The sequence below is a fragment of the Anolis carolinensis genome, chromosome 2 (assembly GCF_035594765.1).
Source record: "Anolis carolinensis isolate JA03-04 chromosome 2, rAnoCar3.1.pri, whole genome shotgun sequence".
NCBI classification, from domain to species: Eukaryota; Metazoa; Chordata; class Lepidosauria; order Squamata; family Dactyloidae; genus Anolis; species Anolis carolinensis.
The window spans coordinates 13,090,973-13,196,972 of record NC_085842.1 but is presented as its reverse complement, the minus strand read 5'-3'; the positions used below and the strand labels follow the sequence as shown (position 1 = coordinate 13,196,972).

General features: G+C 43.5%; 4 protein-coding genes across 4 annotated transcripts; all 4 read right to left on the bottom strand.

The window, feature by feature from the left end:
• Positions 1-6,318: 6,318 nt before the first annotated feature.
• Positions 6,319-50,020, bottom strand: LOC103277533 (zinc finger protein 420-like). Its single transcript, XM_062973226.1, has 7 exons — positions 49,876-50,020; positions 43,973-44,489; positions 41,316-41,433; positions 39,897-39,967; positions 35,737-35,863; positions 32,771-34,120; positions 6,319-10,635 (listed from the first exon to the last, which is right to left on the bottom strand). Exons 2-7 carry the CDS (start codon positions 44,360-44,362, stop codon positions 9,263-9,265), a joined length of 3,429 nt encoding a protein of 1,142 aa, XP_062829296.1. The 5' UTR covers positions 44,363-44,489; positions 49,876-50,020; the 3' UTR covers positions 6,319-9,262.
• Positions 50,021-51,711: 1,691 nt separating this feature from the next.
• LOC134296983 (zinc finger protein 664-like) lies at positions 51,712-59,900 on the bottom strand. Its single transcript, XM_062973217.1, has 3 exons — positions 59,817-59,900; positions 55,253-55,379; positions 51,712-53,610 (listed from the first exon to the last, which is right to left on the bottom strand). The coding sequence occupies exons 2-3, from the start codon at positions 55,350-55,352 to the stop codon at positions 52,514-52,516; spliced, it is 1,197 nt and encodes a 398-aa protein (XP_062829287.1). The 5' UTR covers positions 55,353-55,379; positions 59,817-59,900; the 3' UTR covers positions 51,712-52,513.
• Positions 59,901-63,732: 3,832 nt separating this feature from the next.
• Positions 63,733-84,304, bottom strand: LOC134292276 (zinc finger protein 239-like). Its single transcript, XM_016998328.2, has 2 exons — positions 81,564-84,304; positions 63,733-73,569 (listed from the first exon to the last, which is right to left on the bottom strand). The coding sequence occupies exon 2, from the start codon at positions 73,404-73,406 to the stop codon at positions 72,450-72,452; it is 957 nt and encodes a 318-aa protein (XP_016853817.1). The 5' UTR covers positions 73,407-73,569; positions 81,564-84,304; the 3' UTR covers positions 63,733-72,449.
• A 9,130-nt stretch (positions 84,305-93,434) lies between these two features.
• On the bottom strand, positions 93,435-101,624 carry LOC107983703 (zinc finger protein ZFP2). The gene is made up of 2 exons (XM_016998329.2): positions 100,859-101,624; positions 93,435-97,820 (listed from the first exon to the last, which is right to left on the bottom strand). The coding sequence occupies exon 2, from the start codon at positions 97,794-97,796 to the stop codon at positions 95,517-95,519; it is 2,280 nt and encodes a 759-aa protein (XP_016853818.2). The 5' UTR covers positions 97,797-97,820; positions 100,859-101,624; the 3' UTR covers positions 93,435-95,516.
• Positions 101,625-106,000: the final 4,376 nt, after the last annotated feature.

Below are 106,000 nucleotides of genomic sequence, written 5' to 3'. Positions count from 1 at the left end.
TCCACCCCCCCCCCTTTGCGACTTCAACTCCCAGAATCCTCACCCATGTTGAGTGACGGGAAGGAATTCTGGGAAATGAAGTCCAGAATTCAAAGACATGACAAAAGCAGAGGAGCGCCTCTGAGGCGCAGGAAAGGCACAATCAAAGCACTCCCGGCAGGTGACCATCCGGTTTCTAGTTTGTTTATTTATTTATTTATTTACAGTATTTATATTCCGCCCTTCTTTCTCACCCCAAAGGGGACTCAGGGCGGATCACATTATATACATACAGGGCAAACATTCAATGCCCATAAACACATCGAACCGAGACAGAGACAGACAGACGCAGAGGCAATTTAACCTTCTCCTGCGGGGATGTTCGATTCTGGCCACAGGGGGGAGCAGCTGCTTCATCATCCACTCTGACCGCACTTCCTCATTCCATCGTCGTAAATTAGTTAAACTTGCCTCTCCACTTTTATAAGTGGTACCTTATTTCCTACTTGATAGATGCAACTATATTTCGGGTTGCTAGGTCAGCAACGAGCAGGGGCTATTTTTTATTTTTAATTGACAGGTGCTCACCCCGCCACGGGCTGGCCTCGAACCCATGACCTCATGGTCAGAGTGATTTATTGCAGCTGCTCAACAGCCTGCGCCACAGCCCGGCCCCAAGCGCCCCGGTATACAGCAAGCCTAGACTATAATATCTATAATGATAAGAATACAGTACAGTTTCACTTATCCAAGACTCGCTTATCCAACGTTCTGGATAATCCAACGCATTTTTGTAGTCAATGTTTTCAATACATCGTGATATTTTGGTGCTAAATTCATAAATACAGTAATTACTACATAGCATTACTGCGTATTGAACTACTGTAGTCTCACTTATCCAAGGTTCTAGATTATCCAAGCCATTTTTGTTGTCAATGTTTTCAATACATCGTGATATTTTGGTGCTAAATTCGTAAATATAATAATTACAACATAACATTACTGTGTATTGAACTACTTTTTCTGTCAAATGTGTGGTATAACATGATGTTTTGGTGCTTCATTTGTAAAATCATCACCTAATTTGATATTTAATAGGCTTTTCTTTAATCCCTCCTTATTATCCAACACATTCGCTTATCCAACGTTCTGCCGGCCTGTTTATGTTGGATAAGTGAGACTCTACTGTATCAGTATGTCAATAATAATGATGATCATCATAATTGTATGTCCATGATAATAATATCTGTATGTCTGTAATAATATCTATATAACAATACAGTATAGTCTCACCTATACAACACTCACTTATCCAATGTTCTGGATTATTCAACGCATTTTTGTAGTCAATGTTTTCAATACACTGTGATATTTTGGTGCTAAATTCATAAATACAATAAACATAACATTACTGTGTATTGAACTACTTTTTCTGTCAAATTTGTTGTACAACATGATGTTTTGGTGCTTCATTTGTAAAATCATCACCTAATTTGATATTTAATAGGCTTTTCCTTAATCCCTCCTTATTATCCAAGATATTCGCTTATCTAACGTTCTGCCGGACTGTTTATGTTGGATAAGTGAGACTCTACTGTGTCAGTATGTCAATAATAATAATGATAATAATAATTGTATGTCTATGATAATATCTGTATGTCTGTAATAATATCTATATAACAATATTGCTATGTCTATGATAATAATGTCTGTATGTCTATTATAATAGTATCCATATGGGTTGCTGTGAGTTTTCCAGGCTGTCTGGCCATGTTCCAGAAGCATTCTCTCCTGACGTTTTGCCCATATCTATGGCAGGCTTCCTCAGAGGTTGTGAAATCTGTTGGAAACAAGGCAAGTGGGGTTTATATATATGTGGAATAATGTCCAGGGTGGGAGAGTAAGAAAGAACTCTTGTCTGTTGGACATAAGTGTGAATGTTCCAATTAATCACCTTGATTAGCATCGAAAAGCCTTGCAGCTTCAAGGCCTGGCTGCTTCCTGCCTGGTGAGGCATTTCCGAGCAGGAAAAGGTTGGGCAAATCTCTCTGGCTGTTTCCCAGTCAAAGCAATCATCATAATCCATTGTGTGTGCTTATGAACTATTATAATTATTATTATTATATTATTATTATGACACAGCAAACAAGACAGACATGCTGGATTTCGTATCACAAAATCAGAAGTCGAACACTTCCCAAGTGTCTAGGACTGTGTGATGTATTTTCGGATGATGCGTGCAGATCCCAGCAGGGTGGCCTTTTGCAGTTGGCAGATCGTGATTTTGTCCATGTCTATTGTTTCCAAATGCCGGCTGAGATCTTTTGGCACGGCACCCAGTGTGCCGATCACCACCGGGACCACCTGCACTGGTTTCTGCCAGAGTCTTTGAAGTTCAATCTTGAGGTCCTGAGAGCGGCTGAGTTTTTTCCTGTTGTTTTTCGTCAATGCGACTGTCCCCTGAGATGGCAACATCAATGATCCAAACCTTGTTCTTTTCCACAACTGTGATGTCTGGTGTGTTGTGTTCCAGAACTTTGTCAGTCTGGATTCGGAAGTCCCACAGTATCTTTGCGTGCTCATTTTCCAATACTTTTGCAGGTTTGTGATCCCACCAGTTCTTTGCTGCTGGGAGGTGGTACTTGAGGCATAAGTTCCAATGAATCATTTGGGCCACAGAGTTGTGCCTCTGTTTGTAGTCTGTCTGTGCGATTTTCTTACAGCAGCTGAGGATATGATCCATGGTTTCGTCGGTTTCCTTGCAGAGTCTGCATTTTGGGTCATCAGTTGATTTTTCGATCTTGGCCTGAATTGCCTTTGTTCTGATGTCTTGCTCCTGGGCTGCAAGGATCAGGCCTTCTGTCTCCTTCTTCAGGGTCCCATTCGTGAGCCAGAGCCAGGTCTTCTCCTTATCAGCTTTTTCTTCAATTTTGTCAAGGAACTTTCCATGCAATGTTTTGTTGTGCCAGCTGTCAGCTCTAGTTTGTAGTGTGGCTTTATTATTATTATTATTATTATTATTATTATTATTATTATTATTATTATTATTACAGTATTATGAATAATAATAATAATAATACACTTTGTTTATATTCCATCCTTCTCCCCAAAGAGACTCAGAGCGGATTACAGTATAGAGCAGACAAAGGCAAACATTCAATGCCTTATTTACAAACATGCAATGAGACACACATGACAGACACAGACTTCTTTCATTTCTGGCTTTGGAGACGGTGGTCATTTCTGTCTCTGGAAGGTGCTCTTCTCCATTTTCAAGACGAGGAGCTTGAAAATGGCTTGGAGCGACTTTTTTGCCTTTTCCTGCTGAAGTAGTACCTATTGATCTACTCGCATTTGCATGTTTTCGAACTGCTAGGTTGGCAGAAGCTTGGCTTACTGCGGGACCTCACCCCGACCTGTGGATTCGAACTGCTGACCTCCCAACCTTCAGGTCAGCAAGCCAGCTGTTCAGCGGCACAAGGGTTTTACCCATTGTGCCACCATAGCCCTCGGATAGATTCCTAGGTCAGACTAGATAAGCCAGCAAGTATTTTTCTAGTTAAATAGTCCACTTGGGATGAGAGATTCCTGACCACAGAAACAGAGGCTCCGATTACGTACACTTGTTTAACCATTTTATTGAAATGAGGCTACGAATGGATTGACCTCATTAGCCTGGTGCATGTAACCATATCCTTGGGGTTGGCTTTGTTGTTATGCCCCAGGAAGCACAGGGGACACAATTATTCCAGGTCTCCTGTCCATTTGAACTCCTTTATAAGTAGCACCACTAACCACCTGGGTATTTCTTCTTACCCGTTCATTTACAGCATCATTCACTATTGGGGTGACTCCTCTGCCTTTTGTCTTCTAAAAATCTTCATGAGACTTGATATTAGTGATTTGCTCCTGAGCCCTTTTCAGTTTTTGCAGTACTGGTGTGTCAGTTGAAATGCTGAAACCTCTTCCTTTGCATTCTTCAAAGTCTCGTTTTTATTCGACCTGACTTTGCAATTCACTTGACCGTTTCTGCTGAAGGTTTTCAGTTGTGTCTACTATTGTAGTAAAGGACTGTTTTGGGTAGTATCTGCAATCCTCACTGTGACTAAGCAGGGAAAATTGATTTTGTAAGTGTTAAGTGAGCTGCCCTTCTTGCAATCCAAGACAGAAACAGGGGAACTCCAGACTGCAAACAACCAAGTGCTAGTGAACACCTCCCAAACAGAGGGTGCCTCCAGCCACAACAGCCAGGCTACCTCTATGCAGATACCCTCACTGATTGACTTTGCAGTTGCAAGGCTACTCAATGCTAACCAAGCTTGCTAATTGCAACATTCACACTTGCTTCATAGAATAATAGAATCATAGATAGTAGAGTTGGAAGAGACCTCATGGGCCATCCAGTCCAACCCCCTGCCAAGAAGCAGGAAATCGCATTCAAAGCTCCCGACAGATGGCCTGACAGATGGCTTCAAATAGACAAGGCTTCTTTCTCCCACCCTTGACATTCCAAATATACATACATACATACATACATACATACATACATACATTGTAGTCTGGCAAGCATCAGGGGATTTTTCTGAATGTTCAGAGGATGAGGGGGATGATGGGTCTCAAAGAGAGGTGTCTGTGAGTGATCAGAGGAAATTGCAGGCTGATGTTTTGGATTCTTCAGCTCATTCCCAGGCAACAGGGGAAAGTGAAAGTTCCAGTTCCCTTGAGAAAAGGCCTCGGAAAGGCGAGGAGTTTTCAAGGGAGATTATATTAGATCCGAGATCACAGGGGGTGAAAAGCCAGCAAACTAGATATTCTCAGAAGCTTTCAGATAAAGACCCTGAGGTCCAGATGTGTGGGGCATGATGTCATGGATGTCTTGATGGGCTTAAATTAAGTGGGTTGCTTTCAGGTCTTTCAGAGGAGATAACGCTGCTAAAGGAGATAGGTTCATATTTTGTCAGGATTGTTCCATGTTCCTGTTTATGTTTGTGTAACCTTTGGAGAAGTTCTTGTTTTCATGTTCATGGATATACCTCTGGATTAATTCAATGATTTTGGATTCCTTGGTTTTGGGTTCTAACCTGGCATTGTTGGATTACTGCTACTGAACTCTGGCTACTTTTGGGAATTGCATTTTATACCTTTACTGGCTTTTTTGTGGATTATGTAATTACTTGTGATTGTTTGGTTTTAAATAAATCTAAGTGTTTTTATTATATTTTATTATTCTATTTTAAATGTCCATTTTAATTTTGCAATTTTTAAGGCATCGAATAGCTGCCTGTATATAAAGCCGCTTTGAGTCCCCTTCGGGGTTGAGAAAGGCGGGATAGAAATAAAAATAAATGAATAAATATTTTTTGTATTTTGTCTTTTCCCTTTTTATAAACATTCTTTAATAAACATTTATTGGAGTACTGGACTCTGGTGTGGTGTTGGGTGCAAGGGTGGTTCAGTGAAAGAGAGCAGCAACTTGCTTAATTGCCAACAGTACTTCTGAAGCTGTCAACCACAGATGCAGGCAAAACATCAGGAGACAATGCTGCAGGCACATGGCCAGACAACCCGAAAAACTCACAGCAACCCAGTGGTTCCTGTCAGTGTGGTTTGTTTATTATGGAGGGAAATGTTAGATCAATTGTTTGCTGTTTGAATTGTGCATCTGTGTTCTGGCAAGCTTTCCAGCAGCAAAGGAGTTAACTGCATGTCAGCCCTGATTGATAGCCTGCAGGGCCAATGGGTCAAGACTTCCATTTCTACTACACGGATGGAACATTCCTCATAGACTGCGGATTGTTGGGAGGACTTATTCAGATAACAGACTCTTGGCTGTGCTGAACAGACGTGTCATGTTTTTCCCTTGCTGGGAACATGTGTCCGGAGAGCTATGGTGATTGGAGTTGTAAATAGCCTTGTATATAAATAAAGCCGAGTACCGCTGTGATCAGCAGATAATGTACGACTGAGGTGTCGTTTGTCTGTGCTACTGTGCAGAGCACATGTGGTCTGACTGATGAGTGGAAGGTGAGACTCATCAACAAGTCAGGGCGAAGGTCGGATCTCATCTCTCCCCCTGCTCCTGCCCTGACAGTTCCGGCCATGAAAGCCTTAGGCAACATTTAGACTATGTCTCCCCTTTGGGGGTATTTTAATGTCGGACACACGGACTGAAGCTCTTTCCACATCCAGTGCATAAATATGGTTTCCCTAGGTGCGGATTCTTTGATTTCTCTTACCAGATTTCAGGCATATTTAATGGTTCCTCTTTGATATCTTATGCCGATTCTCCCTCTCCGTGGAGATCTTTCCCCATACCATGCATTTACTCACACAAATATCTGAGGTACACAAGATTTATTCTCATTCTATGAGTGTGTTGTGGTTCAGTCTGATGATGAAGGGGGATTTGGGTTTGCGCAGTCTGAAACTGACAATGTTAGACAGTCTGAGCAGCCGGAGATTCTGAGAAGGCAGCCAAGCCGGCCAAGATGAGATAATACAGGCGTCAAATCAGAGTGACCTTTTCCAGGAGGATGAGGGCAGGGGAAGTCAACATCCAGGTGGTTCTGAAAGTGATAATGAAGAAGTCCAATTAGACAGAGAAACCAGGCTGAGTCTGAGAATGAAACTCCCTAGACATTCACTAGGGATTGCTGCCAAAAGGCTGGGAACCCAAGGTCAAAGGAATGCCTTCATGTCTTGTAAGAATGGGTAAACAAGGCGAAATGTGGGGACGCATTTCAGATCAAGCAACTTTGCTTTCAGAGCAAGATCTCCTGCTTTGTTCCTGTCTTGATTCAAGTGTTGCCTGTGGTTCCTGTTTTCAAGCCTCAAGTCTTGGTTCAAGTGTTGCCTATGGTTTCTTGGGAAAGTATTCTTGCTTTCATGTACTTTGGATTTTGCTTTGAAGATCATGCTCTTGTTTTAAGCCTTAACTTTTAAGGAATTACTTGCTGTTTTTGGGGTATTGAACTCTATTTGGATTACTGCATTTACACTTGGATCATTGCATTTCCTTATTGCTTTTTGCCTTACTTTTTGCTACCTTTTTCTCAATAAACTGTTTATGTCGAGTCTGTCTCAGTGGTGTGTGTTGAGAGCAAGGTGGACCCTCGCTGGAGTGCAACAGTGTGTTTCTTCTTCTGCCTTTTTGATTTTTATACTCCCTCATCCTATATTTGCTTGTTACTGTCCTGCTTGTAACCTGCTGGAGGAAGAAGACAAATCTATTCAGATTTGAACATGAAAAACTTAAGAGGAATCTAGCTCGGCTATAACTGCCCAGACTCAATGCTATGGGATCCCGGGAGTTGCATAAATGACACTAAAGACACTATTTGTTTGTAAGATATTAATTAATAACTACAGATGGCTAGCTCTTGAATGCAGGACTGGAGAAAGCAGTCAATCGTACACAGTCAACTTGCTCAATAGTGAAGATGATGCGACTACTAGATCAGCAGCACTTGAGAAACGATCTCTTCCCGATATAAATCGACCTCATGTATAAGCCAAGGGCAGGTTTTGGAGGCAAAATTATGTATTTCAATAGGATTCAAAGCTCAGCCACTAATTACCTGCCCAGACATTTGAGAAACACCATTGTAGTGTATGTGTACTTACAGAATTTTTATAATGTTTACATATTTTAACTATGCCATGAGGAGTAGCAGGTAAGAAATAACATTATTATTATTATTATTATTATTATTATTATTATTATTATTATTATTATTATTATCCTATGACATACTCATGTATAAGTCTAGAAACTTTAGTCCAAAAAAACAAAACAACCCCAAGAACCTGGTTCGACTTATCCCTGGGTCAGTGTGAGTATATTGTATTTTAAGGGAACTACCCACTTCTCTGAATTAATTTTCAATGACCCTTAACTTATCCACAGGTCATAATAAGAACCCAGAATCTATATAATAAAAATCAGAGTATGTATACGGGTACCACAAAGTCTGTTGCTAGGTGAAGTGGCCTATTGTGATATCATTGTATTGACTGTTGCTAGGTGAAGAACTACGTATTACAAAATGTTACTATTCTGAAATAGGCCCTTATACAGCTGAAGAAGGGAGAAAGTAGGCAGGCAGCGGTCCCAACGACACCCAAACAATGCCGGATATATATGCTAGCTTTTGTTGAAAATAGCAACCTCTCAAGCCTCTCACTATTTATTTGTTAATGTATATATTTGCTAACCTGTATTCTATGTGTATGCTGACTTGACAGTTGGACTGTACCTCTTTGGTGTGGAAGAGACTATAGACATGTGATTGTACTGAGCATGTTCAGACACAAGACTCAATTGTGTATTCAGTCTGCTTTACACCTCAGTGGAGGTGGATGCATGTATGTTGCTGTTTGGACTTCAATATAGATGTATGCTTATGGACTTCAGTGAGTAGAAATATACTTAAAAGACTACGGACTATTAATTAAGAATGATACCTTGTTTACTCAGCACAGAGAAGCTATATCCTATCTATAACTGAACTTCAGTAAGAAATGTGCCTGTATGGTGAATTAATACAAGATGTTGATGAGTAAACAAGATATGTTATTTTTCAAATAAGACTTTGTTTTTTTATCTCCGAGTGCATATTTTAAACTAAAAGGTTTTTAAAGGGAATGTACAGTATATACTCAAGTATAAGCCGACCCGAATATAAGCCGAGGCACCTAATTTTACCACAAAAACTGGGAAAACGTATTGATTTGAGTATAAGACGAGGGTGGGAAATGCAGCAGCTGGGTTAAATGGAAAAGCATCGGTGGGTTAAATGTTTTTGAATATTTATATAAAACTGTAATTTAAGATAAGACTTTAATAAGATAAGACTGTCCAACTCTGAATACCTTTATACTCAAGTATAAGCCGACCTGAATAGAAGCCGGCCAGGACCCTCACTCGAGTATAAGCCAAATATATTTTTGTAGTGGCATGTCTTGGCAGTTCAAAGACATGGTTCTTCAGTATAACAGCTGAGTTACCTGTGTGCCATTACATGAATGCTTGTTCAAAAATGTGACTTCTTCTAACAAGGTCATACTTTGGGGTCTCCACATATTCATGGAGATTCACATTTGCCAAAAGGATGTGTGCCCACAGACTGGGTGCAGTTATTTTCCAATAGTTTTGACCCCAAAACCTGTTTTTGGCTTATATATGATGTTGACGTATACATGAGTACACACAGTCCAAGTTCAGGAACAATTGAGGAACCATTGCTTCTGAGTTACCCGAAAGGATGTGTCTTTGTGGACACTCTCAGGGCCCCTTTGCAGACTTCTCCCGCGCGTGAGCCTCGCGATGGTGGTTGAGGTTGATCTTCTGGCTGTAGCACTTCCCGCACTCGAGGCACTTGAAGGGCTTCTCTCCCGTGTGGGTGGCCTGGTGCCGGATGAGGTCCGTGGTACAGAGGAAGCCCTTGCCGCACTGGAGGCACTTGAAGGGCTTCTCCCCGGTGTGGGTGGCCTGGTGGTGCGCCAGGTTGATCTTCTGGCTGAAGCACTTCCCGCACTCGCCGCACTGGAAGGGCTTCTCTCCAGTGTGCGTCGAGTGGTGCCGGATGAGGTCGGTCTTCCAGCTGAAGCTCTTCCCGCACTCCAGGCACGTGAAGGGCTTCTCCCCAGTGTGCGTGGCCTGGTGGCGCGTGAGGTTCAGCTTCCAGCCGAAGCTCTTCCCGCACTCCAGGCAGCGGAAGGGCTTCTCCCCGGTGTGCGTGGCCCGGTGGGAGGCCAGGTGCGACTTCTGCGCGAAGCCCCTGCCGCACTCCAGGCACCGGAAAGGCTTCTCGCCCGTGTGGGTGACCCGGTGGGCCGCCAGGTGTGACTTCTGCCCAAAGCTCTTCCCGCACTCGCTGCAGGGGAAGGGCCGCTCCCCGGTGTGCGTGGCCTCGTGGGAGCGCAGGCTGCTCTTCCAGCCAAAGCCCTTGCCGCACTCCAGGCACCGGAAGGGCTTGTCACCAGTATGTGTGGCCTGGTGGCGGAGGAGGTCCGTGGTGCAGCCGAAGCTCTTCCCGCACTCCTGGCACAGGAATGGCTTCTCCCCCGTGTGGGTCGCCGCGTGGCGGTTGAGGTTCAGTTTCCAGCTGAAGCTCTTCCCGCACTCGAGGCACTGGAAGGGCTTGACCCCCGTGTGCGTGGCTTCGTGGGAGACGAGGTTCTTCTTCTGGCTGAAGCCCCTCCCGCACTCCAGGCACACGAAGGGCTTCTCGCTCGCATGCGTGGCCTGGTGCGCGAGGAGGTCCGTCGTCCAGCTGAAGCCCTTCCCACACTCCTGGCACTTGAAGGGCTTCTCCCCCGTGTGGGTGGCCACGTGCGCCGTGAGGTGGGTCTTCTGGCTGAAGCCTTTCCCGCACTCCCAGCAGGCGAAGGGCTTGACGCCCGTGTGGGTGGCCCGGTGGCGGGTGAGGTGTGTCTTCTGCGCAAAGGCCTTCCCGCACTCCAGGCACTGGAAGGGCTTCTCCCCGGTGTGCGTGGCTCGGTGGGAAGCCAGGTGGGACTTCTGTGCAAAGGCCTTCCCACACTCCGAGCACCAGAAGGGCTTCTCCCCCGTGTGGGTCGCGTGGTGGCGGGTGAGGTGGGTCTTCTGAGCGAAGGCCTTCCCGCACTCGAGGCATTCGAAGGGCTTCTCCCCGGCACGAGGGGCTTCAGAGACAGAAGTGGCTTCCTCTTCCCCCTCCTCCTCGGTTTTCATTATCGGCCCTTCGTCCTGTCTTTGGAGCAAGGTGGTGTACAGCGCCCCACCGTCTTCATTATCGCGTTCATCTCCACCTTGGAAGGAGAAGCAACAAAGGGAGACACAGAGATTCAAGTCACAATGTAAGGATAAAATACGACTTTCCTCGATCTAAACACCCTACTCCCCCTGATGCAGCCCACAATCGCATTCACTTTTTTCGCTGGCCATCACAGTGTTGGGGCCAGGAAGACATCATTCCACCATGTCTGCTATGGCATCAGATCGGAGCCCCCCCCCCCCCCCCCCCGGCCAAGGACTAACTGTCATTCTGGGCCAGAGTGAAGAAGGGGGGCCAGGAACACATGATTCCACCATGTCTCCTGTGTCAATGTAAAAAGAGTGATGGCATCAGGGTAGCGGACAAAACAATAAAACTACAGGCCCACCAACCTCGAAATTTGACAACACAACCCATCATCCACGGCTCTAGGGTGATACAACAAAAAGAAAAGAAAAATAAAGTCCTAATTAGAGGAAGAGGAATAATTGTTTTTATCCAATTGCTGTCAGTTACAAGGCTAAGTTCCACCCACTTGGTTTCCTAGAAACCTACTCAGCCCAGGGGACAGGCACAAGAGTTTGGAGAGACCCCTAAGGGCCATCCAGCCCAACCCTTTCTACTATGCAGCAGGACACAATCCAAGCATTCACAACACACGGACAATGTATAAATACTATACAATACTACACAGGGACATAGATCCCCTCTACCCTCACCACTTTCACAGTACACAAACAACCAAATGCATACTAAACATAAAGACAACCATACAACAGACATTCAATACCACCACTATCTCAATAATTTCTCACCAACACCACCAGACAACGCCACAGCAACGTGTGGCCGGGCACAGCTAGTAATATATAATACTCATATTACACTATATTAATAATATAACATATTGCATCTATCCATATATAAAAAATGTAATGTTCGTTTTACTATGGAGTAAACAACAAAACCACTGAATCAAATCACACCAAATTTGGCCACAAAAGATAAATTATGTCATCCAAATTATGTCTTTCAATAAAAAAAACCTAGAAAAATAGTCCAAATTACAGAGGATGAGGAAGAACTTTTCTCCCCCTAACTGCCAGTTAGAAAGGTAGGCTCTGCTGTCTTTAGCCCCGCCCCCAGCTGCCTTTAGGCCCCGCCCCTTCGCATCCTAGCAACTCCCTCAGCCAAAATGGCACCCAGGGCACAGGCAGAGTGCACTTAGGCCTGATCCATACTGCCTATAAAATACAGATTATCTGATTTGAATTGGATTATCTTGAGTCTACACTGCCATATAATCCACTTCAGTGTGGATTTTATACAGTTGTGTAGAAGGGGCCTCATATAATCCACATCTAAGCAGATAATATAAGATTATAAATATAATATGAAATAATTACGGTGGTATAATAATACAGAACAATATAATCTCTAAAACCAAGACAGTAAATAAAGAGCAACACTCGGAAAGCAGGGAAATTGGGAATTCCAGAAAGGAAACAATCAGGGCCAGCTAACACATCCCAGGGTATTTTAATCACGGGATATTTTAATCTAGTGATTTTATCTTATATTACTGCTATAGCCCCCCCCCCCCCCACCTTTGAAGTTGACTGAATGGCATTGGTGGTTGTTTGATATTATTACTGCTGTATAAACCTTTGTTTTAACTTCTGTTTTATTATCTTCGTGTGTTTTAAACTGTGTATATAGCTGGTGTATTTGTGCTGTTACTTTTGTAACATTGTGAGCCGCCCCGAGTCCCCACGGGGAGATGGTGGCGGGGTATAAATAAAGTTTTATTATTATTATTATTATTATTATTATTATTATTATTAACAAAGGATTCCCCCAGGCAGGAAGCAAACAGGCATTGAAGCTGCAAGGCCATTAAATGTTAATCAAGGTGCCTAATTGCAGCATTCATACCTGCCACGCCAAGACTATTAATTGCTATTCAAGCTGGCCGACCAAAAATTCCGCAAGGTAGAAGGCGCCCAGGCTTGTAAGCAGCAAGGCTATTCAGTGCTATTCAACCTGCCAAACAAGATTTCCCCTAGATAGAAAACCCCCAGGCTTTGAAGCCACCATTCAACCTGCCCAAGGAAGGATGCCCCTATATAGAAAGCAGCCAGGCTTTGAAGCAGCCAGGCTATTCAGTGCAATTCTAGCAGCCGAAAAAACTATTCCTCCAGAACGCAAGTACCCAGCCTTCCAAGCAGCAAGCCTATTCCATTGTATTCTTGCTCACCAAACAAGGATTTCCCCGGCTCTGGAATGCCCTCCCTAAGAAGATTAGGTTGGCCCCTAGTCTGCATTCCTTCCGTAAAGAGCTCAAAACCTGGTGGTTTCAGCAGGTGTTTGAATGAATCCATTCTGGTTAGACTTTGGCCCGATATATACTGCACAGTTTCATCTTTCTGGATTATGGACCATGTTTAACCTATGGGATTATGGACCCTCGCCCCCCAATTGGAACCTGTTGTGATTATCATTGATTGCTATTTTTAGTGTGACATTTTATTTTGTGTAATAACCTGTTTTTATATTGTTACTAGCTTTGCCCGGCCACGTGTTGCTGTGGCTTATGGGAATCCCTTGTTGGACAGGTGGAATAGCCGTGAATAGCCTTGCAGCCTCAAAGCCTGGTCGTTTTGTGGAGTAGCTGGAGCAGCACCCTCAATCAAAGAAGCCTGACTACTTCCTTTGTCGGGGAATCCTTGTTTGGCCATATTTAACTGCACTGAATAGTCTTACCAACCTAGCAGTTCGAAAACATGCAAATGTGAGTAGATCAGTAGGTACCGCTCCGGCGGGAAGGTAACGGCGCTCCACGCAGTCATGCCTATGGCCACATGACCTTGGAGGTGTCTACGGACAACGCCGGCTCTTCGGCTTAGAAATGGAGATGAGCACCAACCCCCAGAGTCAGACATGACTGGACTTAACGTCAGGGGAAAACCTTTACCTTACTTTTTTTTTTTTTTGAATAGTCTTGCAGCTTAAAGGCCTGGCCTCTTTCTGCATAGGGCATCTTTTCTAGGCCTGGTTGAATGGGACAGAGTAGCCTTCTGGCTTCAGAGCCTGGGGATTTTCTATCTAGGGGAAATCTTGGTTGGCCAGGTTGAATAGCACTGAATAGCTTTGCTGCTTGCAAGCCTGGCCGCTTTCTCCCTTGCGGAATCCTTGGTTGGCCAGATAGAATAGCAATTAATAGTCTCAGTCTAAATGTTGTTCTGTAAAAGCTCTGACATACCTCTTACACTGAAATTGCAATAAAAAGAACCTATGCTTTAAAGTTATTGAAAAGTTATTCATAACAAGGACAAAAGTTATTGATTTGAATAGGGTTCACTATTACAGTAGAGTCTCACTTATCCAACATAAACGGGCCGGCAGAACGTTGGATAAGCGAATATGTTGGATAATAAGAAGGGATTAAGGAAAAGCCTATTAAACATCAAATGAGGTTATGATTTTACAAATTAAGCACCAAAACATCATTTTATACAACAAATTTGACAGAAAAAGTAGTTCAATACGCAGTAATGCTATGTAGTAATTACTGTATTTATGAATTTAACACCAAAATTTCACGATGCATTGAAAACATTGACTACAAAAATGCGTTGGATAATCCAGAACGTTGGATAAGCGAGTCTTGGATAAGTGAGACTCTACTGTATCTAGTTTCCTCTTGCCAAAGTAAATTCAGGAACACGTCCCAGTGGGTACGTCAGTTGCTTCTGATTTATAATGTCCCCATTAGGTCTGTTCCTTGGCAAGGTTTTTACATCTATCAGGAGAAAAGTGGGATAAAAAGAATATAAAAAATACTGAAAAGGTGCAGCTGCGCAGCCATTCTGAACAGAAGGAATGTCCAAGTCAAAATCAATCCCAAAACTAAGGGGGTGGTTTAGGGGTTCAAACCACGCCAAAAAAATTTAGGTAAAGAAACAAAAACCTGGTTGAATTTTAACTGGTTAACCAAATCTGCTTAGCTGCTGAATTTGTTGACCAAAAGGTCGGCGCTCTGAATCTGGGGAGCGGAGTGAGCTTCCACTGTCAGCCCCAGCTTCTGCCAATCTAGCAGTTTGAAAACATGCAAATGTGAATAGATCAATAGGTACCGCTCTGGCAGGAAGGTAAAGGCGCTCCATGAGGTCATGGCAGTGGCCAAATGAACCTGGGGGTGTCTACGGACAACGCCAGCTCTTCAGCATCAACCCCCAGTCAAATACGACTGGACTTAACATCAGAAGAAAACTTTACCTTTACCAAATCCGCATGCCAAGTATATTAGAGTCCCTCCAGAACTACAAGCACTGTCTCAACCAAATTTATCTACCTTTCTACCAATTTACATTGCAACAGCAGCAATTGCTGACATAGTGGAAGGAGTCATAGTGGAAGCTGCCAAAATGTGGTAGCATGCAGGAAAAGCTTAAGGTGCAGGATGGGATGGGATGGGGCATTTGACCTGGATTGCAGGTGAAAACTGTGGAAATTTATTTATTTATCTATTTACAGCATTTATATTCCGCCCTTCTTTCTCACCCCGAAGGGGACTCAGGGCGGATCACATTACACACACAAGGCAAACATTCAATGCCTTTTAACATAGAACAAAGACAAACAAACATAGGCTCCGAGCGGCTTCGAACTCATGACCTCCTGGTCAGAGTGATTCATTGCAGTTAATTGCAGCTGGCTTGCTCTCCTGCCTGCGCCACAGCCCGGGCCCAAATGGAAATGGAGGTCTTCCATTGGTTTATCTAATCCATCTAATTCTCAACTTGTGGGTCCCCAGGTGTTTTGGCCTACAACTCCCGGAAATCCCAGCCAGTTTACCAGCTGTTAGGATTTCTGGGAGTTGAAGGCCAAAACATCTGAGGACCCACAGGTTGAGAACCACTCTATTTTGGCAGATGAAACTTTGGATGTGAGTACCTCCGAACAGTTATCACTCTTGGTAAGGTACATTGATGTCAAACTGGCAGGAATAAGAGAAGACTTTATAGGCTTTGTGAAGATAAGTGATATGATAGGTGGAGGACTTGCAGACATCATTTTGAAAACACTGGCTCAAACCTCAAAAGTCATCTCAGGGGGAATGACCTCAAAAGTCATCTCAGGGGGAATGACCTCAAAAGTCATCTCAGGGGAAAAAAGTTTCAATCCCTCCTGAATATTTTTTCTGGCTACAGGCCAGCCTGGTCATCATGGTCTACTTCTATGCTGCCATCCCTGAAACCCTGGAGTGACCACCACCCAAGGCACCCAAGGCAAAGGGGCTTCTTACCCAAAGAGGCCACATTTCCGTCATCCGGATTCCCGTCACCTTCCGCTTTGATGCCCTTGTAGAGATCCCTGTGTTCCGGAAGATCCCATTCCTCACCTAGGAAATACATCTCAGGGGAGACCGGAGGCTGAAAGGGAGGAGAGCAAACAAGGCATCTTTATATTTATGTGAAGGTGGGAAAAATTAACTCTGTTCTTGTTTCAATGATGTTGTATCCTGCCTCCAGCTGCAGGGAGAGGCAAGTAGGAGGGTTGACTGAAAAGTAATGCCTCCACCTTCGTAACTCCTCAACAGATGCTGTCAAGGATTCAATGACTGCACGTTGCTTAAGTCGCATTGACCGACCGTCTGCGCAGGGTTCCATACTTCGCACTTTACCAACACAACCGTTCAGTGCTAAGGCTTCCCACCAAAATGGAACTGTCTGTGCAGGGTTCCATACTTTGCACTTTACCAACACAACTGTTCAATGCTAAGGCTTCCCACCAAAATGGAACTGTCTGTGCAGGGTTCCATACTTTGCACTTTACCAACACAACTGTTCAATGCTAAGGCTTCCCACCAAAATGGAACTGTCTGTGCAGGGTTCCATACTTTGCACTTTACCAACACAACTGTTCAATGCTAAGGCTTCCCACCAAAATGGAACTGTCTGTGCAGGGTTCCATACTTTGCACTTTACCAACACAACTGTTCAATGCTAAGGCTTCCCACCAAAATGGAACTGTCTGTGCAGGGTTCCATACTTCGCACTTTAACAACACAACCGTTCAATGCTAAGGCTTCCCGCCAAAATGGAACTGTCTGTGCAGGGTTCTATACTTCGCACTTTAACAACACAACTGTTCAATGGTAAGGCTTCCCGCCAAATGGAACTAACTGTAGAGGAGAGTCTACTGAACAAGCCAGGACCTGCCACATACCAGGACTGCCATCTCGTGAGGAGTTACCAAGGTGGAGGCATTACTTTTCATTCAACCCTCGTAATAAAGTCATTATGACTATGATTAAGTTCTACAACTTCCACTGGGTGTTGACCATAGAATTCCACTGTAGGTCCTATAAATACTTAAGAGAAGATTTCTCTCTAGCAATATCTAGGTCTGGGTTGCTGTGAGTTTTTTAGGCTGCCTGGCCATGTTCCAGTAGCATTCTGTCCTGACATTTCACCTGCGTCTGGGGTTTGTGAGGCCACCCAAAGCAGCACTAGAATTCACTGTGCTCGAGGATCTAGAGATTCCTAGAAAGAGCACATCAATCGAAGCTGCCAAAGAATAATATCTACATACATAAAAGTCAAATAGGTATGTATGTATCTATATAATATGGCGGAGTAGGTAATGGTAAAGGTTTCTTCAGATATTAAGTCTACTCGTGTCCAACTCTGGGGGTTGGTGCTCATCTCCATTTCTAAGCCCAAGAGCCGGCATTGTCCATAGACACCTCCAAGGTCATGTGGCCACTGGCATGACTGCATGGAGCGCTGTTACCTTCCCGCCGGAGCGGTACCTATTGATCTACTCACATTTGCATGTTTTCGAACTGCAAGGTTATTAGAAACTGGGGCTAACAGCGGGAGCTTACCCCACTCCTCAGATTCGAACCTGTGACCTTTCAGTCAGCAAATTCAGCAGCTCAGTGGTTTAAACCACTGCGCCACCAGGGGCTCCTACATAGTAGTACAATATAATCTAAAATAATATGATGTAAAATAATAACATAATAATGTGTCATATAACCATATATAATATAATTATAATTATAATATAGCAGTAATAATAATCATAATATATAAAAGAATAATATAATATGTAACACACAACAATAATATACAGTAGTCTCACTGTCCAAGCTAAATGGGCCGGCAGAACCTTGGATAAGCGAATATCTTGGATAATAAGGAGGAATTAAGGAAAAGCCTATTAAACATCAAATTAGGTTATGATTTTACAAATTAAGCACCAAAACATCATGTTATACAACAAATTTGACAGAAAAAGTAGTTCAATACGCAGTAATGTTATGCTGTAATTACTGTATTTACGAATTTAGCACCAAAATATCGCAATATATTGAAAACATTGACTACAAAAATGCCTTGGATAATCCAGAACCATGGATAAGCGAGTCTTGGATAAGTGAGACTCTACTGTAATATAGTACTATAATATTATCTATAACAGGGGTCCTCAAACTTTTTAATCCGAGGGCGGGTCCACAATCCTTCAGACTGTTGAGGGGCCGGATTATCATTTGAAAAAAAAAATACAAAGAAATTCCGATGCACACTGCACATGTCTTATTTTTAGTGCAAAAACAAGAACAATGAAAGAACATTACAATATTTAAAAATAAAAACAATTTTAACCCAACGTACATTTATCAGGATTTCAATGGGAATTGTGCTCCTGCTTCTGGCCAAAAGTTAATTAGGATTGTTGTTGTTGTTGTTGTTGTTGTTGTTGTTGTTGTTGTTGTGTGCCTTCAAGTCATTTCAGACTTTGGGCGAGCCTAAGTCTAAAATGTATTTATTTATTATTTATTTATTTACTGCATTTATTTACTACATTTGTATCACACCCTTCTCACTCCAAAGAGTGGCTTACAAATTATATGTACAATATAATATATTATATTATTAGCATAGCACAATATTAGCATTATATATTACTATATTGAACTATACCACTGTACTGTAATATTATTAGTAATATTATATGTAATATAGAATATATAATCAATATTATTATATGGTATTATTATTAGTGTTATATTGTATCTATATATATAAAAGAGTGATGGCATCACGGCAATTCACAAAACAACAAAAGTACAGGTCCCCCAACCTCAAAATTTGACAACACAACCCATCATCCACGCCTCAAGGTTGATACAACAAAAAGAAAAGAAAAATAAAGTCCTAATTAGAGGGAGAGCAATAATTTTTTTTATCCAATTGCTGTCAGTTTAGAGGGCTAATCTCTGCCCACTTGGTTGCCTAGCAACCAAGGGACAGCCAGGTTTCAGTTAGGGGACAGGCAGATATAGGCCTCACTTAGACTTCTTCCACAGATTATCTAATTTGCACTGGATTATATGGCAGTGTAGACTCAAGGCCCTTCAACACAGCTATATAACCCATTTATAATCTTATATTATCTGCTTTGCACTGGATTATCTTGACTCCGTACTACCATATAATCCACTTCAGTGTGCATTTTATTCAGCTGTGAAGAAGGAGCCTCATATAATCCAGTTCTAAGCAGATAATATAAGATGAGAAATATACAGTAGAGTCTCACTTATCCAACGTAAACAGGCCGGCAGGATAAGGGAATATGTTGGATAATAAGAAGGGATTCAGGAAAAGCCAATTAAACATCAAATTAGGTAATCGTTATACAAATTAAGCACCAAAACATCATATTATACAACAAATTTGACAGAAAAAGTAGTTCCATGCGCAGTAATGCTATGTAGTATTTACAGTAGAGTCTCACTTATCCAACACTCGCTTATCCAACATTCTGGATTATCCAACGCATTTTTGTAGTCAATGTTTTCAATATATCGTGATATTTTGGTGCTAAATTCATAAATACAGTAATTACTATATAACATTACTGTGTACTGAACTACTTTTTCTGACAAATTTGTTGTCTAACATGATGTTTTGGTGCTTAATTTGTAAAATCATAACTTAATTTGATGTTTAATAGGGTTATCCTTAATTCCTCATTATCCAACATATTCGCTTATCCAACGTTCTGCCGGCCCGTTTATGTTGGATAAGTGAGACTCTACTGTACTGTATTTACAAATTTACCACTAAAATATCACAATGAATTTAAAACACTGACTACAAAAACATTGATTATGAAAAGGCAGACTGCGTTGGATAATCCAGAACATTGTATAAGCGAATGTTGGATAAGTGAGATTCTTCTTTAATATGAAATAATTACTGGGATAGAATAATGCAAAACAATATAATCTCTAAAACCAGGACAGTAAATAAACAGGGGAATTCCACACAGGAAACAATCAGGGCCAGCTAACACCTCCCAACAAAGTATTCCCATCATCAAAGTCTGGCAAATCCTCTGTTTTCTCAGGGCCACAGACAGTAGAAGCACATAAAATATCGCAAACAACACCACTCTGAAAACAAGGTAATTCCAGACAGGAAACAATCAGGGCCAGCTAACACCTCCCAACAAAAAATTCACTCAGGGAGGAAACAGCTAGGCTTTAAAGCTGCAAGGCCATTACATCCTAATCATTTTTCCTAATTGCAGCATTCATACTTGCCTCCAACAGACAAAAAAAACCAATCAGAAACATTGTATATTCACAACCTTTAGGAAATAATATCCCGATGGCGCAGCGTGTTAAAGCGCTGAGCTGCTGAACTTCTGGACCGATAGGCCACAGGTTTGAATTGGGGGAGCGGAGAGAGCCCCCACTGTTAGCTCCCGCTTCTGCCAACCCAGAAGTTCGAAAACATGCAAATGTGAGTGCATCAATAGGTACTGCTCCGGCGGGAAGGTAACGCCGCTCCATGCAGTCATCCCACATGACCTTGGAGGAGTCTACGGACAACGCCGGCTCTTCGGCTTAGAAATGGAGATGAGCACCAACCCCCAGAGTCAGACATGACTGGACTTAATGTCTGGGGAAAACCTTTACCCTTGACCTTAACTACCACCAATTCCTCAATACTTTATTTCCCATACCACCAGACTTCGCCACAGCAACGCGTGGCCGGGCACAGCTAGTTACATTATAATATCATTATCAATATTATATGTATATACAATATATTATATTATAAAACTGAGGGCGGGGGCCAGGTAAATGACCTCAGAGGGCCGCATCCGGCCCCCGGGCCTTAGTTTGGGGACCCCTGATCTATAATAATATAATAATCTAAAATAATAATGAGTTTAATTTTTCTTAATTTGTTTTTCGTAACCATTATTATTCCTAGTGATTATTTCTTTTCTTAGAAGCCATCTATTATTTTTCTCCATACTTTATTGAGCTTAGTAACTAATTGTTCTTAATTCTCCTTAACAACAATATATAATAATGTAATATAATACTATAATAACAATGAAATAATAATAATAATAATAATAATAATAATAATAATAATAATAATAATAATAATATAATGCATTTTATTTGTTATCTGGCCTTTTTCCCTATACAGCCAAAAAAAGAAGGCATATATTAAAATAAATTTTTGGGCAGAGATGCCTCTCACCTCCTCTCCTCCTCTCCCAGCAGAAGTGGGAGGTTTCCTCTTCCTGTATTTAGCATTCTGATGCCTTTCTAGGAAACACGTCTCGCTGGTCCTTGGAGGACTGTGAAGCCAAAACTCCCTTTACTTCCGCCCTTCCTTTTGCCCTTCCTCCTCCTGCATTACTGCTTTGTAAATATAAATATAAAAAAATAGAAAATAGGTAAATATATTTTATTTAATATTGTGCATATACTGTAAAAGTATTGTAAAAATAATGTAAATATGATGCAAACATATACAAAAATTTTAAAAATAATGGAAGACTTTATGAAGGATTGGAAGTCATTTTTGGATTTTTTATGATAATAAATTATTCTAATTTATTATTATGTTTTCCTACATGAGGTATAAATATTTAAAATATAATAGAAACTAATGTAAATACGTTTTCTTTAATATTGTAAATATACTGTCAATGAATTGTAAAAATAATGTAAACATAATGTAAACATATACAAAATTTTTAAAAATAATGGAAGACTTTATGAAGGATTGGAAGTCATTTTTGGATTTTTTATGATAATAAATTATTCTAATTTATTATTATGTTTTCTCACATGAGGTATAAATATTTAAAATATAATAGAAAATAATGTAAATACGTTTTCTTTAATATTGTAAATATACTGTAAATGAATTGTTAAAATAATGTAAATATAATGTAAAAATATACATTTTTAAAATGTAAATAAATTTTCTTTAATGTTGTAAATATGCTGTAAATGAATTGTAAAAATAATGTAAATATAATGTAAACATATACAAAAATTTAAAAAAAAATGGAAGACTTTATGAGGGAGTGGAAGTCATTTTTGGGGTTTTTTATGATAATAAATTATTCTAATTTATTATCATAAAAAAAACCCAAAAATGACTTCCAGTCCCTTTCCAATTATTCTAATTTATTATTATATTGCTTTCCTTTATGTGGTATAAATATTTAAAAATATAATAGAAAATAATGTAAATATGTTTGGCACCCATAACCCCCTTTATGTCTGGTGCAGTTTGGAAGAGTTTGGACCATGGATGATGGGATTTGCAGTACCTTCACTCACTATCTGAGACCACTGCGACTCCCACGAATGACGAATCACTACCAAACTTGGCACATAGAGCCCCCATGACCCACTCTACATCCTGGTGCAGTTTGGAAGAGTTTGGACCATGGACGATGGGACTTGCAATATCTTCTCTCTCTTCCTGAGACCACTGCAACTCCCACCAATGACTGATCAAGACCAAACTTGGCACACAGAGCTCCCATGACTTGCTCTAAATCCTGCCGCTGTTTGGAGGGAGATGGACCATGGACGATGGGACTTGCATATCAGAGTTATAGTTCACCGGCACCCACTGCAACCAGCTGACATTGGATCTAGACTAAACTTGGAACACAAGCAAGCAGTGCCCTTCTCAAACAGCTCAGGCACTGCCGGGTCCCCAAGCTAGTCATAATATAAAAAAGAACATGTTAATAGAAAATTAAATATGGTTAGCATCAATGTGATTTTTGAGCTTGCATCTTCTTTACAAGTTGAGTAAGACTGAGGCTAATATTATTGCTCAAAGCTACACATATATCATCACTTACTTTCAATCGATTCCTGGACTTGTTTTTAATTAACCAGCAAAGCAGAAAACCCTTGTTCGCATAAATAAGTTGTGGAGAAGAGCATAAGACAGTGCAAGGCGATTCCTTGAATTTTAGTATAAAAATTGCTTTTTAACACCAAAACTCCTCAGATTTTTAAAAAAGTTGGGAACCACTGCTTTCAAACCCACTGGACACCAGATGGGGGGCAGGGAGGGTTGGAGGGGGCCGTGTTTGTCGGTTGTCCCTCCTAATCCTCAGGCGGCAGGAGGAGGCTGGTGAAGGTGAGGCAAAAGTAAGCAAAGGGTGAAAAGAGGAAGGAAGGAAGGAAGGAAGGAAGGAAGGAAGGAAGGAAGGAAGGAAGGAAGGAAGGAAGGACAGGCAAGAGAAAATAAGGCAGAGGAAAGGATGGGAAGAGAAGAGAAAAAGGAAGGAAAGGCAAGAGAAGGGAAAGCAAGGAAATAAGGAAGGGCAAGGGAAAAGAGGGCAAAGGGAAGGAAGGCAAGAGAAGGAAAGAAGGGCAAGAAATAATAATAATAATAATAATAATAATAATAATAATAATAATAATATGCAGACTGTGCAAGGAAGCTGACAAAACCATGGATCCTATCCTCAGCTGCTATAAGAAAATCGCACAGACAGACTACAAACAGAGGCACAACTATGTGGCCCAAAGGATTCATTGGAACTTATGCCTCAAGTACCACCTCCCAGCAGCAAAGAACTGGTGGGATCACAAACCTGCAAAAGTATTGGAGAATGAGCACGCAAAGGTACTGTGGGGCTTCCAAATCCAGACTGACAAAGTTCTGGAACACAACACACCAGACATCACAGTTGTGGAAAAGAAAAATATTTGGATCATTGATGTTGCCATCCCAGGTGACAGTCGCATTGACGAAAAACAACAGGAAAAACTCAGCCGCTATCAGGACCTCAAGATTGAACTTCAAAGACTCTGGCAGAAACCAGTGCAGGTGGTCCCGGTGGTGATGGGCACACTGGGTGCCGTGCCAAAAGATCTCAGCCGGCATTTGGAAACAATAGACATTGACAAAATTACGATCTGCCAACTGCAAAAGGCCACCCTACTGGGATCTGCACGCATCATCCGAAAATACATCACACAGTCCTAGACACTTGGGAAGTGTTCGACTTGTGATTTTGTGATATGAAATCCAGCATATCTATCTTGTTTGCTGTGTCATACAACAACAACAACAACAACAACAACAACAAACATCACACAGTCCTAGACACTTGGGAAGTGTTTGTGATTTTGTGATATGAAATCCAGCATATCTATCTTGTTTGCTGTGTCATACAACAACAACAACAACAACAACAATAAACATCACACAGTCCTAGACACTTGGGAAGTGTTTGTGATTTTGTGATATGAAATCCAGCATATCTATCTTGTTTGCTGTGTCATACAATAATAATAATAATAAATCTTTATTTATATTCCACTTTTCTCCCTCATGGGACCCAAAGCGGCTTACAACGTATTAAACTCACATAAACAGCAATCAGAGTACATCAATAATAAAAATATAATAAGCAGATTAAGAAAAACAATTACAGTATACATTCAAGTTCATGAGGCATCAAATTGAGATATATATTGCATTCTAATCCAGTCCATAACATACGATAGGGAAGGGAAGGGAAGGAAAGAGAAGAGAAGAGAAGAGAAAGGAAAAGCAAGGAAAGAAGGGCAAGAGAAAAAAGAAGGCAAAGGAAGAGAAGAGAAAGAAAAAGCAAGGAAAGAAGGGCAAGAGAAAAAAGAAAGCAAAGGAAGAGAAGAGAAAGAAAATGCAAAGAAAGAAGGGCAAGAGAAAGGAAGGTCAAGGAAGGGAAGAGGAGAGAAGAGAAGTGTGGGTTGCTTACCTGTAACCATGTTTCTTCGAGTGGTAGTCTGTGAAATTTGTACATATGGGTTTCCCAATGCGCCTGCGCAGATTTCGGAACATTCTAGAAGCTTTGAAACGTTAGAAATGGCAGAGGCCCCGCCCATTCTCCCCATATACTATATAAGCCCGAGGCGGGGGCTCCGCCTCAGTTCCCAGCCGCAAGACAGCAGCTGAGACACCGAGGCATGACATCAGCGGGGCGGACGGGCGGGGCTGTACGAATTTCACAGACTACCACTCGAAGAAACATGGTTACAGGTAAGCAACCCACACTTCTTCGTCGTGGAGTCTGTGAAATGCGTACATATGGGTGACTAGCAAGCTACTAACCTTGGAGGCGGGTCATGCCACGCAGGAAAACAAAACGGCTCTGCCAAAGGCGGCGTCCCTCTTCGCTTGGATGTCCAGCTTGTAATGAGATACGAAGGTGGACGGTGCAGCCCAGGTGGCTGCCTTGCAGATGTCATCTAATGGAACACCTCTTAGGAAGGCTTGAGACGTTGATAGGGCCCTGGTGGAGTGAGCCACTAGGTGCAGTGGAGGTTCCTTCCCTGCCATCTGGTAGGCGAGGCGAATCATCGACGTTATCCAGGATGCCAGCCGCTGGGAGGATACCAGGAGCCCCATAGCATCCTTCCGGTACTTAACAAAAAGCCTTGGCGACTTCCTATGTGGGGCCGTCCTGTGGATGTAATACAGCAAGGCCCTCTTGACATCCAAAGAGTGTAGAGCTGCCTCCAGTGGAGAAGAGGGATTTGGAAAAAAGGAGGGCAGAACGATGTCCTGAGTCATATGGAAGTGGGAGACCACTTTGGGAAGGAATGTTACATCTGTCCGAAGAACTACTTTGTCGTCATGGAAGCGGATATACGGTGGATCGGACCGCAGGGCCGTGATTTCACTGGCCCGCCTAGCAGATGTTATCGCCACAAGAAACGCGGTCTTCCAGGAAAGATGGGATAAACCGTTCGACGCCATCGGCTCGAATGGAGGTTTTGATAGTTGCGAAAGGACTAGTTCCAGACTCCAAGCCGGCGAAGGGAGCGAGGAAGGCGGGTGTAGGTTCTTATAGCCTTTAAGAAACAGCTGGAGCAGAGGGTCCCGAAATAAGGAAGGTTGTCCGGCTTTCCTTCGGAACCAGGATAATGCCGCCACATAGCACTTAATCGAAGACAGGGACATACCCTTGGATGACAGGTGAACTAAAAAGTCCAAAACAACAGAAACAGGGGCCGTAAGAGGATTAACATTTAAGGTGTCAACGTAGCTTGTGAAGCGAGCCCACTTATAGGTGTAAGCCCTCTTAGTCGAAACCTTTTGGGCTGCGAGGATTATTTGTCGGACGGCGTCGGACAGATGTGCTGTGGCCTGATCCTCCACGCCGTCAGACGAAGGGTTGTAACGTCCGGGTGTCGGACAAGTCCGTCCTGTATTGTGAGCAGGTCCGGGGAGCACCGGAGGCGAACGTAGTCGTCCCTTGATGCGTTCAGTAGGGTTGCGAACCACGGCTGCCGGGGCCACCAGGGTGCTACAAGGATGCAATCCGCATTGTCCGCTACGATCTTGGCTATTACTCGAGAGAGTAGTGGAAGAGGCGGAAACGCGTAGAGTAGGCCTGGCACCCAGGAGAAAAGAAAGGCGTCTCCCAGGCAGCCTGGGGATGCGAGAGGGCGCAGGCGTGCACAGTATTGAGGACACTGGCTGTTGGTGGGTGAGGCGAAGAGGTCCAGCCGAGGGGTCCCCCAACAGCGTGTTAGGAACTGGAACTCTCTGCTGTGGAGACGCCATTCGTGGTTGGTAGCAGTGTCCCTGCTTAGGGCATCTGCTAGTGTGTTTTCCTCTCCCGGTAAATATACTGCGATCAGATGAATGTGTCTTGCGATGCACCATTCCCATATTCGAGACACAATCAGCAGGAGAGTTCTCGAGCGGGTCCCCCCTTGTTTGTTGATATAAAATTATACAGCCGTGTTGTCCGTGACTACTTGGATGACACGGCCCTTGACCAGGTGGGCGAAGGACCTGAGGGCTTTCTCCACTGCGAGTAGTTCCAACGCATTGATGTGATGAGCTTGTTCCTTCAGAGACCAGTGATTGTGGATTGTCAACCCTTGGATGTGCGCGCCCCACCCTAGGCGGGAAGCATCCATGGTCAGCGACAAGGATGGACGAGGTTGGCTGAACGGTAGGCCAGATTGAACATTGCACCTCCTTGTCCACCAGGAGAGGGACTCTAGGACAGACTGCGGAGGATGAAGGATGACATTTTGACGGTCCCGGTGCGGGTTGAAGACGCGGATGAACCAGTTTTGAAGGGGCCTTAGGCGGAGGCGAGCGAACCCGGTGACAGCCGTGGTTGAGGCCATGTGGCCCAAAACTGACTGGATAGACCACGCAGACGCCCGGCCAGAGGCCCGTAGTTCGTTGATCATAGACCTGAGGTTCCTGAACCTTTCCTCTGGCAGATAAGCCCTCTGAGCCCTGGTGTCCAGGACAGCTCCAATAAAAGTGATCTGTTGGGTAGGGGAGAGGTGGGATTTCTCCCGATTGATAACAAGCCCAAGGTTCTGTAGAAGAGATAGGGTATACTGAATGTTGGACTGTAGCTGGCAGTAAGAGTGAGCAGTCAGAAGCCAGTCATCAATGTACGGAAAAACCACTATGTGTCGCTGGCGGAGGTGAGCTGCCACCACCGCCATGCACTTAGTGAAAACACGTGGCGCTGTTGACAGGCCAAATGGTAAAACATTAAATGAAAAACAACGATCCCCAACTGCAAAACTAAGAAACCTTCGGTGGTCACTCCTAATGGAGATGTGGAAGTACGCATCTCGGAGGTCCACCGTGGCCAACCACGCCCCTTTCCTGAGGAATGCCAAAATGGAAGGAAGGGTGACCATACGAAACTTTTTCAGCCTGATAAACTCATTGACTCTACGGAGGTCGAGGATTGGGCGGAGTCCGCCCCCTCGTTTGGAAACTAGGAAGTAACGAGAAAAGAAACAAAACTGGGTTTGGTGATGTGGTACTGGTGAGATCGCCCCTTTTTCGAGTAAGGAAGAGACCTCCTCGCACAAAGCATCGGAGGGGGGCGTGGTGCAAATGCGCCCCACCGGGGATAAGAAAAAAATTCTATGGCGTATCCTTCCTCTATAATGGTAAGGACCCAGGCATCAGTCGTGATTTGACGCCAACTCTCAAGGAAAGGTAAGAGTCTGTTTAGGTACGTGGGGCCACTGGGGTCTGAATGGGCCAAACTAATGGGGCAACAAGTGGCCAACTGGGCCTTGAAACCAACTGGGGAGGGGGAAACAGGCGGGGATTGAGCAGGGCTAAAAGCGACGCTTCTTGTTGTCAGAGGGTTTCGGTCCCCGGTATTGACCTCTAAGGGGCAGGGGTGGTTTCCGATTTCCAACTGAGGGAGGTTGCTGTCGTTGCTTACCTCGGAACGAAAAAGGGCTATAGCGTCTACGCTGGTATTGTGAGTTAAAGCCCCAGCGGTGACGCTGCTGGAAAGAGTAGGGCTGGTAGGGCTGACCATATTTACTGACAGTTTGTTTCATCTTATGAGAATGCTCGAGCTGGGAGTCAGTGTCTGGGTTAAACAACCCCGCCTCATCCATGGGAAGGTCTTCTATTAATGCCCGCGCCGAGGGTGACAACGTAGAAGCTCGCAGCCAGGCATGCCTTCGGAGGGCAACCGCTCCAGCCAACAGCTTGCCAGAGGCATCAGCGGTATTCTTTGCCAAGTCCTTTTGTAGTGATGTAAGTAGGAGCGCCTCCTGCTGGAAGGCCTTGGCAAGGGCTTGTTCGCCCAGGGGAAGAGAATCCAGGTAAGTGCTGAGCTTGCTCCACAGAAAGTTTTGGTAGACGCTCATGTATACCCCGTAATGGGCCATACGGGCGAAGAGGCACGCCGATGAATAAAACTTCCTTGCCATGGTATCCAGTTTCTTGCCCTCTCTATCGGAGGGGGTAGACTGGGCCTTCTGTGCTGGCCTGGGTTGAGCATCTGTCACTACCGAGTTAGCTTTGGGGAGTTTCGCTAGCCAGGAGGCAGTGGATAAATCAATTTTATACAAATTCTCTGCTCTTTTAGGGGTAGCAGGGACAATTGATGGTGCTACCCCCACTGTTTTAATGACTTGCAACAGATAAGGCAGAGTAGGGAGTGCTGTGGTCACTGGGGGTCGCTGTTCCGAAGAGGAGAAGCAGGGATCCTCCACCACATTGGTAGGCTTGGGAGTGGGAAGGTTAAGTGCTCTGGATAGACGAATGAGAAGGGCAGAGAAGTTTCTAAACTCCTCTGCCTGGAGGGGGTCTGGATCCATATCTCCCGAAGCTGAAGCTGGCAGTGCTTCATCTCTGGCCTCAGGGGCGTCCTTATCGGTCTCCAGATTTGTCAGAATGAGAGGTGTTTGATGCTGGGCCTCATTCCCCTGTCGGCCTGATGTTAATGGCATCGGTGTCTGGGGTGGGGGGGGGCCCGCGGAGGAGGCGGAAGCCCTGCCTGGGGCCGAGATCGTGGCGGTCGCGGAGGGAGGCGCCTCCGAAGGTGGCCTCGGTACCGAGGGAGGGATTTCGCCCCGGTTCCAAGGATATCCGCATTGCTGATAATAAGCTTCGAACCCTGGGAAGGGAGGAGGGGGCGGATAGGCGAAATAGGGAGGGTCAGGGAATCTGTAATAAGGCCCCGGGGAGCAGGAACGAGAATAAAAGGACGCCCTCGAGGGGCTCCTACCACGCGAGTCCCAGGAGTCTCGGGACGGAGAGCGTCCTCGATACCGAGGGGCCCTTCCGCTGCTGCGGGAGGGCCGTTCCTCTCGGCTGCTTCTAGGGCCTGGATCCGGCCGAGATGGATGGGCCTGCATGGCTCTAGGAGAGTAGGGCAGATTCTTCTCCGGAGGCTCCGACGCAGCCGCATCCGCCATCTTGTCTTTGTCCCCTTGGGTCTCGGCGGGAGATAAGAGGAGAGGAGCCTCGTCGGCAGCGGGCGGAGTTAGGGAGGCTCGGTTCGTCAGGCCCGCTGTATACAGGAGGGCTCAAGGGCCTTTGGCCAGAGAGTTGCCTCAGCTTCTTGGGCTTTTTATGTCCTTCCTTCGGTTTCGCCCCTTTTTGGGGCTTGGAAGTTTTAGCCCTTTTAGTGGGCACTTCCCCCGAGGGCTCCTCAGTCTCACCAGCTTCCTCCCCAGCCGGGAGGGAATCAAGCGGCTCTACTGGGTGGAGAGACGGAGGCGTCTCCGAAGAGGGGCGCTTGTCCGCCCGCGCTCCTCCCGGGGCGGGGGCCTGTTCCGGCGCGAGCGCTTGCTCGTACAAAACCGCTTTGAGGCGAGCCTCTCAGTTGCGCCGTGCCTGAGGGGTAAAACCCTGACAAATGGAGCAGGATTGGGGGATGTGGCCCTCCCCCAGGCACAAAAGGCACATATTGTGCCCATCTGAGTCGGGGAGCTTTCCCCCACAGGCCCCGCATTTTTTGAAAAACAGAGTAGCCATGCCTGCCTGAACGGCGAACGGTCCGAGGTCTGGATAGGAGAAGTGCGGATGGTCGATGGGAGTCCGAGTCAAGGGGTAAGTCAAGCCAGTAGGTCAGGGAGTAGAGTATAGAACAGTCAAACAGTCCAAGGTCGAGCCGGGAAAAACCCGTTAGGAATCAGAAAAGCTAGTAGAACGGTTCCTTCTATCTGCTGTCGCGCTGAAAGAAGAACTGAGGCGGAGCCCCCGCCTCGGGCTTATATAGTATATGGGGAGAATGGGCGGGGCCTCCGCCATTTCTAACGTTTCAAAGCTTCTAGAATGTTCCGAAATCTGCGCAGGCGCATTGGGAAACCCATATGTACGCATTTCACAGACTCCACGACGAAGAAAAAGGAAAGAAGGGCAAGAGAAAAGAAGGAAAAGATAATGAAGTGAAGGAAAGGGAAGGGAAAAAGGAAGGAAGAGAAAAAGGAAGGAAGAGGAAGAGAAAAGAAGGCAAAGGGCAGGGTGGGAAGGGAAGAGAAGAGAAAAAGGAAGGAAGGGCAAGAGAAAAAGAGACAAAGAGAAGGAAAAGAAGGGAAGGGGAAAAGGAAGGGCAAGAGAAAAGAAGACAAAGGAAGGGAAGAGAAGGCAAGGATAGAAAGAAAGAAAGAAAGAAAGAAAGAAAGAAAGAAAGAAAGAAAGAAAGAAAGAAAGAAAGAAAGGAAAGAAACGAGAAATGGGAAGGAAGGGCAAGAGAAAAGGCAAAGGAAGGAAAGAGAAGAGAAAAGGGAAGGGAGGAAGGGCAAGGGAAAAGAGGGCAAAAGGAAGGAAGAGAAGGGAAGAGAAAAAGGGCAAGAGAAAAGAAAACAAAGGAAGGGAAGAGAACACACGGATAGAAGGAAAGAAGGAAGGAGAGGAAAGAGAAAAGGGAAGGAAGGGGAAGAGAAAAGAAGGCAAAGGAAGGGAAGGGAAGAGAAAGAAAAAGCAAGGAAAGTAGGGCAAGAGAAAGAAGGCAAAAGAACGGAAAGTGATAGGAAAGGAAGGGAAGGAAAAAAGCCAGGCAACCGCCAAGAAGAGAAAGAAAAAGCAAGGGAAGAGAAGAGAATGAAAGAGAGAAGGAGACCCCAATGCACTCCGAGGCAAGAACACGTGCCACCCTTATCATTTCAGACAAAAGGCCCCTCTCTGACCAAGGTACTGCGGGAAAAATACAATCAAAGCACCCCCGACAGATGGCCATCCAGCCTCTGCTTAAAGGCTTCCAAAGAAGGAGCTTCACAGACCATATTTTAGTTCTTGCGAACAACTGGTGGTTCATGGACCACTGGCTGGGGACCACTGTCTTAAAGGGAAAGGGCTAACTCTGGATGCCTCCCATAATGGCCGGGCTGTGGCGCAGCTGGCTAGTAACCAGCTGCAATAAATCACTACTGACCGAGAGGTCATGAGTTCGAAGCCCGGGTCGGGTTAAGCCCCCGACCATTAAATAGCCCGGCTTGCTGTTGACCTATGCAGCCCCGAAAGACAGTTGCATCTGTCAAGTAGGGAAATTTAGGTACGCTTTATGTGGGAGGCTAATTTAACTAATTTACAACATCATAAAACTGCCAGCAAAACACGAGGAAAGGAATGAGGAAGTACAGCCACTAGTGGACAGTGAAGCAACAGCTCCCCCTGTGGCCGGAATCGTGAAGCTGGAAAAAAAAAGTTAAATGCCTCTGTGTCTGTCTAATGTATGTTGTTTGTCTGTTGGCATTTAATGTTTGCCATATATGTGTTCATTGTAATCTGCCCTGAGTCCCCTTCGGGGTGAGAAAGAAGGGCGGAATATAAATACTGTAAATAAATAAATAAAAATAAATGTACAATATGCAAGCTAACCACTCCGGACTAATGAGGAAAACAGAGTTTCTGTAGGAAACATCCACAAACTGGTTATTTGCAACCAAGGTGGAAATGGAGCTGGAAACTAAGCCCAGAGGAACAACTGATGGAGTTACATATGGTTGATTTTTTTTCAGACAAGGTGACAAGAAAACTATATTCAAACCTCTGAAGCAGTGGTCCTCAACCTGTGGGTCCTCAGGTGTTTTGGCATACAACTCCCAGAAATCAGAGCCAGTTTACCAGCTGTTAGGATTTATGGGAGTTGAAGGCCAAAACATCTGGGGACCCACAGGTTGAGAACCACTGCTCTGAAGGATTGTCACGCAGAGCTTGCTTTCTGCTGCTCCAGAGAACAGGACCTCCAACTTACGGATTCAAATGACAAGAACGAGGACTCCACCAAATCTGACGCAGAACTTCTCAAAGGGTCCTGTTTGAAATCAGACATTTACCCACAATGGCTGTTTTTTTTTAGCCTGTACGTGTTCTCTGGTGCTGGTTAAGGGATGAAGTCTGAGTAAAACATTTTCCACATTCATGGCATTTGTATGGTTTCTACTGTGTGGAGTCTTTTGTGCTTCGTCAAGCTTGAACTGTAAGCAAAACATTTCCCACACTCCTGGCATTGGTAGGGCTTCTCTCCTGTGTGGAGACTTTTGTGGCTCGCCAAAGCTGAACTGTAAACAAAACATTTCCCACACTCCTCACATTGGTAGGGCTTCTCTCCTGTGTGGAGTCTTTTGTGGCTCACCAAGGGTGAATGGGAAGCAAAACATTTTCCACACTCCTGGCATTGGTATGGCTTCTCTCCTGTGTGGCGTCTTTTGTGGCTCACCAAGCCTGAACTGTAAGCAAAACATTTCCCACACTCCTGGCATTGGTATGGCTTCTCTCCTGTGTGGAGTCTTTTGTGGCTCACCAAGACCGAACTGTAAGCAAAACTTTTCCCACACTCCTGGCACTGGTATGGCTTTTCTCCTGTGTGTAGTATTTTGTGCTTCAACAAGTCTGAATGGGAAGCAGAACATTTCCCACACTCCTCACATTTGTATGGCGTCTCTCCTGTGTGTAGTCTTTTGTGCTTCAACCAGTCTGAATGGGAAGCAGAACATTTCCCACACTCCTCACATTTGTATGGCTTTTCCCCGGTGTGGACTCTTTTGTGGTTCACCAAGTCTGAACTATAAACAAAACATCTCCCACACTCCTGGCATTGGTGTGGCTTGTCTCCTGTGTGAAGTCTTTTATGCTTCACCAAGTATGAATTGGAAGCAAAACATTTCCCACACTCCTGGCATTCGTATGGCTTGTCTCTTGTGTGAAGTCCTTTGTGCCTCACCAAACTTGAACTATCAGCAAAACATTTCCCACACTCCTTGCATTGGTATGGCTTCTCTCCTGTGTGGTGTCTGTTGTGCTTCAACAAGTCTGAACTGTAAGCAAAACATTTTCCACACTCCTGGCATTTGTATGGCTTCTCTCCTGTGTGGAGTCTTTCGTGGCTCACCAAGACTGAACTGGAAGCAAAACATTTTCCACACTGCTGGCATTGATACGGCTTCTCTCCTGTGTGGAGTCTTTTGTGCCCCACCAATTCTGAACTGTAAGCAAAACACTTCCCACACTCCTGGCATCTATATGTTTCCTGACGTGTGTGAAATTTATCATGTTTCACCGCACCTTTTGCTGATACTTTCCATTTAAGATGGCTTTTCCCAGCATCTAGTGTCTTGTAAAACGCAAGTGCCACATTTTTGGTAAAACATTGCCCACATACATTGCATTTGTCGGGCCTTTCTCTGGCAGGACTTCCATCTTCTCTGTGGGCTTGTTGGCGTCGACGAAGGACCCCGTCGTGTCCCAAATGCTTCCTGCATTCTGTGCATACATGGCTCTTCTCCCCGTTATCTACTGTGAAGAAGAACAGAAACAATCATTCCTCAGTGTGAGTGATAAGGACTCTAAGGAAGTGGGCTAAGAAGTGGATTGAAATGATCCTTAAAACAACATAGACATGGAGGAAAAGAAGAAATACATGTTGTCCTTTCCCTGCCCTTGTTCAGTAAAGATGGACCCTGGTTGTCTGCCTGGAGCCTCTAAGAGAGAGATGAGTAACATATGCTCCAGAGGCTCCCTGTTGCTCAGCCCAGCCCGGTTTTTTATTCCGTCTCCTTCTCTCTGGGGAATGGATGCCTTTTCCTTTCACATCCAAATGCTGGCCTTTTTCTCTAGCTTGTAGTGTTATGCCTCTGCTTGTATTATGCTCACAGGCATAATAGATGATTATTATTAACTCTCTCCCCAGGACCGTGGTGGAGGCTCCTTCCTTGGAGGCTTTTAAGCAGAGGCTGGATGGCCATCTGTCGGGGGTGCTTTGAATGCGATTTCCTGCTTCTTAGCAGGGGGTTGGACTAGATGGCCCATGTGGTCTCTTCCAACTCTACTATTCTATGATTCTATGATGATGATGATTATTATTATTATTATTATTATTATTGACACAACGACGTTCCTTCGGGGAGATGGGGCGGGGTATAAAAATAAAGTTATTATTATTATTATTATATTGTATGACACAGCAAACAAGATAGGCATGCTGGATTTCGTTTCACAAAACCACAAGTCGAACACTTCCCAAGTGTCTAGGACTGTGTGATATATTTTCGGATGATGCGTGCAGATCCCAGCAGGGTGGCCTTTTGCAGCTGGCAGATCGTGATTTTGTCAATGTCTATTGTTTCCAAATGCGGGCTGAGATCTTTTGGCACGACTCCCAGTGTGCCCATCACCACCGGGACCACCTGCACTGGTTTCTGCCAGAGTCTTTGAAGTTCAATCTTGAGGTCCTGATAGCGGCTGAGTTTTTCCTGTTGTTTTTCATCAATGCGACTGTCACCTGGGATGGCGACATCAATGATCCAAACCTTGTTCTTTTCCACAACTGTGATGTCTGGTGTGTTGTGCTCCAGCACTTTGTCAGTCTGGATTCGGAAGTCCCACAGTATCTTTGCGTGCTCATTTTCCACAACCTTTGCTGGTTTGTGATCCCACCATTTCTTTGCTGCTGGCAGGTGGTACTTGAGGCATAAGTTCCAATGGATCATTTGGGCCACACAGTTGTGCCTCTGTTTGTAGTCTGTCTGTGCAATTTTCTTACAGCAGCTGAGGATATGATCAATGGTTTCATCAGCTTCCTTGCACAGTCTGCATTTTGGGTCATCAGCTGATTTTTCGATCTTGGCCTTAATTGCCTTTGTCCTGATGGCTTGCTCCTCGGCTGCAAGGATCAGGCCTTCTGTCTCCTTCTTCAGGGTCCCATTCGTGAGCTAGAGCCAGGTCTTCTCCTTATCAGCTTTTCCTTCATTATTATTATTATTATTATTATTATTATTATTATTATTATTATTATTATTATGATGTCATATATTTCTAACATAAGCCCTGCCTTGCAGACCCTCAGTGACTGTGATGATTTAGGATAATACTGCATTTTGAAATAGAAATCCCCATCAGTGAGGGAGCCTTACCAAGAGAGTCCACAATCCCATTCATCTCCTCCATGATCTGCTTGTGCAAGGCTTTCTGATCCGGATTCAGGAGAACCCACTCCTCCAGGGAGAAATCCACAGCCACGTCCTCAAAGGCGATTGGGCCCTGGCGGAAGAAGAAAAGATTCCCTTCTATTAGCCAAAATGTACAAAACAGTTTCTGATAAGTGTTGGAAATGTAAAGAACAAGTTGGCTCCTTCTATCACATGTGGTGGTCTTGTAAAGAAGCAACAAAGTTTTGGACGAAGATTCATGAAGAATCACAAAAGGTTTTAAAGAGAAACTTTATAAGAAAACCAGAGTACTGTCTATTAGGATTTACAGATTTAGACTTACAATTGACTGAACAAGAAGATAAACTTTTCACTTTTATTACGACCACCACTAAAATTGTTTTCGCTAGAGAATGGAAACAGGAATCAGCCCCACCAATTGTGGAGTGGGTGGAGAAGATAAGAGAAGATAAGAGAAATAAAGGATATGGACAAACTGACTTTTTTGTTGAAGAAAAATACAGGCAAGATAATGAAAAGAACGAATTGGGACGATCTTCAGGGCTATCTGGATAATTTGAGAAAATGAAGATTACGAGAGACAATTTTACTATTTTTTTCTTTAGTAAGAAAAAATATTATTGAATAATAAGAAAATATTATCCAAGAAGATGGAATGGATGTCACATTTGTGTGTGTGTATACTTTTGTAGATTGTAGACTTTTATCTTTCTCTCTTTTTCCTACTTTTCTATACCTTGGTTGTTCTCACTATTTTGATGGAGTATAAAAAATTTAATAACATTCTTTTTAAAAAAGAAAAAAAAAGATTCCCTTCTCACATGAGAGCTATCAAGAAAAATAGTAACAAGAAAATCTTTAAAGTAGATTTACATTCCTGTTGGTTGTTTGAAAGGAAAAGGGCTAAAGCCTCTGTGGAGGAGGGAGGACGGGGGATGACTTTTTAAAAACACAAAAATACGCTGCCACCAAAATATATAGAGGATCAAAATATATCGCTGCCACCATTCATGTGTTCAGGAGCCTTACTTTTATTATGTTGGGTCCTGAAGAGAGAGAGAGAGAGACTATGAATAAGGTGAAAAAATAACTGTTTATTTATTTGTCACTTGAAGGTACGTAAGTGTAATGGTTTCAGTAACATATATACAGTGCAGATGCTTGGTAGTTACAATAATGGCTTTTGATGATTCACTTCTGAAGATGTTACTTATAAACTATTTTCTGTGTGACTTTGTTCCTTATAGTTCCTACGTTTCCTAACTAGACTCTGAATCCTGACTAACTGCACTTTAAAACTTCCCTGAAATCACTCAGAGCCAACTGAACTAACTGCTCCCAGCTAACTGAAAAAGAATGTTCAGATAACTTTCTAACTGCCACTTTGGCTCCGCCCATCTCCGATGACCCAGCACCTGCTCATTTGCATGCAGCCAATCAGGCAGCATCTATGCAAATGGCTGCTCGACAGCTGCCTGTCTCCCTGGACACACACCAGTCCTTCGAGGTGGGCCACATACCAACTTTCTAAAGGCAGACCAGAGCCGTTACAGCCTCCATGCCAGTTGTAAGTTTCGTAGAGACGATGGGTTGGTCACAGTCAGAACCATTTCTTAATTGATATGTAGAATCAGAAATGAGATCTGAGCATGTTCTCGCTTTTATTGTGATGCCCAGAACTGGACACAGTGTTGTTCCAGGTGAGGTCTCCCCAAAGCAGAAAGAAGGTCACCATGACTTCACTTAATCTAGACACTATATTCCTTGGGATGCAGCCCAAAATCTCATAGTCTTTTAAGCTGCTCCATCACACTGTTGGCTCATGTTCCACTTGTGGTCTACTCACACTCCAAGATCTCTTTCATATGAATGCTTGTTAAGCCAAGTGTCACCTTTATCTGTGCATGGCATTTTTCTCCTGCCTAAGTGTACTACCCTACATCTATTCTTGTTGAAATTAATTTGGTTAGTTTTGGCCCAGTCCTCTACCATGTTAAGGTAGTCAATATAACTGGATGGTCATTGTTGGGGGACCTCTTTTTGGTCCATTCTTAGAGACAGAGACAACCTTTGCCTCCTCCAGTCTGCTGGGATTTCTCCTGTTCCCAGAAATGAACAAAGAGGATTGCCAGAGGTTCTGGGATTACTGCTGTTAGTTCAATACTCTTGGGTGTAGTTCACCTGGCCCTGGAGACTTGAATTAATTGAGAGTGGCTAGGTATTCCTGGACTACTTCTTTACCTATTTCGGGTTGCATTTCCGCTATTACCTCATTTGCTCCATCTTGCTCAGGTAGAATACCGATTTCCTTTTGGGAGAAGACTGAGGTCATGTTCTACCTTGTCCCTATCCCCAGTTAGCATTTCACCACCTTCTCCAGGCACAGACCCTACTCTTGGCTCAATTTTTTCTTCTTCTGCTGACACAACCAAAGAACCCATTTTTTTGTTTTTAATCTTTCTGGCAAGCTTTGTTTGGCGAATGGGCTTAATAATAAAATGCTCTCACCATAAATGTATACAGCGGAGTAGCTTATTTAGCAGCAGCAGTGTGACCCATAACCAGTAGCCAGTATAACACGAAATAAAAACACATAGACTGTTGCTATCTTCCTTTGGAGGCCGTTCTTATAGAAAAATAATAAGATTGAACTATTTACAAAAAACAAGTTTTCCATAATGTAACAAAAATTCTTTATACTTCCTTGTTATATCTTTGCTTCAGCTTCTGTCCTGTTTTATCTTTCAAGAACAGCCTTAAAACAATGTGGTAAGTAAATGAAAACTGCTTTACTTTAGCAAAACATAAAGAACAGCACAAGCAGTGGTATAATACAAAAGAAAGCAAGACAGTTTTAGTGCAACATAGTTCTTAAGTCTCTGATAAATTCCCAAATCAAGTAGCAGTCTTACTTCAGACAAAGAAACAGCAATAAATCCTTAGAAGCAGTTTCCCAGACTTGAAGCAGGCACAAAGGGAGTGAAGGCTTAGGCATTGAGAGTCAGTTTGTTACCAGCAAAAGCTGGCTGCACCTGTTTCTGCTTTATAGCCCTGAGTTCCCTCACAGCTGCTAGGGCAGTTTCCAATTACTCGGCTGCATTTCTGGTAGCTATTCTAGCTGAACGACATCTCTGCTCTGTTTCCTTTCACCTCTCCTGAAATGTGGGTACTTGCAAACTCTCCTCCTCAGATTCCAACTGCCCCTCTGACTCATGAACACTTTCCTGCTCCCCTTCCTCTTCTGAAGAAGAGGAATCCCTAACAGCTTCTTGCCTTCACTTGGCTTCTCTCTCATGTAGATAAAGAACATAAAACAATCTTCAAACTGAAGCAGCTCTCTCCTTGGAGCAGAAAACACAGCACTCCTTACACCAAGGCATTCTTCACACAGAAGGAAGTCTTCACACAGGAGGAGCAAGTAACTCACAGGCACACCTGCTTATATTACCATACTAGTTTTGCTTAGTCATTGCATCATTCTAACTCTTTCAGTGCCTGTATATCATTTTTTGTAATTAAAAATACACTGTTAATTTTCAATATTTCTGACAAGCCTGATTTAGATTGTTAGACCTTTTCCCTACTTATGCTGGTTAGTCGTTTACATTCTTTGGTGCCCCCCCCCCCCAATTTCCATTTCTTGTACATGTCCCATCTTGTATATGCTCCGTTGAAAGTTCTTTGAACATCCTGTTGTCAAAGGCTTTCATAGCTGGAATCACAGGGTTGTTGTGTATTTTTTGGGCTGTATGGCCATGTTCCAGAAGTATTCTCTCCTGATGTTTTGCCCACATCTATGGCAGGCATCCTCAAAGGTTGTGAGGTACCTCACAACCTCTGGGGATGCCTGCCATAGATGTGGGCAAAACGTCAGGAGAGAATACTTCCGGAACATGGCCAATGCCATACAGCCCGGAAAACACACAACAACTCTTTGAACATCCATTCTGGTTTCTTTAGTGTTCTCTTAATTTTTTCTCACCTTGTAATTGTGCCTCCAGTATTTCACTTCTAAGGGAATACATTCCATCTTGTCTGTTTCAACAGATATTTGATAATTAAGCATGGAACAAAAGGCACCCAAGCAGGCCCAGTCCTCCTCTCCCAGGAATCCTTCTGCTTACCTGATTCAGTCCCACTCCATCACGAAGGGGGAGAAACGACTGAGGATTTGGCAACCACATCGTTACAGACCCTGGGGAGAGAGCAAGGGGTGGACAGCTGATCACATAAACATGCCTCAGAGGTGACAATGACAGTTCTATAAAGAAACCAATGAGGAAACGACCCTAAAAACACAGGAGCATTCAACAGCCCAAGAAGATGTACAATGTTAGGGTTTAGGACTTTATCTTGCAAGCACTGCTATGATTATGTTTGATTGAAACTAGCACTGGGCTTGGTGTTTCAACTGACTAAAGTTATTCTTGGTTGTCTGTTTGTTTTCCAGGTCAGTTTCAGGACTCATCTTCGCTTAGGGTCCCACCTGGGAAGATACTGAAGGGCTGCATTTTCAGTCCTATTGCAAGAAAGAAAACTGCAAATCAAACTGAAATTACACCTCTAGCACCCAATGCCTACATATAACAATAACAACAACAATCTGCCTAGAAGATCAGGGGGCAGAGGACTCTTACAAGTAAAACAAGCAGTCAAAGAAGAAGAACATGCCCTGGCAGAATATGTAAAGCAAAGTGAAGAACCTGCTTTGATTGAAGTCAAAAATCAGAAACTCCTCAAAGCACAGCAGACAAAAAACCAGTATAAGAAAACTGCACTACAAACTAGAGCTGACAGCTGGCACAACAAAACATTGCATGGAAAGTTCCTTGACAAAATTGAAGGAAAAGCTGATAAGGAGAAGACCTGGCTCAGGCTCAGGTGACAGTCGCATTGACGAAAAACAACAGGAAAAACTCAGCCGCTATCAGGACCTCAAGATTGAACTTCAAAGACTTTGGCAGAAACCATTGCAGGTGGTCCCGGTGGTGATCGGCACATTGGGTGCCGTGCCAAAAGATCTCAGCCGGCATTTGGAAACAATAGACATTGACAAAATCGCGATCTGCCAACTGCAAAAGGCCACCCTGCTGGGATCTGCGCGCATCATCCGAAAATACATCACACAGTCCTAGACACTTGGGAATTGTTCGACTTGTGATTTTGTGATACAAAATCCAGCATATCTATCTTGTTTGCTGTGTCATAATAAAATAATTTTATTTCTTACTCCCACTCCTTGCAGTTTGAGGCGGGTTACAACACAATTTTAAAAACATGAACTTTGCCAAAATTCAACAAAGATACATATTTCTATAAAAGATCCACATTAAAACTGCATTTCTATAAAATACATATTAAAGTACATAAAGCATCACACAAAGGACATGAGTTTAAGATATATATACCCATCTCAAGGCCAAATGATCCTGCGTGTTGTGTTCATCATCTGAAGCTCAAACTGTGGGTGTGCAATCATCCCCCCCAAAGCGGAATTTACACTGGCATAAAATCCCAAAACTCCCAGAAGAGTTCCTTCTTACCCTGCAAGGCGGCAGCCCCGTCTCCTTCCCGCTTCAGCTCCTTCTGCCTGAGACTCTGGGTGGTGTCTGGTGGAGATTCCTCTGGTGCAAGGACTTCCATGGAGTTATTATTATGGGCCTGGAAGAGCACAGAGTATTCAAGAAGGTGTTTGGGAAAAGTTCAGAAATATCACAGACATATAGACCTTTTTAAAAAAAAGAATAACTCTGAAATGGCATCCTAGTTGGAAACAAATGCCACACTCTCCCTCCCATCATTTCCTATGTTATATCTTGAGGTCAACAAATTTGAGTAGAGCAGCAACCAAGCTTACAGTAGATATGGAGGGACAGAGCAGGTGGAAAAAGAGGCAGAGGGAGCAGGGACGTTTATCCACCACATCAGTCCCATCTTGGAATAATAATAATAATAATAATAATAATAATAATAATAATAATAATAATAATAATAACTGGGCCATACCTGTCATAAGTTATACTGCTGGCATTATAAATTGGACAGAGGCAGAACTGGACAATTTGGAAAGAAAAACAAGAAAACTCATGACCATTCATCATTCACTGCACCCTCGCAGTGATGTTGACCGGCTATATCTGCCTAGAAGATCAGGGGGCAGAGGACTCTTACACGTAAAACAAGCAGTCAAAGAAGAAGAACATGCCCTGGCAGAATATGTAAAGCAAAGTGAAGAACCTGCTTTGATTGAAGTCAAAAATCAGAAACTCCTCAAAGCACAGCAGACAAAAAACCAGTACAAGAAAGCCACACTACAAACTAGAGCTGACAGCTGGCACAACAAAACATTGCATGGAAAGTTCCTTGACAAAATTGAAGGAAAAGCTGATAAGGAGAAGACCTGGTTATGGCTCACGAATGGGACCCTGAAGAAGGAGACAGAAGGCCTGATCCTTGCAGCCCAGGAGCAAGCCATCAGAACAAAGGCAATTAAGGCCAAAATCGAAAAATCAGCTGATGACCCAAAATGCAGACTGTGCAAGGAAGCCGACAAAACCATGGATCATATCCTCAGCTGCTGTAAGAAAATCGCACAGACAGACTACAAACAGAGGCACAACCATGTGGCCCAAATGATTCATTGGAACTTATGCCTCAAGTACCACCTCCCAGCAGCAAAGAACTGGTGGGATCACAAACCTGCAAAAGTATTGGAAAATGAGCACGCAAAGATACTGTAACATAAAACAGCATCATCAACAATCAAAAATCTGTCCTGTAATAAGTACTGAAATACGAGGGGAAGGGACTTGTGCAATATACTATGTGAAAGCAACTGTGCTTTCTGTGCAACATGAAGACAACCAGAAGTCTGTTCATGGTGAGTCTAGGCTTTTGTTTCAATGTATACAAGCCCCTAGTTATGCTAGATCCGATCAGATATAGCTTCAGTTTTATGAACATCAATGTTGCACATAAAACCATAATATAGCAATGTATGCTATTGTCCTTAAGCATAATTCAGATATGTCATTTTCATGCAGAAGGTTACCTTTAAACATCAAGATTTTAGGCAGTAATGGATAGAAAACTAATGGTTGAATTATAAATTTTATGGTAACTGAAATGATACTTGTTCAGGCCTTGGTGGTGGGGTTGTTGCTTCTAAAATGTTCACTGTTTTGTGTTCTGTTTCACTGTAAGTTATTAATGTATGTAAATAAAGATTAATATATTAAAAAATGGATAGAAAACCAATGTAATAACAGAATTAAGGGAAAACGCAGCTACCAAACCATTGTGTTCTCTCTCTGATTGCTCTCCAAAAGTTAAATATTATCTTAGTAAATAGAAAGATAAACATTTGAGTTGCTATTGTCTAAAACCAACAAACAGTTGCACAAGTCAGACAGTGATGAAAGGGTAGAACCAAGATAAAGATCATAATATCTCCAACTGATGCTCGGGTGCCAGAGCTAAGAGGGAGCCATGAAGAGAGTTCCATCTTGTCTCTTTGCATCAGCTGGAGGACCCTCCCCGCAATAACATGCTATGCTAGTTTTTTATATATATATATGTATATATATGTGTGTGTGTGTGTGTGTGTGTGTGTGTATATATATATATATATACACACACAATATAATTTACAATAATATATAATTATAACATATTGTATATACATATAATATTCATATTATATTGTAATACAATATAATACTAATAATACAATATAATATTAATTATATATTATACTTTACATGTAATATTACTAATAATATTACAACATATTGGTACAGTACAATATAGTAATTTATTACCAGTATTGTACCATGATAATATAATATTGTATGTAAATTTAATTTGTAAGCCGCTCTGAGTCCCCTTCGGGGTGAAAAGGGCGGCATATAAATGTAGCTAATAAATAAATAAATAAATAAATAAATAATATCTCTTAAGATAAAGTTGGTAGGGAGTTTGAAAAAGAATAATATAGTTGTTCAAGTATTTTAAGGTGGTGCTATATAGGTGCATAAGTGTAACAATTTACTAACCTAGTTTTACCACCATTCAAAGACATTAATAAAAGTAAAGACATATAAAAATGAAGCTGACAGCTACCTCTGTAAGAAAGGCAGGATGTACGTCTAATCTGCCCATCAGTCCCAAGGTTAGTGAAACCCAGAGGGAATGCTCTCACCTGTCCTTCCTGCTCCTTGTCCTCTGCCCGACTCAGGAGGAAGCCTTCCGCCAGGGCCACCGCCTGGGAACAGGTCTCTGCCCCACACTCTCGGACCCAGCTCCCCATCTCTGGGGACAGAAGGCTCAGGAACAGCTCCAGGGTCACCAGGTCCAGCACCTCGGCCTTGGTGTGCTGCTCTGGCTTCAGCCACTGGTGACACAAATCGTGGAGACGACTACAAACCCCTCTGGGTCCTTCACCCTCTTGGTAGGAGGACTGCCTGAAGTGCTGGCGCTGTGTGTCCGAGCTGTCAAGGTCCACACTCAGGAACTTATCTGTGGTTCTGTCCCAGGATTCCCCACTGCCCCCAGGTCCTGCTTCAGGTCCACGTGAGTTGGGTCTCTCCATGTTGGAACCACTCCGGAGAAGAACCAAACCGCATCCAAGATGTTTTCCTCCCTCTTCCTTCTTTCAAGGGAAAGAAATCCCTCCACAGGCTCTACTCCGAAATTCTCAGCCAAAAATCACATTTCCTCTGTGAAAGAAAGGCAGAATTGAACAAACAGGCTTCGGGAGGCTTTTTCTTGGAGGGTTAAGAAACAGGCCCTTGATGTATTCCCGAGCCCTCCTTTCCCCTGGGCCTCTGCTTCTGGAGCCTCCAAACCCACCTGGCCTCACCCGGCCTTCCATTGAGCTCTCATTCAGCCCCAATCCACACTCTCCCCCCATATACATACACAACTATACAACAACAAGTAAACTGTTTAAAGAAGACTATAACCATACATCAAAAGACTGTTAAAATACACAACCTGAAGAAGGATCCCTTGAAACAAGGAGATTGTACCTGGAATTACTTGTTGTAGTATAGTTGTGTATGTACTGTATATACACCATATTCTTGGACTGTTTTCCATTTGAGATTGATGTATGTTTTGCTTTATGTATTACATAATAAGATAAGATAGTTGGGACTGTAAAGAAAATACTTATCAATACAAGCATACTGTCTTATGAATATACGCATTTAAATTTGTATAAGAACATATATACAGTAGAGTCTCACTTATCCAAGCCTCGCTTATCCATGCCTCTGGATAATCCAAGGCATTTTTGTAGTCAATGTTTTCAATATATCGTGATATTTTGGTGCTAAATTCGTAAATACAGTAATTACAACATAACATTACTGTGTAATGAACTACTTTTTCTGTCAAATTTGTTGTATAACATGATGTTTTGGTGCTTAATTTGTAAAATCATAACCTAATTTGATGTTTAATAGGCTTTTTCTTAATCCTTATTATCCAAGATATTCGCTTATCCAAGCTTCTGCCGGCCCGTTTAGCTTGGATAAATGAGACTCTTCTGTATTTAAGTTTTTTCTATCGATACCATTCTTGTAACATTTTGATATAGATATCTGTGCCTTAAGTTTGTTTTACTATGTTATTGTATCAGCATTTTTACAGTATGCTGTCGGATGTCTTGTATGTATTTTGTTTTTATATTGTAATTGTTTGGGTTTGGCCCCATATTAGGCGCCTTGGGTCCCTTCGGGGAGATGGAGGCGGGATATAAAAATAAAGCTATTATTATTATTATTACTATTATTATTATCGCTTTAATTGCATCTAACATGTAATTTATTAATCGCTCCCATTTTTTAGCTCCCCATTTGCCTTCAATTTTCTGGAGGAAAAATTGTCTCTTGTTCCAATCTATTTTTATCCCTAATAGCTCCTCCATTTCTGTCCTAATTATTTTATTTTATGGAACTTTAAATTATTTTATGGAACTTTTGTATTTTTTCACAATCCCACCACATCTGGGTGTAAGTTCCGGTTTCCCCGCAGCTGTGCCAACATTGTTTTGGGGAGCTTCTGGCTATATGAGCTAATTGCTATAGGCGTTCCATACCATTTTGCCTGGATTTTGCATGGCATTTCCTTTATCTTTATTTTTTAAAATAATTTTTATTAAAATTTAATAACTATTTACATCGAAAGTGTGAGAACATTGTTTTAGAGTAAAGAAGAGGAAAAATAGAAAAGAAGTGACTTTATATTTAAAAAAAACCCAAAAAACAAAAAAACAAAAACGGGGAGAGTTGGTTCGACTTCCATTCTTCTTCCTTCCCTTTAATAATCCTAAATTTGTTTCAACGGCCCAATATTATTTGGAATTCTTTTTTCATATGGTCATCGACCGTGGACCAGTCGGTCATTTTTACTCCTCTGCTGTTATTCTTTTTCAGCAAAAAAGATAGCTTATTCATGTCCTTTATTTCCATTACTTTTTGTTGCCATAGAGTCTTGTCTGATGTTGCTTACAATTTCCACATTTTTGCGAATACCATTCTGGCTGCCGTTGTTAAAAATCCGAAAAGTTTTTTTTTCTTTATTTATGTCTGCAAACATTTCAAATATGCCCAATAGATAAAGTTCAGGTTTCACTGTATATTCCATTCTTAATATTTTTTGACATTCCTTGTGAATCATTTTCCAATATCAATTTGTCCTAGCACATGACCACCAAATGTGGTAGTAAGATTCTTCTTTATTCTTCTTTATTCTTACATTTCCAACATCTACAGTAGAGTCTCACTTATCCAAGACTCGCTTATCCAAGATTCTGGATTATCCAACGCATTTTTGTAGTCAATGTTTTCAATATATCGTGATATTTTGGTGCTAAATTTGTAAATACAGTAATTACAACATAACATTACTGCAGAAAACACAAAATATTCCAAGCATAGAACAATGGCTTGAGAAAATTGAAGATAACATTTATGCTTAGGCAATATAGAGAAAAACCTATAAAACATACGGACTGGACATATTATGAGGAATATAAGATAAAGAACTTACAAAAGGAGTAATAAGATCTTTGTCAAAAATAATAAACAACTGAACAAATACAGTAAATACATACAGTAAATAAAGAAATCTTAGAGGATCTATGAAATAACTAACCTGAACCGCTAAAAATGGAAGACTAACATTTCATTTCCCCCTTTTTTTTAAGTTTCCTTCTTTTTTTTCTTCTTTTTTTCTCTTTCCCTTTTTCCCTTTCCCTTTCGTACTCTTTTTAATTCCAAGCGTAAATCTCTTTGAAAAAACTCTGTATTAACTGTGCATTTCTTTTTATGTACTTGATGAAAAACTCTTTAATAAAAATTATTTTTAAAAAATAACATTACTGCATATTGAACTACCTTTTCTGTCAAATTTGTTGTATAACATGATGTTTTGGTGCTTAATTTGTAAAATCCTAACCTAATATGATGTTTAATAGGCTTTTCTTTAATCCCTCTTCATTATCCAAGATATTCGCTTATCCAAGGTTCTGCCGGCCCGTTTAGCTTGGATGAGTGAGACTCTACTGTATTATCTAGATTTTTATACATCAGACTGAGTTTCTTTGGAGTTGGGTACCAACATTTTAAAACCAATTTTCTTTATCTTTAAATGTTTTATTTTATTACTTGAATTTTATCCAATTGTCTATTTCTCTCACGACAACTTAGTTCTTCCTCCCAGATTTCTGTCAAGGTGTGCGTGTGCGTGTGTGTGTATATAGTATATAGTATAGTTTTCCTGTGATTATTTTGTAAACATATTTTCTATTTCTCTCACGACAACCTAGTTCCTCCTTCCAGATTTCTGTCAAGGTATATATATATATTGTATTGTTTTCCTGTGATTATTTTTTAAACGTATTGTCTATTTCTCTCACGACAACTTAGTTCCTCCTTCAAGATATCTGTCAAGGTGTATATATATATATATATATATATATATATATATATATATATAGTGATTATTTTGTAAAGGTATTGTCTATTTCTCTTACGACAACTTAGTTCCTCCTTCCACATTTCTGTCAAGGTATATATATAGTGATTATTTTGTAAACGTATTGTCTATTTCTCTCACGACAACTTAGTTCCTCCTCCCAGATTTCTGTCAAGGTAGTGATTATTTTGTAAACGTATTGTCTATTTCTCTCACGACAACTTTGTTCCTCCTCCCAGATTTCTGTCAATATATATATATATTGTATTGTTTTCCTGTGATCATTTTATAATCGTATTGTCTATTTCTCTCACGACAACTTAGTTCCTCCTCCCAGATTTCTGTCAAGGTGTATATATATATATATATATATAGTGATTATTTTGTAAACCTATTGTCTATTTCTCTCATGACAACTTTGTTCCTCCTCCCAGATTTCTGTCAATATATATATATATATATTGTATTGTTTTCCTGTGATCATTTTATAATCGTATTGTCTATTTCTCTCAAGACAACTTAGTTCCTCCTCCCAGATTTCTGTCAAGGTATATATATAGTGATTATTTTGTAAACCTATTGTCTATTTCTCTCACGACAACTTAGTTCCTCCTCCCAGATTTCTGTCAAGGTGTATATATATATATATATATATATATAGTGATTATTTTGTAAACCTATTGTCTATTTCTCTCACGACAACTTAGTTCCTCCTCCCAGATTTCTGTCAAGGTGTGTATATATATATATATATTTATATATATATATATATAGTGATTATTTTGTAAACCTATTGTCTATTTCTCTCACGACAACTTAGTTCCTCCTCCCAGATTTCTGTCAAGGTGTATATATATATATATATATATATATATAGTGATTATTTTGTAAACCTATTGTCTATTTCTCTCACGACAACTTAGTTCCTCCTCTCAGATTTCTGTCAAGGTATATATAGTGATTATTTTGTAAACGTATTGTCTATTTCTCTCATGACAACTTAGTTCCTCCTCCCAGATTTCTGTCAAGGTATATATAGTGATTATTTTGTAAACGTATTGTCTATTTCTCTCACGACAACTTAGTTCCTCCTTCCAGATTTCTGTCAAGGTATATATATATATATATATATATATATATATAGTGATTATTTTGTAAACATATTGTCTATTTCTCTCACAACAACTTAGTTCCTCCTCCCAGATTTCTGTCAAGGTATATATATATGTGATTATTTTGTAAACGTATTGTCTATTTCTCTCACGACAACTTAGTTCCTCCTCCCAGATTTCTGTCAAGGTAGTGATTATTTTGTAAACGTATTGTCTATTTCTCTCACGACAACTTAGTTCCTCCTCCCAGATTTCTGTCAAGGTATATATATATATATATATATATATATATATATATAGTGATTATTTTGTAAACCTATTGTCTATTTCTCTCACAACTTAGTTCCTCCTCCCAGATTTCTGTCAAGGTATATATATATATATATATAGTGATTATTTTGTAAATGTATTGTCTATTTCTCTCACGACAACTTAGTTCCTCCTCCCAGATTTCTGTCAAGGTATGTATGTATGTATATATATATATGTATATATATATAGAGTGATTATTTTGTAAACCTATTGTCTATTTCTCTCACGACAACTTAGTTCCTCCTCCCAGATTTCTGTCAAGGCATTTATATATATATATATATATAGTTTTCCTGTGATTATTTTGTAAACGTATCCCATGCCTTCCTTTCTCTTTCTCAACTTTCCATTTTATTATTTTATCAATCCCATCTGCACCAGGCCTAGGCAAACCTGGGCCCTCCCTCCCTTCAGGTGTTTTGGACTTCAACTCCCAGAATTCCTGGCCTCAGGCCCCTTCCTTTTCCCCCTCAGCCGCTTAAGCGGCTGAGGGGGAAAAGGAAGGGGCCTGAGGCCAGGAATTCTGGGAGTTGAAGTCCAAAACACCTGAGGAGAGGGCCCAAGTTTGCCGGGGCCTGGCTTCCAGAGCTGCTGAGGCCAACCTGTGAGGGAAAACGGCCTAGGCCATCTTCGGCCTGCCCTCCCTCCGAGTGGTTTGGGCCTTGTCCCGCCTTCGGCCTTTGGCAACAAGACTCACCAGGAGGCGGAGGAGGAGGAGGAGGAGGAGACAGGCCGCAACGAGGAGGAGGAGTGGGTGGCCAAAGGGACACTCCCCCCTCTCCCAGCCGGGCCAGGGAGTTGGGTTCCCAGAGCGGCAGGAAAAAAAAAAAGTAGGCCTCGTTTTAGGCGCTCTTCCTGCCCCTCTAGGAACCCAACTCGCTCTCCTTAACCCTTCCTGGCGCGGCTGGGAGAGGGGAGTTTGCCCATTTAGCCGCGGCAGAGAGTTCCACTGCTGAACAGCTCTCTCACACAGTCAGGAAGTTCTTCCTCATCTTCAGGTGGAATCTCCTTTATTATTATTATTATTATTATTATTATTATTATTATTATTATTATTATTATTATTATATTGTTCCTATTATTATTATTATTATTATTATTATTATTATTATTATTATTATTATTATTATTATTATATTGTTCCATAGAGTCCTAGTCTCCAGAGAAGCAGAAAACAAGCCTGCTCCCTCCTCCCTATGACTTCATGTCTCCTCTCTCTCCGCCTTCTCTTCTGCAGGCTAAACATGCTCAGCTCTTTAAGCCGCTCCTCATGGGGATTGTTCTCCAGACCCTTGATCCATTGAGTCGCCCTCCTCTGGACACATCTCGATCCCTGGCCTTTATCATGTCTCCTCTCTCTCTGCCTTCTCTTCTGCAGGCTAAACATGCTCAGCTCTTTAAGCCGCTCCTCATGGGGATTGTTCTCCAGACCCTTGATCCTTTGAGTCGCCCTCCTCTGGACACATCTTGATCCCTGGTCTTTATCATGTCTCTTCTCAGCCTTCTTTTCTGCAGGGCTAAACATGCCCAGTTCTTCAAGCCGCTCCTCATGGGGATTGTTCTCCAGACCCTTGATCCTTTGAGTCGCCCTCCTCTGGACACATCTTGATCCCTGGTCTTTATCATGTCTCTTCTCAGCCTTCTTTTCTGCAGGGCTAAACATGCCCAGTTCTTCAAGCCGCTCCTCATGGGGATTGTTCTCCAGACCCTTGATCCTTTGAGTCGCCCTCCTCTGGACACATCTTGATCCCTGGTCTTTATCATGTCTCTTCTCAGCCTTCTTTTCTGCAGGGCTAAACATGCCCAGTTCTTTCAGCCACTCCTCATGGGGATTGTTCTCCAGAGAAGTGGAGGGAAAGGAAAGGAAGACGAGGGAATGGGAGGAAAGGGAAGGGAAAAGGAGGGAAGAAAGGAGTGAGAAAACAAAGGGAGGGATGATGGGGAAGGACAGGGAGGGAGGAAGTAAGGAAAGGTGGCAGGATGAGGGAAAGAAAAAAAATTGGCTTCAGCCAAGTCACACTCTCTCAGCCTCAGATAAAGACAAAGGTAAATCCCCTTTGAATAAATCTTGCCCAAAAAAACCTCTGTGATAGTGTCTAATGACCTCTGCTTTGCCTGGCTTCCATGAGGGAGGAAAGAAAGAGTAGGTTGCTTTCACCCTGGCTGGCGGCGGGTTCTATGCCGGAAGGACGCTGATTTCACCCTGTGTGATGAGGACATGGAATGACTTGAAGGCACACAACAACAACTCTTTTAAAACTATATTCCTGCCCTTCAACAGTCTGAGGGACCATGAATCAACCCTTGGCTTAAAAGGTTTGAGAACCCTTGATACAGGACAACAAACTGAAAAAGCAGAGCAAATATTTCAGGAGATGGAACCAGGATTCAAGATGACCTTCATAACTATTACGGAAAAGCAAACACTCCAGTATATTTCCTTTTTTGACCTAAGAAACTGACAAAGTTTAACACCAGGTGAAAACAACTCAAGACAATATTTACCACATCCCTGAAAGCCAAGTCTCAAAAGTTATGCTCCAAAACACATTTATTGTAATTTTTCTGCTTCAAACTCAACATCAATTATACATACACAACCCTCTTACAGATGTTTGAAATATGTATTTCCAGCTGTTTTCTATCAGCTGTAGAAGCCATGAGGTTCAGTGGCACTGGGTTAGTATAGGGTCACAAATGCAGTCACGTAATGGTTTAGTAGGTAATATTCTGAGAAGTTAAAAATACGTTTTAAAAAAATGACATTTCTATTTTAAATGTAATTCTGCAGAATCCGTAACGAACATGACGAACGAGTACATAAAATGGACAGCGCAAATAGAAAAGTCCATACGAACAGCTAGCATAAGAAAAGGCAGGAAATGTGAACTGGGAGTAAAGTTTTAGCTTCTAACAAAGTCCCATTAATATTTCTCATGATGCAGATCCCATAATTTGAAACACATTTTGTCATCAGACCAAACTCTTTTTCTACCACTTGGTTATTTTACAGCATTACGGCCTTCCGTAAGACAGTTTGATCCAGAGCTTTCCAAAGATTCCACGTTTTTAGTCAGGCGCCATTCCGCAACACAGTCATTCGGTTTTACTGATCAAACTGGAGGTTTGAAGAGATAGATTGCAGAAGAGATACGGATCGTAGCTGAACTGTACGGGACACAACGTATCTCATGAAAACGTTTCATTTAGATTTGTAAAAAATATATGATTTGTAAGATGATAACATACATTGTAATTTCTCGTTTGCGCGACACAGCTACACACAATGTGTTGGAAAGTTCTAGTTGAATGCATCACCGTGTGTGATGTATGTATCAGTATTCCGCCATAACGGAAGAAGCACTTTCCGGGTGTTTGTAGGGTTTCTCCCACGTAGGAATCCGCGGGTGCTTGGCACATGCGCCGTTAGCGCCATCTCCGCAACACTGTCCGCACTCGGCCCGCTTGCAGGCTTTCTCCCCCGTGTGGGTCCTCTGGTGGGAGTGGAGGTGTCCCCGCTGGCCGAAGCTCTTCCCGCACTCCACGCACTTGTAAGGCTTCTCCCCCGTGTGGGTCCTCTGGTGCGCATAGACGTGCCCCCGCTGGCTGAAGCATTTCCCGCACTCCATGCACTTGTAGGGCTTCACTCCCGTGTGGGTTCTCTCATGCGAGTGGAGGTGCCCACTCTGGCTGAAGCACTTCCCGCACTCCAGGCACTTGTAGGGCTTCTCCTTGGTGTGGATCCTCTGGTGGGAATACAGGTGGCCCCGCTGGCTGAAGCTCTTCCCGCACTCGGTGCATTTGTAAGGCTTCTCCTTGGTGTGGATCCTCTGGTGGGAATAGAGGTGGCCCCGCTGGCTGAAGCCTTTCCCGCACTCGGTGCACTTGTAGGGCCTCTCCCGAGTGTGGATCCTCTGGTGGGAGTGGAGGTGCCCGTGCTGGCTGAAGCTCTTCCCACACTCGAGGCACTGGTAGGGCTTCTCCTTGTTGTGGGTGGTCTGGTGCTTGGTGCAGGCCCCGCTGTCGCTGAAGCTCTTCCCGCAGTCCATGCACTTGTAGGTCTTCTCCCCGGAGTGGGTCCTCTGGTGGGAGTGGAGGTGCCCGTGCTGGCTGAAGCACTTCCCGCACTCCGCGCACGAGTAGGGCTTCTCCCCCGTGTGGACCCGGAAATGGATGTTCAGGTGCGACTCGTACTTGAAGGCCTTCCCGCAGGCAGGGCACTTCGCCTGGCCGGGCTCCGGGGTCAAGGTCTCCCCCATCTCAGGGCCCAGCGGGGCGGGGGGCTTCTTCTTCCCGTTCTTGGACTGGTTTCCCTTTGGCTTAGATGCCCCGTTTTGGCCCTCAAACTCCTGCTGCTTCTCCACAATCGGTTTGGCCGCTTCCCAGGATGCCATGGGGAGCTCCCGGTAAGCCTCACTTGGGGGCACATTGCCTGCTAGAGAAAATAAGGAGAAGCAGAGGAATAATAATAATAATATTTTCTCTATATAAAAATGCAATGTACATTTGTAGGATTGAGTAAACAACAAAACCACTAAACCAAATCACACCGAATTTGGCCACAAAAGACAGTCATCCAATCTATGTCTTTCAAACAAAAAAATCTGGAAAATAAAGTCCAAATTAGAGAACAAGGAAGAGCCGTTTTCAACCCTGGTTGCTTGTCAGAAGGGTAGGCCCTGCGCCCTTTAGGCCCCACCCACTTCAACCCCCTCGGGCACAATGGCGCCAGGGTACAGCCAGGGTTCAGGCTTTTGAGGCTGCAAGGCTATTCACTGCTATTCCACCTGGCCAACAAAGCATTCCCATAAGCCACAGCAACACGTGGCCGGGCACAGCTAGTAATAATAATAAAACTTTGTTTCTAGACTGCTCTCTCTCCCCAGAGGGACTCAGGGTGGTTAACATATATATAAAAGGCAAACATTCAGTGCCACAACTATTTCACTAATATGAAAAGTATAAAATGGCAATGAAATACTCATTATAATAAAAAATTCCACATTAGAAAAAACAATAAATTTAAACTTGACACTCAGTAAAAATATTATTGCACAGAGCAAGCATATACTTTAAATGACCAAGTTGCTGAAAATGTTCAGCATTTGTTGTAGTTTCACTTAGCATGAGGACAGAGCTTTCAAACTTTCCACGTTGATGAAATGTTTTTGCTAGCATGCTTGTGGATTTCAATGGCTTCTCTGTGCAGTCTGACATGATAGTTGTTGGAATGGTCCAGCATTTCTGTGTTCACAAATAATATACTGTGTTCAGGCTGGTTCATCAAGTGCTCTGCTATGGCTGATTTCTCTGGTTGAGTTAGTCTGCAGTCCCTTTCATATTCTTTGACTCGTGTTTGGTGGTCCCTATGTAGACTTGTCCACAGCTGCATGGTATACGGTAGACTCCATGGTGGTTGTTAGTGTGGAATCCCACACTAACAACCATGTCAGACTACACAGAGAAGCCACTGAAATCCACAAGCATGGGGACAATTTCAACAGAAAGGAGGAAACCATGAAAATGAACAAAATCTGGCTACCAGTATTAAAAAAAACTCTAAAATCAAAACAGTAGATGGGAAGCAACACTCTGAAGGCAGAGGAGCCCCAAGGATGGCAAATGACTGAACAAAGGATGTCCCTTTGCAAGAGACAAACCTTTCCAATGCTAATTAGGGTGATTAACTGAAACATTAATGCTGGCTTCCCAGTGACAAAGGACTCTTGCCACACCCTGGACTCTACAAAGATATATATTTTTTCCTTTCCTTGCCTAGTTTATCCATGCCTCACAATCGCTGATGCCTGCCATAGATGTGGGCGAAACGTCAGGAGAGAATACTTCTGGAACATAGCTACACAGTTCGAAAGACATACAACAACCCAGCCAGTAGGCTGTTAGGAATTGTGGGAGTTAAAGTCCGAAACACCCAGAGGGCCGAAATTTGTTCGTACTTGGCTTACAACATACATTCCCTCGCTTAGACATGGGCCACTGACTCTCTTCTCCTTCCTTGAAGGTGCAGCCGTTAGTCGCAAAGTGTATCCATTGAGGGCAAAGGGGGCTCTTACCCAAAGAGGCGACGTTCCCGTAATTCTCCATCAGGACCTCCTTGTAGAGGACCCTCTGGCCCGGGTCCAGGAAATCCCACTCCCCGCGAGTAAAATACATGGCCACTGCCTCAGAATTCACCAGCCGCTGGAAAGTAGAAAAGAAGACATCTTATTAAGCCACACATGGAAACGTCAAAGTATGTTTGTATGCTGGTGAGTTGGTTTGTCCCATCAAGGCTCTTTTTCCACATCCATGTCTGGATGGACCTGGACTAAACTCAGCCCACAGACCCTCCATGACCCAATTTAAAAGAACTGCAGAGCCCCAGCGACAAAACCTTTTGGACACAAAGCAGAAGAAAGGGGAAAGAACAAAGTGGATTGGCTGCTTTTTTTGTGTGTGTCAGGAGCAACTTGAGTTGCTTCTGGTGTGAGAAAATTGGCCGTCTGCAAGAACGTTGCCCAAGGGACACCCAGATGTGTTTTTTAAAATGTTTTTACCATCGTTATGGGAGGCTTCTCTCATGTCCCCGCATGGAGCTGGAGCTGATAGAGGGAGCTCATCCACGCTCTCCCCGGTTTGGATTCGAACCTGGCAGCCTTCAGGTCAGCAACCCAACCTTCAAGTCACAAGGCTTTAACCCACTGCGCCACCAGGGGCTGCTGCTAAGTGACATGTGAATGAAGGGATGGGAGGAAGGGAAGGAAGAGAAAAAGAAGAGAGAAGAAGATAAAGATAGGTAGGTAGGTAGGTAGGTAGGTAGGAAGGAAAGAAGGAAGGAAGGAAGGAAGGAAGGAAGGAAGGAAGGAAGGAAGGAAGGAAAAAAAGCAGGAAAGAAAAAAAGGAAGGCAAGGGAAAGGAGGAGGAAGAGAGAAGAAGATAGAGATAGGTAGGTAGGTAGGAAGGAAGGAAGGAAGGAAGGAAGGAAAAAAGATGTCAGGAAAGAAAAAAAGAAGGCAAAAGAAAGGAGGGAGAAGGGATGGAGGTGAGAGAGCAAGAAAAAGGAAGGAAGGAGAAAAAAGAACAGGGAGAGAGATTAAGGAGGGAAGGAAGGAAGAAAGAGAACAGGAAGGCAAAGGAATGGAGAGAGAGGGAGGAAAAGAAAGAAAAAAGAGGAGGAATGAAAAGAAAGAGAAAGGGAGGGAAATGGGAGAAGTAGAAAGAAAAAGAGAGGAAGGAGGAAAAATACAGAGAGAGATTAAGGAGGGAAGGAAGGAAGAAAAGAAAGAGAACAAGAAGGCAAAGGAATGGAGAGGGAGGGAGGGAAAGAAAGAAAAAAGAGGAGGAATGAAAAGAAAGAGAAAGGGAGGAAAATGGGAGAAGAAGAAGAAAGAAAAAGAAGGGAGGAAGGAGAAAAATGAAGGCAAAGGAAAAGAGGGAGAAGAGATGGAGGTGAAAGAGCAAGAAAAAGGAAGGAAGGAGAAAAAGAATAAGGAAGGAGACAAAGGAGAGAAGGAAGGAAGGAAGGGAGGAGAACACAAAGGCAAAGGGAGGAAGGGGAAAAAAAGAAAAAAGAGAGGAATGAAAAGAAAGAGAAAGGGAGGGAAATGGGAGAAAAATGAAAAAGGAGGAAAGAGAGAAGAAGGGGAGGGAGATAAAGGAGATAAAGGAGGGAAGGAAGGAGAACAAGAAAGTAAATGGGGAGAGAGAGGGAGGGAGAAGAAAAAGGGGAAGGGAAGAAAGAAAGGAAGAGAAGGGAAAGGAAGGGATAAAAAAGAAGATGGGGAGAAAGAAAAAGGAGGAAAAGAAGGAAAGGGGAAAAGGTATGAGATAGTCATTAAAGTCAGAAAGGGAATGTGGAAACAAACAGACTTTGGGACATATGGGTAAATGTATTGAGTTTATATTCATTGGGTTGTTGTATGTATTCCGGGCTGTATGTCCATGTTCCAGAAGTATTCTCTCCTGACCTTTCGCCCACATCTATGGCAGGCATCCTCAGAGGTTGCTTAGTTGCTCCATGCCTCACAACCTCTGAGGATGCCTGCCATAGATGTGGGCGAAACGTCAGGAGAGAATACTTCTGGAACATGTCCAGACAGCCCGGAATACATACAGCAACCCTGTGATCCCGGCCATGAAAGCCTTCGACAACACATTTATATTCATCGAAGGAAAGGGGAACAAACCTGCAGCAGAAACAATGAAATTTTGGAATTAAAAGATTAGATGAGTTGGTCCAGGTGGAGGCGGCACAAGGAAAGGATATGAGACAAGGGGGGGCGGCATAAAATAGTAATAATCTTTACACATAATAAAAGTGAAAAATGTGTATGGGTGTATGTGGTGAAGGTGTCGACTTACACAGACAGTCTCCTGCCTCCACAAACACAGAGCAGGAGACACCCATGGCCCATCCTCCACTGACATTGCAGGTTATGGTGAGCATCATGAACATGTAGCACAAACCCTACCAGTGTCCACCACAAGCACCATCCTGCCCCCCACCCAAGTGAAGGCTTTCATGTGGAGACAATTTCCTCCTAGATGTTCTGCTTTTTCTCCAGAATGGACATCCCAGGGTTCCTTAATTTGCATGACCCCACCCACTGACTCTCCCTTAACCCTTAACTACCCTTTCCTATGGCACACAGCAAACAAGGAATTGATCAGCAATTGAACAAGAGGTTTGGGGAAAATTCACCATGATTTACAGGAGTTGTACTTGACCCACATCCAGAGAGCACAGTGAACCCAACCAACGATGGACCAAACTTGCCACGGATGATGGAACTTGCAGTAACTTCACTGATACTGTGACCCCCACCAACAATGGACCGGGACCAAACTTGGCACAGAGAAGCCCCATGACCAACTGAACATATTGCATGGGTTAGTGGGAATGGACCTTGATTTTGGGAGTTATAGTTTGTCAGGGTATTGTGAATTGTGTGAAATGTTAAAATCAATCTAGGCTGTTAGAAATGCCTTCTGTGTGAGTTTCGGCAAGGCATTTCAGTAGTTATGGAGTTAATAAGAACCTGCTTTGATTGATGTATCACAGGACCAATGGGGTCAAGTTTGTTTGACCGGGACTTCCTTCTTGGTCTGTGGAATGCAGGGGAGTGTCGTCTGTTAGTGTGTGTGTTCGGCTTGAGCATTCTCTGGAGATGGACTATGAATGCTATTCTCTGTAGCCGAGGAGACACAGCCATGTGTCCGGGATTTATTGGGAATGACTGCAACTGTAAATAGTTATGTAAATAAAGTTAAACAACAGTTGGTTTTCAACAACTAACCCTTTGCCTGCTGGACTGTTTGTTGACCAGTGCTGATTCTCCGCATGGGAAAACAGCCTGGAGAAGGAGGTGAGACCGGGATGATGTTTTTGGAACCCACTCTGCACGGCAACCAGGGTCTCACCCCAACGTTGCCACCACTGACATAGTTCACCTACCTCCAAACAAACTGTGATCCCCATTGACAATGGACCAGGTCTAAACTTGGCACAGAGAAGTCCCTTGACCAACTGAACATAATAACATAATGAACATAATGGGTTTAGGGGAGTGGACCTTGATTTTGGGAGTTGTAGTTCACCTGCATCCAGAGATACTGTGACCCCCACCGACAATGGACCGGGACCTAACTTGGCAGAGAGAAGCCCCATGACCAACTGAACATACTACAGGGGGCAGTGGGAATGGACCTTGATATTGGGAGTTATAGTTCACCCACATCCAGAAAAAACTAAACCCTGCCGATGATGGATTCCAGATCCAGATGGATCTGAAATCCATCATCAGCAGGGTTTAGTGTTTTCTGGATGTGGGTGAACTATAACTCCCAATATCAAGGTCCATTCCCACTACTTGGCACACAGACCCAAAAGGGCCAACTGAGAATACTGTCAGGGTTTGGGGGTGATTGTCCTTGGCATATGGGAGTTGTAGTTCACCTGCATCCAGACAAGCACTGAACCCAACTGACGACTGATCTGGACCAAACTTAAGGTCGAGAAAGGAGGGGTAAAAATGAAGTAAATAAGTAAATAAATATTACCTAACATCCCAAAACAAACAATGCCTTCTTCTAATAACCCGGGTCCCCAAGCTAGTATTATAACATAACACATTATAATACAAAATACATAATATGATATATATGATATATGATATACAGTACAGTCTCACTTATCCAACGTAAACGGGCCGACAGAACGTTGGATAAGCGAATATGTTGGATAATAAGGAGAGATTGAGGAAAAGCCTATTAAACATCAAATTAGGTTATGATTTTACAAATTAAGCACCAAAACATCATGTTATACAACAAATTTGACAGAAAAAGTAGTTTAATACACAGTAATGCTATGTAGTAATTACTGTCTTTATTACGAATTTATTACGAATTGTATTACGAATTTAGCACCAAAATATCACGATGTATTGAAAACATTGTCTACAAAAATGCGTTGGATAATCCAGAACGTTGGATAAGCGAGGCTTGGCTAAGTGAGACTCTACTGTATAACATAATACATAATACAATATATACTACAATATATGATATAATATATAATTTATAATGTAATATATAATATATAATATTCTCCCTCAAAGAGATGCGTCCCCCTTTTACCTCTTTCTCCAACCTCCTCCGTGCACCCCCCCCAATTTCACCCACTTCCGCTTCCTCCCAGAAACGGAAGCGGAAATGGCGCTGCCTTCCTACATCCTTCTGTCAGAAATACACCACTTCCTGCCGCCCTAGGAATCAGGCTGGGACTCTATGGCCTTTGGGAGGACTTGATTGCTTCCCTTTTTCTGTCGTGTTCATTGAATGGAGGAAGAAGCTGTATTTATTATTGATGTTATTGTTATGTTATTATATTATTATATAATATATTACTATATTATATTATGTTATTATATATTATTATGTTATATGATATTATTATATTATATATTATTATGTTATATTATTATGTTATTATATATTATATATTATTATTGATGTTATTATTATGATATTAGATTATATATTATATATTATTATTATTGATGTTATTATGTTATGTTATATTATATATTATATTATTATATTATATTATTATATTATTATACATTATACATTATTATTGATGTTATTATTATTGATTTTATGTTATTATATATTATATATTATTATTGATGATATTATTATTATATTATGTTATTATATATTATTATATTATATTATATTATATATATTTTGTCATTGATGTTATGTTATTATATATTATATATTTTATTATTTTATATATTATGCTATTATATATTATTATGTTATATTATATTATTATTGATGTTATTATTATGATATTAGATTATATATTATATATTATTATTGATTTTATTATGTTATATTATATTATTATATTATATTATTAGGTTATTATATATTATACATTATTATTGATGTTATATATTATAAATCATTATTGATTTTATTATTATTGATTTTATGTTATTATATATTATTATATTATATATATTTTATTATGGATGTTATTATGTTATTATATATTTCATTATATATTATATTATTATGTTATTATATATTATTGATCTTATTATTATGATATTATGTTATTATATATTATTATGTTATATTATATTATATTATTATATAATATTACATTATATTATTATGTTATTATATATTATATATTATTATTGATGTTATTATTATTATTCTGCTCTGTCTATTTACCCTACTTATACCCCACCTTTCTCTACCCCAAAGGGGACTCAAGGCAGTATACACACACACATACATTTTATATACAAAAAATTTATATATACACACATATATGTTTATATATGTATATATGTGTGTTTATACATGTATAATAGAATCATAGAATCCTAGAGTTGGAAGAGACCTCATGGGCCATCCAGTCCAACCCCATTCGGCCAAGATGCAGGAAAATCGCATTCATATATATATATATATATACACACACACACACACACACACACACACACACACACACACTAGCTGTGCCCGGCCATGCGTTGCTGTGGCTTAGTCTGGTGGTGTTGGTCAGTCTACATTAGGTTGTATTTATGCTGTGACCTTCTTTATACTCACATTAGTAGTAGTATTTGAAGTCTGTTACCTTCTTCAATTTTTGTGTTGATTGATAATTGCTTGAGATCCCTGTTGTCTTTGGTTTGTTGTTAGTTGTAATGTCTGATTCTGCTGAGTGCGGTTTATATTTTTATTGTGGTACAATAGTCCTTTTTTTGTTTTGCCTGTGTAGGTGTTTATTATTGTTGTTGTTGTTGTGGTCATGAAGGTTGGATAAGTTAGATGCTTCTGTATTGTTTTTTGGAGGCCCAGTGTAGCACTGACTGGCCTCTCAGCCTCAGTGCCTGGCTGTTTCTTGCCTGTGATGGTGTTGATTCTTATTGTTGTTGTTGTTATTGTTATTATTGTAATTGTTTTTTTGGAGGCCAAGTGTGAATGTAGGGATTGGGGAGGTGGATGAGTTGTGTTGTCAAATTTGGTATTTGTTATAGTCACAATGCGTTGTTGTGAGTTTTGTGGGTCCGGATTGTGGTTTTGTGGTGTAGTTGTGTTGTTACAACCGGGAGAAAAGGCTTTTGTGTTGTGTTGTCAAGTTTTGTATTTCTGGGGCATTTAGTTGTGCACCAAGTTTCGTATTTCTGGGGCGTTTAGTTGTGTTGTTATAGTCACGATGCATTGTTGTGAGTTTTGTGGGTCCGGATTGTGGTTTTGTGGTGTGGTTGTGTTGTTACAACTGGGAGGCAAGGCTTTTGCATTGTGTTGTCAAGTTTTATATTTCTGGGGTGTTAAGTTGTGTGCCAAGTTTCGTATTTCTGGGGCGTTTAGTTGTGTTGTTATAGTCACAATGCGTTGTTGTGAGTTTTGTGGGTCCGGATTGTGGTTTTGTGGTGTGGTTGTGTTGTTACAACCTGGAGGGAAGGCTTTTGCGTTGTGTTGCCAAGTTTCGTATTTCTGGGGCGTTTAGTTGTGTTGTTATAGTCACAATGCGTTGTTGTGAGTTTTGTGGGTCCTGTGTGGTTTTGTGGTGTGGTTGTGTTGTTACAACTGGGAGGCAAGGCTTTTGCATTGTGTTGCCAAGTTTTGTATTTCTGGGGCGTTTAGTTGTGTTGTTATCGCATGATGCGTTGTGAGTTTTGTGGGTCCGGATTGTGGTTTTGTGGTGTGGTTGTGTTGTTGTAACTGGGAGGCAAGCCTTTTGCATTGTGTTGCCAAATTTCGTATTTCTGGGATGTTTAGTTTTGTTGTTATAGTCACTGCGCAAACAACTTTATCATTTATATATATATATATACACACACACGCACACGCACACGCACACACACACACACTAGCTGTGCCCGGCCACGCGTTGCTGTGGCTTATGGGAATCCTTTGTTGTCCAGGTGGAATAGCAGTGAATAGCCTTGCAGCCTCAAAGCCTGGCCGTTTTCTTCTTATGGGAATCGTTTGCCGAGCTGGAATTCAATCGAATAGGGTTGCTGCTTGGAAGCCTGGGAACTTGCATTCTAGGGGAATGGTTTTTTGGGCTGATAGAATTGCAATGAATAGCCTCGCTGCTTCAAAGCCTGGCTGCTTGCTACCTAGGGGAATCTTTGGTTGGTCAGCTTCAATAGTACAGAGTAGTATTGCTGCTTCAAAGCCTGGCCACCTTCTACCAAGCTTAATCCTTTGTTGGTCTGGTTGAATTGCACTGAATAGCCTTGCAGCTTCAATGCTTGGCTGTGTTATAACTATTGGAATCCCCGTTTGGCAAGTTGGAGTAGAACCCTCAATCAATGAGGCTACTTCCTTTGTTTGGCAAGCTTGAATTGCACTGAATAGTCTTGCAGCTTAAAAGCCTGGCTGCTTTCTACATAGAGCATCCTTCATTGGCCAAGTTGAATGGGACGGAGTAGCCTTGTGGCTTCAAAGCCTGGGGGTTTCCTATCTATCTTGTTTGGCCAGGTTGAACAGTACCGAATAGCCTTGCTGCTTGCAAGCCTGGCTGCTTTTTATCTTGTGGAATCCTTGGTTGAGTGAAGGCCATGCTTTGGATGTGTTGGTATATTGTGGCCAAATTTGGTGGCATTTGGTCCAGTGGTTTTGTTGTTAACTCGGTCCTAATTATGTACATTTTTATATGGATAAAGACAGGAGACAGAGATATAGATATAGATATAGATATATGAATAAAAGGGGCATTCATTAAAGATTTCTATTTACCGCAGGATGCTAAAACTGCACACCTGTAATGATATAAGTCTCTATAGGTTACGTGCCAGTTTACAATTCAGAACAGACAACGGTCTTGATTTTACAGGTGTTGAAGTGGAGAATAGGGTTTTGAGAATAGACCCATTGGAGTACAGAGCAGTCCTCAAGTTCCTTGACCAAAGGAGATGTTCGTCTGATGTATGTAAGAAGTGTTACCAGGTGAGTGTGCAGCGGAATCAGCAGAGTCCAGTTAACACCATGTGCAAAAGACTCAGACCAGGCAGAGGAATTGAACGAACAAAAGGAAACTTTACTTGTTGAGTTGAAGTCAAATAAACAGTTCAACAATCATACAATGTCCATGTAGTTGCATAGGATCAATAACTAATCAATCAGCATTCAATATATATACAGCATAGCATATTTGAATCAGCTACTTGACCGTAGCCAGAAAGCCTGTCTATTTCTGTGCTCTCCTTCCAAGCTCAAATTCCAACTGTCAAATCCAGCCATCTGCCATCAAACCGATACATTGTTTTGAGGCGTGGCTTTGCCTCTGCAAAGCTGAGCTCTTTTGTAGAGATCTCCTGCAAACAACCTTGCAAGGATTTCTTTACACACACACATATAGCAATTTGGCGCAAGTTCATGGTGATGATTCCCCATCATATGACGTAATCAAGAACTGGCATCGTCAATTCACATGTGGTCGGACTTTGGTGCAAATAGTTCCAATTCCAGGGCGAATCCACTCTGCCATTCATGAACACACCATCCAGCAAGTGGAGGTATTTTGGACAATCGCTATGTAACCATTCTCCACCTAGCCCAAAATGTCAAGATGAGTGTGGGGTCTGTGGAAAAAATCACCCAAGACCATCTTCACATGCATAAGGTATCCACTCATTGGGTTCCCCAGCTACTCACATCTTTCCAGAAGCAGGAACGAGTTGAATGCTTTCAGGCTCTATGGACGAAGTGCCATGGAAACCAGTAGGACATTGAATCAGGTAAGTCTTAAATATACAGGTAGTCCTTTATGCATGTATGTGTGTTTGTATATGTATGTGTGTGTGTGTGTGTATATATACACACATACACACATACACACACACACATACATACATACATACATACATACATACATAAAGGACTACTTCTATGTTTAACACTTATCAATTTTTTGTTTCATACAGAAAATTATGACAAATGTTTTATTTGTCATAGGGGCCGGGCTGTGGCGCAGCTAGCTAGTAACCAGCTGCTATAAATCACTACTGACCGAGAGGTCATGAGTTCGAAGCCTGGGTCAGGTTAAGCCTCCGACCATAAAAATAAAAAATAAAAAATAGCCCCGGCTTGCTGTTGACCTAGCAGCCCCGAAAGACAGTTGAATCTGTCAATTAGGGAAATTTAGGGACGCTTTATGCGGGAGGCTAATTTAACTAATCTACAACACCATAAAACACCGGAAATCGTGAAGCTGGAAGATGTTAAAAAAAATGCCTCTGTGTCTGTCTAAAACTGAATGTTGTTTGTCTATTGGCATTGAATGTTTGCCATATATGTGTTCATTGTAATCCGCCCTGAGTCCCCTTCGGGGTGAGAAGGGCGGAATATAAATACTGTAAATAAATAATAATAATAATAATAATAAAATTACCTTCAGGCCATGTATGTATATAAGGCAGATATGAAATAGCAATTAGTTCCGTGATCTGTATCTATCCATACCTATTTATCTATCTATCCATCCATCTATTAGATTTTAGACCACCTGTTTATGTGTATATATTTAATCTTTGTTGGATCGGGCTTGTCCCCATGTAAGCCGCCCCGAGTCCCTTTGGGGAGATGGAGGCGGGATATGAAAATAAAGTTATTATAATAGTATATGTATGTACAGTAGGGTCCATGGAGAAGCAGCAGTCAGGAGGCTTGTTATCGCACGTGCTTTTCATGAGTTGTCAGCCTCTCCCTTCCCGACATCCCCGTTGTCTCAGCATTTTAAGAGGGTTTCACGACACCAGTCACTCTCGTTGCAATGGCGTAGTAACGGTGAGGCCGCAGACCATATTTTAGTTCTTGGGGACCACTGGTGGTCCACGGACCACAGGTTGGGAACCACTGCTTTATAAGGTCTTACACACCAGCGAGGGTCTTCTATAGATTCCACTATACAGGCTAATCCCCAATTATGCTATTGTAGGATTCCATTATCCACAATTACGCTATTATTGAAGTCCTTTCCACATTTCATTTGTTCATAAGGTTTTCCACCAGGGAAGGTTCTCTGTAGATCCCGTTACACTTAAAAGCTAATCCTTGGTTATGCTATCACTGGATTCTGGTACAGTAGAGTCTTGACATAAACTGGCAGGCAGAATGTTGGATAAGTGAAAATGTTGAATAATAGAGAGGGATCGCTCACTCGCTGGCCTCCCCTTTCTGCCTCTTCCAGGCCCTGGTTCCTTCGTCCCCCAGCCGTCTTTCCGTCCTCCCTCCTTCGCCCGCTCACTCACTGGCCGGGTCGTGGTTCTGCCATTGCTGCCTTTGCCACTAAGACCCAGCCTGATAAGTGAGTGAGCGATTGAGGGAGGGCGGCAAAGGCAGCAGCAGAAGCAGGAGCCTGGCCGCCTCTTTCAGGCTCCTGCTTCTGTCACCGCTGCTGCCTTTGTCTCCAACCTTCACTCTCTCACTCACTCACCTGCCCTCCCTTGCTCTTTCACTCACTTACTGGGCTGGGTCCTGGGAGTGGCGGCAGAACCAGGACCCAGCCCAGTGAGTGAGTGAGAAAGCGAGGGAGGGCAGGTGAGTAAGTGAGAGAGCGAGGGTGAGCCACAAAGGCACACCTTTGTGGCTCACCCTCACTCTCGCTCTCTCACTCTCTCACTGGGCTGGGTCCCAGTAGTGGCAGCAGAACCAGGACCCGACCCTGTGAGTGAGTGAGAGAGCGGGGGCGAGCCACAAAGGTGACGGCAGAAGCAGGAGCATGGCCACCTCTTCTAGGATCCTGTTTCTGCCACTGCTGTGCCTTTGTTACTCACCCTTGCTCTCGCAGTCACTCACCTGCCGTCTCTCCCTCCCTCCCTCACTCACTCGCCCTCCCTCGCTCTCTCACTCACTCACCGGGCTGGGTCCCAGCAGCAGTGGCAGAAGCAGGACCTGGCCCGGTGAGTGAATGAGAGATTGAGGAAGGGCAGGTGAGTGAGGGAGGGAGGGAGGGAGGGAGGGAGGGCGAGCGACAACGGTGCATTGGCAGCAGAAGCAGGAGCCTTGCCGCCTCTTCCAAGCTCCTGCTTCTGCTGTTGCTGCCTCGTTTGCTGCTCGCCCTCCCTCTCTCACTCACCTGCCCCCCCCCCCCACTCTCTCGCTCACTCACTGAACTGGGTCCTGGCAGCGGTGAGTGAGTGAGAGAGGGTGGGTGAGCAAGCAAGCAAGGGAGGGCGCCCCAGCCTCGGATAATACGGAGTGCCGGATAAACGGAAGTCGGATAACCGAGACTCTACTGTATATTGGCTGATCCACAATTATGATATTATTGAAGGTCTTTCCATATTCCATCCATTTATTAGGTTTTACACCAGCGAATGTCCTAGTCTAACTGCTATCAGTAACTAAGCTCTCCCCACATTCCATACATGTATATGGTTTCTCCATTATGTGGCTTCTTTGAATGAAGGTAGACGCTCTTCCCAGACACTATGATCTCTATGAGTTGTTGATGCTTGGAATGTGCGCCCCAACTATTGAAGGTCCTTCCAGATTCTATACATCCATGTGGGTTCTTTGAATTATGATAGATGTTCTTTCAAATCACCATGGTCTCCATGGTTTCACTGATGCTTGGAAGATGCACCTTGACTATTGATGGTCCTTCCACATTCCATCCATCCAAGTGGGTTCTTCGAATGAAGGTAGATGTTCTTTCAAGATGCCATGGTCTCCATGGTTTCACTGATGCTTGGAACATGCGCTGCAACTATTGCAGGTCTTCTGCATTCCATACATCCATGTGGCTTCTTTGAATCAAGGTAGATGTTCTTCCAAGATTCCATGGTCTCCATGGGTTCATTGATGCTTGGAACATGCGCTGCAACTATTGCAGGTCTTCTGCATTCCATACATCCATGTGGCTTCTTTGAATCAAGGTAGATGTTCTTCCAAGATTCCATGGTCTCCATGGGTTCATTGATGCTTGGAATATGCGCCCCAACTATTGAAGGTCCTTCCAGATTCTATACATCCATGTGGGTTCTTTGAATTATGATAGATGTTCTTTCAAATCACCATGGTCTCCATGGTTTCATTGATGCTTGGAACATGCGCCACAACTATTGATGGACCTTCCACATTCCATACATCCACGTGGCTTCTTTGAATGAAGGTAGATGTTCTTCCAAGATTCCATGGTCTCCATGGGTTCATAGATGCTTGGAACATGTGCCCTGACTATTGAAGGTCCTTCCAGATTCCATACATCCATGTGGGTTCTTTGAATCAAGGTTGATGTTCTTTCAAGATGCCATGGCTTTGAATGAAGGTAGATGTTGTTCCAAGGCATCAAAATCACCATGGGTTTGTTGAAGTGCCACAACTATTGAAGGTCCTTCCGCATTCCATTCATTAATGGCTTCTTTGAATAATGGTAGATGTTCTTCCTAGACTCCATGGTCTCCATGGGTTCATTGATGCTTGGAACATGTGCCCTGACTATTGAAGGTCCTCCCACATTCCTTACATCCATGTGGCTTCTTTGAATCAAGGTAGATGTTCTTTCAAGACGCCATGGTCTCCATTGAATAAAGATAGATGTTCTTCCAAGACTCCATAGAATCATAGAATCATAGAATCATAGAATAGTAGAGTTGGAAGAGACCTCATGGGCCATCTAGTCCAACCCCCCGCTAAGAAGCAGGAAATCGCATTCAAAGCACCCCCGACAGATGGCCTTCCAGCCTCTGCTTAAAAGCCTCCAAGGAAGGAGCCTCCACCACAGCCCCGGGGAGAGAGTTCCACTGCCGAACAGCCCTTCTCACAGTGAGGAAGTTCTTCCTGATGTTCAGGTGGAATCTCCTTTCCTGTAGTTTGAAGCCATTGTTCCGTGTCCTAGTCTGCAGGGCCGCAGAAAACAAGCTTGCTCCCTCCTCCCTAGGACTTCCCCTCACATATTTGTACATGGCTATCATGTCTCCTCTCAGCCTTCTCTTCTGCAGGCTAAACATGCCCAGCTCTTTAAGCCGCTCCTCATAGGGCTTGTTCTCCAGACCCTTAATCATTATAGTCGCCCTCCTCTGGACGCTTTCCAGCTTGTCAACATCTCCCTTCAACTGTGGTGCCCAAAATTGGACACAGTGTGATTCCAGGTGTGGTCTGACCAAGGCAGAATCGAGGGGAGCAGGACTTCCCTGGATCTAGACGCTATTCCCCTATTGATGCAGGCCAGAATCCCGTTGGCTTTTTTAGCTGCTGCATCACATTGTTGGCTCATGTTTAACTTGTTGTCCACGAGGACTCCAAAGTCTTTTTCGCACACACTGCTGTCAAGCCAGGCGTCCCCCATTCTGTATCTTTGATTTCCATTTTTTCTGCCGAAGTGAAGTATCTTGCATTTGTCCCTGTTGAACTTCATTTTGTGAGTTTCGGCCAATCATCTCTCTAGTCTGTCAAGATCGTTTTGAATTCTGCTCCTGTCTTCTGGAGTGTTAACTATCCCTCCCAGTTTTGTGTCGTCTGCAAACTTGATGATCGTGCCTTCTAACCCTTCGTCTAAGTCGTTATAAAGATGTTGAACAGAACCGGGCCCAGGACGGAGCCCTGCGGCACTCCACTTGTCACTTCTTTCCATGATGAAGACGACGCATTGGTGAGCACCCTTTGGGTTCGTTCACTTAGCCCAGGGGTCCCCAAACTTTTTAAACAGGGGGCCAGTTCATGATCTTTCGGACCGTGGGAGGGCCGGACTATAGTTGGCCACCAAGCAATAATAATTAATAATAATAATAATAATAATAATAATAATAACAACAACAACAGCAACAACAACAACAATAATAATAAAAAGGAGGGTTGGAAGAGACCCTTTGGGCCATTGAGTCCAATCTCCTTCTGCCTTTGTGCACCGAAAGCACAAGCAAAGCATCCCTGACAGATGGCCACCCAGCCTCAATGATGATAATAATAATAATAATAATAATAATAATAATAATAATAATAATAATAATAAAGAGGGTTGGAAGAGACCCCTTGCGCCATTGAGTCCAATCCCTTTCTGCCTTTGTGCACCAAAAGCACAAGCAAAGCATCCCTGACAGATGGCCACCCAGCCTCAATGTTAATAATAATAATAATAATAATAATAATAATAATAATAATAATAATAATAAAGAGGGTTGGAAGAGACCCCTTGGGCCATTTAGTTCTATCCCCTTCTGCCTTTGTGCACCAAAAGCCATTAGTATTGCCCCTGACAGATGTCTACCCAGCCTCAATGATAATAATAATAATAATAATAATAATAGTAATAATAAGGGTTGTAAGAGAAGAAGAGACCCCTTGGGTCATTTAGCCCAACCCCCTTCTGCCCTTGTGCCGTGGGGGCCAGATAAATGGCTTCGATGGGCCGCATCCGGCCCCCGGGCCTTAGTTTGGGGACCCCTGACTTAGCCAATTACAGATCCACCTAACCGTAGTTTTGTCTAGCCCACATTTTACTAGTTTGTTTGCCAGAAGGTCGTGGGGGACTTTGTCGAAGGCCTTACTGAAATCCAGGTACGCTACATCCACAGCATTCCCTGTATCGACCCAACTCGTAACTCTGTCGAAAAAAGAGATCAGATTAGTCTGGCATGACTTGTTTTTGGTAAATCCGTGTTGACTATTAGCAATGACCGCATTTGTTTCTAAGTGTTCGCAGACCACTTCCTTGATGATCTTTTCCAGAATCTTGCCTGGTATCGACGTGAGGCTGACTGGACGGTAATTGTTTGGGTCGTTCTTTTTTCCCTTCTTGAAGATAGGGACCACATTTGCCCTCCTCCAATCTGCTGGGACTTCTCCCGTTCTCCAAGAACTCTCGAAGATAATTGCCAGTGGTTCTGAAATAACTTCCGCTAGTTCCTTCAATACTCTTGGATGTAGCTGATCTGGCCCTGGGGACTTGAATTCGTTTAGAGAGGCCAGGTGTTCCTGGACAACTTGTTTCCCTATTTGGGGTTGGATTTCCCCCAATCCTTCGTCCATTCCGTGTTGCTGAGGTTGAAGATGGCTTTCTTTTTGTGAGAAGACCGAGGCAAAGAAGGCATTAAGCAGTTCTGCCTTTTCCCTATCCCCTGTCACCATCACCCCATCTACTCCTTGCAGTGGCCCTATCGCCTCCTTTTTCTTCCTTTTTCTACCAACGTAAGCAAAAAAGCCTTTTTTGTTGTTTTTTATGTCCCTGGCAAGCCTGAGCTCATTTTGCGCTTTAGCCTTGCGAACCTTTTCCCTACAGGTGTTGGCTATACGTTTGAATTCTTCTTTGGTGATTTCTCCCCTTTTCCACTTCTTGTGCATGTCACTTTTGAGCTTTAGCTCAGTTAGAAGTTCTTTGGACATCCATTCTGGCTTCTTTGCACTTGTCTTATTTTTCTTCTTTGTTGGCACTGTTTGCATTTGCGCCTTGAGTATTTCACTTTTGAAAAACTCCCATCCATCCTTAACTCCCTTGTTTTTTAATATTGGCGTCCATGGGATGCCGCTCAGTAATTCCTTCATTTTTTGGAAGTCAGCTCTCTTAAAGTCCAGAATGCGTGTTTGACTTGTCTTAGTTTCAGCATTCCTTTGTACTGCAAACTGCAAGAGCACATGGTCCATGGTCTCCATGGGTTCATTGATGCTTGGAACATGTGCCCTGACTATTGAAGGTCCTTCTACACTCCATCCATTTATGTAGTTCTCTATTGCATGGCTTCTTTGAATGCGGGTAGATGTTGCTCCAAGGTATCAACATTGCCATGGGTTTGTTGAAGTGCCACAACTATTGAAGGTCCTTCCACATTCCATTCATTAATGGCTTCTTTGAATAAAGGTAGATGTTCTTCCTAGACTCCATGGTCTCCATGGGTTCATTGATGCTTGGAACATGTGCCCTGACTATTGAAGGTCCTTCTACACTCCATACATTTATGTAGTTCTCTATTGCATGGCTTCTTTGAATGCGGGTAGATGTTGCTCCAAGGTATCAACATTGCCATGGGTTTGTTGAAGTGCCACAACTATTGAAGGTCCTTCCACATTCCATTCATTAATGGCTTCTTTGAATAAAGGTAGATGTTCTTCCTAGACTCCATGGTCTCCATGGGTTCATTGATGCTTGGAACATGTGCCCTGACTATTGAAGGTCCTTCTACACTCCATCCATTTATGTAGTTCTCTATTGCATGGCTTCTTTGAATGCGGGTAGATGTTGCTCCAAGGTATCAACATTGCCATGGGTTTGTTGAAGTGCCACAACTATTGAAGGTCCTTCCACATTCCATTCATTAATGGCTTCTTTGAATAAAGGTAGATGTTCTTCCTAGACTCCATGGTCTCCATGGGTTCATTGATGCTTGGAACATGTGCACCAAGTACTGAAGGTTCTTCAGCATTCCATCCATTAATGTGACTTCTTTGAATGAAGGTAGATGTTCTTCTAGACTCCATGGTCTCCATGGGTTCGTTGGTGCTTGGAACATGTGCCCCAACTATCGAAGGTCCTTCCACATTCCATTCGTTAATGTGGCTTCTTTGAATAAAGGTAGATGTTCTTCCAAGACTCCATGGTCTCCATGGGTTCATTGATGCTTGGAACATGTGCCCCAACTATTGAAGGTCCTTCAGCATTCCATTCATTAATGGTTTCTTTGAATAAAGGTAGATGTTCTTGCAAGATTTCATGGTCTCCATGGGTTCATTGATGCTTGGAACATGTGTCCCAACTATTGAAGGTCCTTCCACATTCCACACATGTATGTGGTTTCTCCATTATGTGTCTTCTTTGACCAAAGACGGATCCTTTTCCCAGGCGCCGTGATCTCCATGGGTCCGCCGATGCTTGGAACATGCGCCCCGGCTGTTGAAGCTCTTCCCACATTCGGGGCACTGATACGGCTTCTCTCCCGTGTGGATCCGTTCGTGGATGGTGCATGCGCCGCACTGGCTGAATCCCTTCCCACACGCCATGCATTTGTAGGGCTTCTCCCCGGTGTGGGTCCTTCGATGCCTCACGCAGGTCCCACTGTCACTGAAGCTCCGCCCGCAGTCCGCGCAGGTGTAGGGCTTCTCCCCCGTGTGCCTCCTCTGATGGGACGTGAGAGTCCCGCTCCGGTTGAAGCTCTTCCCACACTCGGTGCACTTGTAGGGCTTCTCCCCGGTGTGGGTCCTTTCGTGCAACGCGAGGGAACTGCTGCAAATGAAGGTCTTCCCACACTCCATGCACTTGTAGGGCTTCTCCCCAGTGTGGATTCTCTGGTGCTTGGTGCACGCTCCACTATCGCTGAACATCTTCCCGCATACGGAGCACTTGTAGGGCTTCTCGCCCGTGTGGGTTCTCCGGTGTGAAGTAAGATCACTACTCACGCGGAACCTTTTCCCACACTCCGTACATTGATAAGGTTTCTCCCCGGTGTGGGTCCTTTCGTGCAGACTCAGAGCGCTGCTCACGATGAAGCTCTTCCCGCACTCCACGCACTTGTAGGGCTTCTCCCCGGTGTGGGTCCGCCCGTGGATGGTAAGCTTGCTGCCTTCGCTGAAGCACCGACCACACTCCAGGCATTTGTAGGGCTTCTCTCCCGTGTGGGTCCTTTGGTGCACAACGAGAGCGCTGGTGCTGCCAAAGCCCTTCCCACACTCCAGGCATTTATACGGCTTTTCCACCACCGGGGTCCCTTGGTGGGTTGCCATGCATGCGCCACCATGGCCGAACATCTTCCCACCTTCCATCCGTTTACATCGGTTCGTTGGATGTGTTGTTAGATGTTCAGCCCGTGCTTCAGGGTCAATGAAGTTCCTTCTCCATGTTGACGGTGAAGTGATGACCCTTTCAATACGTTCCCATACACCGGAGATGATTAAGGTGCTTGTCTCCCATCCATTTCTCCTTTTCCTGAAAGAGAAGAGAAGAGAGATAAATCTCAGTTACCTCGGTGTCTTAATTTTCCTCTTTATCTGCAATGCTGAAATTTGTGTATACAATTATTATTATTATTACTAGCTGTGCCCAGCCACGCGTTGCTGTGGTGATGTCTGGTGGTGTTGGTGAGAAATGGTTGAGGTAGTGGTGGTATTCCTTCTACCATGCAGGAGGACACAATCCAAGCACTCCTGACAGATGGCCATCCAGCCTCTACATAATAATAATGATGATGAAGATGATAATGATAATAATAATAATAATAATAATAATAATAATAATAATAATAATAGCAACACCATCAAGGCCATAAACACCTGGGCCATACCTGTCATAAGATATACTGCTGGCATCATAAACTGGACACAGATGGAACTGGACAATTTGGACAGAAAAACAAGAAAACTCATGACCATTCATCACTCACTGCACCCTCGCAGTGATGTTGACCGGCTATATCTGCCTAGAAGATCAGGGGGCAGAGGACTCTTACAAGTAAAACAAGCAGTCAAAGAAGAAGAACATGCCCTGGCAGAATATGTCAAGCAAAGTGAAGAACCTGCTTTGATTGAAGTCAAAAATCAGAAACTCCTCAAAGCACAGCAGAAAAAAAAAACAAGTACAAGAAAGCCGCACTACAAACTAGAGCTGACAGCTGGCACAACAAAACATTGCATGGGAAGTTCCTTGACAAAATTGAAGGAAAAGCTGATAAAGAGAAGACCTGGCTCTGGCTCACGGATGGGACCCTGAAGAAGGAGACAGAAGGCCTGATCCTTGCAGCCCAGGAGCAAGACATCAGGACAAAGGCAATCAAGGCCAAGATCGAAAAATCAGCTGATGACCCAAAGTGCAGACTGTGCAAGGAAACCGATGAAACCATTGATCATATCCTCAGCTGCTGTAAGAAAATTGCACAGACAGACTACAAACAGAGGCACAACTATGTGGCCCAAATGATCCATTGGAACTTATGCCTCAAGTACCACCTGCCAGCAGCAAAGAACTGGTGGGATCACAAACCTGAAAAAGTATTGGAAAATGAGCACGCAAAGAGACTGTGGGACTTCCGAATGCAGACTGACAAAGTTCTGGAACACAACACACCAGACATCACAGTTGTGGAAAAGGAAAAGGTTTGGATCATTGATGTCGCCATCCCAGGTGACAGTTGCATTGACGAAAAGCAACAGGAAAAACTCAGCCGCTCTCATGACCTCAAGATTGAACTTCAAAAACTCTGGCAGAAACCAGTGCAGGTGGTCCCGGTGGTGATGGGCACACTGGGTGCCGTGCCAAAAGATCTCAGCCGGCATTTGGAAACAATAGACATTGACAAAATTACAATCTGCCAGCTGCAAAAGGCCACCCTGCTGGGATCTGCGCGCATCATCCGAAAATACATCACACAGTCCTAGACACTTAGGAAGTGTTCGACTTGTGGTTTTGTGATACGAAATCCAGCATGTCTATCTTGTTGGCTGTGTCATAATAAAATAATAATAATAATAATAATAATAATAATAATAATAATAATAATAATAATAGAAGCATATAATCCAAGAGTTTGGAGAGACCCCTAAGGGCCATCCAGCCCAACCCTTTCTACTATGCAGCAGGACACAATCCAAGCATTCACAACACATGGACAACGTATAAATACTATACAATACTACACAGGGACATAGACCCCCTCTACCCTCACCACTTTCACAGTACACAAACAACCAAATGCATACTAAACATAAAGACAACCATACAACAGACATTCAATACCACCACTACCTCAACAAGTTCTCACCAACACCACCAGACAACGCTACCGCAACGCGTGGCCGGGCACAACTAGTAAGATTATAAATGGGCAGTATAGCTGTGTGGAAGGGCCTTGAGTCTACACTGCCATATAATCCAGTTAAAATCTGATAATCTGTATCTTATAGGCAGTGTGGAAGACGCCTGAGGCCTAACTGTGCCTGTCCCCTGGGCTGGGGAGGTTGCTAGGAGACCAAGTGGGCGGAGCTTAGCCTTCAAACTGGCAGCAATTGGATAAAAACTATTATTCCTCCCCCTGTAATTAGGACTTTATTTTTCTTTTCTTTTTTGTTATATCAACCTAGAGGCGTGGATGATGGGTTGTGTTGTCAACTTTCGAGGTTGTGGGGCCTGTAGCTTTGTTCGCTGCCCTGACGCCATCACTCTTTTATATATATATATATATATATATATATAGCATATCATATACTAATTTAACTCTACTTGGCTCACCTCCCCTGACCTTTTCACCCAGAAACCTATAAAAAACATAATTGACTGATGATGAAACTGTTGATAAAATAGATCTAAAGGAACGAGGCCGTTTTTATGGTTGTGGTTGAATATTTTTAATTATTCATTTTTAGGCAGTTCCGATTCTATTTTTGGGAGCCCGCAGTGGCACAGTAGGGTAAACCGCTGAGGTGCTGAACTTGCTGACTGAAAGGTCGGCGGTTTGAATCTGAGGAGCTGGGTGAGCTCCCACTGTTAGCCCCAGCTTCTGCCGAACTAGCAGTTCGAAAACATGCAAATGTGAGTAGAGCAATAGGTACTGCTCTGGCGGGAAAGTAACGGCACTCCACGCAGTCATGCCAGTGGCCACATGACCTTGGAGGTGTCTATGGACAATGCCGGCTCTTGGGCTTAGAAATGGAGATGAGCACCAACCCCCAGAGTGTGAGTAGATCAATAGGTACTGCTCCGGCGGGAAGGTAACGGCACTCCACGCAGTCATGCCAGTGGCCACATGACCTTGGAGGTGTCTATGGACAATGCCGGCTCTTGGGCTTAGAAATGGAGATGAGCACCAACCCCCAGAGTGTGAGTAGATCAATAGGTACTGCTCCGGCGGAAAGGTAACGGCACTCCATGCAGTCATGTCAGTGGCCACATGACCTTGGAGGTGTCTATGGACAATGCCGGCTCTTGGGCTTAGAAATGGAGATGAGCACCAACTCCCAGAATCGGATACGACTACTTAATTTCTGGGAAATCTTTACCTTTACTAATTCTATTTTAATGCATATGATCTCTAGGTTTTACATTCTGCTGTATTGGTTTTACCACTGTTCGCTGCTTTAAGTCTTCAAGAGGAAAAAGTAGATGATGATAATAATAATAATAATAATAATAATAATAATAATAATAATGTAATTCCGTCTTTCTTTATGAAAGGAGTAGCCTGGCCTGGATGCCCTTGAGGAGTCTCTTCTAACTGTGTGACAATTATTATTATTATTATTATTATTATTATTATTATTATTATTATTATTATTATATGTATGGAAGCTGTATGGAAAAACGGAAACTGAAATCCAGTCTCTGACTAACACTGTCCGAATTTTTAGCACTGATATCAGCATGGAGTTTGGCTTGGACAAATGTTCGACAGTGGCATTGAAGAAGGGAAAAATCATTGAAAGTGAGGGCATGAATATGCCCAATGGCCAAACAATAAAGTCTCACCAGCCAGAGGCCTAGAAATATCTGGGCATATTACAGCTGGACAACATCAAGCATGAACATGTGAAGACTGTGGTCAGCAAAGAATACACACAAAGGGTCAGAAAAATGCTCAAAAGCAAGCTCAATGGAGGCAACACCATCAAGGCCATAAACACCTGGGCCATAAACACCTGTCATAAGATATACTGCTGGCATTATAAACTGGACACAGATGGAACTCTAGGTCAGAAATTTGGACAGAAAAACAAGAAAACTCATGACCATTCATCATTCACTTCATCCTCGCAGTGATGTTGACCGGCTATATCTGCCTAGAAGATCAGGGGGAAGAGGACTCTTGCAAGTAAAACAAGCAGTCAAAGAAGAAGAACATGCCCTGGCAGAAGATGTAAAGCAAAGTGAAGAACCTGCTTTAATTGAAGTCAAAAATCAGAAACTCCTTAAAACACAACAGACAAAAAACCAGTACAAGAAAACTGCACTACAAACTAGAGCTGACAGCTGGCACAACAAAACATTGCATGGAAAGTTCCTTGACAAAATTGAAGGAAAAGCTGATAAAGAGAAGACCTGGCTCTGGCTCACGAATGGGACCCTGAAGAAGGAGACAGAAGGCCTGATCCTTGCAGCCCAGGAGCAAGACATCAGGACAAAGGCAATAAATAATAATAATAATAATAATAATAATAATAATAATAATAATAATAATAATAATAGAAGACCTGGCTCTGGCTCACGAATGGGACCCTGAAGAAGGAGACGAAGGCCTGATCCTTGCAGCCCAGGAGCAAGACATCAGGACAAAGGCCATTCAGGCCAAGAGCGAAAAATCAGCTGATGACCCAAAATGCAGACTGTGCAAGGACACTGACGAAACCATTCATCATATCCTCCGCTGCTGTAAGAAAATCGCACAGACAGACTACAAACAGAGGCACAACTATGTGGCCCAAATGATTCATTGGAACTTATGCCTCAAGTATCACCTCCCAGCAGCAAAGAACTGGTGGGATCACAAACCTGAAAAAGTATTGGAAAATGAGCACGCAAAGATACTGTGGGACTTCCGAATCCAGACTGACAAAGTTCTGGAACACAACACACCAGACATCACAGTTGTGGAAAAGAAAAAGGTTTGGATCATTGATGTTGCCATCCCAGGTGACAGTCGCATTGACGAAAAACAACAGGAAAAACTCAGCCACTATCAGGACCTCAAGAATGAACTTCAAAGACTCTGGCAGAAACCAGTGCAGGTGGTCCCGGTGGTGATGGGCACATTGGGTGCCGTGCCAAAAGATCTCAGCAGACATTTGGAAACAATAGACATTGACAAAATTACGATCTGCCAACTGCAAAAGGCCACCCTGCTGGGATCTGCACGCATCATCCGAAAATACATCACACAGTCCTAGACACTTGGGAAGTGTCCGACTTGTGATTTTGTGATACGAAATCCAGCATGTCTATCTTGGTTACTGTGTCATAATAAAATAATAATAATAATATGTTGTTGAAGGCTTTCATGGCCAGAATCACTGGGTTGCAGTGAGTTTTTGGGGCTGTATGGCCATGTTTCAGAAGCATTCTCTCCTGACGCTTCGCCCACATCTATGGCAGGCATCCTCTGAGGTTGTGAGATCTGTTCGAAATGAGGCAAGTGGGGTTTATATATCTGGAATGATGTCCAGGATGGGAGAAAGAAAGAACTCTTGTCTGTTGGAGGCAAGTGTGGATGTTGCCGTTGGCCAGCTTGATTAGCATTGAATGGCCTTACAGCTTCAGAGCCTGACTGCTTACCGCCTGGGGGCATCCTTTGTTGGAAGGTGTTATAGTGTTTTCAGTGTTTTATTGTACAATGTTTTATGCTGATTTTATATTGGAAACCGCCCCGAGTCCCTTTCGGGAGAGAGGGCGGTATACAAATAAACTTTTACTTACTTACTTACTTACTTACTTACTTACTTAGCCAGGCTCTAAAGCTGCAAGCCCATTCAGTGCTAATCAAGCTGGCCAATTGCAACATTCAAACTTGCCTCCAACAGACACGTGTCATTTCTTTCTCCCACCCTGGACATTATTCCACAGGGATATATATAAACCCCACTTGCCTAGAGGGCATTCCCTCGAAGAAAGGACACCTGGGAACCCTATGAAGGGGACACTTCACCTATTAAAGGGTTATTATGGGGATACACCTTCTAAGAAAGGGCAGTTTGGGGGACACTCTCCAAGGAGGGGCTCATGGGGGACAAACCTTCTAACCAGGAATGCGTGGGATCTCTTTGAGGGACACTCATACGAGGAGAAGACCCCTGGGGACTGTATGAGGAGGACACTTCACCTATGAAAGGGTTCCTTTGGGGATACACCTTCTAAGAAAGGCCACTTTGGGGGACACTGTCCAAGGAGTGGCTCATCGGGTCCTTATGAGGGACACTCCTCTTAATCGAGAACATGTGGGATCCTTTTGAGGGACATTATCTCTAAGGACGGACACCTGGGGACCCTAGGAGGAGGACACTTCACCTATGAAAGGGTTCCTATGGGGGATACACCTTCTAAGAAAGGCCACTTTGGGGGACACTCAATCCAAGGAGTGGCTCATTGGGTCCTTATGAGGGACACTCCTCCTAACCAAGAACATGTGGGGCATTCCCTCTGAGGAAGGACATCTTGGGGACCCTAGGAGGGGGACACTTCACCTATGGAAGGGTTCCTATGGGGGATACACTTTCTAAGAAAGGCCACTTTGCAGGACACTCAATTCAAGGAGGACTCATGGGTGACACTCTTAATCAAGAATGTGTGGGATCTCTTTCAGGGACACTTCTCCAAGGAGAAGACACACGGGGACCCTATGAAGGGGACACTTCACCTATGAAAGGGTTGCTATGGGGGGATACACCTTCTAAGAAAGACCACTTTGGGGGACACTCGATCCAAGGAGGGGCTCATTTCCTAACCAGAAATGCATGGGACCTCTTTGAGAGACACTCCTCCGAGGAGAAGACACATGGGGACCTTATGAGGGGGACACTTCACCTATGAAAGAGTTCCTATGGGGATACACCTTCTAAGAAAGACCACTCTGGGGGACACTCATGGGGGACACTCCTACTCAGGAAGGTGTGGGATCTCTTTGAGAGACATTCCTCTGAGAAGACACTTGGGGACCTTATGGAGGGACACTCCTCTTAGCCAAGAACATGTGGGATCCTTTTGAGGGACATTATCTCTAAGGATGGACACGTGGGGACCCTAGGAAGAGGACACTTCACCTATGACAGGGTTCCTATGGGGGATTCACCTTCTAAGAAAGACCACTTTGAGGGGGGCTCATGGGGGACACTCCTACTCAGGAATGTGTGGGATCTGAGGGACACTCCTCCGAGGAGAAGACACCTGGAGACCTTATGAGGAGGACACTTCACCTATGAAAGGGTTGCTATGTGGGGATACACCTTCTAAGAAAGACCACTTTGAGGGGGGCTCATGGGGGACACTCCTACTCAGGAATGTGTGGGACCTCTTTGAGGGACACTCCTCCGAGGAGAAGACACCTGGAGACCTTATGAGGAGGACACTTCACCTATGAAAGGGTTCCTATGGGGGGATACACCTTCTAAGAAAGACCACTTTGAGGGGGGCTCATGGGGGACACTCCTACTCAGGAATGTGTGGGACCTCTTTGAGGGACACTCCTCCGAGGAGAAGACACCTGGAGACCTTATGAGGAGGACACTTCACCTATGAAAGGGTTGCTATGGGGGGATACACCTTCTAAGAAAGACCACTTTGAGGGACACTCATGGGGGACACTCCTACTCAGGAATGTGTGGGATCTGAGGGACACTCCTCCGAGGAGAAGACACCTGGAGACCTTATGAGGAGGACACTTCACCTATGAAAGGGTTGCTATGTGGGGATACACCTTCTAAGAAAGACCACTTTGAGGGGGGCTCATGGGGGACACTCCTACTCAGGAATGTGTGGGACCTCTTTGAGGGACACTCCTCCGAGGAGAAGACACCTGGAGACCTTATGAGGAGGACACTTCACCTATGAAAGGGTTCCTATGGGGGGATACACCTTCTAAGAAAGACCACTTTGAGGGGGGCTCATGGGGGACACTCCTACTCAGGAATGTGTGGGACAGTCCTCCGAGGAGAAGACACCTGGAGACCTTATGAGGAGGACACTTCACCTATGAAAGGGTTCCTATGGGGGATTCACCTTCTAAGAAAGACCACTTTGAGGGACACTCATGGGGGGCACTCCTACTCAGGAATGTGTGGGACCTCTTTGAGGGACACTCCTCCGAGGAGAAGACACCTGGGGACCTTATGGGGGGAGACTCCTTCTCAATGATACCCTATGGGGCACAAGAACCCTTATTCCACTCCCACCCACACCTCCTCCTTCCCTCTCTTCCCCTTTCAAGGGGGAAGTGTCCCCGTCCGTACCTCTCTCTCTGGACCTTCTCTTCTTCTTCTCCTTCTTCTCTCCTTCCTCCTCCTCCTCCTCCTCTTTGTGCCCCCCTTCCTTCTCCAGCCCTGCCTTTCCTCTCTAGGAAGCAGGGCTCTCTTCCCTCCACCCTTGAGATGCCAAAGCAGAGCCAAGCTGCGAGGATTGAATGAAAAGTAATGCCTCCACCTTCGTGACTTGGGTTTGGATGGGAGTATTTTAATAAATCAAACTCAGAAATAATCCTGAGAATGTGCTCTTTAACAACCACTATTCACTTTCCCACATCATCACCTGTCTATTGGATACATTTCTGCCAACGATGAACACGTTTTCTGAAGCCGTCACGGAAGAAGTCGACACTCTGTTTCCGCAACCGACGTCTCACACGACCCATCGTGCACAGATCTTCGGACAGCCAAGCAAAGCAATAAGGTGACCCACACGTTCTTGTGAAATGTCGATTACACTTGAAGTTTCTCTCTCTACAACGATCGTCCTGAATCAATCTGTCAACCTTTTGCTTGTGAAACTCGGTGGTTGCTGTCACGGGACGTCCAACTCTTTGTTTGTCACACAAATCAGATGTTCCCACCTCAACATCTTCAAACTTACTCGCCCAACGATGCACAGGACTCACATCCACACAATCACCATTATGATGTGATGAATCTCACCCCAGACACCTTCTGCGATCAAGAATTCAATGACTGCACGTGGCTTAAGTCACATTGACCGACCGTCTGCACAGGGTTCCCTACTTCGCACTTTAACAACACAACCGTTCAATGCTAAGGCTTTCCTGTCTGTGCAGGGTTCCATACTTCGCACTTTAACAACACAACCGTTCAATGCTAAGGCTTTCCTGTCTGCGCAGGGTTCCATACTTCGCACTTTAACAACACAACCGTTCAATGCTAAGGCTTTCCTGTCTGCGCAGGGTTCCATACTTCGCACTTTAACAACACAACCGTTCAATGCTAAAGTTTCCCTCCAAATGGAACTGTAGAGGAGTGTCTACTGAACAAGTCAGGACCTGCCACATACCAGGACTGCCATCTGCTGAGGAGTTGTGAAGGTGGAGGCATTACTTTTCACTCAACCCTCATACACACCAGCCTCCTTTCACAGTCACACAATCCCTTGTTCTCCTCCTCATCCCTTCCTTCTCCAGCATTTCCTCTTTTTTAGGAAGTGGGACTGAGTGTTGCAACTTTAGGGCTACAAAGTTTTCAGTGGCATCAAATCCTCAAGTCTAGACAAGCAAGGCTACATTGAAACCCAGACAAGGCTTGTGCACTCCTTTCTCACAGATAGATTGATTGAACATAGTTAGGATTACAAGAGCCAAACAAAAATAATGTACGTGTTTATGGATATGTTGGAGCCCACGGTGGCGCAGTGCGTTAGAGCACTGAGCTGCTGAACTTACAGACTGAAAGGTTGCAGGTTCGAATCTAGGGAGCGGAGTGAGCACATGCTGTTAGCCCCAGCTTCTGCCAACCTAGCAGTTCGAAAACATGCAAATGTGAGTAGATCCATAGGTACAGCTCCACTGGGAAGGTAATGGCGGTCTGTGCAGTTGTGCCAGTGGCAACATGACCGTGGAGGTGTCTATGGACAACGCTGGCTCTTCGGCTTAGAAATGGAGATGAGCACCAACCCCCAGAGTCGGACCCGACTAGACTTAATTTTGGGGGGAAACTTTACCTTTAGTTATTGATATGCTGTTGTTGTTGTTTTAGATTCTCAGTTAAGCAAAACTCACACGACTAGAATTCTCAAGTAACTGGCAAAAAATAAACAAAGAAATAATACCTCACAACCTCTGAGGATGCCTGCCACAGATGTGGGCAAAACGTCAGGAGAGAATGCTTCTGGAACATGGCCATACAGCCCGGGAAACACACAACAACACAAAGAAATACAACTTTGAATATGATTTGGGAGTCTTTCATGGCCAGAATCACTGAGTTGCTGAAAGTTGGCCAAGCTGTGTGGCTATGTCCCAGAAGCATTCTCTCCTGATGTTTCGCCCATATCTGTGGCCGGCATCCTCTAAGGTTATCAGGTCTGTTGGAAACTAGACAAGTGGTGTTTATGTATCTGTGGAATAATGTCCAGGGTGGGAGAAAGAACTCTTTGTCTGTCTGATGCAGGTGTAGATGTTGCAATTGGCCAGCTTGATTAGCACTGAATGGCCTTGCAGATTCAAAGCCTGGCTGCCTGCTGCTTGGTGGGGATCTGTGGCTAATGGCATCCTCAGAGGTTTGTTGGAAATGAGGCAACAACACTGATTGACTTTGCTGTTTCATGGCTACTCAATGTTAATTAAGCTCGCTAATTGCAATATTTACACTTGCTTCAAAGAGACAATGGTTCTTTCTCCCACCATATATATATATATACAGTAGAGTCTCACTTATCCAAGCTAAACGGGCCGGCAGAATGTTGGATAAGCGAATATGTTGGATAATAAAGAGGGATTAAGGAAAGCCTATTAAACATCAAATTAGGTTATGATTTTACCAATTAAGCACCAAAACATCATGTTATACAACAAATTTGACAGAAAAAGTAGTTCAATACACAGTAATACTATGTAGTAATTACTGTATTTACGCATTTAGCACCAAAATATCACGATGTATTGAAAACATTGACTACAAAAATGCGTTGGATAATCCAGAACGTTGGATAAGAGAGTGTTGGATAAGTGAAACTCTACTGTGTGTGTGTGTGTGTGTATATATATATATATATATATATATATATATATACACACACACACACACACACACACACACACACACACACATGCCCCTGAGCCCCCGGTGGCGCAGCAGGTTAAACCTCTGAGCTGCTGAACTTGCTGACCAAAAGGTTGACGATTTGAATCTGGGGAGTACGGTGAGCTCCTGCTGTTAGCCCCAGCTTCTGCCAACCTAACAGTTCGAAAACACGCAAATGTGAGTAGATCATTAGGTACTGCTCCAGCGGGAAGGTAACAGTGTTCAATGCACACATGCCGGCCACGACTTTGGAGATGTCTATGGACAACACCGGCTCAGAAATGGAGATGAGCACCAAGCCCCAGAGTTGGACACGACTAGGCTTAATGTCAGGGGAAAACCTTTACCTTTACCCTAATAATAATAATAATAATAATAATAATAATAATAATAATAATAATAATAATATTAAGAAGGAGACAGAAGGCCTGATCCTTGCAGCCCAGGAGCAAGCCATAAAAACAAAGGCAATTAAGGCCAAGATCGAAAAATCAGCTGATGACCCAAAATGCAGACTGTGTAAGGAAGCCGACGAAACCATGGATCATCTCCTCAGCTGTTGTAAGAAAATCGCACAGACAGACTACAAACAGAGGCACAACTATGTGGCCCAAATGATTCATTGGAACTTATGCCTCAAGTCCCACCTCCCAGCAGCAAAGAACTGGTGGGATCACAAACCTGAAAAAGTCTTGGAAAATGAGCACGCAAAGAGACTGTGGGACTTCCGAATCCAGACTGACAAAGTTCTGGAACACAACACACCAGACCTCACAGTTGTGGAAAAGAAAAAGGTTTGGATCATTGATGTCGCCATCCCAGGTGACAGTCGCATTGACGAAAAACAACAGGAAAAACTCAGCCGCTATCAGGACCTCAAGAATGAACTTCAAAGACTCTGGCAGAAACCAGTGCAGGTGGTCCCAGTGGTGATGGGCACACTGGGTACTGTGCCAAAAGATCTCAGCTGGCATTTGGAAACAATAGGCATTGACAAAATTACGATCTGCCAACTGCAAAAGGCCACCCTACTGGGATCTGCGCGCATCATCCTAAAATACATCACACAGTCCTAGACACTTGGGAAGTGTTTGATTTGTGATTTTGTGATACGAAACCCAGCATATCTATCTTGTTTGCTGTATAATAATAATAATAATAATAATAATATAATAATAATAATAATAATAATAATAATAATAATAATAATAATATACATCACACAGTCCTAGACACTTGGGAAGTGTTCGACTTGTGATTTTGTGATACGAAACCCAGCATATCTATCTTGTTTGCTGTATCATAATAATAATAATAATAATAATAATAATAATAATAATAATAATAATAATAATATACATCACACAGTCCTAGACACTTGGGAAGAGTTCGACTTGTGGTTTTGTGATACGAAACCCAGCATATCTATCTTGTTTGCTGTGACATAACATAATAATAATAATAATAATAATAATACATCACACAGTCCTAGACACTTGGGAAGTGTTCGACTTGTGGTTTTGTGATACGAAACCCAGCATATCTATCTTGTTTGCTGTATCATAATAATAATAATAATAATAATAATAATAATAATACATCACACAGTCCTAGACACTTGGGAAGTGTTCGACTTGTGGTTTTGTGATACGAAACCCAGCATATCTATCTTGTTTGCTGTATCATAATAATAATAATAATAATAATAATAATAATATACATCACACAGTCCTAGACACTTGGGAAGAGTTCGACTTGTGGTTTTGTGATACGAAACCCAGCATATCTATCTTGTTTGCTGTATCATAATAATAATAATAATAATAATAATAATAATAATACATCACACAGTCCTAGACACTTGGGAAGTGTTCGACTTGTGGTTTTGTGATACGAAACCCAGCATATCTATCTTGTTTGCTGTATCATAATAATAATAATAATAATAATAATAATAATACATCACACAGTCCTAGACACTTGGGAAGTGTTCGACTTGTGGTTTTGTGATACGAAACCCAGCATATCTATCTTGTTTGTTGTATCATAATAATAATAATAATAATAATAATAATAATAATAATAATACATCACACAGTCCTAGACACTTGGGAAGTGTTCGACTTGTGGTTTTGTGATACGAAACCCAGCATATCTATCTTGTTTGCTGTATCATAATAATAATAATAATAATAATAATAATATACATCACACAGTCCTAGACACTTGGGAAGTGTTCGACTTGTGATTTTGTGATACGAAACCCAGCATATCTATCTTGTTTGCTGTATCATAATAATAATAATAATAATAATAATAATAATAATAATAATAATAATAATACATCACACAGTCCTAGACACTTGGGAAGTGTTCGACTTGTGGTTTTGTGATACGAAACCCAGCATATCTATCTTGTTTGCTGTATCATAATAATAATAATAATAATAATAATAATAATACATCACACAGTCCTAGACACTTGGGAAGAGTTCGACTTGTGGTTTTGTGATACGAAACCCAGCATATCTATCGTTTGCTGTGACATAACATAATAATAATAATAATAATAATAATAATAATACATCACACAGTCCTAGACACTTGGGAAGTGTTAGACTTGTGATTTTGTGATACGAAACCCAGCATATCTATCTTGTTTGCTGTATCATAATAATAATAATAATAATAATAATAATAATAATAATAATAATAATACATCACACAGTCCTAGACACTTGGGAAGTGTTCGACTTGTGGTTTTGTGATATGAAACCCAGCATATCTATCTTGTTTGTTGTATCATAATAATAATAATAATAATAATAATAATAATAATACATCACACAGTCCTAGACACTTGGGAAGTGTTCGACTTGTGGTTTTGTGATATGGAACCCAGCATATCTATCTTGTTTGTTGTATCATAATAATAATAATAATAATAATAATAATAATAATAATAATAATAATACATCACACAGTCCTAGACACTTGGGAAGTGTTCGACTTGTGGTTTTGTGATACGAAACCCAGCATATCTATCTTGTTTGCTGTATCATAATAAAATAATAATAATAATAATACCTTTACCTATATATGTCATTGGGGAGACAAATGGGGATCTATGTTAGTACTGAATGAATGGACTTTATCTGGCATCATCAGGAAACCTGTCATGAGCAGCCAAGGATCTCTGGAAGGATTTGGTGGGCACTGACCTTGAGTTTGGGAGTTGTAGTTCACCTACATCCAGAGAGCACTGTGGACTCCAATCTATGATGGATCCGGACCAAACTTGGCACGGATACTCAATATGCCCAAATTTGAACACTGGTGGAGTTTGGGGAAAATAGTCCTTGACATTTGAGAGTTGTAGTTGCTGGGATTTATAGTTCACCTACCATCAAAGAACCCCTTGAACTGCACTAGCTATAGAATTGGGCCAAAATTCCCATACAGATTTCCTATGACCAACAGAAAATAATAAGAATAATAACCCACCTCGCGACCCTCCAAGGCAGGGGTCCCCAAACTTTTTAAACGGGGGGCCAGTTAACAGTCCCTCAGACCGTTGGAGGGCCGGACTATAGTTTTTTTAAAAAAAAACTATGAACAAATGCCTATGCACATGGCACATATTTTATTTTGAGGTTAAAAAAAGAAACAAATACAGCCTCAATGTTAATAATAATAATAATAATAATAATAATAAAAAAGAGGGTTGGAAGAAACCCTTGGGCCATTTAGTCCAACCCCCTTCTGCCTTTCTGCACCAAAAGCACAGCAAGGAACCCCTGACAGATGGCCACCCAGACTCAATGTTAATAATAATAATAAAACAATGGAGACGGTTGGAAGAGACCCTTGGGCCATTTAGTCCAACCCCCTTCTGCCTTTGTGCACCAAAAGTACAGCAAAGCACACCTGACAGATGGCCACCCATCCTCAATGTTAATAATAATAATAATAATAATAATAATAATAATAATAATAATAATAATAATAATAATAATACTGGAGAGGCCCCACTAAGGCCTCCAGCCCAGGGAGAAATCCGAAATAGCAATATACTCCAGATTTCTCCCAGGACTGGAAGCCTGAGGGGGGAAAGAAACTCTCCCTCACTCAAGCCTCCAGCCCAGGGAGAAATCCGGAGTATATTGCTAATCAAGAATAGCAATGTACTCCAGATTTCTCCCAGGACTGGAATTCTGAGTGGGGAAAGAATCTCTCCCTCACTCAGGCCTCCAGCCCAGGGAAAAATCCGGAGTATATTGCTAATCAAGAATAGCAATATACTCCAGATTTCTTCCTGGACTAGAAGTCTGAGTGGGGAAAGAAACTCTCCCTCACTCAGGCCTCCAGCCCAGGGAAAAATCCAGAGTATATTGCTAATCAGAAATAGCAATATACTCCAGATTTCTCCCAGGACTGGAATTCTGAGTGGGGAAAGAAACTCTCCCTCACTCAGGCCTCCAGCCCAGGGAAAAATCCGGAGTATATTGCTAATCAGAAATAGCAATATACTCCAGATTTCTCCCAGGACTGGAAGTCTGAGTGGGGAAAGAAACTCCCTCACTCAGGCCTCCAGCCCAGGGAAAAATCCGGAGTATATTGCTAATCAGAAATAGCAATATACTCCAGATTTCTCCCAGGACTGGAAGTCTGAGTGGGGAAAGAAACTCTCCCTCACTAAGGCCTCCAGCCCAGGGAAAAATCCAGAGTATATTGCTAATCAGAAATAGCAATATACTCCAGATTTCTCCCTGGACTGGAAGCCTGAGTGGGGAAAGAAACTCTCCCTCACTCAGGCCTCCAGCCCAGGGAAAAATCCGGAGTATATTGCTAATCAGAAATAGCAATATACTCCAGATTTCTCCCAGGACTGGAAGTCTCTGAGTGGGGAAAGAAACTCTCCCTCACTCAGGCCTCCAGCCCAGGGAAAAATCTGGAGTATATTGCTAATCAGAAATAGCAATATACTCCAGATTTCTCCCAGGACTGGAAGTCTGAGTGGGGAAAGAAACTCTCCCTAACTCAGGCCTCCAGCCCAGGGAAAAATCCGGAGTATATTCCTAATCAGAAATAGCAATATACTCCAGATTTCTCCCTGGACTGGAAGCCTGAGTGGGGAAAGAAACTCTCCCTCACTCAGGCCTCCAGCCCAGGGAGAAATCCGGAGTATATTGCTAATCAAGAATAGCAATATACTCCAGATTTCTCCCTGGACTGGAAGTCTGAGTGGGGAAAGAAACTCTCCCTCACTCAGGCCTCCAGCCCAGGGAAAAATCCGGAGTATATTGCTAATCAGAAATAGCAATATACTCCAGATTTCTCCCAGGACTGGAAGTCTGAGTGGGGAAAGAAACTCTCCCTCACTAAGGCCTCCAGCCCAGGGAAAAATCCGGAGTATATTGCTAATCAGAAATAGCAATATACTCCAGATTTCTCCCTGGACTGGAAGCCTGAGTGGGGAAAGAAACTCTCCCTCACTCAGGCCTCCAGCCCAGGGAAAAATCCGGAGTATATTGCTAATCAGAAATAGCAATATACTCCAGATTTCTCCCAGGACTGGAAGTCTCTGAGTGGGGAAAGAAACTCTCCCTAACTCAGGCCTCCAGCCCAGGGAAAAATCCGGAGTATATTCCTAATCAGAAATAGCAATATACTCCAGATTTCTCCCTGGACTGGAAGCCTGAGTGGGGAAAGAAACTCTCCCTCACTCAGGCGTCCAGCCCAGGGAGAAATCCGGAGTATATTGCTAATCAAGAATAGCAATATACTCCAGATTTCTCCCTGGACTGGAAGTCTGAGTGGGGAAAGAAACTCTCCCTCACTCAGGCCTCCAACCCAGGGAGAAATCCGGAGTATATTGCTAATCAAGAATAGCAATATAACTCCAGATTTCTTCCTGGACTGGAAGCCTGAGTGGGGAAAGAAACTCTCCCTCACTCAGGCCTCCAACCCAGGGAGAAATCCGGAGTATATTGCTAATCAAGAATAGCAATATACTCCAGATTTCTCCCTGGACTGGAAGTCTGAGTGGGGAAAGAAACTCTCCCTCACTAAGGCCTCCAGCCCAGGGAAAAATCCGGAGTATATTGCTAATCAGAAATAGCAATATACTCCAGATTTCTCCCTGGACTGGAAGCCTGAGTGGGGAAAGAAACTCTCCCTCACTCAGGCCTCCAGCCCAGGGGAAAATCCGGAGTATATTGCTAATCAGAAATAGCAATATACTCCAGATTTCTCCCAGGACTGGAAGTCTGAGTGGGGAAAGAAACTCTCCCTCACTCAGGCCTCCAGCCCAGGGAAAAATCCGGAGTATATTGCTAATCAGAAATAGCAATATACTCCAGATTTCTCCCAGGACTGGAAGTCTCTGAGTGGGGAAAGAAACTCTCCCTCACTCAGGCCTCCAGCCCAGGGAAAAATCTGGAGTATATTGCTAATCAGAAATAGCAATATACTCCAGATTTCTCCCAGGACTGGAAGTCTGAGTGGGGAAAGAAACTCTCCCTAACTCAGGCCTCCAGCCCAGGGAAAAATCCGGAGTATATTCCTAATCAGAAATAGCAATATACTCCAGATTTCTCCCTGGACTGGAAGCCTGAGTGGGGAAAGAAACTCTCCCTCACTCAGGCCTCCAGCCCAGGGAGAAATCCGGAGTATATTGCTAATCAAGAATAGCAATATACTCCAGATTTCTCCCTGGACTGGAAGTCTGAGTGGGGAAAGAAACTCTCCCTCACTCAGGCCTCCAGCCCAGGGAAAAATCCGGAGTATATTGCTAATCAGAAATAGCAATATACTCCAGATTTCTCCCAGGACTGGAAGTCTGAGTGGGGAAAGAAACTCTCCCTCACTAAGGCCTCCAGCCCAGGGAAAAATCCGGAGTATATTGCTAATCAGAAATAGCAATATACTCCAGATTTCTCCCTGGACTGGAAGCCTGAGTGGGGAAAGAAACTCTCCCTCACTCAGGCCTCCAGCCCAGGGAAAAATCCGGAGTATATTGCTAATCAGAAATAGCAATATACTCCAGATTTCTCCCAGGACTGGAAGTCTCTGAGTGGGGAAAGAAACTCTCCCTAACTCAGGCCTCCAGCCCAGGGAAAAATCCGGAGTATATTCCTAATCAGAAATAGCAATATACTCCAGATTTCTCCCTGGACTGGAAGCCTGAGTGGGGAAAGAAACTCTCCCTCACTCAGGCGTCCAGCCCAGGGAGAAATCCGGAGTATATTGCTAATCAAGAATAGCAATATACTCCAGATTTCTCCCTGGACTGGAAGTCTGAGTGGGGAAAGAAACTCTCCCTCACTCAGGCCTCCAACCCAGGGAGAAATCCGGAGTATATTGCTAATCAAGAATAGCAATATAACTCCAGATTTCTTCCTGGACTGGAAGCCTGAGTGGGGAAAGAAACTCTCCCTCACTCAGGCCTCCAACCCAGGGAGAAATCCGGAGTATATTGCTAATCAAGAATAGCAATATACTCCAGATTTCTCCCTGGACTGGAAGTCTGAGTGGGGAAAGAAACTCTCCCTCACTAAGGCCTCCAGCCCAGGGAAAAATCCGGAGTATATTGCTAATCAGAAATAGCAATATACTCCAGATTTCTCCCTGGACTGGAAGCCTGAGTGGGGAAAGAAACTCTCCCTCACTCAGGCCTCCAGCCCAGGGGAAAATCCGGAGTATATTGCTAATCAGAAATAGCAATATACTCCAGATTTCTCCCAGGACTGGAAGTCTGAGTGGGGAAAGAAACTCTCCCTCACTCAGGCCTCCAGCCCAGGGAAAAATCCGGAGTATATTGCTAATCAGAAATAGCAATATACTCCAGATTTCTCCCAGGACTGGAAGTCTGAGTGGGGAAAGAAACTCTCCCTAACTCAGGCCTCCAGCCCAGGGAAAAATCCGGAGTATATTGCTAATCAAGAATAGCAATATACTCCAGATTTCTCCCTGGACTGGAAGTCTGAGTGGGGAAAGAAACTCTCCCTCACTCAGGCCTCCAACCCAGGGAGAAACCCGGAGTATATTGCTAATCAAGAATAGCAATATACTCCAGATTTCTTCCTGGACTGGAAGCCTGAGTGGGGAAAGAAACTCTCCCTCACTCAGGCCTCCAACCCAGGGAGAAATCCGGAGTATATTGCTAATCAAGAATAGCAATATACTCCAGATTTCTCCCTGGACTGGAAGTCTGAGTGGGGAAAGAAACTCTCCCTCACTCAGGCCTCCAACCCAGGGAGAAATCTGGAGTATATTGCTAATCAGAAATAGCAATATACTCCAGATTTCTCCCAGGACTGGAAGCCTGAGTGGGGAAAGAAACTCTCCCTCACTCAGGCCTCCAGCCCAGGGAGAAATCCGGAGTATATTGCTAATCAAGAATAGCAATATACTCCAGATTTCCTCCTGGACTGGACGTCTGAGTGGGGAAAGAAACTCTCCCTCACTCAGGCCTCCAACCCAGGGAGAAATCCGGAGTATATTGCTAATCAAGAATAGCAATATACTCCAGATTTCTCCCAGGACTGGAAGTCTGAGTGGGGAAAGAAACTCTCCCTCACTCAGGTCTCTAGCCCAGGGAGAAATCCGGAGTATATTGCTGATCAACGTATTGCTAAACCTGGAGGAAACACACCTTAGTAATTAATAATTAATTAAATAATAATTAAAATACCTTTTGATCAGCAGTAAAAGGCAAGGCTCCTCCACAGCTTATGCAGGGAGAGTGGGGAGCCAGGTGAGGCTCAAAGGCTCATAGAGCAGAAAAGTGGCCGGGAAGGCGGAAAGGCAAGTCTCCAAGGCTTGTGCAGGGAGCGGGACAATGCAGGAAAGGGAGGAAAGCTGCCGCGGGCCGGATAAATGGCTCCGGCGGGCCGGATCTGGCCCGCGGGCCTTAGTTTGGGGACCCCTGCTCCAAGGGGTCCCGACCCCCAAGTTGAGAAATGCTGAAATAAAGTGATTGTTAGTATGACAGGAAGCCCAACACTTACCTGAAGTCACCTGGATTCGAACCTTGGTCTCTGGAGTCGTACAACACTCAAAACCACTACGTCACACTGACTTTAAATTTACCCCCTTTAAAAGCAGATTAAAACACAGGTAAGCACAGACGTGAGGTTATGACACAACTGATTGCGTTAAGAAGAATTCGGAACAACACGATTAAAACAACGCAACTCTTTCCATATAGTCAGTTCTGAATGGTTCCTTGGGAGTAAAAGCTCTTCTATGGGGAGGAGGGACAGAGACTCAATGCTTTAGGGCCTTATAAAATCCAGATGATCTGCGTCGAACTGGATTGTAGGTAGGCTGTTAGGAATTGTGGGAGTTGAAGTCCAAAACATCTGGAGGGAGGGCCGAAGTTGGCCCATGCCTGGTATAGATTCACACGCAAATCACTACAAAGATCAATACAAAGACTCCCAGCTATCAACTATTGTTATTACTCAAATCCAACACACCTACAAATCCCAGGATTGCATAGCATTGAGCCATGGCCATTACATTAGAGGCGACGTTCCTCAGGGAGGAGCTCCGGATGCAATATCGATAGCACCTGGGTAATGACTGTAGATGTCCTGATGCAATACCTTGGGGAAGGGGGCAATGGATAAGTCATAACCATGTGAGGGTTATTTCACAGTGTCCCTTATTGATGACCTATCAGTAGGTAGCAATATAAGGAGGATGAAAGAATCCATCTTCCTCTCTCCTGTGTAACTCAGTCCGAGTATCTGCCTATTTCTGTATGTGACTATCTCATGACTCTGATTGTTTGCAAATTCAAGGTATAAGGATCTGCAAATACTGATTGTATATCTATATATATAAAAGGGTAATGGCGTTTCGGCCTAGGACAAAACAACAAAACTACACATCCCAGAAACACTAAACTTGGCAGCACAACCCCTCATCCATGCCTCTACGTTCATACAACAGCCAGCTCCAGCTACTCCAGAAAACGGCCAGACTTTGAGACTGCTATTCCATCTGGCCAACAAAGGATTCCCATAAGCCACAGCAACGCGTGGCCGGGCAAAGCTAGTTTGCATATATTACAATGGAAATTTTAGGTGAAAATCTGAATCCGTGAGTTTACTAAACAGTGTGTAGACAAGGTCAGATGCTGGTAGTTGGATACTGCTGATAGACATGTTGAAACGTGTTTTTGCTGTGAAAGGACTTTGCATGTATTTGGCATGCTTCTGGGACGTTTGCTATCCAGTTTGCAGCAGTTCAGGGAGGTCGTAATTTGGAGACTACCCTGTTTCCCCTAAAATAAGACATCCCCAGAAAATAAGACCTAGTAGAGGTTTTGCTGAATTGCTAAATATAAGGCCTCCCCTGAAAGTAAGACCTAGCCAAGTTTTTGTTTGGAAGCATGCCCGCCGAACAGAACACCAGAGCATGCAGGATCGGTAAATGTACGTACCATAGATTGTTGTACATGGAAATATTGGTAGTAACAAGAAATTCTTAATAGGATTTACAGTTTGTTTGGTTATGCTGGTTTATGATGACATCTACTGTACAGTCTATATATATAAAAGAGTGATGGAATCCTGGCAACCGACAAAACAACAAAACTAAACACCGCACAACCTCAAAAATTGACAGCACAACCCCTCATCCATGCCTCTAGGTTGATACAACAAAAAGAAAAGAAAAATAAAGTCCTAATTAGAGGGAGAGGAATAATTGTTTTTATCCAATTGCTGCCAGTTAGAAGGCTAAGCTCTGCCCACTTGGTCTCCTAGCAACCCACTTAGCCCAGGGGGCAGGCAAAGTTAGGCCTCACTTAGGCCTCTTCCACACTACCTATAAAATACAGACACCAGCAGACAATGCCACAGCAACGCGTGGCCAGGCACAGATAGTATATAATAAATGTCCATTGTTTTGTTTAACAATAAATGTGAATTCTTCTTCATGGAAAAATACGACATCCCCTGAAAATAAGACCTAGAGCACCTTTGGGAGCAAAAATTAATATAAGACACTGTCTTATTTTCGGGGAAACACGGTATAAATCACTTAATGTATCAACATCCCACGACGATTCATTTATAAGGATTAATTAACGTCAATGTAGGTGCTTTGATGTGCAATCTTCCATATGTTGGGAGTGCAATTTCTCCACTAAATGGCTTCTTGGGTGGAAGGGAGACGCTTTTCCCAGACGCCGTGACCCGCGTGGGTTCGTTGATGCTTCGTACACGCACCCTTACGGTTGAAGGTCTTCCCGCACTCGGCACATTGATACGGCTTCTCTCCCGTGTGGATCCTTTTGTGGATGGTGCATGCGCCGCACTGGCTGAAGCTCTTCCCGCACTCCGTGCAGGTATAGGGTTTCTCCCCCGTGTGGGTCCGTTGGTGCCTCACGCAGGTCCCACTGTCACTGAAGCTCCGCCCGCACTCTGCGCAGGTGTAGGGCTTCTCCCCCGTGTGCCTCCTCTGATGGGACGTGAGAGTCCCGCTCCGGTTGAAGCTCTTCCCACACTCGGTGCACTTGTAGGGCTTCTCCCCGGTGTGGGTCCTTTCGTGCAACGCGAGGGAGCTGCTGCAAATGAAGGTCTTCCCACACTCCATGCACTTGTAGGGCTTCTCCCCGGTGTGGATTCTCTGGTGCTTGGTGCACGCCCCACTGTCGCTGAACATCTTCCCGCACGCGGCGCACTTGTAGGGCTTCTCGCCCGTGTGGGTTCTCCGGTGCGAGGCGAGGTGGCTGCTCACGCGGAACCTCTTCCCGCACTCGCTGCACTGATACGGCTTCTCCCCGGAGTGGACCCGTTCGTGCAAACTCAAGGCGCTGCTCACGATGAAGCTCTTCCCGCACTCCACGCACTTGTAGGGCTTCTCCCCGGTGTGGGTCCGCCCGTGGATGGTCAGCTTGCTGCCTTCGCTGAAGCACCGACCGCACTCCAGGCATTCGTAGGGCTTCTCCCCCGTGTGGGTCCTCTCGTGCAACGTCAAGGCGCTGCTCATCGTGAAGCCCTTCCCGCACTCGGCGCACTCGTAAGGCCGCTCCCCGGTGTGGGTTCTCTCGTGCAGAATGAGAGCACTTGTGCTAATGAAGCTCTTCCCACATTCCATGCATTTGTACGGCTTGTCCACTATGGATATTCTTTGATGGTCAGCGGATGGCCCCGTGTGACCGAGCATCTTCCAATTTTCCATCCCTTGACATTTCTCCTCGTCTTCCATATGGGTTCGTTGATGTTCCTCAGATACTCCACACTCATTGAAGATCTTCCCACCTTCCATCCCTTGACATTTCTCCTCCTCTTCCATATGGGTTCGTTGATGTTCCTCAGATACTCCACACTCATTGAAGATCTTCCCAACTTCCATCCCTTGACATTTCTCCTCCTCTTCCATATGGGTTTGCTGATGTTCCTCACATGCTCCACGCTCACCGAAGATCTTCTCGCCTTCCATCCCTTGACATTTCTCCTCGTCTTCCATATGGGTTTGTTGATGTTCCTCAGATACTCCACACTCATTGAAGATCTTCCCGCCTTCCATCCCTTGACATTTCTCCTCCTCTTCCATATGGGTTCGTTGACGTTCCTCACATGCTTCACGTTCACCGAAGATCTTCCCGCCTTCCATCCCTTGAGATTTCTTCTCGTCTTCCATATGGGTTCGTTGACGTTCCTCACATGCTCCACGTTCACCGAAGATCTTCCCGCCTTCCATCCCTTGAGATTTCTTCTCGTCTTCCATATGGGTTCGTTGATGTTCCTCAGATACTCCACACTCATTGAAGATCTTCCCACCTTCCATCCCTTGACATTTCTCCTCCTCTTCCATATGGGTTCGTTGATGTTCCTCAGATACTCCACACTCATTGAAGATCTTCCCAACTTCCATCCCTTGACATTTCTCCTCCTCTTCCATATGGGTTTGCTGATGTTCCTCACATGCTCCACGCTCACCGAAGATCTTCTCGCCTTCCATCCCTTGACATTTCTCCTCGTCTTCCATATGGGTTTGTTGATGTTCCTCAGATACTCCACACTCATTGAAGATCTTCCCGCCTTCCATCCCTTGACATTTCTCCTCCTCTTCCATATGGGTTCGTTGACGTTCCTCACATGCTTCACGTTCACCGAAGATCTTCCCGCCTTCCATCCCTTGAGATTTCTTCTCGTCTTCCATATGGGTTCGTTGACGTTCCTCACATGCTCCACGTTCACCGAAGATCTTCCCGCCTTCCATCCCTTGAGATTTCTTCTCGTCTTCCATATGGGTTCGTTGACGTTCCTCACATGCTCCACGTTCACCGAAGATCTTCCCGCCTTCCATCCCTTGACATTTTTCCTCGTCTTCCATATGGGTTCGTTGATGTTCCTCACATGCCCCATGTTCACAGCAGCGCCTTCCACACTCCACACATTCATACCCTTTGTCCTCCATGTTCACTGTGTCAAAGAAGTTTACCTTTAAGAAAAATGCAGTATGTCAGTACATGACTATGCATGGAGATGCTTCAATACAGTATAAACAGTATTGGTGGAGTTTATTTAGAACAGGCATGGTCCGCTTTGGCCCTCCCTCCAGATGTTTTGGACTTCAACTCCCACAATTCCTAACACACATACACAATATACACTTGCTTAGGTACCCCATTTTGCCAGGGTTAGGTATTTTGTAATGCTGTTGGAGGACTACAACTCCCATCATCATCTATTTGCCCTGCTCCCAAAGATGCATCATGATGAATCTGTGTCCTGCGTTTGGTCCAGACCCATCATTGGTGGGATTCACATGGATCTTTGGATGTGGGTGGACTGCAACTCCCATTATTCTCTGACCGACTAGTATTTTCATGATACGTTTGTGTGCCAAGTTTTGGTCCAGATCCATCAAGTCATCCCAAAACATACATACACATACCTATTTTCACTTTTATATACAGTAGTCTCACTTATCCAACCTTCGCTTTTCCAACGTTTTGTATTATCCAACACAGTCTGTCTTTTTTGTAGTCAACATTTTTGTAGTCCATGTTTTCAATACATTGCAATGTTTTGGTGCTAAATTCGTAAATACAGTAATTTTTACATTATTATCCAATATTTTTGCTTATCCAATGTTCTGCCGGCCCGTTTATGTTGGATAAGCAAGACTCTACTTTATATATTGTTGATGGTGCTGAAATACAGGAAAGCATTCACTCTGGCTGAATTCAATGGGCTCCAGTCTGTAATACAATATATATTAAGCAAGTTTTTAAGATCAAGCCAAAGGGTGCTGTGAAGTGTTTTAGCCCTGAGAATAAGTGTTTAATTGGCTTGAATGGCCTTAATTGTTTTATTTTTAATAGTGTCAATGTTTAATTCTATTGCAATGTTTGCATGGCGTTTTCTTAAGATATTAGAGAGAGAAAACAGGTTTGAGATAGTAAAAACAAGAATAACAATAATAATATTATAAAACAACAACAACAACAATATAATAAAAATAAAATAAAAATATTATAGAATAAAATATACAAATAATAAACTAATACAAGCTACCTTTTTAAAAACCTTTGGCTGCATCCGCACTACAGAATTAATGCAGTTTGGCACCACTTTGATGCATTGGAAGAATCATAGCAGTTGTGGGTTTGCAAGGTATGGAGCCTTCTCTGCAATATATATATATATATATAGGTGCCAGGATTCCGTAACATTGAGCCAAAGTGGTATGAAAGTGCATTAAGTCTACAGTGTAGATGCAACCTGAGCAAGCTCTCCTGACCTGATTCCTCCAATGAGAAAAATATCACTCATATAGATTTCATTCTAATAGTGGCCTCCTCCAACTCTTGGATTCTATGGTAATAATAATAATAATAATAATAATAATAATGATAATAATAATAATGATAATAATAATAATGAAATAAGCAGGGGTTGGATGGCCATCTGTCGGGAGGGCTTTGATGGTGTCTTCCTGCCTTGCAGAATAGGGTTGGCCTCTTACAACTATGGTAATAATAATAATAATAATATAGCAACAACAACAATAATAGAAACCTCACTCATATTAATTTAATTCTAATAGTGGCATTCATCTCTTTTAAGGTTGTAAAATATTCTACCTTATAAATATATCACGGATTGATTATATATATACACACAGAAACACACACATATAGATATATCTTGGTCTGACGTAACAGTTATCACATTTGATGTATGAACAGTGCAGTTGGTCTTTCATATTCACTGATTCAACCCACCATCCCATTGCAATGCACCCCATTTCATGGCACCATAACTCATGGATTCCCATTGCAATGCACCCCATTTTTTGCACCTTTTTCCATGCACTAAATCCATGCATCTCAATGCAATGCACCGCACTTTATTTGACCTTTTCCTCATGCACCAAACTCATGCACCCCATTGCAATGCACCAAAACCCATGGATTCCCATTGCACTGCACCCCATTTTGTTGCATCTTTCACCATGCACGAAACCCACTGCAATGCACCCCACTTTGTTGTATTCTTTTCCATGCACAAACCCACACCTCACTGCAATGCGCCCCAATTTATTTGACCTTTTCCCCATACATGAAACCATGCACTCCATTGCAATGCACCCCATTTTGTTGCACCCCTTTCCCCATGCACTATACCATGCACCCTATTGCAATGCACCCTTTTGCACACACTAAACCCATTGCAATGCACCCTGCTTTGTTGCACCCTTTCCCCATGAACTAAACCCATGCACCCATAGCAATGCACCTTCCCCATGCATCCCATTGCAATGCACCCCATTTCATTGCACCAAACCCATGGATTACCATTGCAATGCACCCCATTTTGTTTCATCTTTCACCATGCACTAAACCCACTGCAATGCACCCCACTTTGTTGCACCCTTTTCCATGCACTACACCCATGCACCCCATTGCAAAGCACCCCAATTTATTTGATCTTTTCCCCATGCACGAAACCCATGCACCACTTTGCAATGTACCCAATTTTGTTCGAACCTTTCCCATGCACTAAACCCATGCACCCCATAGCAGTGCACCTTCCCCATGCATCCCATTGCAATGCACCCCATTTCATTGCATCAAAACCCATGGATTCCCATTGCAATGCACCCCATTTTGTTGCACCCTTTTCCGTGCACTAAACCCATGCATCCCATTGCAAAGCACCCCATTTCATTGCACCAAGCCCACACACCCCATTGCAATGCACCCTATTTTATCTCACATACCCCATGCATCCCATTGCAATGCACCCCACTCCATTGCACCAAACCCACACCCCATTGCAATGCATCCCACTTATTGTACATTTACCCATGCACTAAACCCATGCACCCCATTGCAATGCACTCCATTTCATTGCACCCTGCTCACAATGCACTAAACCCATGCACCCCACTTCATTGCACCCTTTGCCTTGCACCCCTTAAAGGGCCACAGCATAATTTCCCAACCCACCCACCAAAGCACACATTTTTACCTCCTAGTCCTCCAGAAAGGGGGGGGGGTCGTTTCCACTTCCTCTCTAGTTCATTTCCGGCTTCTCTATGATCCCCTCCCTCTCTTCCTTCCTGTCTCACCCCCCCCCCCTTGTCATAATTTCCAGCCACTCTAGGAAGCTGTGCTTTGCTCTTTGGAGGACTGAAAGGGGAAGATGTGTTTCCATCTGTACTTATTTACAGTCCTTTGGGAATCATTCTCATTCTTTTGCAAGAGCAGCCATGCTTGCTAACTCTCTCCTCCATATCTTCCAGCTCTGCACCAGAATCCCAATAATATAATAATAATAGGAGAGATTGGGTGTCTCTCTGTTGGGAGGGCTTTGATGGCATCTTCCTTTATGGCAGAAGGGTTGGGCTGGACTAGATGGCCTTTGAGGGTCCCTTCCAACTCTAGGCTCTTATAGTTCTAATAATAATAATATAGTGATATATATAATGAAATAATAAATTTAATAAATATAATAAAATATTGTTATAATAATATCCCAATTTGACCTCTTTATACTTCCTACTCTGCTTCCACACTGGGCTTCTTTCACATGCAGAGAAACAGCTTCGCTCTCACAGAGCCTCCTCTCACATTGAACTTACACAGGAGCTTCACACACGAGGCCTTCAACCTGGGACTTCTCTCATCAAAGCTTCTCACACACTGAGGCCTTCTCACAGAATAAAGCCTACCTCACACTGAGGCTTCTCTCACAGAATAAGGCCTACCTCACACTGAGGCTTCTCTCACAGAATAAGGCCTACCTCACACTGAGGCTTCTCTCACAGAATAAGGCCTACCTCACACTGAGGCTTCTCTCACGGAATAAGGCCTACCTCACACTGAGGCTTCTCTCACAGAATAAGGCCTACCTCACACTGAGGCTTCTCTCACGGAATAAGGCCTACCTCACACTGAGGCTTCTCTCACGGAATAAGGCCTACCTCACACTGAGGCTTCTCTCACAGAATAAGGCCTTCCTCACACTGAGGCTTCTCTCACAGAATAAGGCCTACCTCACACTGAGGCTTCTCTCACGGAATAAGGCCTACCTCACACTGAGGCTTCTCTCACAGAATAAGGCCTACCTCACACTGAGGCTTCTCTCACAGAATAAGGCCTACCTCACACTGAGGCTACTCTCACAGAATAAGGCCTACCTCACACTGAGGCTTCTCTCACAGAATAAGGCCTACCTCACACTGAGGCTTCTCTCACAGAATAAGGCCTACCTCACACTGAGGCTACTCTCACAGAATAAGGCCTACCTCACACTGAGGCTTCTCTCACAGTAAGGCCTACCTCACACTGAGGCTTCTCTCACAGAATAAGGCCTACCTCACACCGAGGCTTCTCTCACAGAATAAGGCCTACCTCACACTGAGGCTTCTCTCACAGAGTAAGGCCTACCTCACACTGAGGCTTCTCTCACAGAATAAGGCCTACCTCACACTGAGGCTTCTCTCACAGAATAAGGCCTACCTCACATTGAGGCTTCTCTCACAGAATAAGGCCTACCTCACACTGAGGCTTCTCTCACGGAATAAGGCCTACCTCACACTGAGGCTTCTCTCACGGAATAAGGCCTACCTCACACTGAGGCTTCTCTCACAGAATAAGGCCTTCCTCACACTGAGGCTTCTCTCACAGAATAAGGCCTACCTCACACTGAGGCTTCTCTCACGGAATAAGGCCTACCTCACACTGAGGCTTCTCTCACAGAATAAGGCCTACCTCACACTGAGGCTTCTCTCACAGAATAAGGCCTACCTCACACTGAGGCTACTCTCACAGAATAAGGCCTACCTCACACTGAGGCTTCTCTCACAGAATAAGGCCTACCTCACACTGAGGCTTCTCTCACAGAATAAGGCCTACCTCACACTGAGGCTACTCTCACAGAATAAGGCCTACCTCACACTGAGGCTTCTCTCACAGTAAGGCCTACCTCACACTGAGGCTTCTCTCACAGAATAAGGCCTACCTCACACCGAGGCTTCTCTCACAGAATAAGGCCTACCTCACACTGAGGCTTCTCTCACAGAGTAAGGCCTACCTCACACTGAGGCTTCTCTCACAGAATAAGGCCTACCTCACACTGAGGCTTCTCTCACAGAATAAGGCCTACCTCACATTGAGGCTTCTCTCACAGAATAAGGCCTACCTCACACTGAGGCTTCTCTCACAGAGTAAAGCCTACCTCACACTGAGGCTTCTCTCACAGAATAAGGCCTACCTCACACTGAGGCTTCTCTCACAGTAAGGCCTACCTCACACTGAGGCTTCTCTCACAAAATAAGGCCTACCTCACACTAAGGTTTCTCTCATAGAATAAGGCCTACCTCACACTGAGGCTTCTCTCACAGAATAAGGCCTACCTCACATAGAGGCTACTCTCACAGAATAAGGCCTACCTCACACTGAGGCTTCTCTCACAGAATGAGGCCTACCTCACACTGAGGTTTCTCTCACAGAATAAGCCTACCTCACACTGAGGCTTCTCTCACAGAATAAGGCCTACCTCACACTGAGGCTTCTCTCACAGAATAAGGCCTACTTCACACTGAGGCTTCTCTCACAGAATAAGGCCTACCTCACACTGAGGCTTCTCTCACAGAATAAGGCCTACATCACACTGAGGCTTCTCTCACAGAATAAGGCCTACCTCACACTGAGGCTACTCTCACAGAATAAGGCCCACCTCACACTGAGGCCTCTCTCACAGAATAAGACCTACCTCACACTGAGGCTTCTCTCACAGAATAAGGCCTACCTCACACTGAGGCCTTCTCACAAAATAAGGCCTACCTCACAATGAGGCTTCTCTCACAGAGTAAGGCCTACCTCACACTGAGGCGTCTCTCACAGAATAAGGCCTACCTCACACTGAAGCTTCTCTCACAGAATGAGGCCTACCTCACTGAGGCTTCTCTCACTGACTAAGGCCTACCTCACACTGAGGCTTCTCTCACAGAATAAGGCCTACCTCACACTGAGGCTTCTCTCACAGAATGAGGCCTACCTCACTGAGGCTTCTCTCACTGACTAAGGCCTACCTCACACTGAGGCTTCTCTCACAGAATAAGGCCTACCTCACACTGAGGCTTCTCTCACAGAATAAGGCCTACCTCACAATGAGGCTTCTCTCACAGAGTAAGGCCTACCTCACACTGAGGCTTCTCTCACAGAGTAAGGCCTACCTCACACTGAGGCTTCTCTCACAGAATAAGGCCCACCTCACACTGAGGCTTCTCTCACAGAATAAGGCCTACCTCACACCGAGGCTTCTCTCACAGAATAAGGCCTACCTCACACTGAGGCTTCTCTCACAGAATAAGGCCTACCTCACACCGAGGCTTCTCTCACAGAATAAGGCCTACCTCACACTGAGGCTTCTCTCACAGAATAAGGCCTACCTCACACCGAGGCTTCTCTCACAGAATAAGGCCTACCTCACACTGAGGCTACTCTCACAGAATAAGGTCTACCTCGCAATGAGGCTTCTTCATAGACTGAGGGCTACCTCACACTGAGGCTTCTCTCACAGAATAAGGCCTACCTCACACTGAGGCTTCTCTCACAGAATGAGGCCTACCTCACACTGAGGCTTCTCTCACAGAATAAGGCCTACCTCACACTGAGGCTTCTCTCAGAGTAAGGCCTACCTCACACTGAGGCTTCTCTCACAGAATAAGGCCTACCTCACACTGGGGCTTCTCTCACAGAATAAGGCCTACCTCACACTGAGGCTTCTTCATAGACTGAGGCCTTTCTCCCACTGAGGCAAACTAACACAGAGGTCTACTAAGCTACACTTGCCTATATTGAACGGCAGCTTTTGCTTAGTAATTGCATCCATTTCATCCTTTCAGTGCTTGACTCACATTTTTGTAATTAAAATACCTAGTTAATCAATCAATCAATCAATCAATCAATACATATAATAAAAGTGAAAATCTGAATGTGTGTATGTAGCAGGGGTGTCGTCCACTCACATAGACAGCTATAGTTCCCAGTGTTGAGGAGCCACCAAGTCACTCCCTCCCAGGACATTCCAGGTTACAGCGAGCACATCCCAGTGTCCCATTCTCTCTCCATTTGCATGACTCCGCCCACTGCTTCTCCCTTAACCCTTTCCTATGGCACACGAGAAACAGAGGAATTTATCAGCGACTGAACATACTAGAGATGTCTGGGGAGAATTCAACATGATTTAGAGGAGTTGCAGGGACTGGGATATATAGTTTGCCTGCACTCTAAGAGCACTCTGTACCCCACACTTGCCACACAGACTCAACATGGCCAACTGTGAATCCTGCTAGGTGTTCCCGGATGATTGCCCAAGGAATCTGGGAGTTGTGGTTCACCCTTATCCAGAGAACACTGAACCCAGCCGACAATGGATCTGGACCAAACATGCCACACAGACCCAACATGGCCAACTGTGAATAGTTTGGAGTTTGGGTAGGGTTGACCCAAGATTTTTGGGAATTGTAGTTCACCCACACCCTCATGCATTTTCTACTGACATTCATAAAAAACAAATGCAAAGACATAGCGGAACATATGATCAAACTGATATTACTGAACATCATCCGGGCAACACCGGGTACCCAAGCTAGTTTTTAAAATATTTCTGACAGATTTTTCCCTCTTTTGAACCCTAGGAGATGGAGGTATAGAGTAGCTATGTCCCAGTTCTTTACTATTAAGAAATGTGGTTATTATTTTGGTAAATAAACCTTTCGTAATCTTCAAGACTGAACTCTGCATCTTTGCCTCTTAAGCTCTAAATTCTTTACAGCCACATGGCATTCCACACACTGCTTGCTATGAGCTGAATGCTCAACCTTAAATATTGCTGTGCTTGCATATTTTGGATACTATGCTGTATTTTACGTAGCTATATAAATATTTAAAATAAACCTTTCATAATCTTCAAGATTGAACTCTGCATCTTTGCCCCCTACGCTCTAAATTCTTTACAGCCACATGGCACTCCACACTCTGCTTGCTGTGAGCTTAATGATCAACTTTAAATATTGCTGTGTTTGCATAATTTTGGATGCTCTGCTGTATTTTATGTAGTTATATAAATATATTAAAATAAACCTTCTGTAATCTTCAAGGC

Excerpts from the sequence above, each read along its gene's own strand:
- LOC107983703 (XM_016998329.2), bottom strand. The coding sequence starts at position 97,796 with ATGGAGGACAAAGGGTATGAATGTGTGGAGTGTGGAAGGCGCTGCTGT.
- LOC134296983 (XM_062973217.1), bottom strand. The coding sequence starts at position 55,352 with ATGTATTTTACTCGCGGGGAGTGGGATTTCCTGGACCCGGGCCAGAGG. Across the intron at positions 53,611-55,252 it reads CGGGAACGTCGCCTCTTTGG|GCAATGTGCCCCCAAGTGAG; the intron begins GTAAGAGCCCCC and ends TTTCTCTAGCAG.
- LOC134292276 (XM_016998328.2), bottom strand. The coding sequence starts at position 73,406 with ATGGAAGGTGGGAAGATGTTCGGCCATGGTGGCGCATGCATGGCAACC.
- LOC103277533 (XM_062973226.1), bottom strand. The coding sequence starts at position 44,362 with ATGGAGAGACCCAACTCACGTGGACCTGAAGCAGGACCTGGGGGCAGT. Across the intron at positions 39,968-41,315 it reads CGGGGCTGCCGCCTTGCAGG|GGTCTGTAACGATGTGGTTG; the intron begins GTAAGAAGGAAC and ends CTCTCTCCCCAG. Across the intron at positions 34,121-35,736 it reads TGGGATTGTGGACTCTCTTG|TAGATAACGGGGAGAAGAGC; the intron begins GTAAGGCTCCCT and ends TCTTCTTCACAG.